The following is a 144,179-nucleotide window of genomic DNA, read 5'->3' on the forward strand; positions in this document are numbered from 1 at the left end:
TCTCAGAGTAGATGTGTGGCCATTGTCTTGTCACTATAAAAAGATAGAGGTTTGTTATCTATAGCAAGCTAGCAACAACAAGAGAAGTGTCTAGATGGGGCCAAACTAAAGCTTAAGCCACATAGTAAGAAAGGAGTCAAAGTAAACCTGATGACAGGATAATACTTGAATGGTCAAGAATGTTGACTATGCTAAGCTTAATTCAATTCCTTGTGACTATCAGATCTCAATAGATTGAGGGTTGTCATTATGTCATTTTACAAAGTTGCACAATTTTTACCTATAGCAACATAATGAAAATGTGACACATGGAAAGTGTTAGGACAAGCCTTCATAGGGAGTTGTGATAGGTTGCTTTTAATAAAGTTCTAGCTATCAAGTTTTCATTTTCCATGAATATAAACTTAGTGTGGACGAGATATTGCATTAGGACCATTAGATCAAAGGGAGTTCTACAGTTATCACTTTATTTCTAACAAAAGATGCATTACAAATACTCATAACATCATAGCAACAATAGGACACATGTCCTACTAGGCCTAGTATAGTTATGATATAATTATTAGTTTCCACTATTAGACTAAAGGTTGATCTAGGGTTATCATTATGCTTCTAACCAAAGAAGCAAGAAGGTTACTTGAAGTGACATAACAAGAGGGGGACACATGGTGTAGGTGGCCCATTTTTAAGAAAGTTTAAGGTTGAACCAATCAAGTATTGACATGTGGCATGGATTATAAGATCGTAACATCATTTCATCATAAGTCAACTTGGTTATAATAGAAATATAGTTGCAAGGATGCAAAAATGTGGCAAGCCCAACTTATGAAATAATGACATGTAGCTCTCATTGGGCATTCAGTTAAGAGTTTGACCAAAGGTGGTAGAAACTAATAGGTTCAATTTGTAGAGCTAGAACAAGGAAATATGAAGATTTGATCCTAAATAAAGTAGAGTAGGAAGTTTGAAAGAAAGGATTAGATATTTTGAATGGCCCTAGAGAAGAAATGAACATGGTAAGAATATTTGAAGATATCATGATTCTATCAGCTAATGCAATTGAGTAATTTCATGATGAAAGGCAAAAGAATGCAAATAGAATTACTTAAAGAACTCCTGCAACAAATACCACCTAGCATTTTTATGATAATTCTATTAGTTTTACCTAAATACAGAGAATATAGAATGTAAATGTAAAGTGTAACTTTTTAAAATATCTTTGTTTCTTCCAATTAACTTTCAACATGTGCTCACACATCATAAGCTTGTTGGAATCCTTCTTTATATAAGGATTCCCAAAGTGTGAAAAAGGGGTTGGAATCTAAATTTTTTATGCAAAAGTAGTGTTCTCAAGATTTTTAAAGAATCCTTCATGCTTTCTCTATAGATAACTTTACTTTATAGTCAATCTAGAAGAATATTGTGGAATGACCTTTGAAATCTAAATAAATAAAGGAATAATTCAGGATCCCTTCTTGTGTATTTTGCTTCTCAATTTACTAATTTAATAGGACTTCTTGTGATTTACTCTAAATCCCTGGGTTTTGTCTTAGATTTAGTTGCAAGTGAAGTTCTAGAATGTTTATATAGGTTGCAAGTCATGAAATTGCAATTTGCCTCTACTAATTAACTATGAATGTTAGCATTCCCCTTAGCATCTTGTCTAAAGTGTTTACTTCTTATGAATTATTCATAAATGGGTTTTTCTAAGGTCAATATTATGCTTATCTCAACTATTTAGAATTGTTTCATCACGTTAGGCCTACAATATTTTCATCCTAAAATTTGGTGTATCACCCCATTTTACTTTTTAGCATTTACTTTAAGGAAATCTTTCTATCCCTTTCCCTCTCAAGTTTAATTTCATGTTTGAAGAATTAAATTAGTAAAACATCAAATGGAATTAGCCTATAATCCAAAGATTCACTCCTAGCCCTGGTACTTCCCAATACCTAGGATTATCTCCATGTTACTCAAAGTGACTAAATCCTAGAATTGTAGTTTTTAGTTGACGCACAACTTCTAGAGATAACAAACATCTTCCATGGAAATATATGGATGTGTCTTAAACTTTCACCTGGGCCTTTCACTTACATCACACACTATAGGATTTTCCATTTCTTCAAATTAAAACCTCAAATTATGATTGTATGAATGATAAATACCTTAATTTTGAGGAGTTAGAGCTTTCTTCAATTTTCTCTTTAAAAATCCTCAAATTTTCCTTCTTTTCTTCCAAAGATATCCTTTAAATATTGCATGACAAAATGGTGCTCAATAACTTGATTTCGACCCTTAAATCACATCTAATTCATCTTTTCATTAATTGCACAAGTATGCAATCAACAAAAGTTATTTCTAATTACTAGGAGACTTGTTCCTTTGTGAACTTACATACAAATACCAAATATTTTTTGCACTTAACCATAGTTTTAATGCATCATTATTTACCTCATACTAAATATTCATACTTTAACTCTTTCTCTAGGATTTCTTCTACCTTTCTAATGATTATTCTTTTATAAAAGTGCCTAAGTTAGATAGGATGAATCAAACACTATGACTAACTTCAATCTTCCCTTTGCTACTTCATTAGACTATTCTTCCAAAACCACATGTTAACTTGATTAATCTTTAGATTTGACAAATACCTCTTTAAATTATTTTACATGTTCTCCTATATTTTCTTTCTAAGTATCAATGGTGCTATCATTTTTTTGACATTCTTGTTCATGTTATTTCTAAAATTTAGATTCGTTGAATTTTTCCTCATGTCCATTCTATAAAAATCTTTCTGATCAAAGTTGTTACACAATTGGCATACTAGTGCATTGCTTCCAAATCTGGCTCCATGCTAGGTAACAGGTGCTTTGTGATCTCTAGCAATATGTCTAAAGTTGTTACACTTTTAACACATGATGTTGCTTCTCAATCCATTTTTTCCTTCATTGGATCTTCTTCCTATAGGGTTAGTATCTCACAACATTCTACTATTTCTATGAATATGATCAAATTTAGGTTTCTTGCAATTAACTTCTCTATGACCAAAATCATGACAATTATAACAATAAAATTAGTAACTAGTTTAAATGACTTACCTATGCAGTCCCTTTTCATATGAATAATTTTATTATGTGCATAACATCTACCTTTGAATTAATATATCACTTATTTAGATGATTCAATTTTCTCAAGTTTCTTGGGTTCATCAACTTTATTAGGTTGCTTAGGTTGCTCAATCTACTTAGTCACATCATTATATTAATTTGATTTAATCTTATTCAGATATTATTTTTCTTACATAGGATGATCATTTTCAGGTTTAGTTTCCTTTATAGCTTTAGATTTCTTATTTGACTTTTCTCCAATGAAATATTCAAGACTAGTCTTTTCATATGAATGACCTTGAAAATACATTTTTTGACCAATCATCTCACTATGAGAATATAGTTTCTCAAGTTGTTTCTTAGATTGGGTTAGCTCTCCTTTCACAATAGTGTTATACTTCTTAAGTTTTACATAGTACAACTTAGTAGACTCAAGCTTAGATCTACATTCTTAGACTTGAAATCTGATTCAACTTGGTATCATCCTTCACACTAAACTTTAGATCTATAATCTTAAGTTCATGCTTCAAGATCTCATTTTCATTCTTTAGTCTTGAAACTTCATCACTTTCCTTGATCTGATCTTTAGGCTCTTTCTTGGACTTGATATTTTCTATCTTATCTTTCAACTTTCCAATACAGTCTTTAGCATCCTCATGTCTTTCTTTCAAAGCATCTCTTTCTTCAATAAGAATATCAATTTACTCAAGAGCTTATTCTAGGTTTTTATATAACTATTCCATATACATAGAGATCTTACTCAAGTTTTTAAGGCTTCTCTAAGTAATTGTGCTTTGATACCAATTTTTAGAAATAGGAAAATACTGAGAGGTTTGTGAATTAGTATTTTGTAAACTTTAGCCCAAAACAAGATATCTTTAACAACTTTATATCTTGCATAAGAAAGAAAACTAACTTTACTAAATAGTAAACATAACCATGCAATAAGAGAACTCATAACACTATATTTTGTTTCTTATACAAACTTTAGCCAAGGGAAAACCTCGATTAGGATGGTACCCACAAAATGATCCACTAATCAAAAGTATCTTGTGAAAGATGTTAACAATGCTAGGAGTCTATTACATTTTATAGAATCTCGGTCCTTTTCAGAGGACTTGGGCCTTTTTAAGAAGCCTCAATCCTAATAGGACTTGTTATATACAATTACAAAATGTATGCAAGATGAACCCACTTCCCAACATGTGATGTACAATATAGTTCTTCAATACAAAGAGATAGATACAAAAACCTCTTTACACTACTATTGATATCTTCAATGATATATGTACTTCCTTAGTTGCTCATTAGAAAAATCATAGTTCTCTAATTACACATCAACATTCACATCACAAAATATTACATCAATATTGCATCATGTCACACATAACTTCACATTTAACAATCTTCCTTTATACCTTGCTAATTATCAAATATTTGTCTAGTCAGCCTTCATGCTTTTATATGTTTATCAAAATACAATATTAACTCTTGATGACTTAGGGTTAACATCTAGGATGTCATCCCTAATTTTATTAAGTAATTATTTCATTAAAAATATTCTTAACCCAAAATTACTAATTTCTTTATTATACTATGTTTTGCATGTACGTTGTTCTAACCAGTAAATTTGTCATAACTCTTTCTATAAAGTTTGTACTATCCTCAAAACTTGAATGTAAATTCATCATACTTTGTATTTTTTTTTATGAGTGCATACATGCTAATCAAAACTTCATATGTTTAAACACATAAACTATGTTTCACTTAGACAATTTTCTAAGTAAACATGTCATAACTTTATCTTCTTGTTCTTCTCACCTCATATAGTTGATATATTTCCATAAATTCCAACATGAAAATATATAACGTATCCAAATTTCCAATAGATATATCAAGCTAAGAATGAAAAATTGACCAAGTATCATGATCTCACTTTGGACATACTTGGAATATTTTCTTCTTTCTCCATTTAGAATCTACCTTGAAAATATCATGGACATGTTTATGCTATGGCTAGTGTAGCATCCTTAATCACTTTAGAGGAAGGTATGTTGGAATTTTAGTTCACGATTCATACTCTATCTAAAATTTATATTCACATGATGCATTGCTAGATGTAATCTATCTTAGCTTACATTTGGATGAGTGGTATTCTTAAATTTATCAATATGTTAAAGATGGTTCCTTTCATAAGCCAGCAACTAGGAATTCTAGAAGTAAATTTTGGAATCTAGCACCTCGCTATATCATTCTTGTTGATGTATTATAAAAGATCTTATGATGGCCTTCTCCTTAAATTCCTTAATAAATTTTAAATCCATATAGCTTTTCAATAAGCTCATGGTGGACCATGTGGGGGGCATTTTGGTGGGAATTGTTTAGTTAGAAAACTTCTTCATATGGGGTATTATTGGAAAACTATAGAACAAGATTCATTTTCCTTTGTCAAAAAGTGTACATAGTGTCAACACCATAACAACCTTGTTCATGCTCCCACATTTTCTTTGTGCTCTCAAATTCCACCATGGCCTTTTAGTGTGTAGGGTTTTGATCTTATCAATAAGATCTCTCCCCCTCCTTCTCTTGACATTCTTATATCATTACTACTAAAAATTACTTTACTAAATGAGTAGAAGCTATACTTCTCTACTCTTCCACTATGGATGTAATTTGTGACTTAATTTTTAAAATTATCACTAATTTGGTGTTTATGTGCCTATAAGATCAGATAATAGAGCTCAATTATAAAACAAGGAAGTTAAGGCCTTTTTGCAGAATTATCATATTCATCATCATTTTTCTTCTCTTTACTTCCCTTGATCCAATGGACAAGCTAAGGCTTCTAATAAGGTTATCAAATAAATCCTTCATATGAAAAATAATAGACATACTAAATATTGACACACTCATTTAGTTTATGCTTTGTGGGCTCATAGGACAAGTGTTTAAACTACATATAAGACATCCCCTTATAACCTAGTTTATGGGGCAGATTTAGTGATGCTTTAGAATAATAAATTCATTCTTTGAGATTTTCTTTGAAATATATAATTGAAAAAGATAATTTTTGAGAAAATGTTTGCAAGATCTTGAGATGTTGGAAGAAAATGAATCAATTCTTTGGAACACATCATGACTTATCATAAATCAATGAATAAAAGATACAATGGTAAAGTGATTGAATGCTCTTTTTTAGTAGGAGATTTAGTTCTTTATGAGAATCAAAGGAATTTAAATTCCTTACTAGGAAAAAAGGGGAAGTTTAGTTCTAACTATTTAAGTCTTTATATTATCTTAGAGGTAAATGGATCTGGCACATATAAAATTGTTGATATGAATGGTGTTCCTTTAAAGGAACCTATTAATATTATGAATTTATGATGATATTATGTGTAACCATTCATTTATTTCACATTTTTTATTTTCTTTTTGTTGCAATTAGTTATAATAATTAATCGAGGAATTTTTTTTTTAAAGTTCAACATATATATGTAGGAACTTGATACAAAATGTTCTTGATATAAAAATAGGTAAAATCAATTCTCAACCATAGGATGATGTGATCCATATCTCTCTCCTCCATGATGTGATGATAGGGTTGTCCTCTAAGTCATGGATACATATATATGACTCCTAGAGGTAGTGCTCTTTGATAATCTATGTGATCTATGTCAATACTCATATAGCTCTTGTATCTTGCATCCTTGTTGATGTAGTTGCTCTTGCATCAATTGTAGCTCCACTACTATAGGTATAAAGGCCTTTGAATGGCATCAAGGGTCTTATCTACTTGTATACTAGATCTATGAAGTGGATGGAGTCCTTTTTTTGTGGATATATCCATCAAGATATCTCACACAAAGGATCTCCACTCCTCAGTACTAGCTACATAAATTATAATTTTCATCAGTCACATATTTGATATAATTATTCATGCATTCATTCTATGTCTATCTTTCATACCTATATCTCCTTCATAGAACTAAATATCTATATTCTAGAGATGGGTAGTTGATGATGGATGACTTGATTCTCTATGTTGTAGCTTTTCTATCCTAGGGGGAGGCATCTTAGTATAATCTTGTAGTGTGTATGATAGTAGTTATCTAGATACTATAGGAGATTGTGTCCTCTCTTGTATCTCCCACCCACTACTAGTGTATCCTCCTCACCCTCTATTAGATCTTCCTCTAGAGGAGGCTCATGATCATCATCTCTACCATCTCTCTTGTTTTTCTCTCTAATATGGACCCAGATCACCTATGGGTAGTCATTAGTGAATATAGCTCTCACACCATACACACTGAAATACTATAGGTAGTCTTTGGATACTTTTGCATGCTCCAATGTAGGGGGAACCTCTATGTCATATGGAACCTCAATATATTTTATTGCCACATCATCTATAGTCAATCATTTTCTAGTCTTAGGCATATCCTTATACCTAGCTCTATATAGGTATCAGGGCATGGGTGGGGGTGAATCTTGTTGAAGATCAAACTATTGCATCACTCTATCATAATAGTAGGGCACCAATATGTACTCATGTTTTCCCTCTAGAATTGTCTATCTCTATATCCACCTTATTTGTATAGTTGAGTCTAGCTATGCTATCATAAGGACGTAGGTTTTCCATGTAACCTCAGTATATTATAACCAGTCAATCTAATTCTCCAATATAGTATGTCTCCAAACTATTAGTGATGGATCAATGAGTAAGAATACACTCTCAATGACTCTTATATAATCTTAGTTTGAAGCCTTGATGGTCTTGTGCATGTGAAATTATTGAAGGTCCACACTTGTGAGAGTATGCATGTTATAATACTAGCTTGGTGATATCTCACAAAGTTCCTTAGCTCATAGTACATGTATGCTATCATTCTCTATCTCCACACATATATTGTCAACTATCTCTACATATTCCTAACTATATGTGTTATACGAGTTGGGAATATCATACCCTTTGTATTAGGTATAATAGTTATGGTCATGACACATAGTATGATATTTATAAGTAGATGTACCTATCAAAGGATGATGCTCTTCAAGTGCACCTAGTTTGATCTCTCTCCCTTTCTATATAAAATACCCATACAATACTCAAAATCTTTCATAATCTATCTACATGATCTTTGCCCTCAAGATCTCAGTGCAAGTCCCTAGATTGGAAGGTATAATATCTGGTAGGAATCCTCCAATGTGACTATCATCTCTTCCATTGGTAAGTGGAAGGAGAATACGGTATCATCCCATCTCTCCATCAATGCTAATAGCATATATCTATGGAATCTCACATGTGGTTGTTGTACTAACTAGTATAGCTCTGTCTCCCTAATTATTTATACCTCTACTACTCTAAGATCATGGACATGCTCTTGGATATAGATCATCATGTCTAACATATGATTCTCTAGCATGACTGGTTGATCTTGTAGAATCATCAAAAAAGTGATCTATCATCATATCACATCAACTTGATGTCCATCTAGTTTGTCTCTAGACTAGGTTGACCTCCTGAGGGACTAGGTGAACTTCCCTAGGACTATGTTGACCTCCTAGGAGACTAGGTAAACCTATCTCTCTAGTCTAGGTTGACATGCCCTTGCAACACCCTGTAAATAAATAGGTTGACATACTAACCTAGGACTAGGTTGACATCCTACTAGGGACCCTATAGATCACTTTAAATAGCCAGATTCTACAACTATAGAAAGAAGAAGTGTGTAAGATAATGAAAAGATGGGTCTGATTCTTATCTCTTGCAGCACAATGCCATCTAGTATGTCCTAGTGGAGCACCTCCATTTGTGTGGATTGTAGTTTCTTCATCTTTGGAATCTCTCTTCTTTCCTTCAAGAACAAGGCAAAAAATCAAATTTCACAAGGTAACTTGCACTTATATAACATTGTTTTAGGTTACATTTTGAATATGTTTTACAAAACCCTAATTTACATTTTTTTACTATTTCTATGATATCTTGAGTTGTGTAACTCTAATTTCATCCTAGTTATAAGTATTGGAATTGTGATTTAGTTACCTATATCTATAGGACCCTCTAGGAGAATTCAAAGATAATATAATAGTGCTTTAAGAGCTTATTTTTATCACTTCCTATTCATAGTTTGCTATGTTTAGCATGATCCCTGGTTTCACCTTTTCTAATGAGCAAGAAAAAACAAGGGGGGGCATGGATATCTGCAAGCTTCACCATCTCTCTATAATAAGTGATTTTTGGATTATCACTAACCCATGGTTTTTAAGGATGTGGTTTTTGAAAACAAATTTGTATAAGTACAAAAATGTTTTTCAATCATTGTTTTGTCATTGATGTCAAACCTACTAATTGTTGGTAAGACAATTACTTAGATGATTTGAGTACTATCATTTGTTTGATTGATGAAGATGATTTGATCAAATGAGGTAACAATAGCACCTAGAGGAAATTTTAAGTTATGATATGGAAAAAGATTACAAGGATTAGTTAAGACAATGCTATTATAGTGCATTGATAAGCTACTTAAGGTTGCAAAGCTTGGATACACTGATTAAGTTTAGAAAAGAAAGTTAAACAAAGTATGTATGCCAAGCTTAACAATCTACATAGTAGGTGCGAAGAAAATTTAGTGTAAGTTGAGTAGAGACTCAGTTGGAGCCAAGAAAAGTCATTTTTAGTGCAAGCCAAGTGATAGAATACAAGCCAAGTAAAGTTTAGTTGATGTCGAGCACCAATAAAATTTAGTTCATACTGAGTGCTTTGATAGTGGATGTCAAGCAACACAATATGTGCCAAGCATCAGAAGCAAGTTAATGTCAATGTCAACATTATGAGAAAGATTGTGAATTTGATGAATTTGAGCTAACAAGTTTGATTTCTTGGATTGTATGAACTATGTAGAAGATAATATTGATGAGTTGGTGGCACATAATTCAAGATTAACCAATTTGAAGCAAATTTAAAGAGGATTGAAGGAGAAGTTACTAGAAGGGAATGAAATGAAATGATGGGTAAATTCATTAAATCCTACTTAATCTAACCTAACCCTAAAATAGATAAAGGAGGATGAATGGAAATATATCTTAATTTTCTATTTTTAGAAATGGCTGGTCAGAAGCAAAGGTTGTCATGTGTGAAAACCTAAGGAAGCCAAGGAATCTAGGGTATTGCTTCATTCAGTTACCTAAGAGAAGAGACTGTATTAGCAAGTAAAGCAAGAATTCTTAAGGGTATGGATGCTTGAAGGGTGAACAAGTTATTAGATCTTAAGTGTGTGAAATCCAAGAAGAATGGAGGACCCAAATAGGGATTTGTAATTTGCAAGTGTGTTGTAAGTTTTTATCAGATCAAGTCTTACTGTTGCTTTCTAATCATTGTATCAATATAGGGTAAATCCTTTGGATTAAGATTGACAAAATAGTCATTTGTAAATCCTTTAACTAGGTGACATTCCAAGTGAATGATATAAAGTCCTCTAACAAGGCTCACTCCTAAGGGGGTGATTGAAATTTTTTAACTAGGTCACATTTAACAGTGTACATTGTAACCTTTAACAGTGTTGGCATTTCATAGGGCATCACTTCAGAAGAGTGAGAATGAGTAGCATGTTACTGGTGGTTTTTCCCAGAATGGATTTCCACATTAAATCATGGTTTCAAGTGTGTTATTGAATCGATTATTTTTCATGCTTACATTTCTATAAAGGTGATTTGACAATAACCTAAAAGTTTAAGTGATTGTATGATCTAATGGATACATGCATAATTAAAATGATTTATGGATATGGGTTCACTAAGTTGTGAAAAGTTTTAATTGTACATCTAGACCTTGGATAATTAATATACCCTCCCCCCACCTCTTAGTTATTCTAAATAATTCCAACAACTAGTATTAGAGCCATTTACTTAAGAGGACTAGTTTGAAGGTACTAGAAGCAAAAAAGATCAAATGTCAAGAAGAGATGTACCCAAGATTAATAGAGATAACTTTCCTACATGGAAAAGTCTGATGAAGCTACACCTAGGAGGTCTTGGAGATCATGCACAATCTACCATCACCATAGAGCATGTTGATCTTGCTAGAGCCCTAACTACTAAAGATATGAAAAAGATGAAATAACATAACTAGGCAATGTTGGAGATTTCCTCTAGCCTAAGTTATGTTGAGTTTGATAATATCAAGGGTTATGATTGTGCAAATAAAATGTGGGATTCTTTTCACACTATTTATGGATTGGACACATATGGTCTAAGAGTCAAATCTAAAAGTCTTAGAGGTAAGTTCAATGATATGAGAATTCAAGAAGGTGATAATATTACTCAATATTGCTCTAGGATAAAAGATGTTGTTAATAGGATAAGAGGAGCTACTGGTAAGATAGATGATGAGACTATACAAAGAAAATTTTGAGAACAATGTTACCCATTTATGCTATTAGATTTTTTTCAATACAAGAATTGAGATGTGTACTAGGTTCTAATATGACTCTTGAAGGCTTGATAGGTAGGCTCGCTACTTTTGAGCTATCTAATTTTGATAATTTCAAACTTGATAATGTTGAATCTACTTTCAAAGCCAGACTATCATTGAAAGAATCTAATGAAAAGAAGAAGAAAAAGGTAAAATATGTGTCCAGTGATAGTGATATAGATGAGGAGGATGTAGAAAAACTTGAATCACTACTAGCAAGGAGATTTTATAGAGGTAAAGGAAAGTTCAAAGGTAAATTACTTATCATGTGTTTTAATTGCAATGAGGTTGGTCATATTATTGCTAGATGTCCAGAGAAGAAGAATTATAGAGGTGGAGACAAGTACAAAAGTAGAATAGATGAAGATAGCAAAGATTATAAATATAAAGGAAACAAGTCTTGCTACATTGTTGAAGAAGAAAAAAAAAATGGATTTGATGATCATGATGATTAAGTGGTATATGTTGCAATGAAGGATCAATCTGATGAGGATGAGGCAACCACACTAGTTTCTTGTATGAACAAAAATGACAAAAGGATCATTGGTAGTGGGTGTTCACATCACATGATTGGAGATAAAAGTAATTTCATTGCCATAAATTATTATGAGGGAAATAGTGTAAGGTTTGGTAATGATGCACACTATTTGATAAAAGAAAAATGTTCTATCAAACTCATAGAAAAAATTTCACATGGCAATGATTTATTATGTTGAAGGACTTAACTATAATTTTTTCAGTGTGTCACAACTAAATAAATTAGGTTGTAAGGTTTAGTTTGAGAATAGGATTGCTATGATCAATATATTATATTGATGGAAAAGTTGATCAAAGTAGAGGTAATCTATTCTGCCTTGATATATTGGGTACTACTTGTCTAGTTGTAGAATTTGATGATGTGTGGCTATGGCACAAGAGGTTATGTCATGTTAATTTTGATAACTTGGTTAGTATCAATAACATTAGAAGAGTTAGAGGTTTACCTAAGTTTAAGAAACCTAATAACATAATTTGCAAACAATGTCAATGAGGAAAAATGGAAAAGTCAAGTTTTAAGAGTAAGACTCATACCTCTAAAAGAATATTAAAGATTTTTCATACCAACCTATGTGGACCAATTGATGTGTAAAGCTACAAAGGAGATAAGTACATTATGCTATTTGTTGATGATTATTCTAGAATGATGATAGTTATGTTTCTAAAACAGAAATCTAATGCTTTAAAAATGTTTAAGTGGTACTTACCAAGAGTTGAGAAGGAAATAGGTAAAAGTATGAAATGTTTGAGATCTAACAGAAGAGGATAATTTATATCAAATGAGTTTGAGATGTTTTGTAATGACAAAAGAATCAAAAAATAGACATCTGCTCCTAGAACCCCTCCACAAAATGGAATTGCTGAAAGGGGGAATAGATTTGTAATGGACTGTGCTAGGACACTCATGATGGAGAGAAATGTTACTTTGAAATACTAGAGAGAAGTTTTAAGTATAGTTGTCTATACCTTGAACCATGTTCAAGTCAAGAAAGGTACTCATTCAACACCTTTTAAACTATGCTATGGATACTCACCCAATGTAAAATATTTTAAGGTATTTGGTAGCAAATGTTATATTCTCAAATATTTTTAAAATGGTAAATTAGATGCAAAAAGTGAAGAATGTATATTCCTTGGCTATTCCACAAGAAGTAAGGCTTATAAGTGTTTAAATACTAACACTAAAAAAGTTATGGAAAGTGCAAATGTGAAATTTGATTAATATATAGAAGTACATGAGGTTGAACCTATGAAGGAACCACAAGAATAAAAATCATTTGTGTACTTTTATGAAGGAATAACCATATATGAAGATATTGTAAATCAAGTTGAAAATCAGCAGCAAGTTTTAGTGACCATCAAGTCACATATTATGAATGTTGAGTTGCATTCAGGAATCGAGCTACATTCAGGTGTCAAGTTACAAAATGAGGTTGAGGAAAATTCTAATTATGAGATTACTATACATGAAAGAGATGTCAAACTACTTGACAAAGATGTATATAGAGATTCAAAATTTGAGAGACCAAGTGAAGAAAATAGAGCAAAACCAAGATTGTCAAAATATCTCAAGAGACATCATCCTCCTGTACAAATCATTGGAGATAAAGATGCTAGACCAATGACAAAGAACAAGTTGAGAAATGGTACATGTTTTTTTGAGCATGTAAGAACCTAAAATAGTGAAATATGCCTTAGAAGATATGGATTGGAGAGTAAAGCCATAAAAGAAGAAATTGAACAAATTGAGAAAAATAAGAAATGGACTCTAGTTCTTAGACTAGAAGATAAAAATGTGATTGGCACCAACTGGGTATAGAGAAACAAGTTAGTTGAAAATTGTGAAGTCACAAGGAACAAGGCAAGATTAGTTTGTAAAGGATATGCACAAGAACAAGGGATAGACTATGGAGAAACATTCACTCCTCTTGCAAGATTGGAAGGAGCAAGAACTTTTTGGGCATTCATTTTGCACAAGGTCAACTGCAGGAATCCATAGTGTAATCCCTCTCTTGAAAAGAAAATTTTTTTAAGGACCCACTCCAAGGTTCAGTGTTTGTCTTGCAATGTACCAAAATTCACTCAATAGAAGATAAATGTGAATGTTCACGAGGAGGCCTTTGCTGGTTCCAAAAAGTGTTTTACCTTGGAATCAAGTAAAATCTATTTGCTGTCTCAAAATATCACACCAAAAGACCAATATTTTTGTATTTTCTATTTTTCAATGAATGCAACTCTAACAATGCAGCTACTATGAGGTCCTATTCTAACAGAGGGTTAGCAAAGCAAATAGCATAACTGAAAGCAAATAACATGAAATCAAATAACTTGAAATTGAAATTCCTAAATGGACATAAGCTACAGAACACAACATGCTGCAAGTTAAACCTTTGAAGAAATCGGTAGGAAACCAATGAAAACAAGAACAACGCTTCCTAGAATCCACTGATGCAATCATTGGTGAGAATCTTTAACAAATCGAATAATGTTTCACTCTTCATCAAATCACAAGGCCACAAAAAGTGTGCTCATGTGAGACAAAAAGCTATGTAGACACAATCGGGTGATCTCTTCTCAAGCTCGTTACGTCAGTGAAATTCATATATCTGTAGCAAAGACCAAAACTAAAAGATTGCACAACCAGAAATAACACAATAAACCTTTGGCTCAATCACAATCTCATGAATAAAATTCACAAAACAATGACACATTCAGGCAAGAATAACTACACTCCAAATGCTAGCACCAAAAGCATAATTTTATTGCATAATAACGGTGGCCCTTGTTACATTTTACAATAGGGTATTTTATAAGAAATCGTCTCCTCAATTTGTGTTGAGAGTGAGAGATATCTTAATGCAATAAAATACTTTTAAAACATTTAAACAAACTAAATATATACAAACTCACAATCTAAGTAGTGCTTAGAGGGACTCCATCCATATTTTATTCATTAATTAGATGCATGAGCCCTTTACATGTCAAAAATAATAAAATCATGAGAGAGAAAGTAGGAGGGAGCCATCAGTTGAAGTAGAAGTGCATGGAGACACCAAAAATAGAAGTTGGCCCTTCACTAGGAGTGTGTCGGAGTTAACTTGCCATCAAAATTTGCTCCCAATGTATGGAAAGTGATATTTTTGGAACTGGTAGTCAACTATCAGAGCACCTTTGAATTGCAGACCTACTTGAAAATGTGAAGCTGCAAAGCTGCATACCTACAGAGTTGTAGAGCTATGGACCTGTAGAGCTCAATTGACCAAAAAATAAAAGTTCTCAATTTTGAAAATAGTTTTTGGGTTTTTCTCAAATGAGGTTTTAGATCACTTTTTGTACACACTCCATGCCCCTTTCTGATGATTTACACTCTCTTTATAGTCAATTACTTTCATAAACTTGCACTCCCTCTGCTTCTTCAATTAAAAATCTCAAGGCACCTGTGTTGAATCTTGTCCCCAATAGCTGCATAAGATGAGGAACTTGATTTGATTTATGTGTCCAACCTCTGTATCTTTGACCTTTGTCTTCTCTCCACCTATCCAATCCTTCTTAGTGAGAAAACAAGTGATCCAGATTATCCAAGATGATCAAATGTTTGCAAATTTTCATATTTTTTCACAAATTTTCTAGGCATTTTTAAATGACCTTTTTGGAGGTCTTTTGCTCAAAATTTCAAGTCAAAACCTTCGTCGATCCTTAAATTGGGCAATCGAAGGCTCACTATTTTAGGGATTGAAGTTAGATCTTCAGTTCTTGTTTCCAACGGTGTAAGCGGTTCTAAATTATGAGGCCCAAGTTAAAAGTTATGATCTCAACAAGTTGAGGATGCCATTTTTACCTACAAAAGAAGCAAACATTAGTCCGTAGAGTTAAAAATGCATAGCAAAGACACTAGTTACTCAAAAAAAATTGGAGGTGAATCCTGAAATCTAGCTAAGTCTAATATTCTGAAGCCCTAAAATTTGGCTAATTCTGGATTCTTGAAGCCCTGAAATTTTCTAGAATCTTTACCTTATCTCTGGGAGGTCTGAAACCTATCTCAAAAGATTCGTCACATATATTAAAATATATCTTAAGAAAATAATGAGATATTTGAAAGGAATGAAAGACTATGGTCTATACAATAAGAAAAATGAGAATTTTGAATTGAGAGCCTACACTAATTCTTATTAGGCTAGAAATATTGATGATAGAAAGAGCACTAGTGGAGGAGAATTTTTCTTAGGAAAAAGGCTAGTTACATGGACCAGCAAGAAACAAAATTGTATATCTCAATCTACTACTAAAGATGAATATGTTGCTGCTACAATAAATTGTACAAACATTGTATAGATCAAATAGCTACTCAATGTTATGAAGGAGGAAATCACTGAACCTATGATACTTTACTATGATAATACAAGAGTTATAAATATAGTAAAGAATCTTGTGATGCATTCAAAGACTAAGCACATTGCAATCAAGTATCATTACTTGTGAGAGTTAGTTCAAGATAAAGAGGTCAAGATAGAATATGTTAACACAAAAGAGAAAATAGCTGATATCTTCACAAAAGCATTACCTAAGAATGCTCATGCTCATATCTGAAAGGTAAACTAGGGGTGATACCCCTATCAAAGACTATCTAAGAAGCATGAGAAGTGTCCTGCATCAAAAAAGTTGATTGATATATGCCACATATTGATGTAGTGGATCCTACTTAAGGAGCTACCTAAAGTAATCAAAGAATTAGAACTAAAAATCAATCACAAGCTAGGTTCCTGAGGGAGAAACTAAAAAGTTCATATCTACATATTAAGATGACAAGTCTTTGGCATTGTTGTCAAAGAGGGAGAAATCATGATCCTGCTGAGGGAGAAATCTTGACTATTGAGGGAGATATGAGATATTGTTTTCCAAGAGGGAGATGAAGTTAAATACAGAATAAACATGAATACCTAGTAAGAGGAAGTTAAGAAAATATAAGAAGTGACCCAAAGGGAGTCATAAGGATGAGTTCATTGATTGTCTATTGAACAGAATAGAATTTTGTAACCTATTAAGAAGATGAATAGTTGTTGATAGAGGGAGAGATTTCAATACATTTATCTCTCTTTTTTTGGTATTTTTTTAGTTATACTGATTAAGTTTGGTCATTTTGGTTTTTCATCAATACCAAAGAGGGATATATTTTTAAATAGATTTATATAAGTATGAAAATGTGTTTCAATCATTGTTTTGTCACTGATGTCAAAGCTAGTACTTGTTGGTAAGAAAATTACTTAGATGATTTGAGTACTATCATTTGTTTTATTGATGAAGAGGATTTGATTGAATGAGGTAACAATAGCACCTAGAGGAAAGGTTGAGTTATGATATGGAAAAAGAGTACAAGGATTAGTTAAAATAAATATATTATAGTGCATTGATAATATATTCAAGGTTGCAAAAGTTGGATACACTAATTAAGTTTAGAGTAACAAGTTAAACAAAGTATGTATGCCAAGCTTAATAATCTTCATAGTAGGTGCCAAGAAAATTTAGTGTAGGCCAAGAAAAAAATTAGTTGGAGCCAAGAAAAGTCAATTTCAATGTAAGTCGAGTGATACAATGTAACCTAAGTAAAGTCTAGTTGATATCGAACACTAGTAAACTTTAGTTTGTGTCAAGTGTTTTAATAGTGGATGTTGAGCAATGCACTATGTGCCAAGCATAAGAAGCAAGTTAATGCCAAGTGTTAGCATTATAAGAAAGATCATGAATTTGATGAATTTGAGCTAACAAGTTTGATTTCTTGGATTGTGTGAATCGTGTGGAAGATAAGCTTGATGAGTTGGTGGTACAAAATTCAAGATGAACCATTTTGAGGCGAATTCAAAGAGGATTGGAGAAGTTACTAGAAGGGAATGAAATGAAATGATGGGTAGATACATTGAATCCTACCTAATCAAACCTAACCCTAAAATGGATGGAGTATATGTTAGAAACAATAGTCCACCAAGATAACTAAGATGGGGATGAATTAGTTATCTGACAATTAAAACATTTATCTTCTTTAAAAAAACCTAACCATTCAACCAAAGTAAATAGTAACCATAATAAAATGCACATAGACAATTACACTAGATATGTTAACTATGGAAACCCTTGATTAGAGGGAAAACCCTGATGGGAATGATGCCCACAAGATGATATACTAATATAAATATTCCTTGTTAGAGGATAGACCCTGTTAGGAGTCTATTACAACATTTAGTACATAGAGTCCATGTTAGGAGACTTTGAATCCCTATTAGAATATTTCAACTCTATTAGGAGTTGTGCCAACCCTACTAGGAGTTGTAGTACAATGTATGCAAGATGAGTGTAATGACCCTTTTTGGGACATTAGAATATTTTCCCATTTTCATCTGTACCACTTTGATAATCTTTCGATCTGCGCTTCTTCTCCAAAGTTGATTCAATATATATATATATATATATATATATATATATATATATATATATATATATATATATATATATATATATATATATATATATATATATATATATATATATATATATATATATATATATATATATATATATATAATTTTATTATAAGAGTCACGTCTTTTCATTATAATAATAATAATATAGTTATATTATATTTATATATTTATATTAATAAGTTTTTTATTAATTAATATAACTATATTAATTTGTTTTTTTATAAGATACAAGTATTAATTATGTTATATAACATTGTATGTTTATACTAACATATTCAAATATATGTGGTTATAAATATAATATCATATTGTATTATTGGTTATATTAATTCTTGATTTATTAATATATATTATATTGATTAGTCTATTAATCAATTTATTATTTTTATCATTAGTTATTAATATTATATATATTCAAATGTGAATACATTATAATGTTCTTTGGTTTCATAATGTAATTATAATATTTATTATTATCTAGTTATTGTTATTCTTAATTATTATCATTATATAATATGTTTATTCAAATATTCATATATCCTTAAATTTGGGGTCATGACAAGTCCGCCCCTCTCGAATTTGCTTTTCCTCAAGCAATAATCATTTTCATATTTGTTTCACCTTATATAACAAAATTGACTACTAGATCCCATTCAAATTTTTATTTATAAGATTACTTATTCTATTCTTTAAAGAGTCACAGATGTAGTATGCATTTGAATGCAAAGTATACATATGAATGTATGAAGACACGAAGAAAACATGAAGCATACACATTGATGCATGAAGACACGAAGTAGACATGATGTAGACACATCATACATAACCTTGATTAGATCATAAAATTATTAATGCACAATGATTATACTTCTTCGTTAGACTTATAACCCTGCAACCACAAATTAAGCATCAGTATATGCATATATATAAACTTCAAAGAAATTTGAATGGTATAAGTTAATCCAAGCCAAATCCATGCTAAGCCCAAGAGCGAAACTTTGGCCCCCTTTGCCCTGGTGGTAGGTGTTAGGCATCCACATGAGGTGGTCTACTCAGTGGATTTCTTGTTTGGCTAGAAAGGTTCTTGTGAAAAGGAGTCAATACTATCTTTCCCTTAACTAGCACTACAATAGGATGTCCTAACCAATCTCCCTTGATTGCAGACTCCATAGGAAAGTTGATAGGGTGCCCTTACTATCTTCCCCTTAACTAGCACTACAATAGGGTGTTCTCCCCTAATTGTAGACTCCATAGGAAAGTGGTAGGATTTCCTTACTATCTTCCCCTTAACTAGTACTGCAATAGGGTATCATACCAGCTCTTCCCTGATTGTAGACTCCATAGGAAGGATAGATGCTCTTATAATCTTTCCCTTAACTAGTACTACAATAAGGTGTCTTAATAGACCTTCTTTAATTGTAGACTCCATAGGAAAGTTAAATATGGCATTTCCCTTAACTGATACTACAATAAGGTGTCTTGACAGACCTCCCTTAATTGTAGACCCCATAGGAAAGTTAAATATGGCCTTTCCCTTAACTGATACTACAATAAGGTGTCTTGATAGACCTCCCTTAATTGCATACCCCATAGGAAAGTTAAATATGGCCTTTCCCTTAATTGATACTACAATAAGGTGTCTTAACAGACCTCCCTTAATAGCAGACCCCATAGGAAAGTTAAATATGGCCTTTCCCTTAACTGATACTACAATAAGGTGTCTTAACAAACCTCCCTTAATTGCAGACCCCATAGGAAAGTTAAATATGGTCTTTCCCTTAACCGATACTACAATAAGGTGTCTTAACAGACCTCCCTTAATTGCAGACCCCATAGGAAAGTTAAATACAGTAGGGTTTCTATATAGTCTTTCCCTTAAGTAGTACTACAATAAGGCATCTTATAGACCTTCCTTGATTGTAGACTCCATAGGAAAGCTACTTGAAATCCCTAAATCATTTTTAAAAATAATCAACGTTATATCTTTATGATTAAATAAACTTATAATTTCATATTTTAACTATGGTTGAACTTCCTCAAAGCTCCCTCTAAATCTTAATCTCCCTCTTTTCCTACAAGAAATTTCTCATAGAAAAAGATCAAGGCACATAATTCTAATAGAAAATAAAGAATAGGAGAGAGACTATAATGAATAGATAATACTCAAAGGATAATATATTCTCATTTTCACATCAATAAAATTTTATTTAATCCTTCATTTCTTTCAACATTAATATTGTAATTGAAAATATTTTTTTATTAATTAATTCCTGTTATGATAACTAATTAACATTCTACATAACTCTCCAATATAGCCATGGATCATAGGTATTTGAATGTTCACCATTTGTAATACAAAATATGTTAATAGATCATTATAGGCATGATGGTATTAATATAACATACTTACTTACCTTCTATGAAGGGGTCCTTGTTATTTGATTAAAATGCCTTTGCAAAGCTAGTAATCATTTATATTATCCATTCCTTTAGTGGAAGCAATTACTATATTTGCTTTGAGTCTTTGCCTCACATAATGGACTTCTGGATTTAAAATTGCTTCATATTTGATGGGCTTCATTATAGTCAAGTTCTTCGTTTTCTTTATTATCTTTGCATGTTGTCTTATGCAATTCTTTCCTCTAATTCCATTGTATATGTTTCTTAATCATTTCAATAATCCTTCATCGCTTATTGTATTTTAAAAAAAAATTGTTTGGAGTTCCCATGTTTTCTTTTCACATGCTTGTTTTTATGTCTTATGATATGGCACTATTATTTATTTTTCCTTTTGTATTTTGTTTGGTACTTTTTCCTGATGAACATAATTTATGCCCTATTCCTTCCATTCATTGGCCACGTGTGAATGCCACCTTCAAATATGCACTCAAAAATTTTTTTATTATACCATCCATTAATGTTTCAATCTCTATGTAATATCTTTCATTTTTATACATCTCTTATGGAGTGACACATTTCTTCAAATGTAGGTTTAATAGTTGGGCCCAGCCATTGTACAACTACCTTTCAGAAAAAAATGATGCCATGTTCAGAATGAGAGGACGCCTCTGGCTACTGTGGATCCTGCAGACGAAAGGAGATCTCTTCTACATTTGGCTTGGAAGAGCACATTCCCTTCCTCTCTCTATCGTTGTCATGGTCACTTTTCCATTTGTGCTTGCGAGGAAACCTTCAGCACCATCCCTTTCATCTCCCATAGGTGAATAATCACAAACAACTCCCATGTTTAATGGTATTACAATCTACATTATATTTAAGAAATGTCGAGCCCAAATATGGATGGATATTTGGTAGTCCACATAACTTTCTTTTATTTTAATTTTTTATTCTTTCCTTTCATGGGTGGCGAGTGACGTGGGGTCGTGCGGATGTGATCTTCCTCCACATTATCTTGTTCCTTATGCTCATCTGAGTCAATGAGCAATGTGACTATTTTGATTCCCATCCTTTCTTCCTCTATCTGATGTTCCTGTCAATTAATTTGCACCCAAGCTCTTTCACTATAAACTGTAGCCCCTACAATTTTCTCTAATTGGGGGTTTGGTTGTATTGGTAATCGTTGACCATTTTTTAGATTCAAGGATTAGTTTTGATAGTAAATATCGTTATAAATATCCTTATCCAATGTGCTCTCTTCCATTCCATGCTCTAGACATTAGATACTAATGAAATACTTCAATGCCCCGGGCAGTGATAAACTTATCTATTTCATAATCTAAAGTAATCATCATTTCTTTCTTATGTGGTTTGCTTGTTTGATCTTTCCATCAAATATTTTCTTCTTTCTTTTGTTGTTCATTTATCTTCCGCATTAATTTTTAGTAATGCTGATTAGGTTATTTGTTGTAGAAATGTCATAGTCACAGGCTGGCAAGATCTTAGCTCTGATACCAATTGTAATGACCCTTTTTGGGACATTAGTATATTTTCCCATTTTCATCTATACCACTTTGATAATCTTCCGATCTGCGCTTCTTCTCCAAAGTTGATTCAATATATATATAATTTTATTATAAGAGTCACGTCTTTTCATTATAATAATAATAATATAGTTATATTATATTTATATATTTATATTAATAAGTTTTTGATTAATTAATATAACTATATTAATTTATATTTTTTATAAGATACAAGTATTAATTATGTTATATAACATCGTATGTTTATACTAACATATTCAAATATATGTTGTTATAAATATAATATCATATTTTATTATTGTTTATATTAATTCTTGTATTATTAATATATATTATATTGATTAGTCTATTAATCAATTTATTATTTTTATCATTAGTTATTAATATTATATATATTCAAATGTGAATACATTATAATGTTCTTTGGTTTCATAATGTAATTATAATATTTATTATTATCTATTTATTTTTATTCTTAATTATTATCATTATATAATATGTTTATTGAAATATTCATATATCCTTAAATTTGGGGTCATGACAATGAGCCCACTGCCCAAACATGCAATTTTAAGTACAAGAAGAGGTCATTGCTCAAACATGAAATTTACTATTATGTTCTTCTTTTATTTGTTTCATCAACTAAACCAGTCACTTCTATACCTTGTAGGCCAAGTCACAAACCTTGGATCCAAATATCAAACCTTAGATCACTCAACAAAACCTTGGCAATGAAGTTTCCTTCACTTTTGTACTGCTCTGCTCAACTTTGCATTCAGCTCTCGCTCTGCTTACAATTAATTCACATCAATACAAGTCATGTCATTCATATATCATACTTGATAAAAGAAAATTTCCTTCCCTTATACTAATTCCATAAAATAATTGAGTTGGTTGTTAGACCTTCTCAATTAATTATTATAGGACTACATTAAGAACACATTACACTTAGCGATAACATTAATCCTAAGCCTTGAAACTTGAATAACTTTCTATAGATGCAATATTATAATGAGAAAACTCAAACATGTCATCAAAAACATGTCTTCTTCATGTACTCAACCTCAATCCTCAGAATAACAACTTTTCTAAGAGATATAACAAGTTTACCAAAACATGCCTCTGTAAACTCTATCTCAGAATAGACATCACCAAAACTTACATAACTTCCTCTAGATTTATTATTTATTCTTTTGAAATTAACTACATATACTAGATACTCAAAAGTATCTCCCATAACCTTAGATAGTTATAATACTCAACTAGTTGTCTGTATGAACTTGATCTTTTTGATGTTCTTCTATCAAATACCACAAAATATTGTTATGTTGATATCAATGAAAAACTTAGTCATGAATGTAACATATCATCATAGTGATATATATACAATACTCTCCCATAGGAATATCATCAGTATTCATGCTTGTAAAAATCTCCCCCTTTGGCATTGATGGCAACATAGACGAAAAACATCTAGTTCCAAGAATACCAACAAAAGATTATTCATCTTTTCAAATCCTCTTCATCAATTATTCTCCCCCATTGATATACCTCAATATGCTTTTTTCCAAACTATCATTTCATATTGTACTTCTTGCAAACATAAAAAACTCATGCCAAACTTCTCCAATTTTTATGCATACTATTTTCCATGCCAAAATTCTCCCTGATTGACATCAATGTCAAAGGTTTCAAAACCAATTTTAATGCATCAAACTTAACAACAACTAATTCTTACTTAGCTTGAGTGTGTAAAGACATTGTTCAAAACAACATCCAAAAAGAGTCCTAGATGACTTTTTCCATCATAGATACTCCCCCATACAAGAAGCATCAGCATTCAATCTAGACAACAATGGTGTTATGTTTCACTAGATTGATGCACTCTTGCATCTTCTAATTTGATGTAGGAAGGGGCATAACCATAATCATACCTTGTAACTACTCAAAATTCTCTTTGGGAAGAGGCTTAGTGAATATATCTACAATCTTCTCTTTAGTGCTCACATACTCCAATATAATTTCCTTTTCTACAACTTTCTCTCTCAACATATGATACTTAATAGAAATGTGATTGCTCTTAGAATGAAACATTGCATTCTTAGACATATTTACCATGCTTGTATTGTCACAATGTATAACAATAGGTTCATTGATTTATATACTTATATGCTTCAGCATATGCTTCATCCAAATGACTTGATTACAATTATTTTCTACTACAACATATTTTTCTTTCGTTGTACTTTGTGATGTATAATCTTGCTTCTTGCTTAGCCAAGAAACCAATCTTCCTTCAAGAAAGAAGGCTCCACCACTAGTTCTCTTTTTGTCATCCATACCACCTATCCAATCTTCATCAGTATAAGCACTTAGAGTGAAATCATTAGATCTTTCATACCACAATCCAAACTTAGATGTTCCCTTCAGATATCTAAATATCATTTTGATTGCTACACAATGTGCTTCTCTAGGATCAGCTTGGAGTCTTACAACAATTCCAACAAAATTTTCTATATCTGGCCTTGTGTAAGTCAGATATTGTAATCTTCTTATCATAGATCTATAATTTTTCTACTCAACAGTAGGTGTCTCATCCTTTGTAGATAACTTGTGTCTAGTTACTATAGGTGTTCCAACAAGTTTGCATGTTTCCAAACCAAACCTTTTTAGTAAATCCTTCGAGTACTTAGTCTAAGAAATAAAGATTCCTTCTCTATTCTATATAATCTATAATCCTAGAAAATATTTCATCTCTCCTATCATACTCATTTCAAATTCTATCTTCATCTCTTCAGAAAATGTGTCACTTTCTTCATCATTTCCTCCAAATATGATATCATCAAAAAATATTACCAAAATCATCAAACCATCATTAATTTCTTTCCAATATAGATTACTATCTTCCATACTTTTTCTATATCCAAGCTTTGTCAAATGTTTGTCCAACCTTGCATACCAGGTTTTGGGTGCTTAGTTCAAGCCATACAATGCTTTCCTTAGTTTGCATACTATGTCCTTGTCATCTATCAAAGGACATCCTTCAAGCTTCTATGTACACTTCTTCTTCAAGTTATCCATTCAAAACTATTGACTTGACATCCATTTGATACACTTTGAATTTCTTATGTGTTTCATAGGCTAAGAATAATTTTACTACTTCTATTCTAGCTACTGGATCATAAGAATCCTCATAATATGTCCTTTCTTGTTGTGAGTAACCTTTACATACCAATCTTGCTTTGTTCCTTACAACTTCACCTTTTTCATTCATCTTGTTTTTGAATACCTATTTAGTTCCTATCACATTCTTGTCTGCTAGTCTAGGAACCAATTTCAATGTTTCATTCTTTACTAACTGATCCAATTCCTCTTCCATCGATTGTTTCCAATAATCACCTTTACATGCTTCATCTGCATTGTTAGGCTCAACTTGAGATATATTCAAGCATAATTCTTCAATGACTATATTTCTTGTTGTCACACCTTTGTCTTTGCTTCTGATAATGATTCTTTATCATATTCTTTCCTGAAGTAGGATTTTTTATCTCAACCCTTGGCACTACTAAAGGTTCTAAGCTTTGTTCCTACCTTAGCTCTCCTTCATTCTGAATATCATTGTTAATCTCAAGAAATACCTTATTATTCCTTGGCTTAATAAAAACATCATCATCTAAATTGCAATTAACTATTCTCTCTTGTATCGTGGATTTCTCATCAATTCTCACATTTGCACTTTCCATATTAGTCTTAGTTCCCTAATTATAACATCTATAAGCCTTAATTTTCAATGAATAACCAAGAATCATACCTTCATTACTTCTAGCATGAAACTTACCAATATCATCATCTCTTTTGATATAACACTTACTCCCAAAAATTTTGAAATACTTAACTATAGGTGAGTGACCAAACCATAGTTTATAAGGGGTCTTTTTTGTGTCTTTCTTGACTTGTACTCTATTCATAGTGTAGACTATTATATTCACAACTTCTCTCAAAAATGTCTTGGATACCTCATTCTCAGCTAACATAGCTCTTTCAACTTTTGTAACTAACCTATTCCTTCTCTCTGCAATGCCATTCTGTTCAGGAGGCTTCAACTCAACTCTTTCTTCTACTCTAGGATTGAATATGTTCTCTTCAATTTGATTCCCATTATGCAAATCATTACTAATGATAAATTCCACATTTTCATGGTTAGCCTTTGAATCAACAGTAGTTACCAAAGTTGTCTCTTCTACTACTTTCTTTTCCTTAATCAATTCAAGCTCACAATTTTTCAAGAATCTTTCCATACTTGGCTTAAATTCTTCATCTTCATCACAAAGAAAACTCTTTCTAGTTTTCCTTATTCTCTTAGGGCATGTAGATGCATAATGAACAAACTCATTACATATCCAACAAGAAAAATTTCCATACCTTCTCTTTCTCTTTTCATAACTAGATCAATACCTTCCTTGATCTTCATGTCTTCTTCGAATAACTCACCAAGAGTTTCTATCTTCTATGTCAAAATTTTCATTATCTAATTAGGACTTTCTTCTCTTTCCATGATCTCCCAAAGTTTTTAAACTTTATCTTCAAGGACCTAATGCTCTGATACCAATTGTTAGAAACAATAGTCCACCAAGATAACTAAGAGGGGGGGTGAATCTATTATCTAACAATTCAACCAAAGTAAACAACAACCATAATAAGATGCACATAGACAATTACACTAGATATGTTAACTAGGGAAACCCTTGATCAGAGGGAAAACCCTAGTGGGAATGATTTCCACAAGATGATGTACTAATATAAATATTCCTTGTTAGAGGATGGTCCCTGTTAGGAATCTATTACAAAATTTAGTGCATGAAACCCATGTTAGGAGACTCTAAATCCTTGCTAGGAGATTCCAACCCTAGTTGGATTTGTGCCAACCCTTTCAAGATTTGTAGTACAATGTATGCAAGATGAGTCCACTACCCAAGCATTCAATTTCAACTACAAGAAAAGGTCACTGCTCAAACATGCAATTTACTGTTATGTTCTTCTTTCCTTTGTTCTATCAACTAAACAAAACATTTTTAGGCCTTTTAGACTAGGTCACAAACCTTGGATCCAAATACCAAACCACAGATCACTCAACAAAACATTGGCAATGAAGTTTCCTTCACTTTTTCACTACTCTGCTCAACTTCGCATTCAACTCTCTCTCTCTCTCTCTCTTCTTATAATTACTTCACAAAAATACAATTCATGTCATTAACATATCATAACTTATAAAATAAAATTTCCTTCCTTTATACTACGTCCATAAAAAAATTTCCTAAGTTGATTGTTAAACCTTCTCAATTAATTATTATAGGACCACATTAAGAACATGTTACACTAAGAAATAACATTAATCCTCCACCTTGCAACTTGAATACATTTTTGTAAATGAAATATTATGATAAGAAAACTCAGCCACATAATCAACAACATGTCATCTTCATGTCCTCAACCTTGATCCTTAGAATAACAACTCTTCTAAGAGATATAACAAGTTTACCAGAACATGCCTCTGTAAACTCTATCTCAAAATAGACATCACCAAAACTTACATAACTTCTTCTAGACTTATCATTTCTTCTTCCAAAATTAACTACATATACCAAATACTTATAAGTATCTCCAATAACCTTGGATAGTTATAATAGTCAACTAGCCATCTATACCAACTTGATCTTTCTATTATTCTTCTGTCACATACCACAAAAAAATGCTATGTTGACATCAATGAAAAACTTAGTCATGAATGTAACATATCATCATAGTAACATATCTACAATACTCCTCCGTAGGAAAATCATTAGAATTCATGCTTGTAATAGGATGAATGGAAAAAGATAATAATTTTCTATTTATATAAATGGATAGTCAAAAGCAATGCTTGTCATGTGTAAGAACCTAAGGAAGAAAAGTAAATTGCTTCATTTAGTGAACTAAGAGGAAAGATTTCATTGGAAAGAAAAGAAAGAAGGCCTAACGGTATGGATGCTTGAAGGGTTAACAATCTATTAGAGCTCAAGTGTGTAAAAGCCAGGTAGAATAGAGGACTCAAATATAGATATGTAATTTGCAAGTGTGTTGTAAGTTGTTATTAGATCAAACCTTACTATTACTTTCTAATCATTGTATCAGTCTAGAGTAAATCCTTTGGATTAAGGGGGACCTAATAGTCATTTGTAAATCCTTTAACCAAGTGACATTCCAAGTGAATGATCAAAAGTCCTCTAACAAAGCTCACTCATAATAGGATGATTGAAATCCCTTAGCCAAGTCATATTTAACAATGTGCATTGTGACCTTTAATAGGGTTGGCCTTTCATAGTGCATCACTTCATAAAAGTGAGAATGAGTAGCATATTACTAGTAGTTTTCCCCAAATTGGGTTTCCATGTTAAATCATGGTGTCAAATGTGTTATTGAATATGTTATATTTCATGCTTACATTTCTACAAAGTTGATTTGATAGTAATCTACAAGTTTAAGTGATTGTATGATCTAATGGATGCATGCATGATAAAAATGATTTATGGATATGGGTTCACTAAGTTGTGAAATTTTTTAATTGTACATCTAGACCTTGGATAACTGATTCACCTCCCCTCCCCTAGTTATTCTAAAGAATTTCAATAGTGGTTACTAATGTTTTCTTGTAGTATTTTCACATGTGGACTTTGTTATATCCTTTTTACAAGTTATGATTATGTTTTCTCACTTTAGCTTGCATATGCACATAGTATCATATCCTACTAAAGTGGGGGCTAAATGGACCATCTTAAGCTTGATACACTTGGATTTAAGACCTTTTATCTCTTCTTATAGGTTTTTTTTGTTTCATTTTTTTACTTTTAGCACTCACCTCTCATCTTTTCTCTTATTTCTCTTAGGAAAACTTGAGCTAGGACCTAACTTATCCTCCTTAATTTCCCTTCATCCTTCACAAAATCACTAAATTTGGATATAATATATGAGTATCATCCCTTCATAGGACTAAAAAACCCTATATTAGATTTTGGATGAGATTCTAAGATTATTTCATCACCAAACCTCTCCTAGTGTGAAATCTAGATAGGGAGACCTTGAAGGTCAACCTAGTCTAAACTAGGTTGACTCAAGTGAACTTGATCTAGAATAGGTCAAACTAGATTGAGCAAGTCCCATTGCTTCTAGTGATTTTGGACTTGTAGTTGCTTAAGGCTCTCACTAAAATTAAGCTTTTTCTTTTAGTCTCCACAATGTAATTTTGTAATTATTCCAAAAATTCACTATAAAAAGTCATCTAATTCCTCATTTTCAAAAGAGGAAAACATAATATGACATGAAATAAAAGGAAAAAGCAAGTGTGGACACCCCAATCTGACTTAGACCAATTGCAAGGGGGAAATTAAGGATTATTTATTATTCTTTGAGACAAGTGAGTCTATTATTCTTAAATCAGGCATGCAAAGTAAAATATGTCAAAATATGGAGTTGTAAAGGGATTTTGAATATGGTTAGAGTACTTTAGCCTTGGGGGCTTGGTATAATTTCTAAGTCATTCTTCAAATTTGATTCTTTGCACATTTATATAGTTACATGTATTTGCATACATACATACTCACATGCTAGTGTTTCACTCACAATGTATATTTTTAGCTCATATTTGCATTCTGGATCTACACATCTACAGACATACACATACACATACAAATGACACTTTTCCTAATAGCTATTTATGGAGGTGGAAATCACCAAAGTGGGGGATTTACTAAGGCAATCCCCTTTATATACACCCACACACACAAAATTATCACACATTTTTAGGTTGGGAGCGAAAAGAATTACAGATATAGAACCTAAAATTTGAAAGCTTTCTAGATTCATTAGATTTAGAGTCATAGACTACATCAACTTGGTTGTAGGATTTCTTTCAAAATTGACCTGGTCCTTTAGTCTCATATTTTTTTGATTGTATTGTTTTCAACATTTTATTTTGAGATCCACAGTCAAAAGTTCAAAAAAAGTTAAGATCTATGAGTTCTAAGGAAAAATCATATCTTCCACTATGCATTTCTAGATAAGTACTTATCTTTTTTTTCCTTCTTAGAATACATTTACTTTTAGAACTTTATTGGGTTATTTATGTGTATTTCAGATTTGTACTTGTCATATGTATTGTTTACATTGAATGAAAGACAACTTGCTAGCATACTTCCTTGACAATTTTCTATATATTTCATTAGAATCCCTTATCCTCTTTGGGTCTTTCTAATAAAATTTAGGAATTATCAAGATTTATGCTTGGAAGCCCCTCTTTCTCTTGTATTGAATGTCTTAGGGTGAACTTTTTAAATTTGATTAGTCTAGTTTGCATTTTTTGTTGTTGGTGTCATTTTCCCCTTGAACAATGTATTCATATACTAGAAGTCTATTTACATATAGCTAACTAATCAAAAATAAATTTAAAAAAAAAAAAAATTGGGTCCCCCACCCCAACTAGATCTTTTAGAAGATATAGTATATATGAAAATTTATTTGAAAATGTACTTAATTTTTATAGAAGAATGATATAGCCTATATTGGATTGTATATGTCTTATCAATTAAGATGTTTGAATATAATTCAACAATAAAATTGATCCAAATCACCTCTAGATCAAATATGTAGGAGAGAATTTAAGTCAAGCATTTGAACCACTGTGATTCATATGCAATTTTGCATACTTCTGGCCTTGTATCTTGATTGTATAAGCCCTTCCACTTGCTAGATGTGTTCAAGCTTGGGAGAATGAAGGAAATTTTCCTCGCATCACTATAATCCAAATTTTGGGATGGTTGATAAAGAAAGACTTAGAGATAATTGAAGAACAAATCATGGTTATCATCTATCAACATACCTTGTCAACAAAATAGGAATTGTGAGCTTGTCTCCATTTATGGAAATACTTGATCAAAGTGAGAGGAGTCCTTGATATATAATATTAGTTGATAGCTTATTTTTGTTTATATAAAACTTTTAGGAATCCAATCCATATATTCCTCTATGAAAGGGATCTCAATCCTACAATAAATGCTAAAGACTACATGTATAAGCTCACTATATATGTATCCTTGAAAATGTTAGTGTATAGCCTAATAATTTCTAGGTGCATGGTTTTGGCCCTAACTAAGAAAGGTATGAAGATTCCTATTATAGAGATATTAGTTCACCAAGTGCCTTAATAATTGAAGTATTTCTCTCCTAAAGCCCTCATTATAGCTAGCTTGGTCATGTCATCCACATTCCTAAGTATAAGGTTTCATCTTTCTCATTTAATGGAGCCTCTAAAAGCCATTTTCCTATCTTTGCAAGCATGAAAAAAATGATAGTAGACTCCATGGTAACAATAATAGTTGAAAACGGTTACAAGGGTTAGGTGATATAAATACAGTTTGTCTATATGAAGCCTACTTTGAATCTACTAGGTTGATCTTGAGGCTTTAAAATGTGGCTAAGGATGTCATTGAAAGCCATAATTACTCAAATAAATATTTTCCCTGTGCTCCTAAATGATGATATTGTGTTTAAACACATCATTAAGGCTGGATTCTTTTCATTATTTAAAAAGGTGGGGAAGGTCAAGAATATTTGGACTGAATATAGATAATCATTTAAATTTTAAAGTATGATATATCAAGATATCAAGTTTAATTAAATAAAAAAATGAAAATAACAAATATTCAGAAAATGTTTATTGAATTATGTTATAATCTATATATTAAATAAGGACAAGGGGGAAAAAAGAAGAAAAGAGAACTAGAAGACCAAATTAGGGAAAGCTTACTTAGGGACAGATAAAAGAAAAGTGAAAGCAAGAGAGAAACAGATCTGGTTAAGAATGGAATAAGGTTGAATAGAGAGAAATAAAATAGATCAAATAGATAGAGAAAGAGGAGAAGAAAAAAAGAAAAAAAAAGAGGATTCCATTTGATGTTGTGCAAGGTAGGAAAATCCCTAATGGAGATGTCTCGGCCCCTACCAAAACAACCACATAGTGGAAACAACATAAAAATGCAAGATCTGATACTAATTCACAACTCTTTATTCATAAAATAACTGATTGCAATCAATGTGTTAGGATGTAAGGCCTTCCATTTATGGCCAAATACAAAGAAATTATAATAGTTCTTCAAGATCCAACTCAAATCCTAGCTAGTCCTGATCTATTAAATAATATCAATCTGGTAGAATTCTCTAGTGAGATCTAAACTTGTGCTCGCAAGCCACCAAGCAACCTCCTTATTTCTAAACCACAGCCACTAGCTCTTCTCCAAATTTTCTATCTCATATATTCCTCTACTAATGATATTGAATCGTCCAAATCATGATCCACAATAATAATCCTCCAATAATAATGATCTCTACATGAACTCAAGCTCCCTAAGCCACAAGTCAGCTAGTGAAGCATTTAATTACATTATAGGTCCACCTTGGAAGATTAAACCAAAACTATAGAAAATATGAATGAAACTGAATACCATGTTATATTTAGGTCCACATATGAACCAATAACATGTCCCTAACTTAACAAGATCTCATTCCATCATACAAAACTACACAAGATAATAATAAAAAACTCCATACGTTTTGTGAAAACTAGCCGAAATTGACACCCGTGGAAAATGGTGATATCTCCCAACTCTAGATGAATTAGGAATTCTAATTTAAATTGGAGGTATTATTTTAAGTCCTCTTAAACCCCTTAAATTATTAAATATTGATTCATTAAGGATCAAAATATACATGTTCCACAACTAGCACACAAAAAATAGAAAAATACAACTCCAGCCACAAGGTAAAATGAGTTTAACTTCAACATGATAACTCTAATCTCCATATACACATAGGAGAAGATTCCCCAAAATTCCTCAAAAACATCCATAATTATGCAAACTATAACTCCAAAACTCAAGCATGAATCTCCATCATACAAGATTGTTGACTTCCTTATGATGCTCATGCATCAAACACCCCAGGTAAGAAGAAGATATGTTCTTAATAGTTGGAAGAACATATTTCAAGGTTCAAAATATAAACCCTAAACTACTTCTTCACATACATGTCCTCCACCACATCAACTTGTACACTCTTTCCTTTATTCTTCTTCTGCAACTATCATTTTCACAATTGTCTTTGTTGTATAATAGGTTTTCTTTCCACACTAATATTTAACCCTTTCAAAATCCTTTAACTCAACTCAACTACCAATAATTAGGTTTCTCCTATTGAGTTCTTTATTCTCTAAAGGAATTTGGGAATTCTTCCTACCACCTTTCTCAATATTAATCACATTCTTGAAACAATCATGCACAACCTTGCAATCATAGTGCAGAGATCTATCAAGTACTATGTGACAAATATTCAAGGTATTTACATTTGTGCCGAGCTATGTAGTTTTAAATTTCTTCATGTTAAAACCCTAGCTAGTAAAAATGGCCTCTAGTTCTAGGAAACCATACGAGAAAGAGCCATTTGAGGTACAACTAGTGTCAAACAAAGTGAAACAAGCAGATTTATGGCCAATCCCTATAGTAGCATATAAAAATGACCCAACTGAAGCCCAATCCATTATACCACCTAAGGTATTTATGGTTCAAGATGTAAGAAGATGTTACAACTACAAAATTGGAGCCATAGCAGATATGGAGATGAGGGAAGCCTATGACAAATTGTGTGAAAATAAAGTTTTGAAAGAAGAGTAGCAAATTGTTGACAAGAAGGCTTTGACACGTGCCTTAGAATTCCCCACAATTTTCAAAAATAAAAGGATTAGGATAGTACTTAGCAGGATTCATGATGGAAGTTTATGGTTGGAGGATGGTCTAGTAAAAATAACAAAAAAGATTGTACATAGAGTGATAAGGTATCCAACCCTAGATCTACCAAAGACCCTTAGAAGTGATTCAAAGGAAGCAATTGAAAAGAACATAGGTGCTAAATGGAACAAGAGAGGAATGACAATAGACACTATCCAAGATCCTCTTTTTCAATTTTCTATTAGAGTTATTGCACACAATTTTTATCAATCTAGTAGACTTAATAGTGTACCATGCATTGTAGTGGATGTGTGTTACAAACTAGTGAAAAAGGATCATACTTATGATATTGTAGAACTACAATTGCAACAAATCAATGAGAACTTAGTAGTAATAAGGAGAACCAAGGGAGCCCAATACAAGTTTGGAAAAAATTTGATTTGCATATTTTTCTATGTACAAAATGAATTTCCATCTTTTTGTAAAGTTGTTTGGAAATAAAATAGGTCTATAATAGCTCAAGTTAATGAATACATTGAAAAAATGGGAGCTAATTTTGAGACCCTAATGACTAGCTATTTTGAAGACATCAAGAAGATCATGAAGCAAAGGCTAAGAATACTAGTTTTATTTGTAGAAAAGTATGGAAATGATGTATGCTTTTTTGTAGATATTGATTATACTTACATACAAGTAGCCATACCAAGAGTTAGATGGCTAAGACCTCTTGGCTATGAGATAAATATAGATGAGGCATTTGTAGCCATAACTGCATTATTAGCAGAGGAAGTAGACAAGAGTGCACCAAATTTTGGTACTTATGATGTGGTAAGGTCAAAGGGGGATATGGAGTTGAAGAATGCCTCCACACTAAAGAAGAAGGACAAACTTAAAGCCAAATTTGGTGAGGGCAGTATGAAAGAAGAAGAAGATGAAGAAGCTAAAGATGATGAACAAGAACAAGGCAAAGAGACACTTGCATTGACCCAAGGTATGGGTGAGGATTTAGAGGAAGAAGAAGGTGCTGAAGGAAGCACCAAATCCTAAGAAGAGAAAGGCACAGAAACAGTCAGTTGCATAGCCCAAAGGGAAGAAGAAAGTAGCTAAGTTGAGCCTAGCCAAGCCAACTACAAGAGCATATAAAAGGGCAACAACACAAGTGGCAAGGAATAGGGGAAGAAAAAATCCATAAAGCAAGGAGGGCCTACAAAACAAAAGAAAAGAAGAAAATATGTTACCCTTAGAGTCAGATGAAGAAAAGATAGAATCTGACAATGACCAATTTAGATTGGTAAGACATTCCACCAAATCTAATTTGGAAAATGTTTGTGATAACATTAGAGATAATGCAAATTTAACTAGTTTAAAGACCATTTATTTTTCAAGAGAAGAACAAAACATAGTGAATAGTCTATCTACACTATGATGGCCAAATTCAAGACTGCCCCACTTGAACTAGACAATTCTATGCATAAGGAGCTAAGATCCATTATAGAAAATAAATGGTATTACTACCTAAATATGGAGAAGGAAATAAGGGACTCAACATTGGCTCGTGTGATGCTTGACCTAACTAAAGGTCAAATAAGCAAGGCTAGTAAGAAAAATGGGAGAAAATTTTCCCCCAAATACAGAGCCTTTAGTATTTTACAAAATAAAATAGAGGATTTTGTAAAGAAATCTACACAAATGTGGAAATTAATTTATGGATTGACTATTGTCAAGGAAGGGCAAGAAGATCCCTTTGAGGGAAGAAATGATGAGGAAGAAGAGGAGAATGAAAAGGATGAAGGAGAGAAAGAAAGAAGAGGTAACAATGGAGAAAGTGACACATAAAGGTGCAGAGGCAACAGTTGAGGAGCAGCAACTAGAACAGAGTGTCCAAGACACCTAATTACCACCACCAAGTCCTTCACATATAGCACCTATAGAAACTATAATTGTAAAGGATGTTCCTAACACCTTAGGTTAGAACATAAATCCACTAACTATAGAGGATCTCAAAAAGATCCTTCACTAAAAAACATTTACAATCACAGTTCTGCACAAATCCTATTTTGGTGAGTATAGAGGAGTTACAAAAATTTGTAGTAGAAATTTCCAAGGAGAAGGTTAACACACAAGAACCACTGTCACAACCTGCCATAGCCATAGATGATCAACCAAAAGAGCAAGTAGCACAAGACACAATTGCTAAGGTTGATCCCATAGTAATAGCAACAATAACTACCAAGGAGTCAACAATAGAGAAAATAGGACAAGATGTTCCTATAGCAAAAAGCCAAGGTGTACCTCCTCAAATCATTAATATTGATCAGGGAAGAAGAGAAGAAGAAAAGGAAGAGAGAAAACCCCCAAGGAAAGAGAGAAAGCGGCAATATAGACACTAGTAAATCTTCCTACTACAGGGACTCCTACCAAGCAATCAAGCATTGATGCAATGCCAATACAAATCTCAACACTAGGCTTGAGCTCCACCAAGGTAGCAAAGGTACTTCACTATGGAGACCCTGCACTTGATGAAGAAATAGTCATACCAAGTTATGACTAAAAAACAATGAACCTAGCATAGATAAATAAAGTGTGAGAGGTACTTGGGAGAAGGAAGAAGCAGGAGATACTCAGAAATGAGTATAGACAAAAGCCAGCATTAGTTGAAATCAAAGACATATTCCTTGATGCATTTAGCTTGCCTGTACTTGATGAAACAAAGCCCATCATGGAGCAATTGTCCAACATAGTGGACTAGGTACAAAATGAAGACCTTGATACTAATGTAAAATTATTAGAATGGTCTAAAAAGAAATTTCAAATGAAAGTTAATGAGAAGATATCCAATGAGATAGCACTATCATAGGTTGAACTGGCTAAAAAGGTTGAGAAAGTTAAAATAGTACTTGAGAAAATATTCTTATTGTACCTCAAATTTTATGATTCATCATATTTCACACAAGAATTTAGCGAAAGAATACTAAGCTTGGAAAGGAATCTTAAGATATCTAGCACACAGTAACCTAAAGATCTAGATCAAAGTGAGAAGCATTTTGCAATAACGCTTCACACTCAGAAGGTGTTAGCTATATTGATAGTAGAAGAGGCCAATGTTAAGGTCAAATTGATTAAAATACAATTTTCTATTACCCTGTATCTAGAAGTACTACATAAAGAAGTAGCCTATGTAGAAAATGTTTTAAAGAAAGACCCTAATCTTTCAACATTAGAAGGCCTTGTACATCTCGTGGCAAACAGAGCCATCCAACAGAAAGAACTGGAAATTGCCTTACAAAATTGGGATGCTTCTCTAAAGATGATAATGGAGGTAAATAAAACATTTTTGGCTAAATATTCTATTCATTCTTAGGACTTTTTGACATAAGTGTCAAAAAAGGGGGTGATATAAACATTATGTGTATAATAAGAATAGGGGAGATAATACATTTTTTTGATGGAAGTAATAAAGAATATCCAAAGGGGGAGATACTCATGAAAGGGAGAGATATAATAAAGATAGTAGATAATAATAATGGATGTGTAAATAAAGGGAGTAATACTCAAAAGGGAAGAGATTCAAATTTTGAATTTTGAGGAAAGATAAGGAAATAAAGCCAGAAGGATGCAAAAACTAGAAGAAGATGTGTGAAAGGCAGAGTAGACATAGAGCAGAAACAAAAGGGAGAGAGATTAAAATTTTGAATTTTGAGGAAAGATAAGGAAATAAAGCCAAAAGAATGCAAAAACTACAAGAAGATGTGGAAAGGGGGAGTAGACATAGAGTAGAAAAAAAAGGGAGAGTACAAACAAAGCAAATACAGAGTATAGACAAAACAAAAGAGTATCAGACACATCAACATGAGACAAATTTAGCTTAAGGTTACAGAAACAACACATTAGCTCAAGGGGAGTTACACATTTTTGAGGTATATATTCTTCCACAAAATTTTGAAGAAGCTTTTGAATTTTTGTACATATGCCGAATAGATTGTGTATTATACTCATAGAGACCAAACTCATAATGCTTAGTTAAGTGTTTTTTCCACTCATGTCAAAGGGGGAGATTGTTGGTCTCATATTGGTTTTGACAATTGAGTGTCAACACACTCAACCAATTCTTAATTTAATGTCAAGTATAATATAGATGTTGAGCTATAGTATGTGTTGAGCTAGGGTCTCAACAGGTACTGAGTGAATTTTAGGTGCCAAGAAAGTATCAAATGTCAAGTGATAAGTGATGCCGAGTCACTATAGGTGCCGAGAAAAGTATATATGTCGAGAAAAACATAATTACCATAGGAGTCAAGTGAGATATAATTCCTATATGTGTCAAGCATCAGCAATTAGTAAGTGTTGAGTAACACAAAATAAGCATATGACTTTGTGTCTTCACAAACTTAGATGTAAACCATTTTTGAGCTGACTCAGGATGAATCTCAAAGGATCTTGAAGATAAGATCAAATATTTTGCATTACCTATGTAATCAGCATGTATCCAATAAGAAAAATGGAGAAGGCATGCAACCAATAGGAAAAGTGAAAGAATTGAGCGGGAAAAGAAGAACAAATATTGATCATAGATTCATACCTAACCCTAAGTATTCTAAGCCTTTAAAAGGAGGATGAAACCCCATTTTGTGAGTGCATGAGTAGGATTTTATGGGAGAATGCTAGCAAAGTGTAGAGAGGTGTAAAGAATTTGAAAGAGTAGAACAACATTGTAGAATTCAGTTGATCAAGAATAGAGTGTCATAATTTTGAGGAGAGACATATCAGATCAAGCAAGGATCAAAATAGATAGAATAGAACAAGGATCTAGAATTAGCAATTGAAGATTGCAAGTCATTAGGTCAAGAAATTCTAATACTCTCTAGCCATTATATTAGGAATGAAAATTGTATGATGATAGGTTAGTTTAATAGCCATGTTGTAAGCCCTTATAAAAAAGGTGCTAAATCCTTTAATAGGGTAACATTCCAAGTGAGTGTTTATAAATCCTTTAACCAGTCACTTTTAACAAGGTGTAAAGTCTTTAACAGGATAGGCCTTTCATAGGTTAGACCATTAGAAGTGGTCAAACTTTGTAACGTTAAATAGCTACATATTGTTGTAGTGATACTTTGTGGGTGTCATCCCCACCCCAATTTTACCTTCTCATTCTTGGAGTGTTTCTGGGTTACCAAAATCTTATGTTATCTATTTTCATGCATGTCTTTACTTTCATGTTTATTAGATGAATTAGATGCATGTGAATGATTTCAGCTAAAAGGTTTTGAAAAGTTTAAATATAGTTACTTCTAATTCACCACCCCCCTCCCCTCTCAAAAGTAAATCTACTGACTTGTAAATTCTAACAATTAGTACCAGAGCTAAGTTCCCACAAGGAGGAGCCTTATAGCTTGGAGAAAAGATTTGGAAATGGAAGTCTACAAACTTGGGAAGATCATAGAAAATCAAGAAATTGATGTACAACTTACTCTACACACCTTGGAAGAAGTTAGAGAAGAACTGACAAAATCTTTAAAGAGAAGAAGAGAGATTGACATAGCTAAGAATGATACACAATACAAGCAGATTGACACCTCAAAATTGTTTACAAATGGAGATTCCAAAGAGTTTGATGCAGCAATAGTAGACCTGATGGAGAAGAATAGAGCTCAAGCAAAAGAAATCAAAACTCTCAAGATTGAACAAGAATCACAAGCCATGATGCTTTGTGAAGTGACTTAATAGAAGAAAAGAGCCATTGAAGATAAGGCTATGCTAGAAGAAGACAAGAGAAATCTTGCCAATAGACTGGAAGAAAAGTCAATTAAACTTGCAAGAATTTCAAACATGCAACTAGAAACCTTAAGCTAGATGATGAATACACATAATGAATTGAATATCAAAAGATATTGAGATCTCTACACTAAAGATACAAAATGAACAACTGAAAAATGACCTAAAAAGAGAGAAAGAAATTGTAAAGAGCTTCAACAAACCAAATGTGGCGATCAAGTACTTTGAGGAGCTATGAAAATCACCAAGGGCTAGCAATAATACTCTAGGACTAGGATACACCAACACTAAACAAGGAGAGTCATCCAAGACTATAGAAGAAAGGAGTAACAAAGGTAAGAACACTAAACCTACTTATCATTTTGTGGTAAAAAAGGACATACCTCTAATGTATGTAGGAGTAAGAATTCCCATTAGCATGAAAAACCTAAGAATGTGGGTCACTATCATAAGTGAAAAAAGGAAGGACATCAAGCACATGACTTAAGGACTAGGACTATCAAAACACCAAGATTTGAAGATCACTACTACAATTACAAGAAGTATGGACATAGAGCTTCTGAATGTAAATCAAGGCCTATGTGGACACCTAATTAGCTAGCAAAGGGAAATAACCATGGACATCACCACAATTGGGACTACAACACCAGGTATAGCTATCATTATTGTTAGAAATATGAACACATCCCTGAAAATTGCATCAGAACACATTTTAGTGGAAACTACAATAGATGGTTAAGTCAAACCACATGTTTTAGTTGTTTGAAGATTGGTCATATCAGCAGGAATTTCCCAACAAGGTGAAAGGTGCCCAACTCAAAGATCAAAAAAGGAAAAGAGAAAGTGGATGTTGAACACATCAAAGGAGAAATGAATAAGACATGGAAGAAGAAAGATGGGAGCAACACATCAAATCAAGGGATCACTTCACTTAAAAGGTCAAGTGGTCACACTTCATCAAACTAAGCACAAAAAGGCATGTGGAACTGATATACAAAGCTTTATCATACATTAGTTCCTAAACAAGCAAAGCACTAAAAAGAAGAGATTAGAATGAATGGAGATGCAAAGTTTAAACTTCAGGATTTGATCAGTTTTGTCAAGTCACCCTCAGATGCCAAGTAAAATTCTAGTACATGTCAAGTTGATTGCCAAAACTAAGCGGAATGATTAGTTGCAACTGAGTTGGTAATGAAAACTAAGTAAAGAAGAAATTTTGGTTGAAGCCGAGTGAGGGACAGTTCTGTGGATGCCAAGTGGTGGAAAGATAATGGAAGTCGAGTAATGCAAGAAATGCTTAAGAAGCCAAGTGGACTGTTGTAAATGCACCAAGCATTAAATGCTGTGAAAATAGGGTATATTATCTCATTTTGAATCATTTTTCTTCATCGTGAACAAAGAGAAAAGATGAAGAAGAGTGAAAAACAACTTCAAATTAGAGAATCCAACATTTGAGCCAATTTCAATAGCAATTCAACATAGTTTCATCTAATTGAAGGTATTTACATATGTGCTGAGCTACAAAGTTTTAAATTTATTCATGTTAAAACCCTAGCTAGCACAAATGGCCTCTAGTTCTAGGAAACCATAGGAGAAAGAGCCATTCGAGGTATAAGTAGTGTCAGATGAAGTGAAACAACTAGATTTCTAGCCAATCCCTGAAGTAGCATATAAAAATGAACCAATCAGAGCCCTATTCATTATACCCCCTAAGGTAGTTATGGTCCAAGATGTTAGAAGATGTTACAACTACAAAATTGGAGTCATAGGAGATATGGAGATGAGGGAATCCTATGAAAAATTGTGTGAAAATGGCTTTTTGAAAGAAGAGTACCAAATTGTTGAGAAGAAGGGTTTGACATGTGCCCTAGAATTCCCCACAATTTTCAAAACTAAATGGATCAAGATAGTGCTTAGTAGGATTCATGATGGAAGTTTATGGTTGGAGGATGGTCCAGTAAAAATAACAAAATGGATTATACATAGAGTGATATGGTATCCAACCCTAGATCTTACCAAAGACCCTTAGAAGTGATTCAAAGGAAGTAATTGAAAAGAACATAGGTGCTAAATGGAACAAGAGAGGAATGCCAATAGACACTATCCAAGACCCTCTTGTTGACTTTTCTATTAGAGTTATTGCACACAAATTTTATCAATCTAGAAAACTTAATATTTTAGCATGCATTGCAGTGGATGTGGGTTACAAACTAGTCAAAAAGGATCATACTTATGATCTTGTAGAACTGCAATTGCAACAAATCAATGAGAACTTAGTAGCAATAAGGAGAACCAAGGGAGCCCAATACAAGTTTGAAGCAATTTTGACTTGCATATTTTTCTATGTGCAGAATGAATTTCCATCTTTTGGTAAAGTTGTGTGGAAAGCAAATGGGTCTATAATAGCTCAAGTTAATGAATACATTGAGCGAATGGGAGCTAATTTTGAGACCCTAATGACTAGCTATTTTGAAGACTTCAAGAAGACCATTAAGCAGAGGCTAGGAATACTAGCTTCATTAGTAGAAAACCATGTAAGTGATGTATTCTTTCTTGTAGATATTGATTATAATTACATAAAAGCAGCCATGCCAAGAGTCAGATAGTTAAGACATCTTGGCTATGAGATAAATATAGATGAGGCATTTGTAGCCATAATTGCATTATTAGCAGAGGAAGTGGACAAGAGTGTACCACATTCTGGTACTTATGATGTGGTAAGTTCAAAGATGGATATGGAGTTTAAGAAAACCTCCACACTGAAGAAGAAGGACAAACTTGTAAAGAAACTTAAAGCCAAATTTGGTGAGGGCAGTGCAAAAGAAGAAGAAGATGAAGAACCTAAAGATGATGAAGAAGAACAAGGATAGGAGACACTTGCATTGACCCAAGGTATGGGTGAGGATGTAGAGAAAGAATAAGGTGCCAAGAAGGAAGTAGCAAAGCCTAAGAAGATAAAGGCATAGAAACAAGAAGTTGCATAGCCCAAAGGGAAGAAGAAAGCAGCTAATTCAAGCCCAGCCAAGCCAACTACAAAGGCAGACACAAGGGCAACAACACAAGTGGAAAAGGAATAGGGGACACAAAAATCCACTAGAAAGGAGGGCCTATAGAACAAAAGAAAAAAAGAAAATATGTTTCACCTCTAGAGTGAGATGAAGAAAGGATAGAATCTGACAATGATTAATTCAAATTGGTAAGACATTCCAACAAATCTAATTTGGAAAATGTTTGTGATAACATTAGACATAATGTGGATTTAACTAGTTTAAAGACCACTAATTTTAATAAATTTTCAAGAGAAGAACAAAACATAGTGGAAGAGTCCATTTCCACTATGATGGCCAAGTTCAAGACTCCCCCACTTGAACTAGATAATTCTATGCCTAAGCAACTAAGCTCCATTATAGAAAATAAATAGCATTACTACCTAAATATGGAGAAGGAAATAAGGGAGTCAAAATTGGCTTGCATGATGCCTAACTTAACTAAAGGTGAAATAAGCAAGGCTAGTAAGAAACATGGGAGCAAATATGCACCCAAATATAGAGCCTTTAGTATTTTACAAAATAAAATAGCGGATATTGTAAATAAATTGACACAAATGTGGAAATTAATTTATGGATTGACTACTATCAAGGAAGGGTAGGAAGATCCCTTTGAGGGAGGAAATGATGAGGAAGAAGAAGAGAATGAAAAGGATAAGAAAGGAGAGAAAGATAAAGAAGAGGTAATAGTGGAGAAAGAGACACATAAAGGTGAAGAGGCAACAGTTGAGGAGCAGTAGCTAGAACAGAGTGTCCAAGACACCCAATTGCCACCACCCAGTCCTCTACATACAACACTTGTAGAAACTATAATTATAAAGGATGTTCTTGACACCTTAGGTCAAAACATAAATCCACTAACAATGGAGGATCTCAAAAAGATCCTTCACCAAACAACATTGCAATCACAATTGTGCACAAATCCTATTTTGGTGAGTGTAGAGTAGTTACAAAAAGTTTTAGCAAAAATTACCAAGGAGATCATGAACACACAAGAACCATCTTCAAAACCTCCCACAACCATAGATGATCAACCAAAAGAGCAACTAGCACAAGACACAATTGCTAAGGTTGATCCAACAATAATAGCAACAACAACTTCTGAGTAGCACAAAGCCAAGGTTCACCTCCTCAAATCATTTTTATTGATCAGGGTAGAAGAGAAGAAGATAAGGAAGAGGATAAAACCCCCAAGGAAAGAGAGCAAGAGGTAATATAAACACTAGTAAATCTTCCTACTATGGGGACTCCTACCAAGTAGCCAAGCATTGATGCAATACCACTATAAATCTCGACACCAGGCTCAAGCTCCACCAAGTTAGAAAATGTACTCCATTATGGAGACAATGCACTTGATGAATAAATAGTCATTTTGACTTTAAAACAATGAACCTAGCACAGATAAATGAAGTGCAAGAAGCACTTGGGAGAAGGAAGAAGTAGGAGATACTCAAAAATGAATATAGACAAAAGCAAGCATTAGTTGAAATCAAAGACATATTCCTTGATGCATTCAGCTTGACTATACCTAATGAAACAAATCCCATCATGGAGCGATTGTCCAACATAGTGGACCAGGTACAAAAAGAAGACCTTGATACTAATGTCAAATTATTAGAATGGTCTAAAAAGAAATTTCAAATGAAAGTCAATGAGAAGATATCTAATGAGATAGCACTATCACAGGTTGAACTAGCTAAAAAGGTTGAGAAAGTTAAAACAGTACTTGAGAACATATTCTCATTGTACTCCAAATTGTGTGATCTATCATATTGCACACAAGAAACTAGCCAAAGAATACTAAGCTTGGAAAGGAATCTTAAGTCATCTAGTGCATAACTACCTAAAGATCTAGCTCAAAGTGAGAAGCATTTTGCAACAATGCTTCACACTCAGAAGGAGTTAGCTATATTAATAGTAGAAGAGGCCAATGTTAAGGCCAAATTGATACTAATATAGTTTTTTGTTACTCCATATTTGGAAGCACTACATAAAGAAGTGGCCTATGTAGAAAATGTTTTAAAGAAAGACCCTAATCTTTCAACATTATAAGGCCTTGTACATCTTTTAGTAGAGACAACCATCTAGTACAAAGCACTGAAAATTTCCTTAGACAATTGGGATGCTTCTCTAAAGATGATAATGGAGGTAAATAAAACATTTTTGGCTAAATATTCTATTCATTCTTAGGACCCTTTGACATAAGTGTCAAAAAAGGGGGGTGATATAAACATTATGCATATAAGAAGAATGGGGGAGATAATACATTTTTTTGTGTGGAAGTAATAAAGAATATCCAAAGGGGGAAACATTCATGAAAGGGGAAGATATAATAAAGATAAGACATAATAAGAATGGATGTGTAAATAAAAGGAGTAATGCTCAAAAGGAAAGAGATTCAAATTTTGAATTTTGAGGAGAGATAAGGAAATAAAGCCAAACGGATGCAAAAACCGCAAGAAGATGTGTGAAAGGGGGAGCAAACATAGAGCAAAAAAAAAAAGGAGAGTACAAACAAAGTAAATACACAGTATAGACAAAGAAAAAGAGTATCAAACACATCAGCATGAGACAAATTCAGGTTATGATTACAGAAATGGCACATTATCTTCGGGGGAGTTACAAGTTTTTGAGGTATATAGTCTTCTAAAATAAATTGAACAAGCTTTTGAAGTTTTGTACATATGCTAAATAGATTATGTATTATACTCATAGAGACCAAACTCATATTGCTTAGTTAAGTGTTTTTTCCACTCATGTCAAAGGGGGAGATTTTTGGTCTCAAATTGGTTTTGACAATTAGGTTTCAACACACTAAACCAATTCTTAAGTTGATGTCAAGTATAATATAGATGATAAGCTATAGTATGTGTAGAGACAAGAATTCAATAGGTGCCAAGAAAGTATCAAGTTCTAAGTGATAAGTGATGCCAAGTCACTATAGTTGCCAAGAAAAGTATAGATGTCGAGAAAAATAGAATTACTATAGGAGCCGAGTGAGATAGAATTTCTATATGTGTCGAGCATCAATATATAGGACCAAAAAATGGGTTAAATGCATAACATACTATGAGAAAATCACAAAACTCAATAATCATACGTTAGCACCCACTAGTCTACCATGAAAGCCAAACTAATAAAGAAAGAAAACATAATTAAAAACTCCCTTTTCTATTTGTAGCTCCCATGTCCTTCTTTCTTCTCCAAATTATTGTAGCTCCAATTTTCCTATAGTGCACACAAGATTGAAGCAAAATCCCATGATAGGGCTAAAGCCATGAGAATACTTCAAGTGTGATTTTAATGTGAGAGCAAGAATGCAAAATGCAAAGAAGTAGAGACTCAAAGACTCAAAGATTTGGATTTTCAAAACTTCAGCATTCAAATTCCAGGACCCAAAATGAGAGAAAGAGTGTCCAATTTATAATTGACATGGAGGATGATAGCATTGAATTTTTCATCCATAGATATGCGATGTGGCAAGAGATTCCTTTGAGAATCCATGATGCATATGAAAAAATATGTCAATTGTGAGATTCTATGACACATGCAAGTCAAACTTGGCTAAATGTGGAAGAGAATCTATGACACGTCATAAGACACCTCAACCCACTTAAAGCTAAGAATCTATGACAGAGAAGCCAAATAGAGACATGCGTAAGAGAATAAGAATATTTGATTATGAGAAGTCTTAACCAAGTGTCGAAGGAGAATCCATGAGGTTTCATATCCAAGTGTCATCATGATACAATATTTTATGGAATATTCGAATTAAAAATCCTCTTATTCCACAAAATAAGAATTAGTAGAAAATGGAATTAATGATGAAAAATGGAACTTAGGAAATTGTACATTTCCATGGTTTGTAAATAATGAATCAATTAATTAATAAAATTAATTAATTGAGGATGATAATTAGAAAGAATAATTAGTGAGAATAATAGAATTAAATTATGGGTTATTTAATCCTATAGAGAAAATTAGTAGATAATTGGCCAAATTGATTAAATGAATGCGACTGTATCCTTTGATAAAAATGTGACGATGATGGATATCAAATAAGATGATGAAAAGGTTGACCAAATCCATGGTCAAATTGATTGATTAAAGTTGATAACATGCCAAGGACACATGACATGAATTGGTTGATATGTAACATTTAACCAACATTGTAAATGCTACAGGATTGAAATTAATTGATAAGGTTTGATCTTAATAACACCGTCGAACATTGTCAATGTTATTAGAATGGTTGATGATGTCATGATTTGACATTGAAAGCCTCAAAAATGTCAAAGATTGGATGACATGAATGATAGTTTGACCTAGCACTGAGAGCCACGACAGTACTAAGGTCAAATTGAAAAGATTGATAGGTTGATAGGTTTTCAAGGTACTGAAAGCCACAACAATACCTAGGAGTCAGATAAATGATGATTGATTTGGGATGTTTGATATGTTTCAAATTGATTAGGATTGATTTTGAATGATTCTGAGTTGATTTGGGGTGATTTTGAGTTGATTTGATATGGTTTTGAGTTGATTTGATATGATTTCGAGTTGATATGAAATTGATGTGAAAGCAGATACAAATGACGAAATATGGTCAATTCAGCCAAAAGATCAAGGTTAGTAAAATGAGAAAATGGGAAAAATTAGTATGAAGAAGTGATAAAGTCGTAGATGCAAACCATTTTTGAGCATCTAGATTTTTCCCCTCTTTGATACAATGTGATTTAGAGCATTGTATCAAAGAATAACTGATGAGAAAGCCACAACATGCCTCAGTAGGGATGATATATATGGGTGCCCCCTTGAGAAATTGACTAAGATGAGCATATGATAAGTCAATTTATCGACAACAAGAAGAAAAAAACCATAGAAATTGATGGATCACAAATCAGAGCTAAGATGTGAAAGTTATGAGGTCTAGAGTGCAAAACAGGGTCAATCAGGAGCCCGAGAGTGATTGCATGGGTTACCACTAAAGAAAAACAAAAAATGATGAAAATTATATTTCATCTTGTCCACAATGAATATAAAAATCCAATGCAACTAACAGATTGCAAATCGGAGTTAAAATGCAAAAGTTATGGGCTTCGGAGTGCAACATAGCGGCTCTGGGAGCAGTTCTAGGTATCCTAGGTCCCCAACTGCACCCAAAACTCAACCAAGTGTGTCATTGATGCAATTGGTAAGCCCAAGTGCACCATGATAGTACCAAGTGTGTCAATGATGCACTTGGGAAGCCCAAGTGGTCTCAGAAAGTGCCAAATGTGCCCAAAAAGGCTCTGGGGGCCAAAATCAACATGATAGGGGGTAACTAAGAGCCCAAGAGTAATTGCAAGTATTAACACTCCATATAGTGACCAAATAATGAAAATGATAGCTCATTTTTTTCACAAGAAATATATGAGTCCAACATAACTAAAGGTTCGCAAATCAGAGTTTAAATGCAAAAGTTATGGCCTCCGAAGTGCAACCTAAGGGTTTAACCTAGGTCCCCAAGTGCACCCAAACTCTACCAAGTGCATCAATGATGCAGTTGGCATGACCAAGTGCATCAATGATGTAGTTGGGAACCCCAACTATGCCTTGAAAGTGTAGATTGCACCCTAAAAGGCTCTCGGGCCCAGAATCAGCCCGATTGGACTCGAAATGACCCGAAATTGTGCGTGCATGCCCAAAATGATGGAAAGATGTCATAACATGAGGGAAATCATCAAAAATGGTAGTATTTGGTCAAATATGATGAGAAAAATTTCATACTAAGGTTGAACTAGGTGGAAATCCATAGAAAGTTGATTGGTAGTGCAGAATGATGTAGGAATGCATGAATGCAAGATGAAGATGATTTAGTGAATTAGAAGACATGATTATGGTGATGGAGAATGAGATGAAGAAGAAAGATGAGACGAGGAGATGTTAGTATGATGGAAAGACTTTTGTTTCTAGAAAGTGCACTATATATCAAATGGAGGTTTATTTTGATATGGAAAATGGAATGCAACGCATCATGGCATAAAGGGCCAGAGCGCAAATGCAAGCCTTTTGCGTAAATAAGCACGATGCAGACAGAGAATGACCTTGTCCTTCCTAAGGCATATGTACATGCCCTAGACTCTCAAAGGTACATTGTAACAAACAAAAATAGAAAAAGATGACCATGAACCATCCTGGCCACCCTCATAGATTAGTTTTATATCATCGAGTGGCATAGGAACATGATCAAAGAAAAACAAAGAAAAAAATAAATCACTCACTAAACAGCATGATCCAATAGCTATCCTTGTCCATTATTACTTGCTTTTTAGTGTGTTAGGTGTTTAGATGGTGTTCGATAGGTTGATAATGTGATAGCACTATTTATGGATTCAGTTGATAGGTTCGTAGTGACATGTTGGATTGATTGCTGGTTCACGTTGGTCAGATAGTGTGATTGTCTTGAAAGTGTAGTGCTTTGATTTTCAGTCTACAAAGTGCAAGTGTTTACACAAAAGGGGTGGTTATCCACAGTGAGTATGTACAAGGTTTATTGCAAATTTTTGACGATTTTTGCGATTTTTAGGGTTTTTGAGGATATTTGATGTTTTTTTAGTGATTTTTCAAGATCGTATTTGAATGTTTAGGATTTTTTCAGGACATTATGTGATTTTTAGTGATTTGTTCAGGATCATATTTGAATGTTTAGGATTTTTTCAGGACATTATGTTGTTTTTAGTGATTTTCTCAGGACATTTTATGATTTTTATGGATTTTTTCAAGATCGTAAAAAACATATACAAGTGTTAGCTCCAATCCAGTATGCGATAGGTCTAATGGATAAAAAGCACTTAGGGATATGCCCCCAGTTCAAATTCAAACTCGTGCACCATGGAGGTAATATGCCCCCAGACAAGATGCAAATTATGTACAAAGGCCAATGACAGAGTGTGTGTATAGACTGTTGATGCTTAACAAAGGTAACAAGGGACATTAACCAGTTCGTGAGCCATGATAAGGAACCAAGGATGTCTTGCAATATGAAGGGTATGACAAGGGAATGATAGAGGGGAAAAATTCTAGATGGAATCCCGATAGATGGAGGAGCAACACTGATTACACATGGTGCCTATTTGCCAGGTTTTCACCATGGTACTTGCCCAAAGTGCTTGTTTGCCAGGTTTTCACTTTTGGTCAAAATTTTTCTCTTGACTCAAATTTTTGTGCCAAGATGCTTGTTTGCCAGGTTTTCATCAAGGCATCCATTTTTTCATGACTTTTTTTTCACTTTTTTCTTTGCTTTTTTCATGACTTTTTACTATTTTTTGATATTTTTTCAGGACTTTTAGATAAAATCAAGAATGTCACTGACAAATGCTAAGAAGATATCTATTGTTGGTGCTACTAGCTTATGAGCTCTGGATACATGATTGACCATAATTATGGAGTATTTGTTCTAAGTATATAGCTAAAATCAAACCACTAGAAAGGCCTCAAGAGATACCATCATGTACCGTATGTAAGACAATTTTTATCTCTTAAGAATCAAGGCATCTAAGGATAATTGGGTCAATAGAAATGTCATGTGGGATGTCACTAATGATGACATATGCAAAGGCTTGTTGGATAAAGGACTGATTTTGGTTATTGGACAAAGTAGGTAGTTGGATTTGGGAATAAACAAAGGGATATAAGGGAAGGTTGGGAGGGTTGAGACCAATGACTTTCCGCATGAATTCTGATTGAGAGAGCTCCAAAAGACTTTATGGCATGTTGAACACTGGAACATTGATATTCATGGCATCATATTTTTCATTTTGTATCATTGGGAGCTACTTAGCTTTTGATTTTTTTATGGTCTAACGGTGCTTTTCAATTTTCACCAAGAGACCTATGCTCGCTATCTTTTTTTTCTTTTTTCTTTGTAACTAGGAAGTGGAGTTGGCTCCCCAAAGTATGCCAATGTGTTCTCTTTAGAAGAAATTTCTTCTTTATGATCTTCAATCATAATTCCTTCAAAGTCTATTATGAGAGTGTCATCATTGTCGAATTGATCAAAAATTGGTGGTCCACATTGGTCCCAATCCAAAGGTTCAGGATAACTTGAGGAGATGTCATCATCAGTGTTGAATGGGCTTTGGTTAAGGTAGATATATGGGTAACTAATTCAACTGGGTCATTGGGGTTATGCTCAGAGGCTAGGGGATTGTTGGTTTCAAGTGGGATATCCTTAGATGCCTTTTCATCATTTGAAACATCCATGGTCTTACATGTAGGTACCGTGGTACCAGGAGGACCTATTTGTAATGGTTTAAATCCAAGCCCCAAACTAGGAGGTTGTCCTTCTATAGTGATAGGTTCAATGATTCCTTGTTTCTAAGATCCAAGACCACTATAGCTATCATAGCCTTGTTTCTATATGATGGTAAACCCAACTCCATACTTGCTAGGAGATATCAAAGTGGGTTCTCATTCTACTTTTGCTTTCTCAATACATACGGATGTATTCTCATTGATAGAAGTATCATTCTTTGTATTGATGGGAGAAAGTGGTGATTCCCTAATGTGAGACTTGAGACATAAAGTACTCTCCACACCCATTATCTTCAATCTTCATCTTTTCCTTGGCTTTACTGAGTAGTATATCGGCATCCACATACTTAGAGGGATTTGTGGGTTGTGCTTCATTGTTTGTTGGGATTTGGAATGCAGTAGCATCTCTTAGATTAGCACAAAATTGGAAAGGATCTGGATCACCAGGGATGGTAACCTCTATGTTGTGATAGGAAAACTTCAAACATTGATGATATGTAGAAGGGACTGCTTTCATAGCATGAAGCCAAGGTGTCCTAGTATCATGTTGCAATTCATTTTGATGTCTAGGACGTGGAACAATGTGTCTTCAGTAGCTGGACCAAATCTGACAGGCAATGTGATGATGCCCCTAGAGAAGCGTTCACCATCATCATAAGCTTTTATTGTGATTCTTTGAGAGGGATCCACATCATCTTTAGAATAACCCAAATTGTTGACAACCTTAAGAATACAGATGTTTAGTCCTGCTCCTCCATCTATTAAGACATGTCCGACTTTGGCATTATGGATGAAGATTTCAAGATAAAGGGGATCATTATGGTTAGGTTTGTCCTTAGGAATATCTCGAGGGGAAAAGGTGATATGTTGTGATGCAGATAGGTTCCCAACCATGGCTTGGAACTAAGTAACATCCATGTTATCTGGGACTATTAACTCTTTAAGGGCTTGATCCAAGATCTTCTGATGTTGGGGAGATGCATGCAGTAGGTCCAAAATGGATATTTGTGTAGGGGTTTTTTCGAGTTGTTCAACAAGGCTATAATCAGATGAAGTAGGAGTAGTAGGTCTACTTGGGGGTGTAGGTCTAGTAGAAGCAGTAGGTCTAGATGGGGCTAAAGGTAGGGTGATCTTGCTATGGCATGTAGTGACAGCACAGCGAGGGTCTTTAGCCTTCAATGTGAATGTGGATATGTGGAAATTAGACTCATTAAAGAAATTGATGGTGTAGTCATAGCCGGTGCGTGTGTAATTCAAATTACCTTGTGAGTTTGAGTTTGAACTTGAGGGTTTCTCTTTTTCATGATTACCCAAAGGATCTTTGAAAATAGTATGATCAAAATTGGATGCTAATAGTGATGGATCAACTGTGATTACACCATCATCAATAAGGTCTTGTATTGCATGTTTCAGTTGGAAGCATGATGAAGTCTTGTGTCCTTTGGTGTGATTGTAATCACAATACTTTTTTTCATCCGACCAATTTGCTTTAGTTAATGGTTCATCTTTGATTGGGGGTAATTGCAGGAAGTTATTACTCAGTAACTGTTGTAATGCAATCTCAAGTGGTATCCCCAATGGTGTGAATTTCTTGTCTTTGGTTCTAGGATGTCTTCGAGGTTTATCTTGCATGAGAGTCTCATTTTTTTTTTGTGGAGCTAATGTTTGATTAGAGGTTTGTGAATTTGTATGGTTTACACCTTTCAAAGTCAATTGAGGTTGTGATGTGCTAATCGTGTGAGCATCCACAATCCCATCATTAGTCATATTCTTGTTTTTGGAGAATAATTTTGCCTTGTCATTAGATGAGTTGGTGTTTGTGTTTTCTTTGTTTATCTTGAGGATTCCCTTATGGATAAGAGCATCTTCAATACTAGCCCCTTTTTTCATCAGTTTAGAAATGGTGCTTGGACTCTTGATTTTAAGTTCATACATTAAGTCGGGGACTAAGTTTTCAATGCACAAGTTTACTTGTTGTTCTTTAGGAATGTCTAGTGAGCATTGAATAACTAAGCTTCTCCAACAGAGTAAGAATGTGATGAATGATTCTCCAGTCTTCTATTTCGTTGAGCACAAATCAGAAAGTGTCACCTCATTTGTAATGTTAAAGGCAAAGTGGGAGATAAACTTATCTGCTAGCTCTGACCAAGATTTGATATTACCAAGAATTTTGGAGTACCATTCAAGTGCAGGCCACCTAGAGAACGAGGGAAATATCTCATAAGGTATGTGGGCTCATCACTGAGTTTGGTACATGAAGCACAAAATTCTCTAATGTGATCAATAGGGCTTCCTTTTCCTCGGTATTTTTCAAACCTTGGAGCCTCAAAGTGTCTTGGGAATGGAGGCATATATAGACTTTTATCAAATGGGTTAGGACATAGGTCCCTTTCTGTATATAGAGCCTATTTCTTTTGGACTCCCAATGCCTTGACTTGTTTGGAGAGTTGTTTGAATTGTTGTAATAGTTCTTCATTGGGGTTTTGTATGATGGTCTTTCCTTCAAGTCTTTTGTGTCTGTGAGTAGACCATTTACTATGGCGAGAACTATGTCTACTTGGTTCTAACATTTCTGTGTCGGATGAGTCTGATGAAGTATCGCTAGGTGGTGGAGGTATGTTGGCACCTTGAAGACAGAAAGGTCCTTGTTGTTGGGGTATTTGATGTGTTATTTGATGTGGCACTTTTTGTGGGATTGACTACAATTGTTGTACCATGTGTTTTTGTTGTGCCATGTGTTGTGGTTGTTGTTGGGATACCTCTATCGGTTGTATGTGAGACAATGTGCATGCTTTTTGTTGTAGAGGTACTTGTTGAGGTTGTTGTGGCACATGTTGTTGTTGTAACAAATGTTGCTTGTATGAAATTTTTTTCTCAAGGCATATTTGGTATTCCAATTGTTTCTTGAGTTGCTCTTGTAGTTTAGGAAACATCATTTGTTGTTGTTGGAATTGCTGCTGAAATTGTTGTTGATAAATTGTGTGTAGTTCAAGTGGGTTCACATGGGATTGTGTGTTAGGAATGTTGGATGTTTGCCCCACTTGTGGTTGTTGTCGTTGTGTTTGATGTTGTTGTTGATATGTGGGATGTGTGTCAAGAGGATGTAGACTTGATTGTGCCTTGGAAGTGTTGAGTCCTTGTACCATTGTAGGTTGTTGTTGTCATGGGGGTTGACTAGGTCCTTGAGAATTGAACGTCATGTTTGTATTGTTGTTTTGGTACCTTTGTGTTTTAGATGTTCCTACTTGCGACATCATATTGAATTGACTATGAGATGCATTTCTATTGGGAATGGGTGTAATGTCAATAAGACTTTTCCTTTGTGTGTCCATAGGGATGGTTGTGCTTGATGTTTCACATGTTGTACTTATGAGAGGTTCTATAGTGTTTGATGTCATAGCACTTGGTAAAGTTAGGAGCAAAGGTGTACTTTGTTGATTTGCCTCCAAAGAAGGTATGTTTGGCATTCCTAGAGCACAAGTCCCTTTAGGTTCATCTTGTTATTGCATCATGTGAATAAAATCAAGTCTTAATGTCCTTTTGGGGTGTTTAGGGATTGGTGTTATTTCATCAAACAAGGGATTAACATTGATGTGTTCAAATGTACTTTAGAGGATTTTGATAGTTGACTCTTGATGGGACCTTATAGGTGCCATTATTGTGTTTGAAAACTCCAAAGGTTGTTTTACCTTGTTTAAGTCCAAATTTATCATGGGTTGGATGTTTTCAATTGTTGTGTTGGTTTGATTATTGGACTTAGGACCTTCCAAGTTTGGGTTAAATTTGACAATTTCTTGGGGTGCCAAACGTTTGAAGTTCTTATGAAAATTTTTGTCTTGACATGCCCTAGCCATTTCTTCATCAGTGATGCCATAATCAGTGTCAAAGTCATCACTTAGGTGTATAGTACCTTGTTGTATGTTTGATGTGTTAGGTTGGCTGAATTCAAAGGAATGTGATTGTTCATCTTCAGGTGAGGTTGGTACACTTCCTCCTCCTGGTGGCATTGGAACGAATATAGGTTCAAAGTCAGGACTCCATTGAACCATCCCATGTGTGGGGAAAGTGTTTGGAGGAAATCTCATGGTAGGTACATTGTTCAAGGTTTTTTGTGCCATAGCTTGATTATGAGGATCTTGCGAATACATATTCAAGCGGTCCGCTAGTAATGGTTATGATGCCTCGATTCGATCTTCGTCAAAGGTTTGTTGGATTTTCTTGCTCTTTCTTTGTCTTGGAAAAGGTTTTGGTTATGTTTTTGCCTTAGAAAACAAAGTTTGATAGAGTTCCTCAGGTCTCTGAGCTGATTGTGTCCTAGTAAGTGCTGCCATGATACCTAAGAATGCAGATACAATGGCAATTTTGAGTGTTTTGGGTGATTTAGAGAGGTGGGTATGCAAGATATGAGTGTGTTTGGGATTTTTAAGTGTTTAGGAATGTTATGCAATGTGATAAAATGCTAGATGAATTATGGTTTTGATGTGCAAAGTGTAAATGTCCTAGGGATGTTTTGCAAATGCAAATGCAAGGTGATGTTTTGAAGTTTGACTAGAGGGGATGAAAATGACACTAAGGTATGCAAAATGACAATTAGGGTTATGTTTTGGACTTGGTAATGATAATAAAGGTAGGTATATGTAAGGTAGACTATGAAAAGGATGGTGTTATAGGGTTGATAATGACGTTTAGGATATGCAAAATGAGGGTAAATGATCAAGAAGGCAATTTGGTTGATGGATAATCTAATAGGGTTTGGTAGTGAGAATGATGCTAAGGTTTGGACCATGCAAGATGAAGGGGATATACCACTAGGGTAAGTCAAAATGACATTTGGGGATGCTAGGGATATAATTATGCTATGACAAGGGTATATGGAAAGTTTTGAACTTAGGTAAAACCTTTTAGAAAGTATTTTGTCTAGGACTTTAACCTTGTGATAAAGGACTTTGGATCTTGACCAAAAATTGATAAAAGATGAAAAGATCAAATTGATAAAAGATGAAAAGGTCAAATATATCAAGACATAAATAGATTTTGACCAAAGAAAATGATAAGAAAAGATAAAAAGACTAGTCAAGATCCATTATCCATCAACACTAGGAGATACTCTAAGACTCATACTTTGTTTAGATTTTTGACTAAATTCAAAGGTTTTGGGGGTTCAAAATGACATTTAGAGGACTCAAAATGGTGGTGATGCTAAGAAAATATGTGATATGGAAAATTCCTATAATGAAAAAGGGGATTTTGGGTGCAAGATACGGTTTTGGGTCAAGTGCAAAACAAGGAAGTCTAGAGGCTCCTAGGTGCAGTTTTGGGGTCCTAAAGTGCAGTTCAGAGGCCCAAAATGGTCATGAAAGTACCCAAGTGTGCCCTAATAGTTCCAATTGTTCCCTAACAGTTACAATTGTGCCCTAACAGTACCAACTACATCATTGATGCACTTGGAGCTAGTTTGGGCACAGTTGGTAGTTTCTAGGCGCAGTTGGTAAGCTAGGAAGAATGTTTGCTGATTCTGAAGGGTATGGTTACCAAAGTGACATGCCAAGAAGTTAAGGTGCTGGGGTTGATGTTAGGATGGGTTGGGAGATGAAAAATTAAGGTTATGACGTATAGAATGATGTCTTAAGTGAAGGTGATGAAGATTAGGTGTTGTAGAATGCAGATCTAGGCAAGCTAGTGCAAGGGGAGCTAACCAGGTACCTAAGGACACTGTTGAAGCCCCAAAATGTTATCTGGAACCCAAAACTAGATCTCAAGACCACCAAGTGCACCCAAATAGTGTATACTATGTCAATGATGTATTTGGGGCCTAGTTGGGCACAGTTGGTAAACTGGGCTGAAATTGAGGCAATTCTAGGAGCTATTGTTTCAGGATTGATGTCACATGGAGGTAAATAGTAGAGGACAGTGTTAGGGATAGTATGAATGCTCAAAATGATGGTTAGGACACTCAAAATGATGGATAAAGTGGTCAAGATGATGAATAAGTATGTAAAGATGCAAGATGGTGAATGCATAGTGCTGATTTTGAGATGGGAATGCTAAAACTAAGGAAAGTAAACTGAACCTAAATAGATGCAATATGAAAGGTAATAGATACTAAATGAGAACTAAAAGGTGCAATATGAAGTCTATATGATGCATGAATGAGTCCTATACTAGGGTGAATGTGAGTGAAGTCTATGCAAGTGTGAGATCTACGTTTTCCTAAGCACATTTAAGAGCACAAGTCGTAATGTTTTCCAAGGTTTGACTGTGTTGAACCAATTTTTGCAAAGTTTGATAAAGGTTGAAATATTTGGCAATGTGTGATGTTTTGATAAGTTCAAATGATATCTAAGGTGTAAATTTAAAAGTTTGGCTTTTATCTTGATTATGTTTTACACACACGCAAGACACATTAAGACAAGAATAACTATTGTAAAAAGTTAACAAACACACCACAACCTAGGCTTTTAGGACTGTATCCACTTAATTCCTACTTGAATCAAAGTTTAGCCATGCTTATCCAGAGTGGAAAACCTAGGATCTTGGCACCACAGGCTCCCCCTTACAATGCACTCACTTCTCAGGGCTACCAAGATCTGCTTCCCAAGGGGCATGACTTCCCAAGGGACTGTTGCCTCTACTAAGGACTGTGAGAATGTAGGATGTCTTCACGGGCATGGGTGACCCCTTGAGCCAGTGGATAGAAAGGATTTTGGCCACTAAAACATAGTTTTTAGTAAGGGCATCCCATTCATCAAGTGAATGATAAACTTTCGTAGAAGGTCTCCTAGCGCTGAGAACTGGGGTTTGATGCACCACAAGGGTACTGGAGGAGAGCTATCATGCAGCAATACTGCCGACATGGCTTTCACCGTAATCAAATTTTATATAGTAGCTAGAATGTTGACCTAGCTTTGGCCCATTACCATTGTGAGGTTGTCCCCTGGCATACCCAATATCGAGTATCTTGGTCCAAGGCATGCCTCCTATAGAAGTTACATGGATTTCTCTTACACCCAAGATCCACGAATAGCGAGGGAAGAGGATACATCCAATGCAACTCCTAGGGATTTAACACTATAGACACACCAGGTAGAAAATAAAAAGGTTCATTTTAAGCACCAAATGAAATGTTATCTAATCTAGGAAATCCACACACATAGTTTTGAAAGACACACAAAGTCTTCGACAACATCCTACAAAGCACACATTAGTAGTTTCTTATGATCACATCTTCATCCAAAAATCACCACATGTTGCAAATAGACCATCAATAACACAAAATCACCTAATCTATGTCCTAGAGAGTGATAGGAACTTGAAATGTAGATTTTGATTGATGCATGTGCTTACTATGAACCCAGGTGTGCTTTGATAGAGAAGATTGCACCCTAGAAGGCCAAAATGGCTTATAACACTCCCAAGTGCACCTAGATAGTGCCAACTACATCAATGATGTAGTTGGTGCCCAGTTGGGTGCATTTGGTAGTTTTAGGGCACAGTTGGGAAGTCAGGTGCAAAGTGTGGGGAAATGGTGCCTCGACAAAACCCAGAAACTAAAATTTTCAAAGCTACACTCCCAAGTGTGCCTAAATAGTGCAGACTACATCAATGATGTAGTTGGGGCCCATTTGGGTGCAGTTGGTAAGTCAAAAAAAATAGAAGGAGGTTTTGGTGGCTTCTAAACTCCTAAAACTGCTCCTAGGGGTCCCAAGTGCGCCCTGACAGAGCAGAGTGCACCCTAGGAAAGCAAGCTAATAGAATGCATGAAACAAGAGCACATAAACCTTTTACTAGACCCCCTAACTAATCTAGGTGTGAAAAGGAAGAGTAAATAGTCATTATACCCTTCCAAGTGAGCTCCTTCCTTGCACCTACAAGCACAAAACAAGAAAACCCAAGTTAGATATGCATGTTCACGTCGGGTTCACCAAATGTAGGACCAAAAAATCGGTTAAATGCATAACATACTATGAGAAAATCACAAAACTCAATAATCATACGTTAGCACCCACTATTCTACCATGAAAGCCAAACTAATAAAGAAAGCAAACATAATTAAAAACTTCCTTTTCCATTTGTAGCTCCCATGTCCTTCTTTCTTCTCCAAATGATTGTAGCTCCAATTTGCCTATAGTGCACACAAGATTGAAGCAAAAGCCTATGATAGGGATAAAGCCATGAGAATACTTCAAGTGTGATTTTAATGTGAGAGAAAGAATGAAAAATGCAAAGAAGTAGAGACGCAAAGACTCAAAGATTTGGATTTTCAAAACTTCAGCATTCAGATTCTAGGACCCAAAATGAGAGAAAGAGTGTCTAATTTATAATTGACATGGAGGATGAGAGCATTGGATTTTTCACCCATAGATATGCGATGTGGCAAGAGATTCCTTTGAGAATCCATGATGTATATGACAAAATATGCCAATTGTGAGATTCTATGACACATGCAAGTCAAACTTGGCTAAATGTGGAAGAGAATCTATGATGCGTCATAAGACACCTCAACCCACTTAAAGCCAAGAATCTATGACAAAGAAGCCAAATAGAGACATGCATAAGAGAATAAGAATATTTGATTATGAGAAGTCTTAACCAAGTGTCGAAAGAGAATCCACGAGGTGTCATATCTAAGTGTCATGATGATACAATATTTTATGGAATATTTGAATTAAAAATCCTCTTATTCCACAAAATAAGAATTAGTAGAAAATGGAATTAATGGTGGAAAATGGAACTTAAGAAATTGTACATTTCCATGGTTTCTAGATAATGAATCAATTAATTAATAAAATTAATTAAATGAGGATGATAATTAGGAAGAATAATTAGTGAGAATAATAGAATTAAATTATGGGTTATTTAATCCTATAGAGAAAATTGGTAGATAATTGGCCAAATTGATTAAATGAATGCGACCGTATCCTTTGATAAAAATGTGACAATGATGGATATCAAATAAGATGATGAAAAGGTAGACCAAAGCCATGGTCAAATTGATTGATTGAAGTTGATAACATGCTAAGGACACATAACATGAATTGGTTGATATGTAACATTTAACCAACATTGTAAATGCTACAGGATTGAAATTGATTGATAAGGTTTGATCATAATAACACCGTCGAACATTGTCAATGTTATTAGAATGGTTGATGATGTCATGATTTGACATTGAAAGCCTCAACAATGTCAAATATTGGATGACATGAATGATAGTTTGACCTAGCACTGAGAGCCACGACAGTACTAAGGTCAAATTGAAAAAATTGATAGGTTGATAGGTTTCTAAGGCACTAAAAGCCACAACAATACCTAGGAGTCAGATAAATGATGATTGATTTGGGATGTTTGATATGTTTCAAGTTGATTAGGACTGATTTTGAATGATTCTGAGTTGATTTGGGGTGATTTTGAGTTGATTTGATATGGTTTTGAGTTGATTTGATATGATTTCGAGTTGATATGAAATTGATGTGAAAGCAGATACAAATGATGAAATATGGTCAATCTGGCCAAAAGATAAAATTTAGTAAAATGAGAAAATGGGACAAAAAGAATGAAGAAGTGATGAAGTCATAGATGCAAACCATTTTTGAGCGTCTACACAATAATTAGCAAGTTTCAAGTAACACAGAATCAACATATGATTTTGTGTCTTCACAAACTCAAATGTAAATTTTTTTTGAGCTAACTCAAGATGAATCTCGAAGGATCTTGAAGATAAGATCGAATATTTTGCATTACCTATGTAATCAACATGTAGGCAATAAGCAAAATGGAAAAGGCATGCAATCAGTAGGAAAAGTGAAAGAATTGAATGGGAAAAGAAGAATAAATATTGATTGTAGATTCATACCTAACCCTAAGTCTTTGAAGCCTTTAAAAGGAGGAAAAAACCCCATTGTGTGAGTGCATGAGTAGGATTTTATGGGAGAATGTTAGCAAACTACAGAGGGGTGTAAAGACTTAGAAAGAGTAGAACAACATTGCAAAATTTAGTTGATCAAGAAAAAAGTATCAAAATTTTAAGGAGAGACATATCAGATCAAGCAAGGATCAGAATAGATAGAGGAGAACAAGGATCTAGAATCAGCAATTGAAAATTGAAAGTCATCAAGTCAAGAAATTCTAATACTCTCTAGCCATTGTATTAGGAATGAAAATTCTATGATGATAGGTTTTTTTAATAGCCATGTTGTAAGCCTTTAAATAAGGTGCTAAATCCTTTAATAGAGTAACATTCCAAGTGAGTGTTTGTAAATCCTTTAACTAGGTTACTTTTAATAAGGTGTAAAGTCTTTAATAGGATAGGCCTTTCAAAGGGCAGACTATTGGAAGTGGTCAAACTTTTTAAACTAGAGGTAATATTTTAGGTCCTCTTCAATTGCTTAAATGAGAAAAGGATAATTCAATAAGGATAAAAAGATACATGGCTAACAACTAGCATGCAGAAAATAAAAAATGCATCTCCAACTATAAGGTAATACAACTCCAACTTCAACATGATAATTCCAATCTCTATTCACACATAGAGGAAGGGAGAAGGTTCCCCAATATGCCTCAAACACATCCTCAATTTTGAAAACCATAACTCCAAAACTAAAGGATGAATCCCCATCATACAATATTGTCTACTTCCCTAGGATGCTCCTCCATCACAATTAATCATCATTTAGAAAATCTTAATGGGCTAGAAGAGAAGAAGGATGGAAAACCCAGTACATCCACAATAGAAAACCATTTTAGAGGGAAATATATTTAATATTGGTATCTTTTATACTACTTTAATAAATTATATTTTTAGGTGATTATATTTTAGATTTCCTTTAAGATAATGTTCTCACCATAATCTCCCTTATTGGCTAAGATATCTACTACTTTATTTTGTTCTCAATAAATATGGTTAATTTTGATATCTTCAATTTTATCTAGTAACTTTGATGCATATTTTAATTTGGATTTTAATATCCAATTAGGGATACTTCTCTTTCTTAAAGTATTGAGGATAATTTGAGAATATCCTTCTATAACTAGATATCAAATTCTTGAGTCCAGACTTAATACTTCAATCAAAGCTTTTGATTCAACTAAGTTATTGGATGTCTCCCCTAAATATTTGGCTCTTTTAACTAACCCCTAACCTTTATCTAAATGTATAATACATCCTAATCATGTAGATTCTGGGTTGCCTCAAAGGACCCCATCAAAATTAGTTTTTCTCATCTTGTTGGTGAGGGTTCCCATTTACATTTGGCCCTCTCATGTTTGTTTTTTTTAGAATAGATCTAGGGGGTTTAATTAAAAAACTAATATTTTCACATATCTACATCCCATTATGAGAAACAACCTTCTCTTTATAATACTTTTGAAAACTATTGTTAATTACCTCAATGATTCTAGCTTCTCCTTTACTTAAGGAAGAATCCATGTCCATCCTTCCATTATTAAAGATTCTTCTATTATAGTCCTTCCATATATTTCAAATAACTAAATATGGAGAGATTTTCCATAAATTTTTGTAGACTCATGTGTATCCATGTTCAGGCCAACTCTTGAGTATGTCCCAAAGATTAGCCAAAAATGTTGTTTACCAATTTAACTTTTAATATAACCATTTCCAAAATTTATTAGAAAAGGGACACTAAAATAGTAGATTCTCAGTCATCTCCAATTTTCTTTCACATAATGGGCATTTGGATAACGCTTCAAAACCTATCTTGGAGAATATACCAACTGTGAGGATCTTATTTTGAGTGGCTTCCTAGAGAAAGATGTCATCCTTGAGGAGGAAATCCTAATCCAACAAATATTCAGGGGGATTATTTGAAATATAAGAGGAGTAACTAAGAGGGGAGGGGTGAATCAGTTACTAGAAAAATAAATCATAGATACCTTAGATGTCAATACAAAATAATTATATAAAAACTTGATTCTACTAATGCTAGGCAAACAAATAAATGTTGTAACTCTGTAAATACTATAATTTCTTGGTAATTACTTAGCATAAAAATCTTAAGATGTTATCTATGATTACTATTACTTTAACTTAATTTCAAACATAGAAAAGAAATAGCATGAACACATTAGACACCAAGATTTAATGTGGAAAACCAATTTGGGAAAAACCACCAATTGCAACTAGTTATTATTTTCACTCTTCTGAAGTGAGCCTTGTTAGGAGCCAACCTTGTTTTAGGTTTAAAAACACCATTTTAGGTGTGACCTTATTAGAGGATTAAATCACCCTATTAGGAGTGGCCTTGTTAAAGGGCTTTAATCAATTCAATAGAACTGCCACCTTGTTAGAATATTTAGAAATAGTTAAGCAAACTCGGCTAAGAGATTTAGATCACTACTACAATGGTTAGAGAGAAAAAATGACATGTCCTAATTTGGATGCAACTAAAAATTTTTATTATAGATCTCAATTTTGGCTTGTATACTTGATCCTTCCTTATCGAATATATCTTTTCAGCTTTGCAAGGATATTCTACTTATCCTTCTGATTCACTTCCTCTATTCATCATCAAATCTTCAATACATTCATATATCTATCTTCTTTTTTCTAATCCTCAACTTCACCTTTTATTTATATCTTTCATATTTTCAAGTCAATTCAAATATAACTTGTAATAACTAATATTCATCTTCTTAGCTAGAACCTTCAATCAAATCAATTGAACTCAATATGCTAAAACAAGAAAATCCTTCATTAGCTGACCCTACTCAGTAGACACTAACTCAAAAATGACTTTTGTGTGTTAATCAAGTGAACTTGGTTAACACTGCATACTTGCACATATCCTTTGGTAATTAAGTGAGCTTCATTAACACTCATTTCTACAAACTTTACTTAGATGTCCAAGTGAACTCGGTAGACACTACCTTCTAAACTAGACAAACTCTGGAATGCTTGGTAGACACAAAAAGTTGTCTTCACTACCTAAGTGAGCTCGGCATACACTGACTAATAAAGATATGATATTTTGTGTAACATCAAAGACAATAAAAAATTAATCAATTGTATTCAACAATCTCCCTCTTTCGTATTGATGGCAACATAACATGTCATATTACAATGAAATTTTTGTAGCAAGAATAAAGTAAGGAACATTTACTTAGTTTCATTATGATTCTCATCCATGATAACTCCCTCTATTAGTGTGAACTCTTTCTACCTTTAGTTTCTCCCTCCTTTAGAAAAAAAAATTCTACATAGAACTTATGCCAAGTTCATTCTCCCTTTTTAAATAATTATTCTCTTCCAATCTCCCTCTATGACATCTCTTTACGATGAATGCACACTTCTTCATATTTTCAACAAAATTTCAATTAGATATGACAGTATACTTCTCCCTCTTTGACAACACATGCCAAAGAAAATACTTTTTGAAAATCAATCTACCTTAAGTACTAATTCATTTGCAATATGCCCTTGTTAATACTACACCAATTGATTGATCTTCAACATGCTCTAGTTGATGCATCACTAAACTTTATTTAGTGAGCTTCAGATAGGGGAATGATGCCTAACTTACCTCTTATATATAGAAATGCATCCTTAGGTAATGGCTTGGTGAATATGTCTACAATTTGTTCTTTTATGTTCACATATTCCAATCTGACTTCTTTGTCTTGCACCAATTCTCTTAAGAAGTGATATTTTATAGCAATATACTTTTTTTTGGTACACATAACTAGATTTTTTGATATATTGATTACAGTAGTGTTATCACAATAAATGACTATTGGATTCTTGATCTCTACCTTCATACTTTTCATTAGTTTTTTGAACCAAAAAATGTTAAAATAATTAACTATTGCTACCACATATTCTGCCTCTGCTCTAGACTGAGAGATACAACTTTGTTTCTTGCTTGTCCAAGACACTAGTCTTTTACCAAGAAAGAATGCTCCTCCACTAGTGTTTTTTCTATCATCAACACTTCCTGCCCAATCAGCATCAGTGAATACCTTTAAGTCAAAATACCTCCTATTTTGTACCATAAGCAATAGTCTTTAGTGCCTTTTAGATATCTCTTAATTCTTTTTACTACCATCAAAAAAATTTCTTTGCATTTTCTAAAATCTTGCCACCATACCTATTACAAATGCAATATCAAGACTTGTATGCACTACATACTGCAACTTTCCAATCATTGATCTGTATGTGATCTAATCTACCTCTTTGGAATCATATTTTAGAAAGCTTATGTCTAGTAGACATAAGGGTTCCAACTGGTCTTGAATATTCCATTCCAATTTTATTTAGTATTTCCTTGATATATTTAGATTGAGTAATGTAGATACCACCTTTCTTTTGCTGAATCTATAATCCAACAAAGAATTTTATTTCTCCAAACATAGACATCTCAAATTTTTTATTCATTTCTTCTGAAAATGCTCTTCACAAATCATCATTTCCTATGGATAAAGTATTGTCAACAAATATTTCTGCCAACACAATCCTTTTATCTAGTCCTTCTTTGATATACAAACTACTGTTATCATTTTTCTTTAAAAGCCAATATGTATCAAGTAATTATGAAGTCTTTCATACCAAGCTTTGGGAGCTTGCTTGAGTCCATATAATGTGTTGTGTAATTTGCAGACCATGTCCCTTTTTCTAGGATCTACAAAACCTTCTAGTTGTTCAATGTAGACTTCCTCATCAAGAATTCTATTCAAGAATGCAAATTTTACATCCATTTGATATACTTTAAATCTTCTATGAGATGCATATACTAGTAGAGTTCTAACACCTTCTAGTATTGCAACAAGAGCAAAAGTTTCACCATAATTAGTACCTTCTTCTTGAGAATAGCCTTTACACACCAACCTTGCTTTATTTCTAGATACTTTTCCATCTTCATTCAGCTTGTTTTTGAACACTCACTTTGTTCCAATTACATTTTTATCCTTGGGTCTAGGAACAAGAGTCTAGATTTTTTTCTTCTCTATTTTTTCTATTTCTTCATTAATTTCTTCAATTCAACTTTCATTTTTCAAAGCATCTTTAACAATTCTAGGTTCAAATTCAACAAGTAAACATGTACATTTTAATTTGCTTCTTGTCAATGTTCCATCAGATTTGTCTCCAATGATTTGATTAGGTGCATGATGTCTTCTAACATATCTTGGTAACACAAGTTCTTTGGATTTGGAATGAGTTTCACTAATTTCATCATGAAATTCAGTATCAACCTCAGGCCCCACTATCTATGATGTGGGTCCTTCAGACTCAATTTGCTCTAGCTTAGTACCTTCTGACTTGGGTCCTTTAGGCTGTGACTTAGGTTGCACTACCTACAACTTGGTAACTATTGGAGATTTTGAGGACTCAAGAGGTTAAGATTCCTTTCTTTTAGATAGATTTGGTAGGGTATTAGGTTCATAGTAAAAAAATCTTATGTAATCTCCTAGCTCTTTGTTGCTTTCTTCTTCACTCTTTTCTACAAACTCGTCAATTCTCACATGTGCACTTTCTATGATTTTATGAGTAGATAAATTCAAAAATTTGTATGTTTTACTTATGTAGGATTATCTTAGAAATATTCCTTCATCACCTTTGACATCAAATTTTCCTTTTCTAGATTCTTTCAAGATATAACATTTTCTACAAAATACTTTCAAGTAACTTACATTGGGTTTGTAGCCATACCATAGTTCATAAGGAGTTTGATTTGAGTCTTTCTTCAGCTATACTCTATTCAAAGTATGAACTATAGTGCTGATAGTTTCCTTCCAGTATTTGATTACAACATTCTTTTCTATCATCAATGCTCTTGCACAATCCATGATGGATCTATTTCTTCTTTTAGCTATGTCATTCTGTCGAGGTGTACCAAGGGCTAATACTTGTATTTTAATTCCTTTTTCAATGCAAAATTAATTGAATTCATTGGAGATGAATTCACCACCTCTATCTAACCTCAAAGATTTTAATTTCTTTCTATTTAATTTTTCTACTCTTGCCAAGTACCACTTGAATTTTTGAAAAGCTTCTAATTTTTCTTTTAAATACATTACAATCATCATTCTATAATAATCATCAAAAAAAAGAATGAAAAACTTTTCTCCACTATAACTCTTTATTCCAATAGGTCCACATAAGTCTATGTGCACAAGCTCTAAGACTTCTTCTAAATTATAGTTTTTTTCTTTTGAAACTATTCTTTTACATCTACCAATTTGGCAATTTTTGCATAGACCCATATCAGATTCTTCAAAGTAGGAATACCTCTTACTCTTTTATGTTTTCTTATCTTAATCAAATTACCAAAGTTTACATGACATAATCTTTTGTTCCATAAATAATTTTCTTCTACTTGATCAATAAAATGTGAACTTTCATTGAGATCAAAATAAAATAGATTACCTTTTGTTTATTTGTTAGATCCAGCCAAATTTCCTTTTCCATCTATTAGTTTGGCCTTTCCATCCATAAATTCTACCTTAAATCCAATATTATTCAACTATGTCATACTCAATAGATTATGCTTTAATCCTTCAACCCAATAAGCATTATCACATACAAGTTCTTTAGTCAAAGAAATATATCATTTTCCTTTTATGTTAAAAGGTTCATTGTTTCTGAATCTCACGCTACCACCATCATAATATTCCATGTGCTCAAATTTTATTTTATCTCCAGTCGTATGATGTGAATAGCCACTATTAATAATCCATGTATCATTTTTGCTAACATGAGAGATAAGTTTCATTCTATCTCCTTCATCATCAAACGCATCCTTTATAGCAATATATATAATTTCATCTTCATTGTTTTTAGAATCTTTAGCCATAAAATAAGATTTCTTACCTTTTTCCTTATAGTTCTTGTAGTTCTTTAAATCCTTCTTGCCTTTGTGCTTATTTCTTTTCTTTTCATCCTTGTTTTCTTTGTTTGGACACCTTGCAAAAATGTGACCAACTTCTTCACAAGAAAAATAGATAAGAGGAACCTTACCTTTGCACTTTCCTCTGCTTTTGGAATACTTTCTTGGAATACTGTCTAAACTTTCTTTTGTTTCTTCTTCTTCACTTCTTGATTGACTAGACTTTGATTTCTTACTCATTTTCTTAAGTGGGAATTTAGCTTCAAATGCACACTCAATACCTTTTGAACTAGGAACATAGTTATCATAGTTATCTAACTCAAAAGCTATCAATCTTCCACCTAGAGCATCCAAAGATATTTTGTTATTTGGATCACATCTCATCTCTTGAATAGCTAATACTCTAATTGCATAAATAGGAAGAAGAGTTATGAGTACCTTTCTTACAATTATGTTTTCATCAATGTCTCCTCCAAATGTTTTGATTATGCTCACACTTGCTTTGATTCTTTTCACATATTTTGCAATGTTTACGTCTTCTCTCATTTTCATCTGATCAAAATGACCTCTAAGACTTTCTACTTTAGCTCTTCTTACATTGTCATCTCCTCCATAGATGTCTTTTCATTTGGTCCACATTTTATGTGTTGTTTTGTAGTATTTTACTTCATTAAATTCAACATAACTAAGAGAAAATGCAATATCAATCATAATGATGTTATGATTCTTATTTTCAGCAATATCTTCTACTGATAATATTCTAGGATGAGTTTTTTAATTTAGCATCAAGATGTTTACAATGTGAATCACTAATAATAGCCAAATGTAACCTCATAAGTCCTTGCCATGCTGCAAAATTGTCTCTGTTCAACTTGGGAATCTCTCCTCTGTAAGACATCATGATCTTTAGCTTAGGTCCTTGAATCCTTCTCTGTAAGCACCAAATGCTCTGATACCAATTTTAGAAAATATAAGAGTAATTGAGAGGGGAGGGGTGAATCGGTTACTATAAAAATAAATCCCATATCCCTTAGATGTCAATACAAAATAATTCTATCAAAACTTGATTCTAATGATGCTTGGAAAACAAAGAAATGTTGTAACTTGGTAAAGACTATAATTTCTCTATAATAACTTATCATGCAAATCTTAAGATGTTATCTGTGATTACCATTACTTTAACTCATTTGTAAACATAGAAAAGAAATAACATGAACACATTAGACACCAAGATTTAATGTGGAAACCCAATTTGGGAAAAAATACCAATTGCAACTAGTTATTATTTTCACTCTTCTAAAGTGATCCCTATTAGGATCAAACCCTATTAAAGGTTTCAAAATACACAATTAGGTGTGAGCTTTTTAGAGGATTTAATCACCCTATTAGGATTGGCCTTGTTAGAGGTCATAGAAAATTCAATAGAACTACAACCTTGTTAGAGGATTTACAAATAGTTGTTAAGACAACTCTGATAAGAGGTTTAGATCACTACTATAATGGTTAGAGAGTAACAATGACATGACCTAATTTAGATGCAACTAAATTTTTGATTATAGATCTCAATTCTGGCTTGTATACTTGATCCTTCCTAATTAAATATACCATTTCAGCTCCACAAGGATATTCTTCTTATCCTTCTTATCCTCTTGCTCTTCTCATCATCAAATCTTCAATGCATTTGTATATCCATCTTCTTTTCTCTAATCCTCAATTTGACCTTTTATTTATATCTTTCATATTGTCAAGTCATCTCAAATAAACTTACAATAACTAATATTCATCTTCTCATTTGGCTAGAAGCATCAATCAAATCAATTGAACTCAATATGCCAAAATAAGAAAATCCTTTGTTAGCCGACCCTACTTGATAGACACTAACTCAAAAATGATTATCCTATGTAAACCAAGTGACCTCAATTAACACTGCATACTTGCACAAATCCTTTGGTAACTGAGTGTGCTCGGTTAACACTAGTTCCATCCAACATTTTCGTCATTAAATGAGTGAGCTTGATTAACACTCATCTTCAGCAGACTTTCCTTAGACACTTGAGTGAACTCAGTAGACACTACCTTCTAAACTAGACAAACTCTAGAATGCTCAATAGACATAGAAAATTGTCTTCATTGCCTGAGTTAGCTCAGCATACACTAATTGATAATGATATAATATTTTGTGTAATATCAAAGACAATACACAATTAATCAATTTTATTCAACATGGGATATCTATCTTGTCCCATTGTTGTGGATTTATAATCATTGCATATCCTTTTTTGAAATTATAAATTATATTCTTTGATGCACTCCATAGTAATCTATCCTTTTTTTCTTTGTGATTGTTAGTCTAATAAATTGTTCATAGATTTTTTTGTCCTAGTTAGGTAGATCTATATCTTCTATTAATTCATCTTCCAATCACCAAATTAATCTTCATTATTTATAATTTTGTAGTTGTATACATGATTTCCCCAAAGGTTTGTTAATGCATATTTTATGTCGAAAGGAAGAATAAAGTTCTCTAGGGGAGAAAGTATGTCCCATGTGTCTTCCCAAAATAAAGCACCTTGTCCTTCTCCAACAACCCAAGTGAGATTATTAATTATTAGGGGATGTAATTGCATCATAAAGCTCAAAACTTTAGATTCTTTAGGATGATTTCTAGTTCAAAACAATGAAAGAGGGTTTGAACTATTCAAATACTTATGATAAAGGATTTTAGCCTATTCACTTTCATTTTCTTGATACATTCTCCATATGATTTTTTCCCCCAGGGACTCATTTTTCCAACATTGGTTTTTTATTCCTAAACCATTGTATTCTTTGGGTCTAGAAGTGTTATCTCATTTAATCATTTCTTTCTTCTTCTTATCTATTGTTCCTTTCCAAAAGCATTTTCTCAATTTACTATCTATATTGAATTTAATACCTTTGGGAAGGGGGAGACATGACATCTGATAGGTGGTGGTGGTGGTATAGAGAACTTCTTTAATCAAGGTTTTTCTAGCTTCTTTAGTTAACCATTTCCCTTTTTAGCTTTCCATGTTTTTATCTAACTTTTCAAAAAAATTCTTCCATGTATCACTATTTCTCATTCTATTTTCTAATTGTATGCCAAGGTATTTTCAAGGAAAGGTTACTTCCTATACCCCATGATGTTATAGATATTTCTCTCTATTTTGGGTTTTGCATTAAGGGGAAAAATTTGATTTTTCAGCATTAAATTTATATTTGGAAGCTTCCATATATATTTTAATTACTTGTTTAAATTTTTAGGCCTCTTCCAACAAGCTTTCTCTTGGAACGATAGAGTCATCTACAAATTTTTGATGTGTTACTTTGGGTACTTCCTTTGTTACTATTATCCCCATAATATGTCCTTCAAATTGGGCCTTTTTTGCATCTCTCCTAGATGCTTCAGCCATTACGATGAAGAGAAATGGAGAGATTGGGTCTCCTTTCCATATTCCTCTTGAGATGCTTAAAAAATCCTCTAGAATGTGAAGTGATACCTTGGGTGTAGATATAAAGTTCGAAATTAGATTCCACTTATGTGAGAAACCAAAGGCTATCATGGTTTTACTTAGAAATCTTTAGTCTACTTTATCATATGCCTTATGGATACCTAATTTCATTAACATGCAATATTTATTTATTTATTTGAGCTGAGTGCATGACTTCCTAAATTATGATTATTCCATTGAATATTGATCTATTGCATACGAATCCAATTTTTGCTTCTTATAATAATTTGGGTAATATTTTTTAATTCTATTTTGTATGGCTTTTGATAAAAGTTTATAAATGGTTTTGCATAAAGATATAGTTTCAAAATTCCCAAGTTCCTTGTGGTTAGATTTTTTGGGGATTAATGCTAAGAATGTATTGTTGAGTTCTAATAGGAGTGAAACTAAATTTCTAGTAGCTTCAATTTATTTCCATAAGTCATATCCTATTACATTCCATCATTTTTGAGAGAAGAAGGTTTGAAAGCCATTCAAGCTAATGAACTTGTCAGATTTCATTTGAAAAAGGGCTTATCTAATTTCTTTTAGGATAAAATTCTTATTTTGATTATTATTGTCTTCACGTTTGAGAATTTTGAGCATGATGCTTATCATTTTTTTTGGGCTGAGATGATAGATTTCTCAAATTTATTGAAAATTTTGGTGAAGTAATCAATAAATTTTGTGCTATTTGAATAGGGATTTTTTATTCATTTCCTTCATTGTCCCTTATCTTCAAAATTCTATCAATATTCATGTTATTAAGTGTGTTATTGTGGAAGAATATAGTATTTCTATCTCTTTCTTCTAACCATGTTTCAGGTAGTATATTTCTTCTTTGGCTAGTATATTTCCTAATTTTGCTAGAAGTTCTTTCTCTGTAATATATTTTTCAATATACATTCCCTCATTTATAATTTATTCATTTAGATTCTTCAAATTTTTTTCATTTTCTAGTTTTTCTTGAATATATTATTGAAGTGTTTTTTATTCCATTTCATTGGTTTTTCTTTTAATTTTTTCATCTTAGCCATGAATAGAACATATTTGATCCTTGGTCCATGAGAAGGAAATTTTCCTTCCCTATATGAAATATTTCTTTAATATTTTTCTAATTTCCAACTTGATCTATGACTATTCTAAGTCCTTCCAAAGATTTCCTCTCTCTTTATGCTTTGTTTCCCATATTTGGTTTCTCTATACCTTCTCTATTTTTTATAGTTCCTAAATTGTTTAAATTATTACTTTCATTTTGAATATTGTTAATTATATTTAGATATTCTATTTCTACCCTGCCCTCTTTTTAGCTCTTGTAAAATTTTATCACTAATTTCAGTATCTATGTTGTTTTCATTTCTTGTATTGGGTATTTCATCTTGTTGCATCTCCTTGTCTTCATTCCATATCCCATTATTATTTTCTTATATTATTTCCAATGTTGACTAAAATCCAAATTCCTCCCAATATTGTGCTGACTCTACAATATTGTTTCCCAAAATACTATAATAACTAATAGATCTACCAGTTTTGATGAAAGTTCCAATCTCTATGGGAGTGAGGTTATATGTTTGCTCCATGCATTCCTCTAGTTTTTGTGAACCTGTTGGTATATTTTCTTCTTCAAAGAGAGTTCTCCCACCTATTGGAGTTTTCTAGAGTTTATGGATTCTTATCTCTTTTCTTTTTCCCCATGGTAGAGATGAATTCCATCTACCCTTTTTTCTTTGATATATGCATATTTCTTATACATTTTTTTACCTTCTTTAATCTCTTACATTCTACTTATTGGTGGTGGGGTGTTACTTTCATTCTCATTGCTATATGATTGACTTTCTACTATGTCATCTTTATATTTCCTATCATCTTGGTCATTGGTGATAATCATTTCCATTCCATATTTGGATATTTCTTGTGTTTTTTATTCCTTGTGTAGTACAATTTGTTCTAACTCTATCCAACCTTGAGAACTATTTCTGGTTGAGTTGTCATCTAGAATTATGTTATTGAACTATTTATTTCTACCCTTTTTTTGAGGTTTTGTATCTTGTTTCATATGCCTCTACTAGTCTTTCTTATGTCTTCAATGACAAACTTGATTCCATTAGGCTTTTTTCACCTTTAGGAGAAGGAGGATTATTATTGTTAATATTATTCTTATTAGTCTTCTCTATACTATTCTTCATTGCATTAGGATGGCTCATCGCCTATAGATGGTCTTGATGTGATTGTTCCCATAAGATTAATTGGTCGCTAATTTCATTATGTTTTAATGTAATGACATGCATCAACTTTCTATGTGTATTCATATTGTCTTCAATTTCCTCAATAAAAAAAATGTATTTTGTGCATAACTGACATTCTTGTAATTTGTTAATGTTTTCCTCAAAATTGATGTTCACAGTTACATTTATATCTCCCACATGTGGTGAGTTGTCTATACCCTCTTTTTTAATTTTAGTCTCTTGATGTTCTTTGTCCAAAATTGTACTCTTTATTATACAATAGGATATTGAGGGGACATTTCTTATATCTTCATCCATTATTCTCTCATCCAATTTGCTACAATTGATTGCTTAGTTTTAGGTTCATTCTAGTATGCGAAGATTCCCAAATTTGAACATTCAAACCATCGACTCTTGCTATGTTCATTGTTAATGATAAGTATATTGTCCATCTTACTCTAGTTGTAATTTATTTTTTATCCTAAATACTTTAGGGTTTCAACTTATTTTTTACTACATTCTTCTAGTTTTCCCAATGGTTTCCCATTAATTTGAGATTTATCCCCTAACTTTGTGGTTTCAACAATGTTTATAGCATTGGGGAGAATGTTTCTATTAGAGTTAAAGTTTAAATTTTCAATGTTATTCCAAGGATTTTGAGATCTATGTTGTAATTTCTTACTAGCTTCATTTGATTTACTATAATAGGGTCTAGAATGTTGAAATCCTAAGAACACTAAGTTGTGGCTTGGTATGGCTAAATTTCTTCTATCTTTATTGAAAGTAGAAACCCTTCTAGGCTCTACATGTTCGAAGATTTAATATAGATAAAATTAGGTTTTTAGGGTTTTTCTAAGAATTTTTTTGAACACGATATTTCTAGGGAAAAAATGAGGCAATCTATCAGATTCTCTAGGGTTTATGCTATCTCTATTCCCTAAAGATCTCCTATTTTTTGTAGGGTTTTATTAGCTTTGGAGTATTTGGTTCCTAGGGTTTTCACCTCTACCTCCTTTCTTATGTTATAGTTATCTATTAATTTTGTTATTGACTCTTTTTAGGAGTAACATTATTAAGCCCATGGTTTTGAAATCTTCCCTTTTTCGTATGTCTCTTATATCATAGTTTGTTTTGTTCAAAGGTAAAGTTGTGATGTTCGCAAGTCTGGTTCTTTCTCACCTTTATTCTTTGAATAAGTTTTTTTTTTTTCAAAGTACTATTTTTTTCATCTATAGTGTCATCATCATCCTTATCTTTAGGTCCCATAAAAGAGAAGATTGTGCTTTGGATCCTCCAATATTCATCATTGTCATTCTAAGATAAATCTAGCAGCATTTGCAATACCTCAAATTTATTTTCAGTAGGGAGTGTCTTGTTAATTGCATACTTTTTTTTACTAAAGTACCCAAAAGACTTCAAATTCACATAGGCGATCATGTTAACTTTTTCATATCTCTTTTTTTACAATAATAGTCTAAGATTGTCCTTTAATTTACCCATAGTAGTATATCCTTGATCACAGATCAATTATTGAAGTTTTATTTTAGTTCTAATTTCTTGAAGGAAATTAAAATCTCTAGTACATTTATAGAATGAAGACACATATGAATCCTTAACATAGACCTTGTATACTAAATTATAAGAAATAAATGCCTTGGAAATGACCACTAACAAAGATTGTGACATTCGCTAACTATTATCCACTCATCATGCATGACTTCCAAATTGGTACAACTGTAGATGTTGAATATTATCAATTTCTCACACTTGTGTATCAATAGAAAACATTTACCTCAATATGTGAATGAAAATGGTTATTTATTGGTGTTCTTGCTTCTTTCTTCTTCAAGTTCAATTGTCTTTTTATTTTGATAGTTATACTATCTAAACTATCTATCCTGCATTTGGTAAAAAAAATTAGGTGTTTTGAATTTTTTACTTATGGTTTGAAGGTTTTGGTTTAATGGTTTTAGGTTAAAATTATTTAGGTTGTGTAAGTGCAGATGGACATTCTAATTAGGTTGAGAAGCACAACCGTGGAGGATTAGAACTTCTTTTTGAGAATGGTACTAGATTGTAGTGCCCAAAATTTAAGGCAAAAACATACCAACCAAAAAAAATTAACAAGGGTATAGTTGTGTTACACACACACCTATTAAGAATGAGATGCACTTAAGTTAATGGTAAGAGAATGTTTACAAGTCTTCAAGTTTTGAAGTTTCACAATTAGGTTACAATATGTTTGGGGTTTAGGCACTACTCCCAAATTGTAATGGCCACTCGTCACCCAAGTGACAATACCATGAATTGGCTCTTGTCATATGGGTGTCAAACTTTTGTTGTTTTAAATTGTAATAGCAAGGGCATCTATCATAATTACATCAAATTAAACTGTCATAACTTGGAAGAAGGTAAGAGCAAGAGTTCATCTTCATGTCATCCCAATTGTGATAGTAGACACTCACAACTACAACAACTTAAGATTTTACTCAATCATCACAATTATGATGGTTTTGCAATACCTATGTTGTGGGAGCAATGGCTATCCATCAAAACACACTATTGCAAGTATGATGGGTATGTGATAGTTGTGTTGTGGGAGAAATATCTATCCATTGGAATAGGGAATTGCACTTGTGATAGGTATGAGACAGCTATGTTGTGGGAGTGATAGCTATCTATTAGAACAAGTTGTCTTAGTTGTGATGGGTAGCTGAATTATTTTTAAAAAATTATGCTTGTACAGTGAGGTCTTTTTACTATTGAGAAGACTATCAATTCTTTTTTTTTGTAGTGAGGATTAGTAATATGTGATTGGCATGTAAATTTAGTGGGCAAATGTTCTATGTACAAAATACCATGGGACATTGGAGTATAATATGTTTTATATAACCATATTATTGATGATATTTCTAAAAGTATAATAATGAGTGGGTTACACCTTTTTTTCTAGTTGGTTTTGTGAACAATATTTGAGTGTTCATCTACTTTTAAAGAGCATAGGCAAAAGGAGCCAAATATGTGTTTATCTTTAGATCATCTTAAGAGAAAATTCATTTGAAGCAATCCCAAAGGCTACATGACCAGGTTGACAGAGATTGACATGCCTTACAAATATCTATAAATGGCTATTTGGAATCATTTTTCATACAAGTGTCAATTGATATCAATGTATTCTTTATAGTTGTGGCATCTGTGTGGATGCACATTTTTTTTTATCAAATTAATCTATTTTGGTTATCATTCACACATAATTGTGTATAGGGTTCTATTCTCACAACTTATATTTGTTGCAATTAAAATATTTTTGAAAAATATATAATGTTCCTCAACATGATAATTTGTTATGTAATATGAATAAGATATTGTGCTTTTAAGCCTATATTTTTCATATGATTTAATTTATATAAATAATGGTAACTCAAAATACCTAATTAAAGACTTCTGAAAAAAATGTAAACTTGTGTTTTTTAAGCTCCACTTGATGTCATATGCATATGAATTGAGATTGCATATTGAATTATGGTGTCATTCTACATTGCCTGAAATCAATAGATTCACACAGCTAGTTGTCATGCACTCATAGGTTAATGTTAAGGTTCACTTGGTTTTCAAAATATTTTAATATTCTCTACTAATTGTCATGCCCAAAAATTTTTAGGGCAAAAACACAACTACAATTTTTTTTAATTGAAAGATAAACTTAGAGTGTTACATGTCATCATATATGTGTTGCAACTACATTTCTCATTCATAGCCAAGTAGCAATTATGGTTTTTAGTTAGATAAGTAAACAAGATACAAGTATTCTTAACCTTTTGGACCTAACTCATTTCCCTCAATTATCAAAATCCAAATCCAAATTGATACCTAAATGACTAGGTCCTAAGTAGACTTATCTCTAAGCATCTATGCATTTTAATAATTTCAAGCTTAGTCAATTCATGCATAATCATGTCACAAATCATATGATATGATAAACATATCTAGACTCTCAATGTCCTATAGAGCATATATGTATGTCATAATATACATTACATATTGTTTATTAAGTGCAATAATCATCAATTGTTGGATGAATTATACATTAAGATATATTAAATGACATTTATTAATTAATATTTATACAAAAGTAACAATTCTTATTATATGCTAAGCTCTTTAATTATAGTCTATTGAATGAGTCAGTTTTGTGAAATATTATGACCATATATTAGCATTTTATATTACGCAATATATGACTTAAAATATATATACCCTATTCCTCCATTCACAATTAAGCATATATTAGACATTGCTCCCTATTTATAACAACCTTTAATATTCATTATTACCTTCAAAACTATTATAATGATATATCATTTAATAAGTATTATGCTAACTAAAAAGATTCCAACCTCCTTACTAGCCTACCTTCCAAGTAAACAATGTGATTACCAATCATTTTAGTCACCACTATAGTCTACCTTCTAACTAACATTCTCAAGCTTTAACTACACTCCTAACTTAATCTTACTAATACTACATACTACTTAAACATCCTAAATACTATCTTATAATAACACCACTACACACTTGCTAATGAGATGACAAAAATTCATATCTCCAAGTCTACCATTTTTATTTTTATTTTTTCCACTTGTCTAAGCTTTTTACTTCCATGTGGCTAGTAAAAATTGATATCCAAAAAGCCTCTTCCTCACTTAATACTTCATTCCCCAATCTTTTTACTCCTTACCCAAAAACTACTTCCTAATCTAACCCCTCTCCCCTCTAATTCAGCTAGCCCCCTCCATGGCCCCATGTGATCTTACTTGCTCCTCCCTAGTCCATAGTAGTGGCTATGACCTGACCTCTTTATGGGGTTATGTGCCTTGGAAAAGGTGACATGGAAAAGTAGCTCTTATCCAAGGCTGGTCAAAATCATGGGCTCCATTCCAAGGCAGTTTCTTAGACTATGGATTTTGCCTAGTTTTAAGGAAAGTACCTTTTCATAATTTGAAATAAAAAAATCTTTCTTATACATTGAGAGTGACTAGTGTTCCATCAAGTCACGTGGTCCCCATGTCATTTAGATATTTTTTCTAGTTACATATAATATTTTGAATGGAATGGATGCTGATTTTAATAACATTATGTTGGGGGTCATTTGGGTAGGGGTAGTGGTTATATTTATTATATATTAAGAGACATGATGCCAAAGAATATTCCTTATTATTTTATTTGACTATATTTTTTGGGAGATTTACTTCTCTTATCCCATACAAAAGACAAAGAGTTGAGAATGCACCTGCAACAAATTTCCTTTATGAATATTTTTATGCCAAGTTATCTATTAGTTCTTTTCCTTCTACTCAACTATTATATGGTGGGTCTTAGTGTAGCAATGACATGAAGTTAGTGGATATTTCAAAAAAATGTTAGATTGGTGAAGCCCTTAAAATAATTACAAACAATATCATTTACTTGAGCAATACAATGGGAGCATAATCTTGGTAACTTTTGGATTCACCTTATTTTATCAATAATGGAGCCTATACGATATTTCTTATTGAATGTGTGCATAGTGAAGTCTCTTCACATAATCAATATTGATAATATTTCCTTGTAATAATTCTTGAGTTGAATGAATAGAATGAAAGTGAAACAAATACATCACTTATGCGTTAATGAAAATGGTTACTAGAAATGAATCTCTTTCATCTTCCATTCATGACTATTATGGTACTAAAACCATTCTTCCATTTCAATGCACTAAATGCATGACATTAAATCTTACAAACAATTACCTCTAAAAATAAACACATTTCTTCATCCTTTTCATAAATCCATATTACCCAATAGTGTACATGGCATGATGAACTTCTTGCACAATACAATACACAAAATTAAAATGGGGATTTTGACTTGCAAATACAATGCTCAAGACATAGAGGAAGATTTAATCCTTCTAATTACATCACATAAATCAAATGTCTTTTTTCTTCATTAATGCAAGGGAGAAACCCTAGTTTCTTCATGGATCCAATGAGCATAAAACCTGCAAAAATATTTAAATGAGAACTATGGAGGCTCATCCTAGGCTTTTAAGAAGCCACCAACTGTGTAGGGGAAACAAGACTCAAATGGGTTGCACTCAAGCATCAAAAATGCAAAAAACTTATCATTGCAACACATATAACTCCCTTCCAAGGCTTAACACAATGATTCACCATTAGAATCATGAAAAAATTGGTGAAGGTGGACTCTTCAAAGAGGAGAATTTCATATCCATATACACATATACATTTTCAATTGCACAATGCCTCTTCAAGGATATCAAAATGCATCTTCCTCATCAAATCAATATACTTATACCTCCCATAATAATAAATGAGGCATATGGCTTCAATGGAGCCCATACTTCATGAACAACAAAACCCTCTCTAAGAGGAAAATCTCTGAACTTCAATGTTGAGCCCAATTAACCCCTTCACCCAAGGCATCTCTTCCCTCCAAGGGTGATTGAAGCCTTCACACCCATTAACATTGATACACACAAAAAAACAAGGAAAATGTTGTAAGAGAAATCCATCACAAGAATGGAACATAAAAACAATCTCAATACAAACACATTGACATGAATCTTAACACAATATGATCAAGGACAACATTATTCAGAAAATGCAATGAAAGTTATGGCATGGGCACTAACCTTGGTCCAAGCTAAAGGCAATCTGAAATTTTTTGTAGGGATCCCTTCTCCTTAGTCCTTCCTCCCTCAAAACCCTAATCGTCTCTCAACTTAGAGAGTGGGTGAACATTCTACTAGTTTTTCAAAGTTCACTAAAATGGCTCTTCTACTAACTCATTTTGGAAAATACATCAAGCCACTATCTCTTACAACTTTTTCCCTAATAATTTTGCTCCTTTTTGACTAAGTGGAAAGATGGGGATAAACTCAAGGGACAGCTCAGTTTTTGGATTGGTGGAAGGATGCATTGGTTAAGGGGCCCCCTAGGCTATCTAAGCACTAAAATGGTCCAATTTGGGCTTCTAATGCTAACATATGAGTAGCTTATTTTCATATAAATAGCACTTTGGAACCACTTATTGACCTTTAGAAATCCTTTTCAAGTTTGAATTCAAATTTCTCTTGATAGTGACCCATCTTATCCTTTCTCCAAGTGGAATTTCTTTATATTATCAAAGGTATTTAGTTTAAGGTTAAGTATAACCATGACCAAAACCCTAGGTGACATTTCACCAACACATAAACAATTACTAGTATCAAGTGATACATTATAATACATTACACATCACAATGACATTTCCCTACTTACTCATGAATTTAAATTTACCACACACATGAAAGATTACATTTATGACATTAAAAACATCACAATGAGGCTTTTGAATCTTCCAAAGATTCACCTTGGCTAAACCATGTTCACATAAGTTTGGACCTTGTTTCCCTTATTAAATTCAATGGTTCAATTGCCTCCACACTAAACTCGAGCATCAATAGTCCAGTGAAAATCAAATAAAAATATATATGTATAGATGCATGACAATTTTAACATTTCATAATCAACATATTCAAATTTCCATAACTTACCTTTCTTTTTCTAATTATTTTCATATAAAAAAGCATTCAAAATATTAAAATGTCAAAATCTACATATCAACATTAATCTTTTCCTATCACAATCAAATTAATATTCTGAATCACATTATATTCCAATTTTCTATCATGGTGATGAAATGTTGAATCTATACTGTTAATTCAACCAACATGAAAATTAGTTATGAATACATATCTTAGGTCAAAATCACCAAAATGTAGACATCACAACTAGTATCCTTTGATTCAATATAGTTTGATTACTAATAGTATCTTGTTATGAATATGAGATAAAACACATAATAAGGTGTATCAATTATGTCAGGTAAATCAAAAGGTTTGCATAGTCACATAGTTTTCAAAATCAATCATAGAGTAAATCTATTACATTTTATTGAACCATAAAATTTGTCCTCATGAATATCAACATATCCACCTAATACTACTTGCACAATAATTGGCTTATTACATTACATTATACTGAGTTCTACTATGTAGACTCTTATCCAATTTTGATAACAATTTTCACCTAGTGACTATTAGCAATGTTCACAAGGGTGCATGTTGATTTATCATTCCAAAATTCAATTATCCTAATAGCCCATACAATGTCATGAACCCATCAACACAGTTTCCAAGTTATGACATCTCAAGGCTTTATTCCATGGATCTTAGCTTATTAACTTAATAAAATCTCAAATAGGATACTTAGCACAACAATAAATAAAATATATATGAGTCTCAATAAGATCTTAGGTCCGTTATTGATAAGGAAAATACCAATCATGAGATGCTTAGATCTTAGACCTTCTCACCATCATTGTATCATAAGGTGCAAGGTAATAGTCTATAATTCACATTCTATGACATCTCAACTCCATATGCTTCTAGCTCTAAATTCCCTGTTAACATCTAAAATTCATTCATTATATTAATAAAATATAACATTCTTGAGCTACCTTAGAAGATTGAACTCTACCCTCATGCAGTTTACTTGTCAAATAGATCACTAAATTTGAGGCAATCCCATAGAAATGGATTCTTTTGAATACTTCATACAATGCCAAAAAAAACTCATAAATCAATGAGTTTTACTTTAAAAAGTAAATATGAATTCTAATAGCAATATCATAATTTGATACAATTCAAAGAATATTGCCTACTTATCATGAATATATCAATTAAAACTCTACAAAATGCCTCACAATTAACTAAACTTTCTAATTCAAAATTGTAGATTTGAATGACATCGTACCATTGATTTGATAAACTTGTGAATGCCACTCTGAATTGAGAATGCACATGGAATTGCATTCTATATGCATGGACAATAAGTGGAACTAAAAAACTCACCACATTTACATTTATATAATAGGTCTATTAAGTTTTTAAAATCATAGACCATCATGAATGTTAGAACTCTAGCTTCTATGGAATAGAGAATGTCCTCAGCAATCTAGCACATAGAAAGTCTTGATTTGATTGTATGTTGAGGACATTACCCTTGCCTATAAGAGTAAAAGTTACAGTGTTTGTGATGGTCTATAACTTAAAATAATTAATTAAAGACATGTAACAATAACGAAAACCTGTTGGGTTTTTTAATCTCTAGCTTATGTCATATGCATATGAATTGAGATTGCATATCGAATTATGGCATCCTTTTGCATTGTCTAAAATCAAGAGATTTACACAATTAGTTATCATGAAATTATAGGTTAATTTTGAGCTTCATTTGGTTTTGAGAATATCTTAATATTCTCTACTAATCAAGGCCAACCATGTGAAGAAGGAAGCTCAATTGGCCCCACCCCCTTAACATCTAAATTCCCCATTAACATCTAAAATCTTTAAGAAAGGATCACTCTTTAAAATACAAAAAAAAGGTTCCAATCCTACAAAAGTGACATCATTTTCCCATATTCTAGTGTGTGTAATTTTTCTATCACATCCAAAATAAGATCCCACCACTCTAAATTGAGAATTCACATGAAGTTGTGTTCTATGTGCATGGACAATGAGTGGAACTAAAAAAATGTAGTATGATTACATTTATTTAATAGCTCTATTAAGTTTTTAATACTATAGACCATCATGAACATTAGAACTCTAGCTACTATGGCCAAGAGAATGTCCTCAACAAGTCAAAACGTAGAAAGTCTTGATTTTCTTGCATGTTGAGGACATCATCCTTTCTTATAAGAGTCAAAGTTATAATGTCTATGATGGTCTATAACTTAAAATGCCTAATTAAAGACCTCCAACAAAAATGAAAACCTGTTGTGCTTTTTAGCTCCACTTGATGTCATATGCATATGAATTGAGATTTCATATTAAACTATGGCCTCCTTCTACATTGCCTAAAACCAAGAGATTCACACAGTTAGTTGTCATGTAATGATAGGTTAATGTTAAGCTTTACTTGGTTTTGAGAATAGTTTAATATTCTCTACTAATGATGGCCAACCACATGAAGGTGGAAGCTCATTCCCCTTGCCCCCAACATCTATATTCCCTATTAACAACTAAATTATTTAAGAAAGGATCAATCCTTGAAGTACCTAGAATGTCCTCATTGTCTCCTGCTACTCTCAAGGGAAGTCCATCTTCATTTCTCCTAAGCAATTCATCATAATTATTTAGTGATTCATGTACATCTAACACTGGTACATATAGGAATGTCCTCATTGTCTCTTGCATAAAATGAATACAATATTACAAATTTCCCCTTGAGAAATAATATTTCAAGTGATATAAACACATAAAAAATATAGAGAAAAAGAGGAATCTACTTACCAATAGGTTTTGTCATCGCATTTGTGGCCATGTTATGTGTTGAGTGAGTTTTATTGTTTTTTTGTTGTGCCAAGGTCTCTCTCTTTATATACATACATACATACACAGACATACACATATGTGTGTCTATGTATGTATATATAAATATATATACATATAAATATGTATATATATGTATATACATATACATATATATCTATATGTATATACATACATAAATACATACATATATAAAGATCACAAGGGCACAGCAATGAAATGTAGTGATCACAAGGGCATGAAAACAAAGTCCTAGATCTCCACTGATATCCACAATCCACAAGATCTCTCTACATAGAAACATACATACATACATAGACATACACATTGTATGTATGTATGTATGTATCTATACACATATATACATATACACACACACACACACACACACACATATATATATATACATGTATGTATTTATGTATATACATACATACATACATATATATACACATATATACATACATATATACATACATACATATATACATACATACACATATATATGCATATACACATACATATATACATATATACATACATACATACATACATACATACATATGCATATGCAATTTTATCATCTTGGAAAATTATATTTGATCTTGCTAGCTGGGAACAACCGATTGTTCATTTTATTGTACCTAATCTAATGATAGTTCTTTAGGAATTTTTAGTCAAGCTAGCTAATCAACAACTATACCAATTTAACTCAATTATGGCTTGCTTCTTTCTAAAAATGCCTGCTATGATATGTTTTTGTAAAATTTCTTCTGAACTATGCCCATTTTTTCTAGTCTACATTATTTTTATGCAGGATCTTGAGGTAAGTTACTTAGCATAGGTTTAGTGAGTTTTATTGTTTTATTATTTAGATTTTGGAATATGTATGTAGTTGGATCAATTTTTCTTTTTTTCTAAGCTCTCTTTGTATATATACATACATACATACATAGACACACACACATATGTGTGTATATATACACATACATATATATACATATGCATGTGTATATATGTATATACCTCCATACATATACATAATAATAGTAATATATGTATTACATATAAATTTACTTTCCATTGCTTATAAGAGTGTTTCAAGGTTGGGAACCACTTCAACATCCTTTGCATGTTTTAGAGGTAATGTCATTGTGGCAGAGGCTTCTACAAGGGAATGAGCCTCATGATTATGGCTCTTACACAAAAGTAGAACTTGCTTCTTCAACTCCTTAGACTCAACTCTTTAGTAAAGTTATTATTCAAGTGATGAGAATAGTTGCTACCTTTTATGGAGACATGGATGAAGTTACTACTAACTTTAGTACTTCATAGCATTATGGACCATATACTGATTCCCAAATTAATAGCAATAGAAGATACTTGGGATCCTCGTAGGGAGAGTATGAAAATACATGCATGGTTACATCCTTAGCTTCCATTGTTGGGCTAGCATATGGAGCCTTTATATCGAACCATTTTTTTATAAATTGAGGAATGTGTTTCATGCTTGGCATGCAAGTGATGCATCAACATATGCAATTTAATTAGATTGGAAAATTGTATTTGATCCTACCAGCTGGGAACTTTTAATCAACCTAATCTAATGAAATTTCTATAGGAAATTTTAATCAACCTACCTAATTAGAAACTAGAGCAATTTAACTGGGTTATGGGTTGTTTCTTTCTAAAAATATCTGCTATGATATGTTTTTGTAAAAAAAAATTTGAATTTTGCCCATTTTCCAACCTGGATTCTTTTTATGCATGACTACCCATATTACATGTAGGAACATTAAACTTGGACTAAGGGGAGCAAGTATTTGTTACAAGGAAGAAAAAATTTGAGCAATACTAATGATAGTGGAGTCAATAGAGGAAATAGGTGGAAATGACACATTTGACACACTAGGAAGAGTGTAAAAATTAGTTGTAATAAAAGGTGCTACAAGTGGGAAATTAGGAACCATAGTAGGAGGATTAGGATAAGTGTAAGGAACACTATTGTATGAAGGTTATGAGATAGGAAATGAAGCAAGTGGAACACTCATAGGTAGAGAAGAAATAATAAGATTACTAATAGGAGGATTAAATGGTTGAATATAAGTAGTCATAATAGGAGCAACATAAGAAGGAATTATAGAGATAGGTTTGGTAAGAGACAAGGTAGGTTCAACACCAGTGATATGTGAAGCCATTCCTATTTTAGATGTGGCTTGAGTTGAAGGCTTAACATGAGTGTGGACAAGGTGAGTAAGACCATGCATAAGATCCATGTACATCATTACTGATCACTTTCTTAAGAGCATCAGCCATAGTATTGGTATTGTGACTCTTTTGAAGAATTCAATCATGCATTTTATCAATCTCAATAGTAATCTTATGAAATTTTTTAGTACAAACCCTTAAAGCCTCATCTTCATCATGAGATGAATGAGAAGAGTCATGCTCAATAGAAGGATTAGATTCATGCTCCATAGAAGGATTAGGGTCATGAGAAACCATAGGATCACTTAGGCTCCTAAAGAGAGGAGAAGAGAAACCTTAATCAGAGTGAGCCATGAGTCTATGACTTCTACTAAGGGAATACTATAAGTAGGGCTTAAGGTAATATAGCCCAAGGATGCAATATTTTCAATAGCCCAAGGTACATTAGACACCCGAGGTTTCAAAAATCAGATGTTCCATAAGGACTTATTCACATCTAAAGAAATTTAAAACATAAATCCCATGCACATTCTTAATCCACAAATCCTCTTCATTAGTCATCCTAGAAGTTTTCCAAACTTACTAATACAACTAGCTATATCATCAAAAATATTAGCTCTTCTTTTGCTACTACAACTACCAAGATCAAATGAATCATACTTGTTGCAAGCCTTCATCTGATTAGAAATTTTCATTCTTCTTCCTCTACTCTTAATCACAAGATTAGAAAATTGTCTTTCACTAGAAAGAAACTCAACTATAGGTTTTTCTATCTTCAAATTAAAAGTTTTAAAAATAATTAAGTTCTCACTATAGCATTTGGGGTCAAAGTGCAATGGAAATTTGCAACAAAAGGTTAGTTTGTGGATTTTTATGTTTTTTTTTATAATTGTCCTTGATGTTGTTGAAATATCAACATTTGTGTCACAATTGTGACACCCACGTGAGTATAAACAAAACAAAACAAAAATGACATAAATCATTCCCACTTTATTTTCATCAATTATGGAGAGTTGTGCATGAAAGAGGGTGGATAGCTCTAAATGAGGGTGGAGAGCTCTTAACATTGATGGAGAGCTCTAAGCTTTGAACATTGGTGAAGATTTCATTGTTGTGCCCTTGTGATCATTGCATTTTATTATTGTTCCCTTATGATCTATGAATTTTATTATCATGCTCTTGGTGGAGATTAGTGAAGATCTAGGATTTCATTTTCATGCCCTTGTGAATGCTACATTTTATTGTCATTTCATTGTGGTCTCTGCATTTTTTTGTTGTACCCTTATGATCTCCATGCCCTTTCTCTACAATTTCATTATCCTATCATGCCCTTGTAATATTTGTGTCGTTGATCTATGATTTTCTTCAAGGAGAGAATAGGTACATATGTAAATTTTCTTTTCTTTTCCTTCTAAACATGTATCTTTTTATATTCCCCCAACAAGTGATTAGAGAAGCTTCTCTTTATGTATATGTATGTGTGTATATACATACACACGTGTGTGTGTCTATGTATATATATATATATATATGTATATATAGAGAATCTTATCTTTATGTATATATATGTGTATGTGTATATATACATATATACACACACATATGTCTATGTCTATGTATATATGTATATATATACAGAGATATCTCTATTTATATACATACATACATACACAAACACATGCATATATGTGTATGTGTCTAGATATAAACATTACACATATATAAACATACATATGTATATATGCATATACATATATATGTATATACATACATACATATATATACAAACATTACAAGGTAATAGCAACAAAATCATAGATCTCTATTGATCTCCACAATCTTAGATCTATATATACATACATTCATACATACATAGACACACACATATGTGTGCATATGTATGTATATACACACACATATATATATATACATATATATATATACATACATACATATATATATATACATGCATACATATACACATACATATATACATATATATAGATATATATACATACATACATATACACATACATATATACATACACACATACATACATACATCTGTATATGCAATTTTATCACCTTGGAAAATTGTATTTGATCTTGCTAGTTGGGAATAGCTAATTATTCATTATATTGTACCTAATCTAATGACAGTTCTATAGGAATTTTTAATCAACCCAACTAATCAACAACTAGACCAATTTAACTGGGATATGGTTTGTTTGTTTCTAATTATATCTAGTATCATATGTTTTTGTAAAATTTCTTGCAAACTCTTCCCATCTTTCCTAGTCTACATTATTTTTGTATAGGATCTTGAGGTAAATCACTTAGCATAGGTTGAGTTAGTTTTATTGTTTTATTATTTGGATTCTTGAATATGTATGAAGTTGGATCAATTTTTTTTGTTGTGCTAAGATCTCTTTGTATACATACATACATAGACACACATATACGTGTATGTACATATACACATATATATATATATATATATGCATACACATATGTATATATATATATATATGTATATATATGTATATACATACATACATATATACATATACACATACATATATATACATAAATAATAGTAATATATGTATTGCATTTGTATTTGCTTTGCCATTGCTTATAAGAGTATTTCAAGGTTGGGAACCATTTCAACATCCTTTGCATGGTTTAGAGGTAATATCATTGTGGCAAAGGCTTTTGAAAGGGAATGAGCCTCATGATTATGGCATTTATACAGAAGCAAAATTTTCTTCTTCAACTCCTTACACTCAACTCTTCACTAAAGTTATTCTTCCAACAATGATAATAGCTGCTACAAATTCCTAGGCACTAAGGGACCCCGAACCTATGCTACATTTTCTAAAGACATGGGAGAAGTTACTATGGGATTCAATACTTCATAACATTCAAATCATGTTGTGATGCCCAAATTAATAGCAATAGTAGATACTTGGGATCCTCACACAAAGAGTGTGCTAATACATGCATGGTTATATCTTGGGCTTACATTATTGGGCCAATGTATGTGATGCAGGAGCATCAAGAAATGCAAGGAGCCCTAAAGAAGAAAAAGATAGATCAGTACAAAGGAGATTAAACCAATAAATTGGCATGTGTTGAAGCCAATCATGTTCTTAGAAGACTTTAAAGATGATAAAAATGTAATGAATCCTAAAGGGCATGTTAAGGACCTCAGGATCTTTGATAATAAAAATGGGCATAATGGCATATTGGAGTTAATTGGGTCCTTAGGAGACTTAGAAGGATTTAGGATTGGTTAACTTTGTTTTGAAGACCTAATAGGATAATTAAAGTGGTTAATTAGTTGTTTTATTCAATAAATTGTAAGTTGGAAAATTCAAATATTTGAATCCCAATTGTTAGTTCCATTTTGGAGGAAATTAGATTTAATGAGCTTTAGGCATAACTGTTAGGAATAACCTTAGACAAAAATAACAATTACATGCAAATATAGCCAATATCAAAAAATAATAGACTGCACAGTAGAGAATAGAAGACACCAAAATTTAATGTGGTTCAACCAATCCTTGGGCTATGTCCACCAACAGCAAGTCCAATATCATTATTATCTAGTGATTACAATCTGCAATCCCTCATAGCTTAATACTACCCCAAGAAGCTACAATATCACCATTACATTATGAAATCCCTAACCCTAAGCCTTTTTATACAAGCTTTTTCCACTTACAAAATTGGGGCTAGAATAAGTCATCCAATAGAAAAAATAGTAGCTGACACCTTTTACAATATAAGGTCATTTTTGGCTTCGAGGGCACTAACCCTGAAAAAACCTTGTGGGGGTGTTGCCCCTCAAACCCACCCTATACTATGACAGGGAATGCACCTAGGGTGTTACCCCTTGACCCCATCTTGGCAAACCCCCATAGAAATAATATGGGGAGAAAACTACACTAAATAAAACTCTAAGCTTGATTAGGCTCCACATCACAACAATCTCCCACTTCAGGACTAATCAAGCTCCATAATAATAACATCTCACTTGGAGACTGATCATAGCACTACTACACCTATAGCTCCCATTGGAATATCAAACCATCCTGGACTTTGTTGTTTTTTTATTATGTTCAATCTAAAAGACCAACCAAAGTTGAAGAGGAATTCAGCTTCTCCCTTGTCACTACCTTTATAAACATATCCACTAGATTATCATTTGTATGTATTTTGTCTAGCTTTAACTATCCATCATCCAAAAGTGATCGAATGAAATGGTACCACAACTATATGTTTATTGTCTTTGAATGTAGAGCTCAATTCTTTGTAAGATGAATGGTACTTTGACTATCTATAAACAAATAATTATCCTTCTAAGGGTGTCCCAATTCTTTCAAAAATAACTAAAGCCATATCATCTCCTTGGATGCCTCTGTAGTACCAACATACTCTACCTCTGTAATGGATAAATCACTAACCTTCTACAACCTAGAAACCTAGCTCACAGTTGCTCCACAAATAGTAAATACATAACCTATAGTACTTCACCTGGTATCAATATCCCCTACCAAATCTAAATCAACATAGCCCTATAAATCAGTATTAGAGCCCCCAAAATGTAAACACTTAATAGATGTTCCTCTCAAATATCTAAGAATCCATTTGACTTCATTCCAATGCTCAATTCCTAGATGACTCGTATGTTAGAAATGCTTTAGAATAACTGAGAGGTCAGGTGAATTATTTATTCTAGGTCCAAATGTCTAATTAAAACTTTTTCATCAAGCAAAGTGAGCCTATAAGACTGTTCATGCATCCAAGCTTAATATTTTCTACTTAGCAAGCTATTGTAAATCAACATGCAAACATAACACATGAAAGATCAACACATAACATAGTGATTTATGTAGAAACTCAATTTGGAAAAAACAACCAGTAACATGCTACTCAATTTTCACTCTTCTAAACCGATGCCCTATGAAAGGCCTACCCTGTTAAAGGCTACAACACACTGTTAAATGTGACCTGGTTAGAGAATTTAACCACCCTGTTAGAAGTGGGCCTAGTTAGAGGACTTTAGAACATTCACTTGGAATGCCATCCTATTAAAGGATTTACAAATGGTTGTTAAACCAACCTAAGTCCATAGGATTTTGCCCTAGCTTGCACAATTGTTAGAGAGTAATGACAAGGGCTTTTGACCTGATACAACTCACAACTTAACTTGCAGACTTCAAATCTTTGTTCAACTCTTCACAATTTGCTTGGCTTTCAGTCTTTGTAGCTCTAATAGCTTATCCTCCTTTCAAGCTTTATCTCCTTGAGTCTTCATGCTAGATATACCAGTGCAATCTCCTATATGACCACTTATCAAAGTAGAGTCTCTGTGCTCTATTCTTCCTTCTTAATTCCTTGACATCTTTAAGCAACTTCACATTTTGGCACCCCAGCTACTCTAACTTCTTGTTCTATGAATCCTTAAATAGAAGTCTAGAATTTCTTCTCCCACTCAATTCTTCCCTCCTTCAATTTGAGTTCAAATGGATTAGGTAGGATTCAATGAATCTAACCCATATCTTGTTCCTTCTAGAAACATCATGAAAAATTCTCTTGAATTTTCTCAAAAATGGTTTACCTAAAATTTTGTGCAACCAACTCATCATCCTTATCCTCCATCTAGTTTACAAAATTCAAGGTAACAAACTTGTTGGCTCAGATCTGGCAAATCTTTGATTTTTCAAATAATACAATAGCTTAGCATTATTGAAATTCTGGTGCTCAGCACATACTATGTTTCTTAGCACTAACTACATTTTACTGATGCTTGACACCTACTATGGATTCACTCAGTATCCACTAAGTTTTTCTGATGCTCGGCACCTATTACTTTTCTCGGCACCTAAACATGCTCAACTCCTTCTATATCACTCAACACACACTAGCTTTTGTATTTGCTTGGCACTAATTGAAAATCTACTTGGCTCGAACTAGCTTGCTTGGCACTCACTAATGAACTTAAGCTTTGCAAAAAACCTTGCTACGACTTATTCTTCTAGTGTTTCAAAGTGTGGTGAAATGGGCACCCCTGGATGTCCCAAAAAAACTAAACCAAATTGTTGAAAGGAATTATGTCAAACAGTTTGCATTCAACTTCTTATTTCTCTGTTTAATGTTTTAAACCCCTTATAACTCCAGAAATCAAACGTTTATTTTTTTGTTATGTTTCATGCATGGAATTGGTATCATACAACATAAACAAGAAAGAAACTACAATGATATGCAAAGTGGAAATGAACTGCTGCTAATAAAATCTTATTTTCAGAATTCATAAAACCAAATACATGGCAGATTTATCAACTCACTAATTACTTCAGCAGTATTGACATAATACTCCAGCCCATGCTTTCAAACTTTCTGCTACAATACTTTGTCCTTCAATCAGTCCACTACCTTCATAATTCCATTCCCTCAAAGTGGCATAAGTGTCGGACAAGTAGTGAAGAAGATATGAGCAAAATACCAAATCTGCCTGTAGCCAGAAATGCAACTAAACTGCCTGATAATGAAGCCGATAACAAAGAATTCCAAAGGCCAAACCCCAAGGGAATGACGTCTAGAATGTTACAAGAGAGGATAGATGTCCTCAAATGCCAAGAACAGAGCTGCAACTCACACACCAATTTCTTCTCATATTCAACCTGCCTAATGAAGCCACAAATGCTTCCTTTTATTCTATTTCCAAGGGTCCGCTCAACTCATATGGGCAATGTGGGATAAAAGATGTGTAATATATAAAACATTTATTAAAATACCCCTTATGTCTCCCTTGGGTACACATCACCATAAAATAAATATTAAAGTAACACTTTAATATTTTACAATTAAATTAGACGTTACTTTAATAAAACTTTAGGCATTAAAATGTATTAGCAATCAGACTCCCAATAATGTGAGTGATAGCTCATCGAAAAGCTCTCACCGAGGAGTATCGAATCTAATCACCAAAATTGACCTGCACTATGTCCTACCAACTTACTAAAAATAGTAAGTATGCCTGAAACAGAGTAAATCAACTTCGTTTTGGCCCAAATTGGAAATGACTAGGCCAAAACACTCCAGGATCGCATTAAACCCTTCATTACCCCACGAGACCATGTAGAAAAAGGCTAATGCACACACACTTGGTCAACTACTAAAATAGGGACATTACAGTCTACCCCCCTTATAATTGCTTGTCCTCAAGCAATCTCATTCCAGCCTGCTAAATAACCTGCTCACTCTCCCATGTAGAATCTTCCTTCGGCAGGTCTTTCCATCTGACCAAATACTCCTTCACTATCTTGTTTCTAAGCTTCCTCTCTCTGGTGTCCAGAATAGCCTTGGGTACTAACACAAGCTTCCCCTCCTCATCCAAAGGGGGTGAATCTACAAAAGGCACTACACTCTAACCAATGGCTTTCTTAAGCCTAGACACATGAAACACATTGTGCACTCGATTGCCCTCTGGAAGCTCAAGCTCATAGGCCACTTTGCCCACTTTGCGAATCACCCTGTAGGGACCATAAAATCTAGGTTTCAACTTTTCAGCTCTGCTCTTCTTGAGTGATGACTGTCTATATGGTTGTAGCCTCAAGTAAACCATATCCCCTACCTCGAAGCTACGCTCTATTCGGTGTTGATCAGCATACAATTTCTATTGATTCTGGGCCTATTGTATATTCTCTTTGAGCACTTTCAGGATGTCCTAACTATCCTGCAATAAGTTTTTGGCTTTGGGCACTCTACTGTCCCCCAAAACTAAATCCATGAAGCTAGGTGCATTATAACCATAGAGTGCCATGAAAGGAGTCATCTTGATGGACATATGATAAGTGGTGTTATAACAATACTCTCCCATATGCAACCATCTAATCCAAGCCTTTTGTTGTGTAGTTACATAGTTCCTCAAATATCCTTCCACCCATTTATTCACAATCTTTGTTTGCCCATCTGTTTGCGGATGATAACTAGTGCTAGCTGTAAGATCTATACCACACAACCTAAACAACTCTTGCCAAAAAATACTCATAAACTTACTATCCTGGTCACTGACAATGAATCTGGGCAGCCCATGTAACCTGAATATATCTCTAAAGAAAAGATCCACCACCTGTGCTACTGTGTAAGTGGATGAAATAGCAAAGAAGTGAGCAAACTTCATCAAGATGTCCACCACCACATAGATGCAATCCCTTCCCTGCACTCATGGTAAATCAGTGATGATATCCATCGAAATACTTTCCTATTTCCTATCAGGAATGGGCAAGGGCTGTAATAAACCTACAGGAAATGTGTGCTCTCCCTTATTCTATTGACAAACCAAACACTCCCTGACATACCACTGAACATCATCCTTGAGCCCTTTCCATGAAAATTGCTCTCAGATCTGCGTATAGGTCTTGAAGACCCCTAGATATCCAGCTGTGGGTGCATCATGAAATGCCTTCAGTATCGCCTCTCTCAAATGTGATGACGAAATCAAATAAACCCTGTCCTGAAATCTGATCAATCCATCTATCACCTCATAGCGATCATCCTGTATGGTACCTAAAATCAATCCAAAAGCCCAAGCATCTCCGACATACTCTGCTATAATCCGATCTCTCCAATCTCCTGAAATCTCTGCCAGAGCACATAAGTGAGGTCTCTGAGATAAGGCATCAGCCACCACATTTTTCTTACCTTTGACAAACTCTATGTCAAAGTCATAAGCCTGCAATTTAGTCACCCATTTTTGTTGCCGGTCATTAAGATCACACTGGCTCATGAACTATTTAATACTGTTGTGATCAGTCTTGATCACAAAATGTCCACCTACCAAATATGATCGAAATTTGGCCAATGCATGCATTATGGTCAACATCTCCTGATCATAGATAGAATAACTTTTCTCAACTCCCTAGAGCTTCCTACTCTTGAATGCAATGGGATGCTTCTCCTGCATAAATACTACTCCAATCCCATCACCTAATGCATCACAATGAAGCTCAAAAGTCTTCATGAAATCCGGTAGAGCTAGAACTAGACATGAAGACATTACCTTCTTGAAATGCTCAAAACACCTCTATGGTGCCCTTGTCCACATGAAGGCTCCTTTCATGGTAAGATCTATCAAGGGTGTAGCAATCTGTGAGAATCCCTTAACAAACCTCCTATAAAAACCACATAAACTGAAGAATCCCTTAAGCTATGTAAGGTTTGTGGGAGTAGGCCATTCTACAATAGCTCTAATCTTTTTGAGATCAACCCGAACGCGATCTGCACTAATGATATGCCCAAGGTAAAGGAGCTCAGTCATGCCAAACTCACATTTAGATTCTTTGGCATACAATGACTCTCTCTCCAGAATAGATAACACCTCCTCTAGATGATGTAAGTGCTCCTCCCAGGTCTTACTGAAGACCAAGATGTCATCAAAGAAGATCAAGACAAATCTCCTCAGCTACTTCCTAAATACCTGGTTCATACAACTTTGAAATGTAGTAGGTGCATTGGTTAGACCAAACGGCATAACCATGAAATCAAAGTAGCCATAGTGACATCGAAAGGTTGTTTTCTCAATGTCCTTTGCTCTCATCCTGATCTGATGGTATCCGGATTGCAAATCAATTTTGGTGAAGAAGCATGCCCCATGCAACTCATCAATCAGCTCATCAATCCTATGAATGGGATACCTATTTTTAATTTTTTTCTTATTTAGTGCCCTGTAATTGATGCACATGCACATCGTCCCATCCTTCTTCTTTACCAATACTACTGTTGAAGCAAAGGGGCTCTTACTAGGCCTGATATGCCCAATCTCCAACAAATCCTTAATCGCCTTCTCTATCTCATCCTTGTGTTTCTTAGGATGATGATAGGGAGTAATCATAACTGGTTTGGCTCCCTCCTCGAGCTTAATAACATGTTCCATCCCTCTGTTAGGAGGAACCCCATGAGGAATATTGCTAAATACTTTAGCGTGTCTATCAAGTATCTTCTAGATATCTGGTGGATGACTCTTTTCTTATGGCTCTGGTGAAGTTGGCATAATGTAGCACTCTGCCACCCACTCTATGTCATCATGATGAAAAAGTCTTTGCATTCTCCTCAAGGACACTACTTTGCAACCTCCATCTAAAAGTCCTCTAAGTACCACAGTTCTACCCTCATGCTGAAATCTCATCTCCAATTTTGCTAGATTGAGTGTGAACTCAACTAGTGAAGCCATCCATGTCATGCTGAGGGTGACATCATAATCTCCCATGTCCACAACATAGAACTCATCCTCCAACTCGTAGCCATCTCCAAACCTAATGCAAAGATTAGATATCTTCCGAGTGCATAATAACTTATCACCGTTAGCCACCATGACTCTAAACCCATCATGCTCCTCTATCTGTAACCCTCTCCTGGCTACCAACTGTGCATCTATGAAGTTATTTGTAGCCCCATTGTCAATAAGAGATATCACTTTTCGCCCCTGGATAGTACCCCTGACCTTAAATGTGAATATTGCCTTTTGGGCCCCTGTCAAGTGTGCCAACGATCTATCATCCTTAGGAATGTTTCTCTCCTCTATAGTGTTACCCTCACCTGAACCGGAGTGTTGATCCTCCCCTTCTGACTCTGACTCTTTTGCTGAAAAATACTCCATTTGATTTGCCTTAGCCTTGAGAGAACATTCATGAGATAAGTCCCAAGGCTCTCTATAATGGAAGCATAGCTTCTTCTTTCGAAGTTCATTCAAGGTTTCATTGTCTAGTCCTTTTGATCCTTCTTTGGGTTTGCTATACTCTTTCTGAAATGGTTTTTTGTCTTTGTCCTTGTGGTAGGAAGAATCTATTGAATGGTTTTTTCCTTTGTATACCAAAGGGGCTAAATCTCATGCCTTTTTAGTTGCTTTAGCTAAGGTGAGTGGATCATGTCCCTTCACCCATCCTCGTAATGGATTAGCAAGACCATCACAAAATAACACCACCAATCTCCTAGGAGAGATATCAATAACAAGTATAGACAAGCGTTGAAACTTGGAAATGTAAGCATCCATAGAACTTGACTATTTTAACTATGCTAGCTCCTTGAAATGTAACTCGGTATCCTTAGTGTCAAATCTCTCAATCAATGTTTCGGTAAATTCCTCATAGGATGTAATCTAATTATGCTCCAAACTCACCATGCCATGATGCCACCAGTCATGTGCAACACCATCCAAGTGCATAGCCGCATACTTGATAGCCTCCTCCTCAGGCATAGGATTTAGCTGCAAGTATGTATCTACCTTTTGCACCCAAGCTTGTGCAGTCATCTTCCCTGAAGCGTCATAATAAGGTAAAGAAAGTTTTCCAAATTTCTTCCTCAGCTCAAAGTTTTGATTCCTCCCTCCTGCTTTAGGCATGTGTCTCATCCTCAAGTCCATATAATCTCTAAGAGAAATATCTGCCTAAAACTCCGGTCCACTAGCCTCTCAGTCCCTCCTGAACTAATCCTGTAACTCGGTAATCTGTGGTTTGTTTACTGGTTGAACCGAATCTCTAGGTGGGAAAGTGGGTAGAAGAGGTCTCGAGCTCGCAGTCCGTGCTAGGTGTGCAATGTGTCTAAAGTTATCAGCCTCATTCCCATTGTTTTCGTGTCCATTATTACCATTAATGTTATTCTCAGGACCATTGTTGTTGCCTTGACTTCCATGGTTATTGTTTCCCCCATTGTTATTGTTTCCCTCATTGTTATTGTTTCTGTTGTTGGCATCACCTAGATTAATATTGACACCCATCTATCTAGCCATGAGCTACAACATCATGTCCATTCACCTATTCTGCTCCTACTGCATATGCTACCCCTGCTCTAATCTATCCAGTAACTATCTGAATAGTACCTCCCCCTGATCCGAACCAGCATTTCCACCTCCGCCTAATCCTATATTCTTGTCATCTCTATCACCCATATTATTGTCTTGATCAAAGAATATCTCCTCTGTGTCTGTATGGTTGGATTCAATGTCCACCTGCACGGATGTACTAGACTGTTTGCTTTGCAAGTCTGAAATCCTATTTTGTCTTTCTCTGGTATCACAAAAATTATAAGACCCCTGTCACATGCTCAAACATAAATGCTTAGCCTGTGTTTTTACTTATTTCTGATTTTAGTGTTTTGACATTTCATCAAACACTTTTTCCCTCTTTCCGACAGTTCCAAATTCCCTATAAGACCTCCACAGGATGGCAGGACTAATAGCTCTGATACCATTGAAATGGGCACCCCTAGATGTCCAAAAAAAACTAAACCAAATTTCTGAAAGGAATTATGTCAAACAGTTTGCATTCAACTTCTTATTTCTCCGTTTAATGTTTTAAACCCCTTATAACTCCAAAAATCAAACGTTTATTTGTTTGTTATGTTTCATGCATGGAATTGGTATCATACAACATAAACAAGAAAGAAACTACAATGATATGCAAAGTGGAAATGAACTGCTGCTAATAAAATGTTATTTTCAGAATTCATAAAACCAAATACATGGCAGATTTATCAACTCACTAATTACTTCAGCAGTATTGACATAATACTCCAGCCCATGCTTTCAAACTTGCTGCTACAATACTTTGTCCTTCAATCAGTCCACTACCTTCATAATACCATTCCCTCAAAGTGGCATAAGCGTCGGACAAGTAGTGAAGAAGATATGAGCAAAATACCAAATCTGCTTGTAGCCGAAAATGCAACTAAGCTGCCTGATAATGAAGCCAATAACAAAGAATTCCAAAGGCCAAACCCCAAGGGAATGACGTCTAGAATGTTACAAGAGAGGATAGACATCCTCAAATGCCAAGAACTGAGCTGCAAATCACACACCAATTTCTTCTCATATTCAACCTGCCTAATGAAGCCACAAATGCTTCCATTTATTCTATTTCCAAGGGTCCGCTCAACTCATATGGGCAATGTGGGATAAAAGATGTGTAATATATAAAACATATATTAAAATACCCCTTATGTCTCCCTTGGGTACACATCATCATAAAATAAATATTAAAGTAACACTTTAATATTTTACAATTAAATTAGACGTTACTTTAATAAAACTTCAGGCATTAAAATGTATTAGCAATCGGACTCCAATAATGCGAGTGATAGCTCATCAGAAAGCTCTCACCGAGGAGTATTAAATCCAATCACCAAAATTGACCTGCACTGTGTCTTGCTGACTTACTAAAAATAGTAAGTATGCCTAAAACTGGGTAAATCAACTTCATTTTGGCCCAAACTGGAAATGACTAGGCCAAAACACTCCAGGATCCCATTAAACCCTTCGTTAGCCCACGGGACCATGTAGAACAAGGCTAACGCACACACACTTGGTCAACTTCTAAAATGGGGACATTACATGTGGCCAACCTCTATATCTTCAAGTATATTATCAATACATCATTTTACCATTTTCTTAACTAATCCTTGCACTTCATTACAAAACCATAACTCAACCTTTCCCTTAGGTGCTTTTGTTACATCTTCTTGATTAGATCCTCTTCACAATCAACTAAGTGATAGTACTTGGATCTTATAAGAAATTGTCATTCTAGCAAATAGCAGGTTTGACATCAATCAAAAAAAATGATTGAAAACATTCTTTATCAAAAATCTCTTTGCAATCAATCTTCTTTGTTTTTCAACAATGATCTTTTCAATAAAATTTCCAACAATCTTCCTCTTTGCAATCACTCTTCTTTTTTTTTCAACAATGATCTTTTTAGTCAAATTTCCAACATCATATACCTGCTAACAACTCCCACTGCATGTGCAATATCTAGCTTTGTACATACCATAACTTACATCAAGCTTCCTACAACTAAAGCATAAAGTACCTTGGACATCTTATCCTCCTTTTCTTCTATCTTGGGATACATCTCATTAGTCAATTTCAAATGATGAGGTAAAGGTGTGCTAATAGCTTTAGCATTCTCCATAGAAAAATGTTCCAATATGCAATATTATCAACCTAAGATAATGTCAATTTCCATTTCTTCCTATCTCTACCAATCTTCATACCAAGGATTTGTTTTTTTGCCCCCAAATCCTTCATAGCAAATGAATGTGTCAATTGTTCCTTTAACCCGTTAATGTAATCCATGTTAGACTCAACTACAAGCATATCATCAACACATATACATAAAATCATGTAGCTATCATCATCCAACCTCTTAAAATAAATAGAATTATATGAATTACACCTACTATATACATGCTCATGATAAAACTCTCAAATTTTAGATACCATTTTCAAGGTGCTTGCTTCAAGCCATATAAACTTTTCTTCAATATCCACACTAAGTTCTCCTTACTTTTGACCTCAAATCCCTATGGCTATGTCATATATATCTCTTCATCCAAATTACCATGAAGAAAGGCTATTATAACATCAAGGTACTCCAAATGCAAATCTTCAATAGCCACAATATTTAAAACAGTGTGAATAGAAATCATTTTAACAACAAGAGAAAATATCTCATCAAAATCAATGGCCTTTTTTTGTGCAAATCCTTTTACCACTAACCTGGCTTTAAATCTTATCTTTCCCCCATGCTCTTCTTTCAACCTATAAACCCACTTATTTTGTAAAGCCCTTTTACCTTTACGCAATATGCATAAATCCCAAGTCTTATTTTTTTAACAAAGAGTCCATTTTGTTTTTGATTGCAGACTCTCGTTGAATCTTAGTATCCACTTGCATAGCTTCATCATAACATTCAAGTTCACCAACATTAGTAAGTAAAATAGAATACAAAGAAGGAGAAAATATTTTTGGAGGTCTACTTACCTTGTTGACCACCTAAAATTCACTGGGGCATGTGGTATTTGTTGTTGTAGTTGTTGCAAATCATAAGGAACTATTGCAACATCATCATTTGGAGTATCATCCAGTACCAGGGTAAACTTTAAGAAAGCCGCCTCCAAAAAAAGATATAAAATATTGGCGAATCTTTCATTATTTAAAAAAAACAAAATTATTTATATTAGCGAAACTCTCAATTTTTTATTCTAAATATGATTAATTTTGGCAATTATTTTTTAATCATAATTTTTTTTGTATAAAATATTGACGAATCTCAATAATAATAGGAAGTTCATTAATCACCATGGAATATTACAAATCAAAATTGAACATTTTTTTACCTTGTGGAGTGTTATTAGAATCGTTACATATACTTTAAATCAATAGTGAATAATAAATATTGGTGATATATCCCTAAATTAACTAATAATTATGATAATTATTGGTCAATTCAATTTAATTTCTCCAATAATATATTATATTTAGTTAACTCAAATCTATTCATGTAACAAAAATTGTGGCGAATATTTGAGTTTAAATCTTTCAATAAAATAAATTGTTGAGCGATATTAAATATTTTAGAACTGAATTTTATAAAACTATGGCGGTTTAGGTTGTATCAAATCTTAAATTATTAGCCAAATTACTAGCCAAAAAATTCTAAAATTATCCAATTTATGAATATAAGCCACTAAATTATACCCTATCCAACACTACATAATCATTTTCTTTCTTCCCATGTTGCTGGAATAGATCTTTGTACAACACTTTCTCATTGAATATGACATCTTTGCTTCTTACATTTTTTATGATTTGGAAAATCCCAAAGCCTATAACCAAATTCATTAATACCATATGCAAAAAATACACATTTCTTTGACTTAGCTTCCATCTTGGTTCTATTTTCAAAATCTATATGAGAAAATGCTTCAGAACTAAAGGTTTTGAGAAAAGAATAACTCACCTTCTTACCAGTCTATGCTTCCTCTAGAATACAACAACCCAAAGAGGGACCTCTATTAATCAATATACAACAATATTGATAGCATTCACCCCCATGTTTAAGGGCAACCTTGCATGCAACCTAATGCTTCTTGCATGCTCCATTATAGTCTTGTTCATGTGTTCAACCACTCCATTTTCTTGTGAAATCTTTGGAACAATTTTCTATCTATGGATACCATTAGTGGAGCAAAAATCTTCAAATTCATGACTACAATACTCACCATCATTATCACATCTAAGACATTTTAATTTCTTACCAATCTCATTCTCAAGTAAGCATTTTCATTTCTTAAAATTTTGAAATACATCAAATTTTTGTCTAAGGAAATAAACCCATACTTTCTAGTTGCATCATCAATAAATGTAACATAATAATGAGTTCCACCAAGGGAAGATACCTAAGCTGGTCCCCATAAATTTTTATACATGAGCTCTAATCTCTCACATTTCCTTTCCTTCCCAATCTTCACAAAACTCACTCTCTTTTATTTTTCATACACACAACTCTTACAGAAATTCATATTAACACATTTTAGACCTAGTAAAACTTTCTTTGAATGCAATACTTTCATACCTTTCTCACTCATGTAACCAAATCTATTGTTCCATAGCATTGTATCAAAATCTATAGCATTTTTTTGTTCTTCCTACTCAATTGTGGCAATTGACATTCATTTTTCTCTAAAACAATCAAAGTAGAAGGAACAATATGACATGTACGAAGATATAAAGTGCCTACTTTCACACCTTTTGCTACTATGAGGAAACCTTTTGAAACCTTCCAATTTTTATCATTAAAGGTAACTACACAACCCTCATCACTGAGTTGCCCTACTGAAATTAAATTCCTACTTAGCCTTGGAACATGTCTTACCTCATGTAGTAGCCAATGATTCCCATTCTGTGACCTAATCTTAACGTTTTCCTTTCCAACAATTTGATATGGCTCATTATCCCCCAAATAAACAAGCCCAAAATCCCTTTGGACATAACTAATAAAATAACCTCTATGAGGTGTAGCATGAAATGAAGTACTAGAATCTAAAACCCATGAATCATCAATAATTTCTAAAGAAAGAAGCAAAGCATCCTCTTTGGATTTGTTACTTACCACATTTTCCTCCTTGTTCCCTTCTTGTTTATTTCTTGCATTGTTCTTTTGAGTCCAACAATCTTTCTTCTTATGCCCTAGTATACCATAGTACCCATAATTTCTTGGTCCTCTAGATTGAGACCTCTTCCCATTTGACTTCTCTTGATTTCTCATGATTTTTGGTATTATTTCCTCTCTCAATTGTTTTACCTCTACTTTGTGCATTCAAAGCACTTCATGATGTAGATCCACCTGAGGTTTTCCTATGAGTTTTCTCACTCAAAATAATACCAATCACATCATCAAATTTTAGGGTATTTGACCAAGTTATAGAATTACTCACAATGATTAACAAGTCATTCTAGCTTTCAAACAAAGAACACAAAATCAAGAGAACCCTAATTTCTTCATCAAAATTAATACCCACAGAAGATAACTCACTAGTAACTATTTCGAACTCATTCAAATGATTCACAATAGATCCACCTTTTGTCATCTTCATATTAAATAAATGCTTCATGAGAAATACCTTGTTTGAAGCGAAGAGCTTTTCAAATAGTTTTGCTAGGGTTTGCATCAACTCTTCTATCATCTTCACTGTTGTAATATTAAATGTCACTAGTGGCATCAAGCATAATGGAATGCTCCCAAATGCCTTTCTATCTAAAATCTCCTAGTCCTCATCTGTCATAGTTCCCTATTTTTTGGATTTTCCTTCCAATGGCTTCCATAAGTCTTTCTGATGAAGATAGTCCTCCATTTGCATCTTCCATAACTAAAATTTTTATCCATTAAACTTCTCCTCCTTTGGCTTACCCTCATTTTCCATTGCTCCCACTCAATTGTGAGACTCTCCTATAGAGGATCGCTAAAAAAATGATGATAGTTTGGCTAAAAAAAATGATGACCATCTAGCTTTGATACCACTTGTTAGGATTAACCTTAGACAAAAATAACAGTTACATGCAAATATAACCAATATCATAAAATAATAGATCACACATAAGAGAACACAAGACACCAAGATCTAACATGGTTCACCCAATCCCTAGGCTACATCCACCAACAACAAGTCTAATATTACTATTATCCAATGATTATAATCTGCAATCCCTTGCAACTCAATACTGTTGCAGTGGGAGCTTCTTGGTATATATGTGGCAGGTATTGCTCTTGAGGCTTGTGATTGTAGGTTATAGATTAGATATGTTGATGATGTGAGATTCACTTGGTATATGTCTTTGGAGGTTTGGCACTTGATGTGGGTGTTATTTCAACTATGGATATTTTGACAACTATGGATACATGTGATTACCTTTGGATTAGGTTTTTTGTACTTGACATTTTATTTGGTACAGAATTTTATGATCTTCTAATGTGACATGTTGGGTAGCTTTATCTTTGGAGAGCTTCTATGTATGTCCAGTGGTAGTGGCATAATAGGAGATGAGATCATTCATGTTTGAGATATTGGATACTATGATTTTGTTGCGGGTACTAGGATGAAGCACTTCATGTACTTTGATCCACGATGGTGGATGTGCTGAGAGGGATTGTTCCATTTTTTATTTATACAGATTGACCCTATGCAATGTATACAACAAGTGGGAGATTGTTGAGATAATGGGTGTCGCACACATTGTATAATATTGCTTAAATTCTATTATTTTATTTTATTATGTAATGTTGTATCTAGGAGCACCTAGATGGATGTGTAACATGTAAAGGTTTCCATGGGATATACTTGATGAGTTGTATTCTAATATTGTGTTAATAATTGATATAATTATTTAATATTGGGGAAAATAATTAAATTCCCAATACTAAATGTGGGGTCAATGGGTTAGGTAGCACATGGTTTATGTAATAACACTTCGTGGTTTTGTGGGACTTGCTACTATATAAGCAACCACAAGGGTAGTTGTTGTATGACTGAAAAGGAGAAGACAAAAAGGCAATAGTCAAGAGGGACAAGGCTTGATAGGTTAGCCAAAGAAGCATTTGTGAAGGTTGGAAGTGTGGCATGGGATGTATGGATTCATGCTTGTTCACGTAGTTTTCTCAGTTGTGGCTATGGCTTTGAAGGCTTCCATGGTTGTATTGAAATAATTTTGTTGCTGAATAATACATAGTGATGGATACTTTTAGTATTGAGATAATGGGTGTTGCATACATTTCATAATATTGCTCAAATTTTATTATTTTATTTTATTATGTAATGGTGTATCTAGGAGCACCTAGATGGATGTGCAACATGTAAAGATTCCCATGGGATATACTTGATGAGTTGTATTGTAACATTGTGTTAATATTTTATGTAATTATTTAATATTGGGAAAAATAATTAAATGTCCAATACTAAATGTGGGGTCAATGGGTTAGGTAGCACATGGTTTATGTAATAACACCTGGTGGTTTTGTGGGACTTGCTACTATATAAGCAGCCACAAGGGTAGTTGTCATATTAGTGATAAGGAGAAGACAAAAAGGAAAGACTCGAGTGGGACACGGCTTGACAAGTTAGCCAAGGGAACATTTGTGAAGGTTGGAAGCATAGCATGGGATGTGTAGATTCATGCTTGTTCACATAGTTTTCTCAATTGTGGCTATGGCTTTGAAGGCTTCCATGGTTGTATTGCAATGGTATTTTTGCTAAATAATATATGGTGATGGATGTTTTTATTGTTGAGATAATGGGTGTTGCACACATTGCATAATATTGCTTAAATTTTATTATTTTATTTTATTATATAATATTGTATCTAGGAGCATTTAGATGGATGTGCAACATGTAAAGATTACCATGGAATATTCTTGATGAGTTGTATTATAACATTGTGATAACATTTGATGTAATTATTTAATATTGGAGAAAAGAATTAAATGCTCAATATTAAATGTGGGGTCAATGGGTTAGGTAGTACATGGTTTATGTAATACCAGTTGGTAGTTTTGTGAGACTTTCTACTATATAAGTACCCACAAGGGTAGTTATTTGTGTGAGAAGAAGAAGACAAAAAGGCAAGAGTTGAGCAGGACAAGGCTTGACAGGTTAGCCAAGGGAGCATTTGTGAGAGTTGGAAGCATGACATGGGATGTGTGGATTCATGCTTGTTCACATAGTTTGCTCAGTTGTGGCTATGGCTTTGAAGGCTTCCATGGTTGTATTACAATGGTGTTTTTTGTGGGATAATACATGGTGATGGATGCTTTTGGAGGCTAGGTTTTTCCCTAAGTGAGGGTTTCCCAGGGTATATCTTGTGTCACAATTTTTGTGTGTATGTTGTCTAATATATTGCATGTGGATTCCAATTGCATATTTATTTCAGATATGTTATGGGTTATGTGGAAATGGTTATATTCTTTGTTGCAAGTTTCCTTATAGAAGCTACAATATCACCATTATTTTATGAAATCCCTAACTCTAAGCCTTTTTATACAAGATTTTTCCACTTAAAAAATTAGGGCTAGAATAAGTCATCCAATAGGAAAAATAGTAGCTGATGCCTTTTACAATATAAGGTCATTTTTGGCTTTGGGGATACTTACCCCAAAAAAACCTTGCGAGGGTGTTGCCCCTCAACCCCACCCTATACTACAATAGGAAGTACACCTAGAGCACTGGCCCAAGACCCCGTAGGGGTGCTTCCCCTTGACCCCATCTTGGGGGTGCTTCCCCCAAACCCCCATAGAAATAATATGCAAAGAAAATAGTGTTGAATAATCCTCTGAGTCTGATTAGGCTCCACATCACAATAATAACTAGGCATTAAAACTAATCCAAATTGGTTGGGATAATTGTAAGGGATGCTATTAAGTCAAGTTTGAGGCATTGTACAGAGAAAGTAGTATCAAGATTGATCAATTGTATAGATTGTGTAAAGAGAGCCAATAAAAACTTAATTTTTCAAGAATTTGGTACATGGTGGTTTGACTATCATTGATTTATTGTAGTATTATGTTCTCATAAGCCCTTTTTCACATTTTTTTATCAATTCCTTATGCACTGGGATTTTTGAAGTTTATTCCTTTTGAGTTTATTTTTGTTGCTTTAAGGGTTTCATTGTTTTCATTAACACGTTTGAGTTTCTACTTGAAATGTTGATCATTCCATGAATGTAAGAGTCTAATTCTCATGGAATTATCTTTTAATAGTATGTACAAATCATATCTAACAATTTTTAGATAGGAAGTTCTAAGGATCGGTGATCACCATTGGAGTTTGTGAAGTAAAGGGCACCAAATTCATGGCTATGGAGGAAGAGTAAAAGTTCTAGCCATTAGAGGTTGGTGTTTAATGATTGGAAGTGCTTTGGTATGTTGGAGGAAAGTTGAAACAATCTTCAATAGAGTCTAAAGGTTCTTGGAAGGTAGAGATTTAGAATACCCTACCTTTAAGGATTTGTAGGAAAATAATTTGAGGATTTTGGAGTTATAGAAGTTTTGGGACTCATTCCTTTTGGACTTGGAATTTTTATAATTAATGAGATATTATCTAGAGTTTGGGGTCTCTAGAATACAAGAAACTTGTAGTTTCTTTATTGAATTTCCCTCTTTTCATGCATTTTTGAGCCATAGTATGGTAATAGTAGGATATGGTCCAAAAGAACACATGGAACCCTTTTGATATATTTTATTATGACTTAATGGGTATTTGAATCCACCATTTTTGGTGGAGCCTTTTGGAAAGCTTGAGAGGATTGTTCACTTTTGTTTGTTGCATGGCTACTAGGAAATTAATTAGGCCTCTAAGATAGTATGAGGGATTTGGGTGTTGGATGTTACTTGATGACCAAAAATTAGTTGAAAATTTTTGAATCAACCTTGATTTGGCCTAAGACACCCATACTAATCATTAGGGAGGTGTTGGAATTTTTTGTGTACTTTTTTCTTTGTAGAGTGTCTATGGAACCTTGTACTTCCCTTATAGGTTTAAGTGGTATTAACTTGGTTTTGACTCCTACCACCCTTATCTCTACACTAGTACGGAGCTGTTGTATCCAACCATTTTTTATAAGTTGGGGATTACACTAAATGCTTTACATGCAAGTGATGCATCTACATATGCAATTTTATCACCTTAGAAAATTGTATTTGACCCTACTTGCTAGGAATAGTTGATTGTTCTTTTTATTGTACCTAATATGATGATAGTTCTACATGAATTTGTAATCAATCTAGCTAATTAGCAATTGGACCCATTTATCTAGTTATGGCTTGTTTATTTCTAAAAATATTTTCTATAATTTGTTTTTGTAAAATTTCTTACGAACTTTTCCCATTTTTCCTATTCTGCATTAATTGTGTATAGGATTTTTAGGTAAGTCACTTAGCATAGGTTAAGAGAGTTTTATTGTTTTATTGTTTAGATTATGGAATATGTATGCAGCTAGATCAATTTTTCTGTTGTGCTAAGATGTAATAAGCACCTTAAAAAATATCTCTTTGTATATATACATACATAGACACACACCCACATGTGTGTGTGTGTGTATATACACATACATATACATAAAGAGAAGCTTTTATATATATATATATATATATATATATATATATATATATATATATATATATATACATACATGCATACATAGACGCATATACATATGTGTTTGTATGTATATATACACATAAATATACATAAAGAGAAGCTTCTCTATTCACCTATTGAGGGAAATATAAAGAGATACATGTTTAGAAGGAAAAAAAATAACATTTACATAGGTACCTCTTCTCCCCTTAAATAAAATTGTAGAGAAAGGGCATAGTAATGAGAAGGGCATAGCATGGAAATGAAATTTAGAATTTGCAAGGGAATGACAAAAAACTCCTAGATCTTCATTGATCTCTGCCAACACTCAGAGCTCTCCACCCTCTTTCGCTCATAGCTCTCCATAATTGATCAAAACAAATGGGAAATGATTAATGTAGTGTTTTCTTTTTCTTTTGTTTATAATCCATAATCTATAATCCACAAGATCTCTTTGTATATATACATACATACATACATACATACATGACACATAGATATATGTGTATGTATACACATATACATATTTATATATGTATATATATAAATACAAACATACATATATACATATACATACATACATGCATACATACATACATACATATATACATTCATATATGAAAACAACAATGCACTTTCTAAGAGTTTATAATTGTTTTAAAAAAAAAATTACAAGAAAATGCACCTAAAGAACTATTAGCTCAAAAGCAAGAACATGGTGTTGAAACAGTATAGAAAGTGCTTGACATGAGAGGTCTACAAGTGAGGGTGTTGACCAATCTTGAAAACTTGAATGCCAAAATAAATGTTATCAATGATCAAACACCTATGCTAGAGTTACAACACAATGTAAAGTTGATTTAAGATATGGTAGAGGTAGATATTCAAAAGTTTGATAATCAAAATTTAAGGCATGAGAAGAAGGAGAAGGAGTGGCTTTAGAAAGAGACTACATGGCAAAAATAATAGCTAGACAACATAAAGGATATTATGGGAGCCACTAGATAGAATCCAAGAAAGTGTTGTGGTAGGTACTATGAAATTGTAATCACCTGCAAGTGTCTTTGAGAATTTACAATCCAAATATCAAGAGGACTACAAGTTGTGCAATTTTTCATGTATTGCATGTGCATTTTCTTATAAGAGTGTTTTAAGTATTGATATAGTCTCCCTATAATGATCATAAGTATCCATTGCTTATAAGAGTGTTTCAAGGTTTGTGTTGTCACAAAATCTTGCAACCTTGTGAAACATGGAAACAGTCTCCAACTTTTGGGATTTGAACTATGAGATTGATTCTAAAGAGAAGGTCAGCTTCCTTACTATCATGGTGCACCTAACTACTCTTTGAGAGAAAAAGGGACAAGGAATAGATGAAATAAAACTACCTAACCTAATCTAAAGGGGATGATACACCAAATTAGTTTGTCTATTCATATCTCTACCTAACAATGCACTATTCATCAATATAACCACCTTCAACCTTTATCTTAATTCAATAGTTACACACACATTAGGAACCAAATAAAATGCCACAAGGAAGGAACTTGACTCTGTAACATTCAAAGGCAAGATTAGATAGTATTATGTAGATCAAAGAATGAAAACAAAACACCAAAAAAGGAAAGGATATTTTGCACTAATATTTATGGGAGAATAACGTAAAGCAGAGGATTGCATTCACTCATAGACAAAAGGAAATTATTGTAACAAAGTATATAATGCTACTACAAAAAAAACCAAGAAAAAATGACTAACCCTGAGAAGGGTTACAAAATTTTCTTTTATAGTTCAAGCATAACTTGGATAGATTCTACCCTAAGGCAAAGCAGAAACAACTTCATTTAAGGTTGCAGAGAACAATCACTACAAATCTAGGAAAGATCTAATCATGGTACACTTTTAGATGCAAGAAAGTCATAGTATTCATCAAATAAAACCTTGAGAAGATAGAAACAATGGCCATTATCATTCTAATTGGGTAGATAGATAATCAGACAGTGAGAAAAATATCTTTTCCATTTATCAAGCATGGAGAATGTCAAAGAGTGGTTGTAAATTATCAAGAAGATCGGATTTTAAATTTAAGAGTTGTTTCTTTCTTGCTATCAGCACACCAAGTTAGCCATGTCATCAGTCAACTAGAGTCAATCCTTAGGCTTCACCATGTATACCAACCATATTTTATTATTCTACCACCTAACCACTCTTCTATCTTTTATTTTTGACCCCTAACTACAATCGATCATGGTTTTGCAACCCTTTACCTTTATTAACTATTTACCCCTGTGAAACCATGATCAAACCATATCATTTCTTCGCAACTTGTAGTTAACATTTTCTCCTAACTATCATGACCAAGAGACAATGTGAAACTAGCATTTTGTAACATCACCACGGTTATGGCTTTGACATTTATCTTACCTGTGATACTGAAAAGCTAGAACCTTTACTTTATCGCACCATCACAACTTAATATCCAACTAGCATTAAATGTCTACAACCATGTGGAATGATGATCTAAACTACTACCATTTAGTCACCACTTGGGCCCACTAGGACACATGTCAACTTGTCTTTATGTTACTGTGTATATTCATCATGCAACTTTTCATAGTGACAAAATGATAATGCTCAATTTCTTTGAACCAGATGGTTGAGAAGATGTGGTCCCTTTGAGGATTCCTATGCAAATTCAACTCATGATCATGTGACCAAGGTAAATTGCTTCATCATAGCCTTGGAGTAGAGCTTAGCTTTTAATCTCATGACTAAGGGATGAAAGGAACTGTATCTGGTTGTAACCATGGTATATCCTCAATTACCTAGGAACATGCAAATGAAGGAAAGTGAGGCTTTGCAGCATGAACCATGGTTAATTGATTTAAACTTGTGAATGAGTGATAGAGAGAAATCATTTTAATTTCCTTGATCATGGTTAGCCTCAAACTCAATGGAACCGTGCATTGAAGCCAACCTCAAACTGCAATTGCTTGGTTGTGATTAAAAGGATGGATGAGCCTTGAGTGCATGCGACTAGACGATAAAGGGTTATTGCATAGTCACAACTTGAAGTCATTGAAGGGATATAACATAAAAGGCTTGAAACTTAGGGACATAGGAATAAGCCAAATTTTTCTTAATGTATCCCTATAATATTTGAATATTTGAATATTTGAAAGATATGACCATTGGCCATTCTTGATAGACAAAAATCAAATTTTTGTGAGAGGAAAAAAATGACTAACAATTCTAGTGACTTAAAGGGGATACTAGCCTATTGAGTATATGACTAGTGACCTTAAGCATACATTGGGTTATAGAGTCATGGAAAACATGAAACTTGCACTTCATGAAACCATAACTCTGCCTCTGTCTTCTCTACAACTACAAAAAATTAAAACTTGGCTATCTTACAAAGAGATAATCCATGCTCAACACTTCTTGGAAAACTTGAAAAATACCTACTCTACTATATACAATTATTTACAAGGAATAAAATTGAACAAATCCATTGACTAGCTTGTTGAAATAGTTCCCCTTCCTTACAAGTTGATTTTTTCTTCCATGCATCTGGATAGCTAAAAAGACTAGAAAGCATGACAAACATACTACTGTATGGAATACATTCCTCCCAATACTAAAAATAATGAAGCTTTCTAGCACTAGGACATTACCTTGTGGAGAAAGACATACTTGGTCCTCTTTGTGATCTTCATCCTTATGCTCAAGTGTAAGAATGACCTGGGGAAACTTGTTGATTTTTTATAGAGTAAGATGCCTTATGGGGCATCCTCTTGATGGTGTTGGGTCTAGGTAATCAACCTTGACCACTTGGTTATGCTCTACAATGGTAACATCCAAATGATTTAGAAATGGCTCCTCTTCTTGCGAAGAAAAATCTCCACATCATCATCATGTTGTTCATGAGCCACCTCCTCTAGAGATACTAGTGTGGTGTGACTCTCCACTTGTTTCTCTTGTAGAACATGCTCCTCATGTATCAAAGATGATGATTCAACATCTATAGAAGATCAGATAGCATCAAACTCATCCAAAAGATCGTCCTCATCATTGATCTCATCCATTATAGCTGCAATAATATACATAGGTTGAGAGGCAACCTCATGCATGTCATCATGTCCCCCTTCTAGGATAGAGATATCCTTGTGACTCTCTTCTCCATCCTCCACATCATGGAGGATAGTCTATTGCAATGAATGATCTTCTTCCTCCTTAGCTTGTAGTGGATCGTCATCTTTTGGTAAAGGCTCAAAAGTCAGATATACTCCTCAAGAGAAGGAACAACCTTTTCTTCTTTTTCTTCCTCAAAAAAGGATTGAAGATCTTCAAGTAAGAGAATTGAACCCTCTTCCTTCTTCTCAAGTGCTACTTCCTTTGCCTCCTTATTAGGCTACAAGTCCTCCCATGGTAGCTTTGTGGGCTTATTTTCACTCTCCCAAAACTCCATATTTGGACCATTAGGATTTGATACAATCGGTTTACCTTTAAAGAGTTAAATGATGAAAGGTATGGAAGGCTCATGACCTAGAAAAACATTTTTACAAAGAGTGGAGGGGTTACAATAGTAGGCTATTGTAATGGAGAGGGTTTCTTGAAGCTTGGGATGACATATTTTGGAGAAGGGGTTACCTTTGCTTCCTTAGTCTAAAAATCAGCTAACTAGAGCCTCATTTCCTCCTCTCTTACTACAAAAACTTGCCTCACAAGATTCTTCTCAAAATGTTTGTGTCTCTCCCTCTCTTCTTTTTTTTCTTGGAGATAGGACAGGTATGTCATCTCCTCCTATTGTCTCTCTATCTCTTATTGTCTTGCAATCTCATCAAGCTCCCTATCACAGGCTAGCTACAACTCATCTCATTCATGCAACCTCTCATATATCTTTCTACTACTCTCTTGGAACTTGTAGTCAATTTGAATTTGAAACTCCATCATATCTTCAAGTTTTTTATATGGAGATGTTGGGGTCAGAGGAGCAGGTGTAGGAGAATAGTAATAGTTTTGAGCAGATCAGCTATAAACAACTTGGGGATGAGATTGAAATTGGTATTATGATGGCTAAATAATAGTATTTTCATGATAAGGGGGTAAATAGTATCTAATTATATGAAATGGGTCCATGGTTAGAGCTTCATAAAAGATGCAATCTCATAGAAAACTTTAAAAATCACAAAAGATCAAAGTTGATCTTTATATACCAGCATTGTTTCTATATGAAACCAATAGATTTTCACTTAAATTTTCTATGGTGTTTGATGAAATGCCTCCAAATTCTGATTTAACTAAGAATAAACACCCAAATTCTCAATCAATGTACTTCAAAATGGCTTCTAGTGGACTTCAGTAGTTGAAATGTATGTCTTGCTGGGCATGCCAAAAAACTATTGTCGCAAAAGCTTGCACACTTGCCTACAATTTTTATTGAAAGGAAACCTTGTGAAATATATAACAATCTCCCATGATATTGAGTTTCTAGAGAAGGCTAGCTTCCTTATGATCAGGGTACACCTAACTACTCTTTGAGAGGAAAAGGGAGAAGGAATGCATGAAAGCAACCTACCTAATCTAATCTAAAGGGGGTGATATACCAAAATAGTTTATTTAGTCATACCTCTACCTAATAATGCATTATTCATCAATATAACCTCAAAATATATTGATTCAACCTTTATCTTTTTTCAAAAGTTACACATAGATCAGGAACCAAATTAAATACCGCAAGGAAGGAACTTCACTCTATAACTTCACTCTATAATATTGTTATGAAAATCAAAGAATGAAAGAAAAACACCATTAGAGGAAAGGATATTTTGCACTAATATTTATGGGAGAATGAGTTAAAGTAGAGGATTACATTCAATCATAGAAAAAAGGGAATTATAGTAACAGAATATAAGATACTACTGCTATAGAATCCAAGAAAAAATGACTAACCCTAAGAAGGGTTACAAACTTTTCTTTTATAGTTCAAGAATAACTTAGATAGTTTCTACCCTAAGTCAAAGCACAACAACTACATTTAAGATTGTAGAGAACAATCACTAAAAATCTGGGAAAGATCTTATCATGGTACACATACAGATGTAGGAAAATCATATTATTAATCAAACAAAACCTTGAGAAGATAGAAATGATGGCCATTATCATTCTAGCCAGGTAGATGGATAATTAGGTAGTCAAAGGAATGTCCTTTACATTTATCAAGCATGGGGAATGTCAAAGAGTGGTTGTGCATGATCAAGAATATCAGATTTGCCTTTTAGAGTTGTTTCCTTCTTACTATCAGCACACCAAGTTAGTCATTTCATTGGTCAACTAGAGTCAATCCTCAGGCTTTGCCATGTGGACCAATCATATTTTATCATTTCACTGCCTAGCCATTCTTATATCTTTCATGTTTGACCTCTTACTACAATCCATTGTGGCTTTGCAACCCTTTACCTTCATTAGTTGTTTGCCCCTATGAAACTATGATTAAATGATATTGTTGCTTCATAGCTTCTCCTTAACATTTTCTCCTAATTGCCATGACCAAGTGACAACATGAAACTAGAAATTCACAACATCACCACAATTAGGGATTTGACATTTATCTTACCTATGACACTACAAATCCAAAACCTTTGCTTTATCACATCGTCGCAACTTAATATCCAACTAGCATTAAATGTCTGAGCCCATGCAGAACTGTGATCCAAACTATCACCATTCAATTGCCACCTAGGCCCACTAGGAGACATCTCAACTTTTTGTTATGTCACTATGTATATTCATCATGCAACTTTTCATAGCTACAAAATGACAACCCTTGATCTCTTTAAATTGGATGGCTAAGAAGATGTGGTCCCTCTAAGGATTCTTATGCAAATTTGACCCATGATTATGTGACCAGGGCAAATCACTTCATCACAACCTTGGACCAGAGTTTAGCTTTTAACCTCATGACTAAGCAATGAAATAAATTTCACAAGTTCACAATTCTAACCATGGCCTATCCTCAATCACCTGCAAAAATGTGAATAAAGGAAAGCATGGCTTCATTACCTAAACCATGGTTAACTAATTCAACCCTGTGAATGAGTGATGAAGAGGAATTACTATGTTGCTAACCTGATCATGGTCAACCCCAAACTTAGTGTGACCTTGTGATGAAGCCAAGCTCAAACCGTGATCTCTCAATCATCACTAAAAAGATGGATGATCCTTGAGTATGGGTGACTGGATAATGAAGGATTATCACACAATCACAACTTGAAGTCATCAAAGGGATAACATAAAAGGCTTGAAATTTAGGGACATAGGAATAAGTCAAAGTTTTCTTAATGTATCCCTATAACATTAGAATATTTGAATATCTAAAAGATATGACCATTGGTCATGCTTGAAAGAAAAACTAAAATTCTGGTGGGAGGGGGAAATGGCTAATATTTAGGAGCCACTTCATCATCCTTTGCATGGTTTAGAGGTAATGTCATTGTGGTAGAGGCTTCTACAAGGTAATGAGCCTCATGATTATGGAATTTACATAGAATCAAAACTTGCTTCTTCAACTCCTTATACTCAACTCTTTACTTAAATTATTCTTCTAGCAATGAGAATAGCTGCTACAAATTCATGGGAGCCAAGGGACCCTAAACCTATGCTACATTTTCTAGAGACATGGGATAAGTTACTATTGGCTTTAGAACTTCATAACATTCTAGATCATATAGTGATGCCCAAATTAATAGTATCAGTAGATACTTGGTATCTTTGTAGGGAGAGTGTGCAATTATATGCATGGTTACATATTTGGCTTCCATTGTTGGGCCAACATATGGAGCCTTTATATCCAACCATTCTTTATAAATTTTGGAGATTTCCTCAACCCTAAGCCAAAAGAACTATTGAAGAATTGAGACAAAAGTTAGAATACAACCAAGCAATATTTGAGATTACCTCAACCCTAAGCTATGTCAAGTTTGATTTCCTAAAAGATTGCAATACTACAAAGAAGATGTGGGACATATTGAAGACTATATATGGATGTGGTTTTTGATGTTTTAAAATGTCATATTTCAAAAATCCCAATGAGAACATAATAAATCTAGTAGTAACTACTTCCCATCTCTAATATAATTGTTTAGACATTGAGGCCAACTATAAGGCAAGACCCTTATTCTACTTTAGGCTTTGCAAAACCTAGGTGGGTTTACCTTAGATTAATTCATATGGTACCTATGTTCAAAGCATACACTTGAATCTAACAAAGAAGATAATACCCTTATTTTTCTAATGCTTATACAGACAAAATAGGCATGGAATAGCTAATAGCATAACCTATGAACTAGATAAGACAAGTGAGGGTAACTCTTTTAGCTCTTTCAGCATGAAAGGGAAAAGATTTGATTTATGATGTTGAATATTATCAAGACTAAGGTATGAACAACACAAACATGCATTCCCCAAGCTGATTAGTCCCTTATCCATTGGGAAATAATTAAGTGGTAACATACACTTGGATACCTAAATACACTCATATACTTAGAATCTTGATTTATCTATCTACCTTGCAAATCAACGTCAATGTTCATAAAGACCTCATACTTATGAAATATCCTTCTCAAATAACTAGCAACCCTATCAACTATATCAAGCATTTACTTGGCTCTTTGTTCCAATAGAAAAATATACAAGACATACAACCTTAAGGGGATGCAATAGATTTTAAGTTCTTTGTCCCTAAACCAAAAAGCATTACAAATTATAAAGAGAGGAGACAAGAATTAGAATGAAACTAAGAAATTGGTTGTTCTTTGTATTCATTTCATTAAAACTAATACATCAAGTATACACAAAACTTAGATAAGACACAATAGACAACTATATAAACTATTTCCTTCAAATAAATTACAACACTATTGTTCATAATAGAGAAATATTGAAGAATATGGTATCATGGTAGTTAGAAAATTATCAAACACTGGAACCCTAGAACTACAATTGGAACCCCATTGGTCTTGCAGTGATAAAATCATAGCCCCCTCTTTCCTCCTCATCCTGGAAATCCTTATAAAAGATTGCAACAAGCTATAGATGAGAGGACACATGTCAAAAATTTGACTAGAAAATACATGCAAAAATATCAAAATGATATTGCATTTGAAAAATTATTTGTATCAAGATGAAACCAGGACAACGAGCTCTAAATCAGCATGATGGAACTTGCTATAGGAGTCATTAACTTGATTTGGTTTGTCCTCTCTACCTTAAATCATAGAATTCTCAACTGCCTCTACAACTTCCTTCAAAATTTTTACTTCTCTTTGGTGGTTGTTCCATGAAAATGATTCTATTTGATTTTTCACAACATCCTTACTTTGCTAGAAAATATGATCGTCATCAAAATTGTGTTGCTCAAGCCACCAACCCATTTATCTATTTGGTGCTAACCTACAACATGCTTTGTTTCTACATTTTATATCAATAATACATCCACCACCTTGAGGGTCAAACTTAGTTGACTATCAAGTGAGATCCATGTATTATATTATGCAATATTGTAATTTTAACTTGAACCTTGGTTGACTCCCGATCTCACGATGTTATAATGTCATGAGAACCCCTTTTGTTTTGGCTATCAAACCAAACAAACCCTAACACATGGATATCTTTGTACCTTGTTGGCACTCCCCATGTAATATTTTCATGTCATAAGACATGTGTTGACCTATCATTATGTCACTAAGAGTAAAAAAGCTTCATGTTTTCATAGTGACATGATGACAGTTGCACATCTACTCTAAGACCTATGGTCCTCGATGTTCTTGTTGATTACTGTTCTCAACTCCAAACAAGTGGGCCCACTTGTTCCACATGTCCATCTGTCACTTTTTCACTATGAATAAAGATCATGCAACTTTGGATAGTGACAAAGTGACATCCATTGATCTTGAAAAGATCAAATGGCTCTGACAAAATACCTTTTTTTCATTATGCTTATCTTAGTGGCAAATAAAAACTTGACAACTAGAAATCCATTTATGACAGAGACTTATGACAACTTCTTGTAAGGGTTTTTTCTACCACCTTCCATGTGTCAAGTTGTCTTTATGTCACTATGGGTATTCCTTGATCAATTTTACATAACAACATAGTGACAGCCTTTGATCATCTCAAAATTGATGGCGAACAAAAGCACATTAAGAAACTGGCTCACCTTTGTAAAGCATAAATAGAACTCAGATAGTTGACAACTTGTTTTGAAAAACCCACTAGCCACAAAGAATAAAGGCTATCACCACATGTCTTTATGTTGCTATGTCACTATGAATAAAGAATGAGAAACTTCTCTTAGTGACATAATGATAGCCTTAGATTTCAATCTTGATCTATGGTGGAGAATTTTTCTTTGAAACTTTACCTCAACTAGGTCCACATGACAAGTGTCCCCCCATCACTATCATGCTAAGATTAAAACACCTCCAAATTTCCATAATGACAAAGCAATAACCCTTGATCTTAAGGAAGATCAAGGGTCATTGTTAACTAATCATAATTTTATATTTAAAAGGTAACCCATGTAAAGAAAAAGATTATGATGGGACCTTGGTTTAGGGTTTCGCAATAAAATAGTGGGTGGAGTAACCACAAGAAAACATTGGTTAAAGAAAGATCAAGTGCTTGCATAAATATTTTCACAAAAATATTGGAAAGACTGCACAATAATTATAATAAAATGATTTTCAAAGGTTTTAGGGCTTTATTTGAAAACCTTCCCATGCAATTTTGAAAATATGAACCATGTAAAGAAAATTTAGAGACCTAGGGTTAAAATGTCATTTAAAGAAATGCAATTAGGGGCATTTTCATGAGAAATGACAAGTTATTCAAAAATCATAAGTAGTCTAGACACAAATTCTTCTTGATTTTCACTGAATAATTCAAAATCTTTTTTTTAGCTAGGTGAAAATTAGGCCAATAGTGGTGACAATGGTCTAAGAGCTATATCAGAAATCCTAAGAGGTAAATTTGATGACATAAGAATGATGGAAGGTGAGAACATAGTACAATACTATGCAAGAGTTAAAGAGGTTGTTAATATTATTTGACATCCAAATGGAGATATCAAAGATGAAACATTGATAAGTAAAGTGTTAAGGACTCTACTCCCTATCTGTGCCATTAGAGTCTCTACAATCCAAGAACTGAGATGCACACTAGGTAAAAACTTTACATTAGAAGGTGTAATTGGTAGACTTAATTTTTTTGAGATGTCTAACTTTGATAACTACATACCTGCTACCATTAAATCTACTTTCAAGTCACAACTAGTTCTTAGTAAGAAGAAAGGAAAATCTATGAAGAGTGAAAGTCATAGTTCTAATGATGAGATTTATGAACTTGAATCCCTCATTGAAAAAAGGTTTGGAAGAGGAAGAGATAAATACAAAGGTAAATTACCTATCATTTATTTTTCTTGTAGAAAAGTTGGTCATATTGCTACTAGATGTCATGACAGAGAAGATAAGGATGAAAGGAAGGAAGGAAGCACAAAGGAAGAAGGGGTAACAAAGGCTATATGAGGAGAAAGGATGACAAAGGTAAGATATCCTATTATATTTCTAAATAAAAGACTAATTATAAATATAAGGTTAATGATGATGAAGTTGTCTATATTTCTATGAAAGAAGATTTTGTTGAAGATGAGGAAATTGTATTAATTTATTATGTGAAAAAAAGTTATAGATGGATAATTGATAGTCAATGTTCTAATCATATGACTAGTAATAAAGACAAATTTAAAGATATTGGTCCATACAATGGTGGATGTGTTAAATTTGGTAATTATATTCCATGTGTTATAAAAGGTAAAGGCACTATTCAACTGACTAACAAGATAACATGTGACAATGTTTACTGGGTTGAAGGACTTAACTTAACTTTAATTTATTGAGTATTTCACAATTTAAAAAATCAAGTCGCAGAGTTGAATTTCATAATAGAAAGGCCAAGATACATGATGGTGATGATGGTGAGATAATTAGAACTAGTGAGAAGACAAGAAGTAACTTATTCTATCTAGACCTATCAAGAGAGACATGTATGTTTGCACTACAAGAAGATATTTGATTATGGAACAAAAGAATATATCATGTGAATTTTGAAAACATGGTGAATATCAGTAAGATGAAGAAAGTAAGAGGATTTCCAAAACTAAAGAAGCCTAACAATGCTATGTGTAAATAGTGTCAATTAGGAAATATTGCTAAGTCTACTTTTTATGTAGAGGAAAGGGTGATGGACCTTTTACACAAGATGACTTACACAAATTTGTTTACAAACCCACATACTCCCTAAAGTGCTCAAATGGCTTTAAGACACTCAACTCAGCCAAGGTGACTCTAAACACAAACCAATTATGGATTTGAGGTATTTGAGGTATATAAGTATATATTAAGGTTATTTCAAGGTTACTTGACCTATCTTCCACTCACAAAGGAAAAAAACTCAAAAATTGGCCTCAAGGCCTAGAAATAAGCAATTAGCACAAGAGTGACCTTTTTGGTCTTCAAACACAAAACTTTCCCAAAACACAAAAATAACTAGAACCTTATTCATATACCTTTTTTTCCATTCTATAACATATCTTAAATTTAGATATTGTTCTTTTGGACTAAATTGTAGTATTCAATATGTACACTTGCAAATACACTCAAAAGTAGGTGATTTTACAAAGTAACTACCACTTAGACATATCCCCAAGATCTCAACTCTTGTAAAGTCTAAATAAATTTCCAAAAACCTCTAAATCTAAGAGAATTAGAATCAAAACATCTAGAACATCAAAATCCCCAATTTGGTTGCTTGAAACACTTATAATGAGGGTTTCTCCAATCTCACATTCCCAAACCTTTCTAGGATCAACTAGTGAGTGATTCACCATTCAATCCACCATATTAAACCATTCCAATAATAAAAACACCATTTCATTCATTCCAAACTTCTTCTACTACATTTGTGCCATCAACTTTCAATGGAACATGCCCTGCTACAACCTGTGATCACACTTTGCATTCAATATTCTATAATTTTTAACTTAGATTTATATGGTACAAGGTTATACATCATCATTCAATGGATTCTAGGCCTTTGATTTCATGGAATGGTTATTAGTTATAAAAAAACTTAAAATAAAGAAAGGAAAGATTAGAAAATTAGTCTAATCCACTAGAAGTGCAAGTATTGTTATGTAAAATGACTCTCAAACCCTTCAAAACATGTAAATCAGCCTTCTAGTACCCTATTGAAACTTCTAACACCATTCTATTGTTATATCTCAATCAAAACAAGAAGTATCAATGCTAAAACCATGAATTTGTTGATCCAAACATGTATTTCATTGAATCTCAATGTTGTCTATATACTCCAAGCTTCATTTCCCATATAATGGAGTTCCAAATATAAATAGGAATCAAAAAATAACTTCTCCAACCTCTTCCAACTGGTTTGAGGGATCATTTAAGTGGTTAAATCATAAAAACTTCATTTCCCTCCTAAATGGCTACTAGTCGTTATGACGTGAACATTTGAACTTTTAAACCATGAAAAATGAACTAAAACTTATTAAATTTAACTCCCTATAACTCCCAACTAAGTATTTTGTCCTTTTTAGGACCCTAATATAATTTCCAAACTCCTAAATTCACATATAGACTCATCCTTAACCTTCTAGGTCTATTATGCCATGGTTTGGCAATTACATTCACTATGTGCACCAAGTGCATTATTACAAGTTATTCCATCTACCATGGATCAATTATTGCATGAAATGGCTTAATAGCCATGTTACAATATTGAAAAGACCTTATAGGTCTTGTATCACCTTCAAACTCATTAGTCACCTAAGTGACCCTTTTTGTCTTCAAGAGGTGCCCTGGACCAACTTTCAAGAACAAAATAGATACTGCTAGTGATATTTATGAATTTGTTCATACTGACCTATGTGGACCCATTGGTATTGAAATTTACCATGGAGATCAATATTTCATTCTATTTGTAGATGACTATTCTAGAATGATGAATGTGATGTAGCTTAAAGATAAATCTAATGCTTTTTAGTTATTCAACTGGTATTTAGCTAAAGATGAAAAACAAATAGGGAAGAGTCTCAAGTGTTTGAGATTTGACAAAGGTGGTGTATTCATTTCACATGACTTCAATACATTCTGCAATGACAAAGGAATAAAAAGATGGATTTCAACACCAAGGACCCCTTCTTAGAATGGGATAGTTGAAAGAAGAAATAGATCAATAATGGACTATGGAAAAATACTAATGATGGAGAAGAACATGTCACAAAAATATTGAAGAGAAGTAGTTAGTGTTATTGTTTATACCCTGAATAGAGTTCAAGTCAAGAAAGGTACAAATGTTACACCTTTTGAACTATGGTATGGTTATGCTCCCAATCTTAAATATTTTTAAATCTTTGGTAGTAGATGCTATATACTGAAAGATAATAGGAATGGAAAACTTGATGCAAAAAGTGATGAAGGCATATTCCTAGGTTATCACACTAACAGAAAAGCTTATAAGTGTTTAAATTCTAAGACTAACAAAGTTGTGGAAAGTGCAAATGTGAAAGTTGATGAGTTTTTAGAAAGAGATGATACTTCATGTAATGAATAACTTGAAGAATATAGTACAATAATCTATGTGGATCATGATGCTCCCAAGACTCAAAGTGAACAAACAAGTCAAGTTGTAAGTTCCCATCAGACAGGAAATGATGGAGTACAAATGAAAAATTTTGAACAATGGAGAGTGGGTGTCAAGCAATAGACTAAAGATACCAAGTCATAGATACTGCATGTTGATCATTTAGAACCTCAACCAAAACTAGAACAAGGAAGAGGAAATGATCTTGAGATCATTTTTCTAGATGAACTTAAAGAAGAACCAAGAAGGGAACTACCTCTATTAGCAAAATATGTGAGAAGAAATCATATACCTAATCAAATCATTTGTGATGCTAAATCAATTATAATGACAAGAAAAATACTCAAGGGTGACACATACTTATTATGTGATTTTGAACCCAATATAATAAAATATGCTTTAGATAATGAAGATTGGATACAAGAAATGAATGAAGGAATTGACTAGCTTCACAAGAATAATACTTAGACCTTAGTACCAAGACCTAAAGAAAAAAATGACATTGGTACAAAGTGGGTTTTAGGAACAAGCTCAATGAAAATGGTGAAGTAATAAGAAACAAGGAAAGACTAGTATGCAAGGGTTATGCACAAGAAGGAGGAGTTGATTGTGGAGAAACTTTTTCTCCTATGGTTAGACTTGAAGGAGTCAAAACTCTTCTTGCATAGTCAACTTACAAGAATTTCAAGGTATATCAAATAGATGTTTAATGCAAGAGCATCTTGGGGGCATAATTTTAAATTTATATATATAAATATATAGTGGAGGTAGAGAGAAAGTGATGAAAATTAGAAGAAAATAATAAATAAATAAATAAAAATGGAGAAAAGAGGGAAAAAGGCATTTAATAGGTGGTGTTATTAAATGTAACTTTTGGCTTGAGGGTTTATTTAATGTGAGAGTTTATTTAATGTGACTTGCTAGGCCAAATTGTGGCTTATGCATATATTTAATGTAATGGTTTATTTTAATTTTTAATGGGCTAGGTCAACTTGTTGCTTAGTTGGATATAAGTAGGGGGTCTTATGGATTCTTTTAGGCATTCATTCAATAGAGTAAGTCATAGAGAGGGTGGTATCCATCTTGGAGAAGAGCATGGAAGATGGAGTACCTAAGTGAGCGAAGTTTACGAGAGTGTGTGGATAGAGCACCGAATGTGAGGTAGTTTACACTAGGATCTTGGATAAAATTTGAGAAGGACTAATATTTGAGGCTTGGAAAATAAGGAGATTTCTTGTTGGGCTTGTGACCACAAGTTTAGATCTTCCTTGGAGGTTTCTACCAAAGTGTGGATCTGGACTAGCTACTATTTGGGTTGGATCTTGAGAGATCTTAAAGAATTTTTATTGTAAATGCTTTTGTATTTTGGCCATAACTAGGAAGGCCTTGTAGCATGTCGCATTGCATGTAAATAGTTATTTTATGAATAAAGTTTGGCATTTGGTATTAGATTGTGTATCTTGTGTTGTTTTTCTCTTGTGTGGTTATTTTTTGGGGGCTAGGACATCTCCTTTGGGGATTCTCCTAGCTTGCATTGTGCCAAATGGTATCAAAGCATATTTGTTCCTATGCATGTAGACAGATCATCAAAGTTGAAGTAGTTTGCACTAGGACCTTGGTTTGGGAGAAGATGAACTAAGAAGATCTTGATTGTACGTATCTATGGTTGTGAAAATGGAAGTTTGGTCTTTTTTGAGAAAATTGATCTATTGGTGATTTCTTGTAGAGTGCTTGTGAATGTCTTAGAAGATGCTTTCAAGAAGATTGGACCTTGTGATGATTTCAAATATCTATAATATAGTGGAGATGAGGATAAATGAGATTATTGCTAAATTGGATGTTATTATGGATACTTCTTTTTCTAAAAGAGTTGAAGAACTGAATAATAGAATCCTATTCTCTTGGAGTTGGAGTCAACTAGTCTAAAAGAGATCTATCTAGCTGGTTAGAAGAATTGTTCAAGATAGAAGAGGGCATGGTAAGGTTGAGATGGAAGAGGTTAGTTTTTTTTATCAATTTTTAGAGTCTAATATAGAACTTGTAGAGAAACTTGAGGCTATTGCTACAGATATTCTTAACCTTTTTGATGCTGGGATGAAGAATTGTTTTCATGATTAGTTGGTTGTGTCTAACATGGAAATTATAGATCACTTGGTCATGGATAATCAAGTTGTTGTGGATGTGGAGTTTGATTTTTTTGGTGTAGATTAACTGGTTGCTAATTTGGTTGAGGATCTACATGATACTATAGATATGTATGTTCATAATTTTCTTGTGGTTGACATGGATGAGGATTTACCTATGAAGCATTATGTTTAATTTTTTCCTAGGAGCAAGAATCTTGATCAGGTTTCTAAGATTCATTTGATTTTGATGTTTGAGTGGATTAAGCATAGATGGTCAATGTACAAATTTTTTCTCTTATCCTTGATGGATTGGAAACCTTTGATGAAGATGAAGATTTCATTTGGCATCAAAGTGTGAGACATGCTTTTTTATCTACCTAGGGAGTCTAATGTAGGAGCATCTTGGGGGCATAATTTTAAAACTTTAAAATAATTAAAAATTGTAGAGGTAGAGAGAAAATGAAAAAAAATAGAAGAAAAGAATAAACTAATAACTAATAATGGAGAAAAGAGGGAAAAAGGCATTTAATAGGTGGCATTATTAAATGTAACTTGTGGCTTGAGGGTTTATTTAAAGTGAGGGTTTATTTAATGTAATTTTATGTTATAAATGATTTAGAATAATTAGGGGGGGTGAATCAGTTATTCAAGTTCCAAATGTCCTAATAAAACTTTTTCACCAAGTAAAGTGTGCCCATTAAAATATTCATTCGTCCAAGCTTAAAATTTTCCTACTTAGCAAGTTATTCTAAAATCAACATGCAAGAATAACACATGAAGATTCAACACATAACATAGTGATTTATGTGGAAACCCAATTTGGGAAAAACCACTAGTAACATGCTACTCAATTCTCACTCTTCTGAAGTGATGCCCTGTGAAAGGTCTGCCTTGTTAAAGGCTACAACACATTGTTAAATGTGACCTAGTTAAAGGATTTAAACCACCCTATTAGAAGTGGGCCTAGTTAGAGGATTTTAGAACATTCTCTTCGAATGCCACCATGTTAAAGGATTTACAAATGGATGTTAAACCAACATAAGTCCATAGGATTTTACCCTAACTAATACAATTGTTAGAAAGTAACAATAAGGGCTTTCGATTTGATACAACTCACAACTTAACTTGTAGATTTTAGATCTCACTTTAGCTCATAACATTGCTTGGCTTTCAATCTCTATAGTTCTGATAGGTTGTTCTCCTTTCAAGCTTTGTCTCCTTGAGTCTTCATGTTCAATGTACCCGTACAATCTACTCTGTGGTCACCTATTGAAGCAAAGTCTCTATACTTTGTTCTTCCTCTCTCTCAATTGCCTTCACCTTGACATCCTTCAACTACTTCAACAACTTGGAAACTCAACAATTCTTGCTTCTTAACTTGTGACTCCTTAAATAAAAGTCTAGAATACTCTTCTTGCTCAAATCTTCTTGCTCTTAATTTTAGTTTGAATCGATTAGGTAGGATTCAATGAATCTACCCCTTATCTTGTTCCTTCTAGAAACATCATGAAGAATCCTCTTGAATTCACTCAAAAATGGTTTACCTAAAATTCTATGCCTCCAGCTCATCATCCTTATCCTCCATCTGGTTCACAAAATTTAAGGTAAAAAATTTTTTGGCTCAAATATGGCAAAGCTTTGACTTTTCAAATAATATAGTAGCTCGGCACTATTGAAATTTTGGTGCTCAACACATACTGTATTACTCAACAACAACTACATTTTACTAATGCTCGACATCTACTATGGATTCACTCAGCATCAACTAAATTCTATTGATGCTCAGCACCTAAACTTGCTCAACTCCTTCTATTTCACTCGGCACACACTAGATTCTGTATTTTCTTGACACTTACTAAAAATCTACTCAGCATGAACTAGCTTGCTCAGCACCCACTAATGAACTTAGTCAAGCTTTGCAGATAGTTTTGTTACAACTTATTCTTCTAGAGTTTTTAAATGTAGAAAACACCTGTATCTTCAAGTATACTATCAACTCATCACATTGTCTTAACTAATCCTTGCACTTCATAACAAAACCATAACTCAACCTTTCCCTTAGGTGCTTTTGTTACATCTCATTGATTAAATCCTCTTCATCAATCAACTAAGTGATAGTACTTGGATCTTATAAGAAATTTCCATTTCAGAAAATAGTAGGTTTGACATCAGTGAAAAAAAAATGATTAAAAACATTCTTTACCAATAATTTCCCTCTTTGCAGACAATCTTCTTTCTTCAATAATGATATTTGCAATCAGATTTCCAACAATCTCCCTCTTTGGCATTAATGGCAAACCAAACTGATCAACCAAGTTATCAAAATGCTAACTAGGTTAAAACAGTAAATCAAATGCCAAAAATAAATTTTGTTACCATTACTATTTTCATCAGCTTTCATATCTCCCTCTTTGTTGATACATTGTCTTCTCCTCTTTCTTTTGCTCTCTCTCTTTTCTTGATGCTTGTCTGCACTATTTTCTCCCTCTAATCTGCTATTTTCTTTTCTCCTTCCTTTGTGTTATTTTTCTACTATTTCTCTTCTACTATTTCTCCCTCTTACATTTTGATCCTTTAAACTTGCTACTTCTCCCTTTGCATGTATTGATCAATTTTTTCTATGCTGGTATCATCTCTTTCTTTTGATTAGTTTAGCTCCTTCTCCCTTTATCCATTTGATTATGTAGATTTGATCAATTTTTGCAATTTCTCCCTCTTTGACAAAAATGCCAACGACATTCTATTTCAGCATCTTATCATGCAAGTTTAGCATTTGTAGGAACTCCAATTTCTCCCTCTATTACCTTGCTTGTGACTTATTTGGTATTTCAATACTTTGATTACTTCAGGAAAAAACCTAAAGTAAGTATCCTCTGCATTAATTTGTAACATTTCAACAATCAACTCATTTGATGTAGGGTAGTCTTGTTGTTGCTCAAATAGCCTTGAATAGGGGTATCACCCATAACTTATCTCTAAGATACTCAAATGCATCTTTAGGTAATGCTTTTGTGAATATGTCATCAATTTGTTCTTTTGAACTGACATATTCTATCCTCGCTTGTCTACCACCAATTCTCTTACATAGTGATACTTAATTGCAATTTTCTTCATTTTGGCATGCATCACAAGATTCTTTGATATGTTGATGGCACTTGTGTTATCATAATATAGTATCACAGGTTCAATTACCTCTTCCTTCATACCTTGCAATAGGTGCTTGATCCATACAATATTGGTGCAATTGATAGCAACAGCAACATACTCAGCTTTTGTTGTGGACTATGAGGTACAACTTTGTTTTTTTCTAGTCCAAGTGACTAGTCTTTTACCTAAGAAAAGTGCTCTTCCACCGGTGCTTTTTATGTCATCAATATTACCTCCCCAATCTGCATTAGTGTAGGCTTTCAACTCAAACTTTTCACTCCTCTTGTAATATAATCCAAAGTCATCAGTTCCTTTTAGGTACCTCAATATTCTTTTTACTACCATAAGATTATTTTCTTTGGGTTTGCAAAAAAAATTTCCATTATTCCAATAGCTAATGCAATGTCTGGTCTACTATGCACAACATACTATAACTTTCTAATCATTTATGTATACATTGTCTAATTTACTTTAGTTGACTCATCATTCTTGGATAACTTATGTCCTATTACCATTAGTGTACTGACTAGTTTTGAATCTTCTAAGCCAAATGTCTTGAGTATCTCCTTGATATATTTTAATTGGGTCACAAATATGCCATGTTTCAATTGATGTACTTGCAATCCAACAAAGAATTTGATTTCTCCAAACATTGACATCTCAAACTCATGTTTCATTTGATCAGGAAAGTCTTTGCATATGGCATCTTTTCCTCCAAATATTATATCATCAACAAAGATTTTAGATATCAAAATATCTTTTCCTTTTTCTACCTTGATATACAAGTTTTTGTTATCATTTGTTCTCACAAATCCTATCTTCACAAGATATTTGTGCAATGTCTCATATCATGATCTAGGTACTTGCTTCAAACCATAGAGTGTTTTATGTAGTTTGCAAACCCTATCTTTTTTTTTGTCATCAACAAATCCCTCTAGTTGTTCTATGTAGACTTCCTCTTCCAATATACCATTCAGAAAAGTAGACTTTACATACATTTGGTAGACCTTGAAACCTTTGTAAATAGCATATGCAAGTAAAGTTCTTACTCCTTCCATCCTTGTAATAGGGACAAATGTTTTTCCATAGTCCAATCCTTCTTCGTGTGCATAACCTTTGCAAACTAGTCTAGCCTTATTTCTTGTGATCTCACCATTCTCATCTAACTTGTTCCTAAACACCCATTTGGTACAAATAACATTTTTATCAGCTAGTCTTGGAACTAAGGTCTAAGTTTTGTTCTTCTCTATTTGATCTATCTCTTCTTCCATAGCTTTATGCTAATTATCATCTTGCAATGTATCTTTCACTATTTTGGGTTCAATCTTGCTCAATAGACATGATTCATTCCTTAGTTTGTTCATTGTCATTAGTTTATCTTCCTTGTCACCATTGATTTGTTTTGCAGGGTGATATCTTCTCACATACTTGGATAACCTTGGTCATTTTCTCATTTCCAAGTTTGATCTTTAAGCTTCAAAGTCACTGTGTACATCTATTTCTAGTATTTCACCATCTCTTTCACGTGTACTGATTTGAGAATTAGAATGTGTATTATGTTGATTCTGCAACTTGACTTCTGAATATAGCTTGGCATTCACTTGTTGTGACTCAGTTGATACTAAAACTTGTTGTTGATTCCCAACTTGATTGGCAGCTTCATCTTAAGTAGGCATTCCTTCATAGAAGTATACAAAGGATTTGTACTCTTTTGGTTTCTTGGTTTCATCAATCTAAGCTTCTACATACTCATCAAAACTTACATTTTCACTCTCCACAATCTTGTTAGTGTTAGTATTCAAACACTTATATGCTTTACTTCTAGTGGAGTATCCAAGGAATATGCCTTCATCACTCTTTGCATAAAACTTCCCATTTCTAGAATCTTTAAGAATATAGCATCTACAACCAAACACTTTGAAATGATTTACATTGGGTGAATGAGCATACCATAATTTAAAAGGTGTTGCATTTGTACCTTTTCTGACTTGTACTTGATTTAGAGTGTAGATAGCTATACTTACAACTTCTCTCCAATACTTTAGAGCAACATTTTTCTCCATCATTAATATTTTGGCATATTCTATTACTAATCTATTCCTTCCTTTTGCAATACCATTTTGTGATGGAGTTCTTGGTGCTAATGTTTTCCTTTTAATTCCTTTGTCATTGCAAAATGTCTAAAATTCTTTTGATGTGAATTCTCCTCCTCTATCTGATCTTAAACATTTCAGACTCTTTCCTGTTTCCTTCTCAACCCTAGCCAAATACCACTTAAACATTTGAAATGCATTAGATTTTTTCTTTAAAAACATGGCAATCATCAACCTAGAGTATTCATCCAAAAACAACATTATATATATGTCTCCTTTGTAGCTTTGCACTTCTATTGGGCCACATTAATCTATATGGACTAACTCTAATACTTCTTTGGAAGTGTAGGTTTTTATTTTGAAACTTGACTTGGTCATCTTTCCTAGTTGACATTGTTTGTACATTATAGTTTCAGGCTTCTTCAGTTTACATAAACCTCTGGCTTTCTTTATTTTGTTGATACTAATTAGATTTTCAAAGTTGGCATGACATAACCTTTTATGTCATAACCACACATCATCAAATCTAACAACAAAATAGGATGCTTCTTCCAAATCTAGGTAAAATAGATTACTCCTAGTTTTTTCTCCTTTTCCTATTAGATTTGCATCAGTATCGTAGATTTTGGCAATTTTGTTTCCAAATTTTACTTTGCATCCTATATTGCCTAACTGTGACACACTCAGTAGGTTGTAGTTCAATCCTTCAACATAATATGCATTCTCACATGAAATTTTCTCTATAAGTTTAATAGAACCTTTTCTTTGATTAGACATGGAGCATCATTTCCAAATCTAACACTATTTCCATCATATTGAGTATAGGTAAAAAACTTACTTTTGCCTCCTGTCATGTGATGTGAGCATCCACTATCTATGATCCATTTGTCATTATTGTTCACATAGGTTACTAGTGTTGTTGCCTCATCTTCATCTGACTCATCTTTCATGGCTACATAGACTACCTCATCATCATTTTAATCAAAATCCTCTTCTTCAACAATGTAGTGTTTTTTCCTTTGTCTTTGTAATCTTTGCTATCATCTTCTCTTATATTATTTTTCTTGTTGCCTTCTCTGTAATTATTTTTCTGTGTGCATCTTACAACTATATGTCCTACTTCATTACAATTAAAACAAATGATAGGCATCTTACCTTTAAATTTACATTTGCCTCTATGAAATCTTCTAGCCAGTAGTGCTTACAAGTGTTCCACATCTTCTTCATGTATGTTGTTGTCATTGGATGCATACTTTACCTTTTTCTTCTTCTTCTTTGGTTTCATCTCCTCAGTATCTTTTATTGATAGCTTGGCCTTGAAAGTAGATTCAAGATTCTTAGGTTTATAGTTATCAAAGTTGGACACCTCAAATGCAGTGAGTCTTCCCACTATACCTTCAAGAGTTAGTTGGTTTCTTGGTACACATCTTAATTCTTCTATGGAAAAAATTTTAATAGCATAGATGGAGAGCAAGGTTCTTAAGAATTTTATATTAATAATATCATCATCTAAATGACCACCCAAACTTCTTATTGCACTTACTACTTCTTTCATTCTAGAGGCATATTGAGCAGCATTCTCACCTTCCTCCATTTTCATGTCATTAAACTTTCCTCCGAGGCTTTCTCTTTTTGCTCTTTGAAAATTCTGATCTCCTCCATAAATATTAGTCAAATCTTTCCACATTTTGAATGTAGAGTCACATCCTTTGATGTCATCAAATTTAGCATAGTTGAGGGCAGAGGCAATCTCCAGCATTGCCTGATTGTGCTCTTTTTTCTTCATATCTTCTACAGTGGGTACAATTGGATCAACATGTTCTACTTCAATTGAGGTTTTTTCATGGTCACCTATTGATCCAAGGTGTAGATTCATTAACATTTTCCATGCAATGAAGTTATCTATGTTGAGCTTGGAACTTCTCCCTTGGACATCTTGATCTTCCTACTTCTATTACTTTTAAACCAAATCAGCAAATGGCTCTGATACCAATTGTTAGAAATTACTTAGAATAACTATGAGGGGGGGTGAATTAGTTATTCAAGGTCCAAATGTCCTAACAAAACTTTTTCACCAAGTAAATTGAGCCCATTAAACTATTCATCCATCCAAGCTTAAACTTTTCCTACTTAGCAAGTTACTTTAAAATTTGCATGCAAGAATAACACATGAAGAATCAACACATAACACAGTGATTTACATGGAAAATCAATTTGGGAAAAACCACCAGTAATATGCTACTCAATTCTCACTCTTCTGAAGTGATGCCCTGTGAAAGGCCTACCCTATTAAAGGCTACAACACACTATTAAATGTGACCTGGTTAAAGGATTTCAACCACCCTATTAGAAGTGAGCCTAATTAGAGGACTTTAGAACATTCTCTTTGAATGCCACCTTGTTAGAGGATTTACAAATAGTTTTTAAACCAACCTATGTCCATAGGATTTTACCCTAACTGATACAATCGTTAGAGAGTAATAACAAGGGCTTTCAATCTGATACAACTCACAACTTAATTTGTGGAATTTAGATCTCACTTCAGCTCATAACATTGTCTAGCTTTCAGTCTCTATAGTTCTAATAACTTGTCCTCCTTTCAATCTTTTTCTCCTCAAGCCTTCATGCTCGATGTACTAGTACAATATCCTGTATGGTCACCTATCAAAGAAAAGTCTCTGCGCTTTGTTCTTCCTCTCTCTTGATTGCCTTCACCTTGACATCCTTCAACCACTTCAACAACTTGGTGACTTAGCAACTCTTGCTTCTTGACCTATAACTCCTTAAATAGAAGTTTGGAATACTCTTCCTGCTCGAATATTCCTACTCTTGATTTCATTTTGAATGGATTAGTTAGGATTTATTGAATCTACCCCTTATCTTGTTCCTTCTAGAAACATCATGAAGAATCCTCCTGAATTCTCTCAAAAAAAGTTTACCTAAATTTTTGTGCCTTTAGCTCATCATCCTTATCCTCCATCTAGTTCAAAAAATTCAAGGTAACAAATTTGTCAGCTTAGATCTGGCAAATCTTTGACTTTTCAAATAATGTAGAAGCTTGACTCTATTGAAATTTGGGTGCTTGGCACATACTGTGATATTCAGGACCAACTGTATTTTACTAATGCTTAGCATCTATTGTGGATTCACTTGACATCAACTAAATTTTACTGATACTCGGCACCTATTACTTGCTCAGTACCTAAACTTTCTTGGCTCCTTCTGTTTCACTCAGTACATACTAGATTTTGTATTTTCTTGACACTTACTAAAAATTTGCTTGGCATGAACTAGCTTTCTTGGCACCCACTAATGAACTTAGTCAAGCTTTACAGATAGTTTTGTTACAACTTATTCTTCCAAAGTTTCTAGGTATAGCCAACATCTGTATCTTCAAGTATACGATCAGTTAATCATTTTATCATTGTCTTAACTGATCCTTGCACTTCATTACAAAGCCATAACTCAACCTTTCCCCTAGGTGCTTTTGTTACATCTCATTAATTAAATCCTATTCATCAATCAACTAAGTGATAGTACTTGGATCTTATAAGAATTTTTCATTCCAGCTAATAGTAGGTTTGAAATCAATGAAAAAACAATGATTGAAAATATTCTTTACCAACAATCTTCCTCTTTGTAAAGAATCTTCTATCTTCAATAATGATCTTTTCAATCAGATTTCCAACATTTTATAGGTTGACTTGTGGTTTGTGCATATATTTAATGTAAGGGTCTATTTTAGTTTGTAATGAGCTAGGTTGACTTGTGGCTTAGTTGGATATAAGTTGGGGGTATGTGGAGTCTTTTAGGAATTCATTCGATGGAGTGATTCATAGAGAGTGTGGGATCCAGCTTGGAGAAGAGCATGGAATATGGAGTAGCTAAGCAAGCAAAGTTTTCCAAAGTGTGTAGATAGAGTGTTGAATATGAGTCAGTTTACACTGGGATCTAGGATAAAGTTTGAGAAGGACTAGTAGTTGAGGCTTTAGAAATAAGGATATTTCAGTGGGCTTGTGAGCACATGTTTAGATCTTCCTTGGAGGTTTCTACCTAAGTTTGGATCTAGACTAGCTATTTTTTGGGTTGGATCTTAAGAGATTGTGCAAAACTATTATTGTGATTGCTTTTGTATTTTGGTCATAACTGGGAAGGCCTTAAAGCCTATCACATTGCATGTAAATCGTTATTTTATGAATAAAGTTTTGCATTTGGTATTAGATTGTTTATCTTGTGTTGTTTTTCTATTGTGTGGTTATTTGTTGGGGGCTAGGACATCCCCTTTGGGGATTCTCTTGCCTTGCACTGCATCAATGTCAAATTTTCATTTTTAAATGGTATACTAGAGGAAGAAGTATAAATTAAACAACATGAAAGATTTGTAGATCTAGACAAAAGGAACATGTTATGTAAACTGAACAAAGCTCTTTATGGATTGAAGCAAGCCCCAAAAGCATGGTATGAAAGGCTACATAATTCCCTAGTGAAAATTGGTATTGAAAGGACAAATGATAATAGTAAATTATATTTAAAGAATGGTAAGAACAATGAAGTATTTTTATCTAAGATATTTGTTGATGATATCATATTTTGAGGAAGAGAAGCATTATGTAAATCATTTGCAAATGAAATGAAAAAGGAATTTGAAATGTCTATATTTAATGAAATCAAGTTCTTTGTTGGATTACAAGTATGTCAAATAAAATTTGGTATTTTTATTTCACAATCCAAATACATGAAGGAAATATTAAATACTTTTGGTATGGAAGATTCAAGGTCAATGAGCACACCTATGTCTACAGGACATAAGCTATCAAAGACTGACGATTCTACTAATGTGAACCAGAGTAGACATAGATCCATGATAGGAAAATTTTAATATGTTGTTCATAGAATGCCCCATATTTCTTTGGTAGTTGGGATAGTTCTTAGATTTTTAGAAAATCCTTAAGAGAATTGCATGATTTCTGTGAAAAGGATATTAAGATTTCTAAAATGTATAAAAGACTATGGATTATATTACAAAAGGAGTGGTAGATTTGAACTAAAGGTTTTCACTAAATCAGATTGGGCTAGAAATATTATTAATAATAAAAGCACTGGTGGAGGTGCATTCTTTCTAGGAAAGAGATTGGTTTCATGAATAAGAAAGAAGTAAAATTGTATTTCCCAATCAATAGTTGAAGCCGAGTATGCGGTAGTTGTAGTGAACTATAAAAACATAATGTGGATTAAGAAATTGTTGAAAGGTATGCATGAAGAGATTAAAGATCCATTAATTATCTATTGCAATAACACAAGTGTTGTCAAAATTTCAAAGAATCCAGTGATGCACACAAAAAAAAAGTACATTTCTATCAAGTATCACTACATGAGAGAATCAGTTCAAGACAAAGAAGTGGAGCTAGAATATATAAATACAATAGAATAAATTGCTTGCATATTCAAAAAACCATTACCCAATGATGCTCATGAATATCTTAGAGGTAAACTAGGGTTGTTTCCCTTAACTAAAGCTACCTAAGAAGACAAGTTACATTGCATCACATGTGCTAACCAAAACATTCTACACAATGGTGCAATATAGCTCTACTTTGGGACATGTCTAAGGTAGAATACTTTAGTATAGCATAAATAGATCAATCATAGACAGATGACAAGTATCAACCAGACATGCAAAATCTACATTATTTAGATGTATGAAGAGTTTGAAGTTGAGAGAGCTACATGTCTTTGGCATTGTTTTCAAAAAGAGAGATTACTAAGAGAAGTCAAATCTAAGGAAAGATTACATATTAAGGGAGAGATTACCAAGAAAAGGTGGTAAGATAAACTTTAGAGGGAATTTTTCTAATGAATGATGATAGAAGGAGTTTTCAAAAATTGCATGGATGAGAATCAGAATGAAAAGGAGGATATTGGTCACTCATGGAAGTAAAAAATTTTGGATTGTATGGTAACTATTACCAATTTTTATCTCCCTATGTAAATTGGTAAGACTATTACTAGTTATTCCTCACTAGGTGCCTATAAGAAGGATTGTGTATGCATGAATTTTACTTTTGAGGTGTTGACCAATCTTATATAGAACCAAAGGTGGTAGATTTAATCCACATTTTTTAATTATTCATAGGTTTCCATGCCTAAATGAGAGGGATATGTAAAACCTTGGTCAAAACTATTTTCCTTATATCCCTAAGTCTTAATATTTTCTTATTATATTTCAATTTTCCTTATGAATGTTTCAATTTGTAACCATGTGCCATTTATCACTTTGTCACTGTAGTTTATGCCTTAACCATTAGAGGGGTTGCAAGGGTGCAAAATAGTCAAATTAACCATCAACATAGCTTCATAGTTGTTAATGACAACATCTAATATAATTTTATGAAGATGTGGAGGTAGTTTATAGCATGATGACATGTCAATTTTTGCATTAGAAAAACCTTAGGCCCACAATTTTCATGGCTAGCAAATCTTTTAAGATCAACATCTAGCATATCCCCATATTTTAAAAATGCTCAATGTTTAGCCAATGCAAGAATATGAGTGTACAATGTGTGTTAGGTGGGCCCAATTTAATTCTTTCATCACATCATCACCAAGGGTCTTATACATTCCAATTTCAAAGGAATTTATCAAATGAAAGAAGATATGATGAATCAATGTGATTCCATTTAAATGAGCTTCAAAGTTAAGTTGTGAAGTTGTAAAGTCAAATAGCTCAGTCAAAATTCAAGTCTTTCATTGCATCATCACAAAATACTAAGGTCTAAACTAGGTCAAGACTATAAAGTGGTAATCCTCCTTGTTTGCATGATTGCATGTGGTTAAGGGTTACCCAAGGTCAACTTTGTGAAGCAATGAATACTTTGTGTGCACCATCATAGGGTTAACCTTTATAGTTAATGATTTGATTTGTGATGGTGCAATGGTGATCAATATAATGGTTTTTCTCATTTTTAGGAGTTAGTGGAAAGGATTGGTAAGTGGTTTTGATGGGGCAACATGGTCAAAGATATAGGATTTTTGCTTTCACACGGTTAGAGGATGGCTAAGTCCAAACCATGGTAAGAGTACGAAAAGGCCAATTTCATGATGTTCACATGGTCACAATGTTCAAATGGCTAAAGAGATAAAAGGTTGCAAAGTAGTGATAAGAATTAAAAAAGGAAAGTCAACTTTGCAATGACCAAACAACTAATGAAGGAAGTAGGTTGTGAAGCTATCAACAAAAGAAAAGGTGCAAGTCAACATATAGATAAGATCTAAACAAGGTGGAGATGTGCTTCAATGATATAAGGCCAAGTGGAAAGGCTAACTATTCAAATGATGACAAGGTATATTTGGCGTGTTCAGAATGAAGAAAGGTAACTCTTTAATGGTGAATCAGTCCTTTGATCTCTTGCAACCACTCTTTGATGTTCTTCATTCTTGGTAAGTATAGAGGACATTCCTCCCACCTCTTGGTTCTTCCATCTATCCAACTAGGATGGTAATGGTCATCATTTATGTCTTTTTGGAACCTATTTTTCACATAAAAGATGAAATTTCCTATATGGGGGTGTGAATCTAATCATGCTTCCCCCTATTTAGAAGTGATGGCTCTTCTACAACTCCAATTTAGTGGTTGACTTTGAACTCAATGTAATATCAGAGTTATACCTGAACTCTATAAAAGGAATTTGTAATTGTGTTTTAGGGTTTTCAATTTTTTGCAAAAAAAAAAATTGTCATGATCTGTCAAGAGTCCATATTATTTTTCTATGCATCACTTTGTAATGATTTGGAGGATGTTAAACTGCCTTTGAAGCTTGCATAAAGGAACAGTTTAAAGGGCCCTTCTTATGTGCATCTTTTTGGATAATTCACTATTCTAATATAACATCTTATGATTTATTCTTGATTCCCTAAGTTGTGTCTTAGTTTTATCCAAAAGTGAGTTTTATAATATTTTTATAGGTTACAAGTCATGATTTTGTACTTTATTAGGTGCATAACTATGAATGTTACCATTCCTCTTTGCACCTTGTTGAAATCTCATCCTTCTTGTGAAATATTTTGTATATGAATGCTCTAAAGATAAAGATGGTGTTAATCTTCAACCATTTAGAGGAGTTTCATCATGTTGGGGAAACGATATCTTCACCTTAACATTGGTGCATTACCTTAGCCTTAGGTCTTAACTCCAATACTCCTTCTACCACTTTCCCTCCCAAGTTTAAATATATGTTTGAAAATAAAATAGGTGAAGCATTATAAGGAACCAGCCCATATCCCAAAGATTCACTCCTACCTTTGGTACACCCCCTACCTCAGGAGTGTTTCCATGTTACTCAAAGTGACTAAATTTTAGGATCTAGTCGAGGAGCAACTTTTAGAGATAAGAATTCTAGCATGCCCAATGGGACATGAAAATATTGTTTTTAATTTTTATCTCTATTTTTTTGTTGTTCTTCGTGTGTACAACATCAAATTGACCTGGTCAAAGGTAAAATAGTACACACACCTTATGACTCTAACCTGTAAAATGAGATATTCGTGCATATAACATATGAGAAGAGTGCAGACAAGGAGTAGTTCTACAAGTTTTGAATATAGAGAGTTGTCCTCACCTAGAAGGAGAGGTAGAACAATCAAAGAGCCCAAAAAACCCTTGTTCATATAAGAAGGGCCTTGGACTAAAATTATAATCTAGGTTAGGACCTCTATAGAATATGCCTTTTTGTATTATCTAAGGAGCCTAAAAAATGATATATCAGTCGTAATCCAGTATATGGGAGGACTCTCACTGCCACAATCATGTGACTTATTTGTGAGGGTAGAGAATTTCCTAATCCAGGCCAAGAAAATAGAACCAAGGCCTCCAATAGCTATTTTTCTAGATATTTAGTCAAATACACCCCTAATCATTCCTCCTTTTGCACCATTACCTATCATTCCAACCTTAAAAATGGCTACAAGTAGTGATTTAGTGGTTGTAAGGCCATCTCAAGAACTAAAAGAGATTAAGAGTAGTCAATAGAAGATGGAGAATATCTTACAGACTATAGGAAAAGAGTTGGTAAGCCTCAAAAGGAAACAATACCAAGGACAACCACCTTACCAACAATAGAATCAAAGAGGAAATTTGTATTACCAATAGTAGATAGGGGAACAACAACAACAAAATCAAGTTGTGAGGCTAATCTATCAAAATAATTATCAAGGGAACCAATAGAATGTCAATCCAAGGCCTTTTCAAATATATGCATGAGTAACTTTGAATGTTGTCAGGGATCCAGTACCAAATCAAAATAATCTAGCTATTGAATATGAATAATTTTACCCATGTAATCAACCACATAATTAGACAGCATGCTCTAATGGATTTATCCACCAAGCATTGATGGTCCAGAGTGTTGCAAGTGCACAACTAGAAGTAGTTGAAGATGCAACTAAACAACAAAATGATCTAATTTTAACTGACATTACTTTTTGAATTGGAAAAATGAAGATTTTTTTGGGGTGAATAGTGGTGCACCAATTGTAGCTCATACCAAGGCAAAGAAAAGAACTTTGGAAGTAGAGTAAGCTATGAATAAAGGTAAGGAACCTATAATCGATGAGGCAGCATCCATCTAAGAACATGTACCATAGAAAAATCTTGCAAAACCAACTATAGAATAGCCATAGCCACAATCAAATTAGGCTAAGGTCAAGGCACATCCCAAGATAATTCTAGCCATGTCTTGCAATATAGTGAATAACATGAAAAGGATAAATATCACAATATCTATGTCGAATTCTTTGGCTATCTAAGGTCAGAGTAATTTGGTAAAGAAGGCTCTATTTGAGGAGGAAGATCATGCATTAATGGCTGGTGAAAACCCCAAGGTGGTCTTGACAAATATTTTTCTAGGAATCACTTCTCCAAACAGCAACAAAATTGTAGGTAAGTACATGAAACCACCTCCCTTTTATGTATCTTTAATCATTCGAGATAGATTAGTGCATAGCTATATGGTAGATAGTGGAGCTACCAACTCTGTAATCCCAAAGTAAATAGTTGATTAGTTGAATTTGGTTTATCAACCTTTAGAGAAGGGGGTAGTGTAGTTGGACGGTTCCATTGTAAAGACTTTAGGAGTTATCAAGGATGCTAGTTTGACCCTCCATTCATGTCCCAACTTCTCCATCCCTTAGGATATTTTTGTAATTGACCTTCTTCCATACTTTTCCCTCTATTTTTTGAGAGAATTCACAGCAAAAATAGGAGGATATATTTCCTCAATTTGGTCTCATATGTTGTTTACAACTCATTATAGGACCAAAGTGGCCATCAAATTAGAAGGGCTTGCAAAGAACCACATTGAGCCATATATACCCAATGAAATCAATGAAAAATTTGTTGCATTTGATCAAGATGAAATTCATGCTATCTTATAAAGAATCACCCAAGTAGAGAACATTCTCGATATACTCCTTGATGAGTGCGCAATAGTAGATACTTTGATGAATCAAGAAAACACTATTATAGATGTTGGTTTGAAAAAATTGTATATTCCAATAGGTTGGTTCAGTTATACCAAACCTTGTTAAAGGCTCAAATGAGATGGATGGTGAGAAATATAAGGTTTGGGAGTTGTACTTTGATAGCTCTAGAAGCAAGAATGGTTCAAGTGAAGGAGCAATGTTGGTCTCTCTTCAAGGGGTTAAATACTATGCAACTTTTCATTTCAAATGTGCATGTACTAACAACATAGCTAAATACAAGAGTTTAATTTGGGGGCTAGTATGGGCCAGAATAAGAGGTGTCAAATTCTTGAAGGTATTTGGAGATAGTGAATTAGTTGTCAACTAGGTTAGAGGGATGCATATGACAAAAAATGACACACTAAAAAGCTACAAACACAAATTTTGGGATGAAATTGAAAACTTTGATCCTTTCAACCTTATTGCTAACCCCTAGAAAATTAAATCAGCATGTTGATAGGTTGGATGTTGTAGGAGGAAATTTTTATATAGCTGAAAATATGAATAAGGAAAAGGTATAGCAACATATCAAAATTGTAGTTAGGCCCTCTATACCTGATAATGATGTTAATTGGCAAGTGTTTGGCAATGACAAGAAAATTATATATTTCTTGATTGAAGAGAATATCTTTGTAGCATCCAACCAACATAAGCTAAAGCAACAATATGGTGATAAAATTATATAGGTGAAGTCAAATAAGCCACCCAAAGGATTGGTTACCCTTGAATCTTTCTTCAACATAGATGATCAAGTTAGAAAGAACAAAACTAGATTCTCGGTCCACCAAGAATATTATGAGGATCTTGAGATTGCAAAAGGGAAAAAATCAAAGTTTGGAAAAGAAATCATAGTTGAAGAAAGGCAATCTTATGTTTATGTTTTCCAAGAATTCAATGGTATCTTTGCATGGGACTATACATATTTGAAGGGTTTTTATCCATAGCTTTCCCAATATACCATTGATCTAGAGCCAAACTCCAAACCTATAAGATAGAAGCAAAGACTAGTCAACCCAAAGCTTGAACCTTAATGCAAAAGGAAGTGTTCAAACTTATTGAGAGTGGAATAATTTTTCCTATCAAACATACCAACTGGGTATCAAATATTGTTCCACTTAGGATAAAGAATGGGAAAATAGGGTTATGTGTCAATTTTAAGGATCTTAGAAGAGCATCATTGAAGGATTGACACCCTTTAGCATCCATGGAATAGATACTCCAATTTGTTTCTATTTTGGAGCATTTTTCACTCCTTAACAGTTATTCAAGATACAACCAAGTTTTGGTCAAAGAAGAAGATCAATTTAAGGCTACATTTACCACAAATTGGGGTAAAATGGCATATAGAAGGATTCCTTTTGGTTTATCCAATGTAGGAGCAACACTCCAGAAGGCTATGGACATGGTTTTACATAATCTAATGTACAAATTTGTGATGGTCTATCTTGATGATATCACAATTTATTCAAAGATGCAGGGAGTTTGGTATATCCCTTAACCCTAAGAAATGTGTATTTGTTATCAAAGAATGTAAGTTATTGGTCTATGTGGTGTCTAATCAAGGTATAAAAGTGGACCCAGAGAGAGTGGCAGTTATCTTGGAGCTGCCCCTACCTCATCATAAGAGAGGTCAGAAAAGCTTCATAAGAAGAATAAATTTTGTTAGATTCTTCCTACCTAATGTAGCTACTCTTTTGAAGCCACTAACAGTAATACTAATGAAAAATTCAATTTTCAGCTAGACTAAGGAAGGGAGGATTAGTACTTAGGCAATAAAAGAGGCCTTAGTGTTAGCACCAACACTGGTAAATCTTCATTTCAAGAAATACTTCATATTATATGTTTATGGCAGCCATGATATGATTTTGGTAGTTCTAGTATAGTATAATTCAAAGGGGTTTGAGCATCCTATCACCTTCTTTGGTAAAGGAATAGAAGGTAACAAAGGTATAGCTTTATTGAGAATCATGTGTTGGTTGTTGTAAAAATTTTGAAGAAATTTCAAACATATGTTGTCTCATAGCGAGGTACATATCATGGTATCCCACCCTAGTGTTAAAGAGCTCTTGCTCAACAAGATTTGAATGAAAAGAGTTGGCTGGATAACCAAGGTGTTGGAATATGATATGGATATCCAAGTTACCAAGCTAGTCAAAGGGAAGGGACTTTGTAAATAGATTGTCAATAAAGTTGTCATAGAAGATGAGGAAATAGAAAAAACATCTCTAGTTATCCATGAAGCAACTATGAATGATTGATCAGCAAGCTAGCTAAAGGAGATTACTCACTTCCTACAAATTGGAGAGTACCCACCTAATCTGGATAGAGCCAAGAGAAATTATTTTAGACTTCAATATGTTCCTTACATGTTAATCAACAATGTTCTATTTAGAAAATATCACAGTGGTATGTTGTTAAGTTGCATAGGCAATGATTAGAT

The sequence above is a fragment of the Cupressus sempervirens genome, chromosome 1 (assembly GCF_028749045.1).
Source record: "Cupressus sempervirens isolate cs-2001-9-10 chromosome 1, ASM2874904v1, whole genome shotgun sequence".
NCBI lineage: Eukaryota > Viridiplantae > Streptophyta > Pinopsida > Cupressales > Cupressaceae > Cupressus > Cupressus sempervirens.